At 40.6% G+C, this 144,179-nt stretch overlaps 1 protein-coding gene across 2 annotated transcripts; it reads left to right on the forward strand.

Annotated features, from left to right (window-relative positions):
* Positions 1-22,200: 22,200 nt before the first annotated feature.
* ANKRD50 (ankyrin repeat domain containing 50) lies at positions 22,201-65,885 on the forward strand. 2 transcript variants are annotated; one of them, XM_075036845.1, is made up of 5 exons: positions 22,201-22,339; positions 23,380-24,661; positions 48,037-48,266; positions 56,982-60,529; positions 62,876-65,885. In XM_075036845.1, exons 2-4 carry the CDS (start codon positions 24,183-24,185, stop codon positions 60,524-60,526), a joined length of 4,254 nt encoding a protein of 1,417 aa, XP_074892946.1. In that variant the 5' UTR covers positions 22,201-22,339; positions 23,380-24,182; the 3' UTR covers positions 60,527-60,529; positions 62,876-65,885. The 2 variants fall into 2 exon arrangements, with proteins under 2 accessions (XP_074892946.1, XP_074892949.1); XM_075036848.1 differs by lacking the exon at positions 22,201-22,339 and having other exon boundaries at positions 22,906-24,661.
* The last annotated feature ends 78,294 nt before the right edge of the window (positions 65,886-144,179 follow it).

Here is a 144,179-nt window from a genome sequence, read left to right on the forward strand (position 1 = left end):
AGACATGATAAAAGAATTTGAGAGATAAAATATCTAGATTGTGAATGCAGATGGTTGATTAGTACAAAGACAAAAACATGCGGAAAGTGTATTGCAAATATTGTTTTCTTTCAAGATGTTCCTAACACAAAACACTATCAATGGGACATCATTAGGAATACTTTCTGAAAAGGAGCCATGGAGATTTAGAAATTAAAATATTTTGTGGTTTTTAAAACATGAGTATTAAACATGGAACTCATAAAATTTTGGGATGTTGTTTCCATAAGTAGTGGATGAACTCTTTAATGAAATGGAGCTGATTCAGTGTTGTATATGAGTAAGGGGAGGGTGTTATCAAAAAGAGCTTTGGACTCTTGATAGCTATGCTGCATATTTATTGCTGCAGCAGTCTTGTTTCTGTATGTTCTGCATTTTTTTGAGATGTCACACTTACACATGTGAATGTCCCCATTTAACTATCTTTGCAACGTTTTTCCTGTTGAAAATAAATACATGAAAAGTAGTTGTCAGACATCATGGACCTGTTGGAGTGAGTCCAGAGAAGGGCCACAAAGATGATCAGGCAGCTGGAGCACCTTCTGTATGAAGACAGGCTGAGAGAGTTGGGGTTGTTCAGCCTGGAGAAGAGAAGGCTCCTGGGAGACCTTACAGCAGCCTTCCAGTACCTAAAGGAGGCTTACAGAAAAGATGGGGAGGAACTCTTTATCAGGGAGTGTAGTGATAGGATGAGGGGCAACAGTCTTAAACTGAAAGAGGGTAGATTTAGATTAGATATGTGGAAGAAATTCTTGACTGTGAGGGTGGTGAGGCACTGGGACAGGTTGCCCAGAGAGGTTGTGGATGCCCCCTCCCTGGCAGTGTTCAAGGCCAGGTTGGATGGGGCTTTGAGCAACCTGGTCTAGTGGAAGATGTCCCTGCCCATGGCAGGGGGGTTGGAACTAGATCGTCTTTAAGGTCCCTTCCAACCCAAACCATCCTATGATTCTATGATTGCATCAGGTGGACTAAAAGGTATATGGGGATGCTTGATACTTACAATAGGATTTTGAAAGCTACTGTATTCATTGCTGTAAATGTAAAGCATGGTGCGAAATGATGGCTTGTCATTGACCTGAATTTTCTAGTAAATGGAAGTGCGTTCCTGCCATAGCACTTCAGTCGTGGCTTGGCCCTTTCCTCATTCATTCGGAGGCTAACCAGTGGACATCAATTTTATTCACTTTCTTGTACACCCATACCTGTGGTAAATTATTGTGTTTAACAGACAGTAAAACTACATGATAACATCTGTAATGAGCGTCTCCCTCGGCATTCCTCAGGGGAAAATATCTGAGCTTATGTCAGTTGTGTGGCTCTAGAAAGCAGAGGCTGCCAAAAGAACTAAAAAGTGCTTGGACTGGAGAGTGCTGAGGTTTGAAACAGGCCTTAATTCTTCTGTAAATGAATTCCCTGCTCTTTAGACTATCTTCCAAGCAGACTGCAGCCTGAGATCAATGCCTTCAGCTGGCTGCAGTTCTGATGAAAGCCTGTGAGGAGTGGGAGGAATAGCCCATATTACTTCATTCCTCACATGTTTTGAGGAGTACGATTGCACTTTGCCATCAGTCCTTCCCCTGGAAGATCTCATTCCCTGCATGGGATGTCAGCATACAGAAAGCTGCTTGAAATTTGGATTTGAGGTAACCGCATCAAAGGCAGCTGGAAGCCAATGAGTAGTGGCTGGTGATTCCTGTGATGTAGGTGCAGATGCGGAGCCAGCTGTGCCTCCCACCAGCACCCAGCCACCCAAATGCTGCCATCACCAAAAAAATGCTGCAAGGCAGCCAGCATGGGGGGAGACCATGGGCTGGGGGAGGCTACGGCCAGAGAGTGGGGAATGAGCGCCGAGATGCTTATCTCTGCTCTCTGAACCTGGAGGACCTACCAAACGAGCCTGTCTTCAGCTAATGGCATCTCTCCCTGCCTAGAAGATTTCCATTCAGAAAGAGATAACCTGATGCTTTCGGTGACTGCCAGGGAAGGGCTGACTCTCCTTTATGTGTACGGAGCTAAAGCAACCCAAGGGCTCACCCTTCCCAAGATCCGACAGTGGATGCAAGAGGTATAAAGGAATGTTTTGCCTCCTCGTTGTGCTCTCCCCTCTCTTCTGCTACAGCCCTGCGAGTAGGGTCAGAGAAGGAGCACATCACGCTTCCTGCTGTCCTCTGAGATGTAATTAAAGTAATTCCTGGTAATTTTGTGATTTCACAGGATAGATTCAGGCAGCCAAAGAATCAGAAGCAATGCCATATGACATATAATCACTACTCATCAACCTGTCAGACAGGAGTTTTGAAAAAGTAATGTGATTATTCTTCATGTGGTGGGGTTTTTTGAGATACATCAGCAAGTTTTTTGAATCAAAAGGTAGTTAATTTGACAGGGAGGAATACCTCTTGTCTTCTGAACACAGTGATTCTTTTAAAGAGCAAATGTTCACTTAAAAGAGCCTAATCATTGATATTTCAGCCAGGCATTTCTGAAAATGAAAGACCACATTTGCAAGAGCACTTGGGAACCTAGTAGTTTAAGCAAGTGTTTAATGGGATTCACAGAAACTCCAGAGCAAGCAGGTAACTAATAAGCAAAAGAAATTTTACTAGTCCCACTTCAGATTCACTCATATCTTTTAAATTCTATATAATTTTTAGAAAACTTTAGGTAATATAAAAACCCAATTCTTCTTTTGAAGTCAGTCAGTAACACACCTGCATCTGGTTTACATCATGTCCAGGAGATGACTTTCATGAGTTAACCCTTCTAGTGATTATTTGAAAATAGATTGAGAATGTGATTGGTCGTGCAGTTTCTCAATAGGATGCAGAAATGCAAACCATTTAGATCTTTGTAGAATTATTTTTATTTACGTTTTGTAACTCCCCTTTTTACTGTCATTTAAAAAGAAGCATTCAAGTGTCTTCATTGTTTTTAATGTGCTCCTTCAAATTACCACAACACTACTTGAGACAGTTTGTGGCTCTTAATTCACTATCCATGGCAAAATTCCAACTTGTAATATAAGTGCTTTTTTAAGATTCCAGGTTTAGAAACCTGAACAATATTTTGTTTCACATATTGACTGACCAAAGATGAGAAGTATATTGTAATGATGTTTAATTTGCTCCTTTCACATGAGCCATTCAGCATAATCTCTGAAGTTGGAAGCCATTCAGAAGGGTACATCTGAAAATCTGTTACACTAATTACTTATTTATGCTGTTAGTGAAAAAGCCAAACTGATTAACTTGCATTCTGTTGTGATTCTTCAAATTCTCATATTTAATATCCTCTTTAAGTTACTCTAAATTTGAGGTTGGGATAAGGCCTAACAGCCTGTTCTTACAACCTAGTATATAATATTTTACTCCAATGGAACCACCTGTAGAATATAATGCAATTTATTGCTAGAAAGGTTATTAAAATCAAAGCTTAAGTGCCCTAGTCATGTTCAAGACTTGCTTCTGTAGATAGAGAAGAAAATCTGTTCTCTGAGGTTTTTTTAGAATCTCAAAACACTTTCTGGATTACTTTTCCAGTGGGCTTTCCAGTATGCCCCTGGAAGATATAAAAGAGCTCAAGTACTGGAAATACATAATTCCTAAAGCATATATGAGCATGTAATCTTAATTCACTTCTTATGGGATCATAGGTATTCTGAGACCTACTCTTGAAAAGTGAAACTTTATATTACTACAGGAACAAGACAGGACAAATGGAAAGGAGGAAGGGAATTTTACATTATTCCCTGGGGATTCTTTTCATCCTGGAAGAGGGATTTGCACCATATAATAGTATTAAATCACCTGTCCCTGCAAGTAAACTCATAAACCCAGACTATTAGCAATGGAGATTGTAGACATTAACATAAATGGAAAGAAAAGATTTCTTTTTAAATTATTCAGTAAAAAGTAACAAAATTGCTGTAATATTCTGTCTGAAATACTTTGTCCCATGTTATGCAAAGGATCAAGGCAGAAAAATGCATTATTCCTATGAATTCCTACTCATTCAGCTGTACATGGCTTTTCCTTAGGGAAAAAAGGTCTTTTCCTTGGCAGAAAGTAGCCTTTCCTATCCTTTATCCTTTAAAAACTGCTGGGTATAACTCTACTAGTAAAGCCTGACTTATGACAGCTAAGATTTAAAATGATTTAGCAAGCTCATTTCACTATTGCATTTCGCATGATGTCATTATGATACACTTATTAAAGTCTGGTTACTATTTCAAAAAAAGTTGGCATGTCTAATGATGGTGTTAGAAATCTAAGAGGCTTAATTTACATGCTACGTAATAACAATTGGATTCAGTTCTTCAGGGGAAAAGTAATCAAAAGATTTAAGTATGATCTTCAAATCCTGGAAATGTAAAGATCTAAGGATATTTATCTTAGGAACCCTTGACAAGCCAGTAAGTCACATGAAAAAATTATTTCAGAGCAAATGAGTTACCTTACATTTTAATTTTCAAATGGAGAAAATGAAGCAAATCTTAAACTAATGTTCTTTTAAATGCTTCTATCAGTCTTCTATCCATGGCTGCAGATTAGGTATCTTGTTGTTTGATATTATGTAATTACATGTTTCTTCAGCCTTATCTTCAGATATTTTATTTACATTGGAACTGGGTAGTATGTTTTGCTGCTTGTCTTGAAAAGAGGACTGTATTTCTGAAAGTATGTACCTTCTTCCTAACGAGGCCTCCTAAAATAAACATGTCTCATGCAATCAGGCAATCTTAATGCCTGTCTCCAATTCATTATTTGTGAACCCATTTGCCACTTTATATCAGAACTGATGGAAGAGTAATAGCCCTAGAAATGCAAAGTTCTTGCAGGTTCTGTGGAATTAGCCAAACAAAGTATTAGTGACTGTGCTGAAGGAAGGGCTACAGTGTGAACTGAACCCCAGACAGTTAACATGGGAGAAACATGAGTGTCTGGCTGATGGGGAAACCTTTAATTGATTATTGCATTTTATTAGAAAGCAAAGCCATAGGAAACCATGTTTTCTCCTTCTGTTGCTATAATATATGTGCAGTTAGCCACTTGATTAAAGTATTAAACTCCACATTTGCTAAAGCACATAGGTATCTGCCACTTCAGAGTGATCCAGAGCAATACTAACTATTGCTCTGACCGGCGGTGATAGCTTTGCATTCCAACTCTGTCCCCCACAGTGAAAAAAGGTTTGAAAGAAAGTACTTTTTCAAAGAGAATGGAAAATGTGGAAAATAGCAGGTACAAGAACATCTGCCATTGGATGAGCAGAAATAAAGATCTGAAAGATATATCATTGTAACTGAGATGTGACATAATATCCACGGTTATCTGTAGGGGTCAGTTGTGGGGGATTCTTCGGTGTGGTTTATTCTTGCTATTTGTGCAGACCAGCACAACTGGGACAAATTAAATGTATGAGTTTTTGATGACTGGAAGAAGGTAACTCATTCATTTTTCTCTCCTGCCTTCCACTCTAAGCATTTTGCTTCAAAGGCTGCAGGAATGTTGTGACTTATTCGCTTCCAGATGTTTGATTCAAAGCATTTTCCCCCAGTAACTAGTAATACCTAACAAGGCTTAAAAGAAGACTTTAGCATGTCCTAGAAGTACTTGACTGGTTTCCTGATATGATTTTTTTAACAGTTAAATGGGTTATAAAATGCTTTATTGGAAAACATGGAGTCTTCTAACCCTAACTCTATGTCCAGTCAAGTAACTCCTTCTTTCCAAGAATTAAACATACACATCAACACTGAGCAGCCAATCAGACATATAAGTCAACAAAGAAATTGTGAGCAAATATTGCCATACCACTATCTGATGTTAGATCCTACATATAAAACCTTAAATATAAAGGTTACCTTCTTATCTGCAGGTATGTAAATGGGGATTTTTTTTTTCCTGGACACACTACTTGCATGGGACAGGACTCATCTCAGTGAGAAACAGAAGGTTCATTTTACTGAAGATAGTTGAATTTTAAGACCGTGACCAAGCACTTTACCTGCTTAAAATACTTCATATTCATGAATGACCATAAATTTGTGCAGAGATAGCAAGGTCTTAAATGTACGCGTTTTTATAACCTTTCCAGACTGAAATGTGTGTGGGAGTATAATAGTTTTATTTCTCTGACCCCTACAATCTATTCAGAAAGTGCCAAACAACTTTGATTGCATCCTAGGGATGCGAACAACTGTCTCAGAAAACTGATGCTGGATGTGTGTTCAGAGGTGGAACTGTTCTTTCACCAGTATTTTTGTCACAACCAGCTGTACCACCAACACCTTGCATGGGTGGTTTTGTTCCAGAGCAGATGTTGAAAGGGGTATAAAGATTATTGTGTTCCAGTCACAGTGGACTTGAAATCTTGTGCATATTTTTGTTCTAGTTCTGTTGCATTCAATGGTCAGTGTCTTTCTCATTACTACAGCCTTAACCATGTAACTCAGAGATTTAGGATGTGTGGATCATGGGATCTGTCCAGTCTCCTGCTGTCATCCCCAGAATTATTTTGTTGTGTCTTGGTCTCACCTGCTTCTCCATCCAAAGTTTGTTCCTGTCACGGTTGGTGTCCTTGAGTAATGGACCACTGGCTACTTCTGACTGTGGTGGGTCACATTATCTTAGGACAAGGTTCATGAAAAATACTGAATAGAAATATTACTCCAAGAAACAGTGAGATGCAAAGTGCTGACCAGCACATAACAAACCTTCGCTATGCTCCCTTTCCTGCCATTTAAATGATGGGCATTTTCAAGTGTCATCACCAGGAACCTGTTGTTTCATAGTTGAAAAATAAGTGCTTTTGTCAACGCACCTGAAAAGACTCAGTGACGGTTTATCACCGAGAACTCTGTTCAGATATGCTTTTTGCATAAAGATAGTGAACATACTTTCTGATGTTCTGGCAGACTGCCATTTTAGACCACTTACCACTAAAGGCAGTGGACTAAGAAACCTGGCTAAAGTTAAGTAAGCACGTTTCTGCTCATGTTTATGGATGTAGACACATTTAAACTGTATGAAGAGTTGGATCAATGCTTTAATTGCGGTTAAGTATGTAACAAGAGCAAGAGAATTAGTCTTTGCATGGGAAGAAAACTGTCCTGAATTGCCAAAAGTAGTGTCTGAGTTTTATCTGAATCAGACCATTAGTCTCTGTTTTCTTTCCAATGCCTCACTCCAGACCTGGGGAAAAAAATAAACTTCAAGCCTTACACATCAAGATTTCTTTTAGATTTTTCTTGGATACCGTGAAGTAATTTTAATTTTTTTGTTGCCTTTGGGTTCAACATGAGGACAAGTAGTCCCACTCAGCATCTGTCAAAGTATTTTCCTCAGAAATCTGCAGAGCTGTTACCCAAAATTCTGCTCGCACATTTACACAGCTCTGCACTTGTCCTTGCCTCCTAGAAATAAAGATTGATTTAGAGGGCCAGTTCTGTGTTTAATTAAAGCCTACACTGTCCTCCTTTTCATATACTGTCTTCCATGTCCCAGAACTCTTTACAGAGTGTATAATTGCTGTTGTAATTAAATTCACCAATTCCAGGATCTTGTTTCTTACTATTAACCATGTTTTTTCACCTTTAGAACAAAGCTTTGCAAATCCATTCATGTCCTTTAGTATAGACTTCACATTTCCCTATCAAGGCTTCCTAATTTTTTCTCCCCTCTCAATTTTCTGACTCCAAAGAGTTTGGTATATCAACAGCCTTGGCACACTGCTCTTGCCCAGGCACCCTTGTAGCACACCTGCTTGTCACTTTAGGACCGTAAAAACCACTTTTGCAGATACTCCTGTGTTTGGCTTCTCTATAACTTGTCAAAATGCTTGCCTACATCCCTAACAGTAGTCACAGCCTTTCTAGTCTCATGTTTTTAAAGATGCCCTTGCTCTTGAGGCTGCACTGCTGTATCGTGCCTTACTGCAGAACATACCCTCAGCATTTTCTGACGGGATGTACTTGTGCTTACCAGCATCTATTTAACAAAGGAGTGTTGGTGTTCACTGAGTGCTGGTTCATAAACATTCTTCAATTTCACAATGCTGATGTGGGTATATTAAGGGGAGCTCATTCTTAAGCAAAGACTTGCTGGTTAATCTTTTTTTTTACCAAGAAGTTTGTAAAGTCTTCCTGTTTTTATTGTTAATAGATCATGACAGAACAAATTTGATATTAAGTGAAGTCTTAAAGGTCTCCAAATTTCAATGAAAATTCATAGTATTTTATGTATGAATACATTTAATATGTATAAATCTGAACAGAGGCATATACTAAATACCAAAAGAAAACCAGTTCAGCCTTAAGGATCTAATTTTTAATAGGTGTCCAAGTCATCCATGGTATCTTCAGTACAGGTATCCTTTCACAAATAACCTGGGTTCCCATAGGCAGACAGATGTTTTTGTGTGGTAGATAAGCATGCATTAAATTTCTGTCTGCATGTAGTTTCCTCTGGTACAGACATATATACTCACAAATGTTAGATATTACTCCACAGGCAAATATGCACATGTTGTTTAAGGTACGTAGCCAGATCCAAAACTTTGTGTGAACCTCACCTTCAGCTTTAAAGACACTGGTAGTCCAACAGGACTCAGACTACTCATTCATCCAGATAGACATGTGAGTAAGGATTAAAGCAGAGAGGCTACTGAAACACAGCTTTTACCTAAAATACATGAGTGGAAGTTTGAAAGTCAGCTGAAGGTTACTTCAGGCTAAGGCTGTCATTCTTCAAAATTAACTCCACAAAGAGGTCTTAATGCCAATTTTAATGTGAAACCTTTATAAAAAATGGCATTTATGGTATTTCTTTTTTCAGATCACCACACTGAGCACAATCAGTGTAGCTTAATCCATTTTTCATCCCCTTTTATCTTTGTCTTCTGTAATCTGGTTCAGTACTTCAGTAAGGGAAAAATACTTGGAGTTACACCATTCCCTCTGCTTCAACTTCTACTCTAAATATATAATCTGCTTAATGTAGCAAAAACCAAAACCAATAATGGATGTAAATATTGACAAACTTGAAATGCATCAGAAACCCTTCTTCCTCTCAAAGTATCCTAGAATTTTGAAAAACTAACTATAAAAAACTATACTGTGTGGCTGACAACTTGAATTTTTCTCCCTCAACTTGCTAAAAGGGGGCTTTTCTAATTGCACAGCTCAAATAATCTGAAACTGATTGAAAAAAAAAAAGCTTGATTTTACTAACTGAAATTATTTGAAGTATCAAAAGCTTAAATAAGAGAAAGCAGATTTGAAGTAGCATAGACACTATTAGTAAAAGAATATAATTTTATAACTCACTGACAATGAGAATCATGCTTCCTTATTAACTCTGCTGGATTTAGTCCAATGCTCAACAATATTTGATGTGTATGTTCAATATATTGACAACTTCGAGGTGTGATTTGAATAAACTGAATTGTCATAACATAACATTTTTTAGAAGAAATGCTATTTATACTTCTTTTTTTAAGCCTGACAGAAGAATCTTCAGTGACTGTGGCAGAATTTCTATATTCATGATAACTGTTTCTCAAAAATAATGGCTAAATGTTTTTTTTTTTCTGGGTAAAGTAATCCAAAAGTACCTGGCAACTGTGAAGAATATGACTGGGATTCCAGCTTCCCTGGGATTTTGCTTCTGTAGCTACTGTAATTAATAATTATGCAGTCATTAGGATCAAATGAAAATGTTACATTGATGTTATTCTTAATGAAGTGGATTTTCATAAAGGTGACAATGTGCCTTGCTTACAAACCAGGGTTATGACAGCCATTATATTTTTTTTGTGGCGACTGGTGTGGTCCAAATTTTCTATGCTCCTAGGAACAGCAGCAACATGTGTTTGAGTCATCTGGCTATATAATCAGAACATGAATATAATTATATACACACACACACTCCTCTGACTTCATACCCGTGAGGGCTGCTGCTGCTGCTGCAGTCTTCCTGTGGCATCTCAGGCCATCTCCCCACCCTGGCTGCGTGGCGCTTCCAGGGCAGGGACTGCTTTTATACTGGGGTCTTGCCCCATTGGGGAGCTGGAAACAGTTCCAGTTCAGACCTAAGATATGAAAAATCTGGGTCTAGGTTCTTAAAATACTTGTGTTGCATTGTCCTAACTGCACTTGTGCTCCTTAGCCCTTTTTCCTCCCAGATGCTCTGTATAAAAACAGGCATTGGCTTTGGTGTGTTTAGGAATCTGACCTCCCGAGTTGACTGCAATTCTAACATAGTTAATGATGTTACCCAAAGCTGAATTGCCTAGCTAATTATTACACATTTATAGTGAGACAATATTGAAGCTGTCAGCCAGCATCCAGTGATGCTGTATTTATTAAAAACTTACTCTTCTGCTTGGCTTAAAATGGTGATTGTTTTAGTTTTGTTTTAACTGCACAGCTTCTACTAATCTAATTCTCATTAAAAGTACTGATGCAAATCCTTCCTTTCTGATTTGGCTGGCAGTTTCAGAATTGTCTGTACATACAGTGCAAATTTTGCCTTTTCAATATCAACTGCCTACCTCCTGAGCATCTGAATAACCCATCTAATCTATGGCATTTGAAAAATACCTATTGCCATGGCATAATTAAATTTCCCGATTAAATATAATTTGTTTTCATTTGGAGGCAATTACTCTTCATAGTGTGGGTGGATCTCAAGGAGTGTTTAGAAAAACCAAGTTGGCTACTTAACAAGCTAGTAGAGGATTTACTGGTTGTAACCCTCTGTTGAGAATGCAGTCAAAACACTAAAGAACATAACCAGCCCATGCACATGGTTAAGCTGCATGGCTTAAAGAAGAAAATGCAAGTATGAAATGATTGAAAAAAATATTTCTACTAAATGAAAGTATAGTCTTGCTGGATGATAAAGCTGGGACAATGGCTGTGGTCACCACTGCACTTGTATACTACTCACATCTGACTTTGGTGTATGTCAATAGGATTATAAAGCAGTTGATACACATGAATGCCATTGCCTCCAGTAATAAGACTCTAAAATTGTAGTAAAACACTTAATCCTCTTCCACTGAATTTAATGCTGTGAATATAGTGCAAGAGAAAACACAGATGAATCTAAAACTCCTTGAGAACAGCCACTTAACTATTCACTTTCCTTAAAAGCTGTTGCAAAGTAGAAAGTGTCTACTTGACTTTCAGTGATTCCTGAAATCTGGAACAATCGTCAAAGGAGGGAAACAATTACTGGTTTTCTATTATGGTAATGATATTAATTAGTGTCTTAACATGAGGAGTTAATATAGTGGCTTAATATAGGGACATAATTTATTATTCTTAATTAGAAAGCCATTGAATTTATTTCCTATTTTTCTGAGAAAACCTGACAGAACTTCTGTAAACCTGGCTTTAATCTGCTTATTTTGATTTACTGTAAGGGTAATAGTGACTACCCTCTTGGTTAGTGGTCAAAGGGGAAGATAAATACATGCTAAAACCTGTAGATAAACATGGGAGATACGATAAGGGAGTCACAGCCACCAGACAGATTCTTACCACTTGAGAAATACAGATTGATCTGAAAATAGTTGCAAAAGTATTTTAAAACAAGTCTCTTGGCGATGAGATTGAAAACTTGTGATGTCATGAATATGTAATTGCTTTCTTGCAGCATGTCTCTCTGCTGTACAGGCAGCTTCCTCAGTCGTCTTCAGACTACGTTCAATTCTCTCTGTTATAGTAAGATTGTCTTTGCCATGGTGACTAATGACTTTTTCCTATGTCTGTCAAGGTTGATATTTCTGCTGCCCTTTCTTTCACTTCATTGAGTCGCCAGTGAGACACTAAAGGTTCCTTCTCCTCTCGCACTGAGAATTACTCCCCAGTCCTTAGATTATATGTTTACGGGTAGACACAGCTCCAAGCATTTCTATCATTGTGACCGTGTCACATGAAGGGGAACTTATCTTACACCAGCAAATACAAAAATCCCTTTAGTCCCTGCACTTCCCCAGTAATTCACACCTGCCTCCCACCCAGATAAATTAATCTGTGGAGGCTTCAGGACTCCATTTATCATCTCTCCCTCTTCTCATTTACTAGATAGCTAAAGTTATCTCCACCTCCTCCTGCCTGAGTCCCATCACCCACTTAATCCATTTAAATCCTTCTATTACTTTTTCTTCTGCTAAATCCTCAGTTTCAAGGTCCTATGTGCCACCCCTTAATGCTTCTAAGTATATCGAACACTAAGGTGCTGGAGTGTTCTTGCTAAGACTCAGTAGAGCCAGAAAAGACAATTTATCTTTTGCCCTTTGTCTGCTGCTTATGACTATGGAACAAATGGACTTTGTGCTTTTCTCCAGTCTTCCTGCAGGTTCAGGATCACAGGAATTCACCTATAAGGAGATGAACAGGTCAGAAGGGTAATCTGTTTAGTTTAATATGCAATTTTCAACACAAACTAGTATTAGTTTTTTCAGAGGAACTGCATCATCAAATGAATGCTTTTTTCTCTTTCAACTTCAACTCCATTTGTATTTTTTAGACTTTTTTTGCGACTTGCTTTCAAGAGAAAGCTATAATAACAATGAGTCTTGCTCTACATCTAAATATCCTTTTAGTTGTTCTGGGCATTGTATTCCATAGTCACAAACCATCGTCATAAATCATCTGCTGCGTAAGCCAGATCTTCATCTCTTCTCACAGGTTTCAATTTCATTGCCTGCTTCATAAGAGTGTTAATAAGATTTTATGAAGATGAGGCACTTGTGGAAACAAGCTGTACCCAAATGCTTTGAGCTTTAAAGATATGGCCTGGATTTTTACTTCAGTTTGGATTTCTACAGTACGCTAATGCAATGCAGAAAAGGCAGAGTATTTGGTAATGCAAGTTGAACAGTAGGAGATAGTTAATAGTGAACAGTAAGATACTCAGTAATGTATCATCACACTCAATGCTGCTGAAGAGCTGTTTCAAAGCCATCATCACCTTTGTTTTCCAGGTTCCCGGTGCACTGACTGGTCCAAAGCAAATGCCACTGAAATGCAAACTACTTTGGAAAAATCTGTGTCTGTCATTTTAGGAGAACTTTTTGCCAGTTACTGTAAAAGAGGGCATTTGTGGAAGCTGTTGCTGTTACTGGTATTACTACTACTGTTTAGGTTGCAGTGGCTTACTGCATGCTTCAGAGGCACAGAAAAGAATATTCTCCTGCTCCGACTGCTGCTTCTGTGGAGGAAAGCTACCCACGTTTTCTATTTCATACTGCAGTGTTTAATGCAGCTCTGTATGCATCTTCACTGCTGCTATCTACGTATCTGCAGGCATTTCCCTTTGGAGAACAGTGGGGTTTGTGAATTTCTACATATACCATTTAATATCCAAAGCTAGTATCTGCCCTGAATCAACTTTATGCACTTTCTGAATCTCTCCTGAATTACCTTCAGCTTGTAAAGTGTAAGTAAACCATTTGAATTCTGTGTTTGACAGGTACAGAAAAACTGAATTTTACTATTGTGATGCACCAAACTAAATTTTAGCCTATGAACCACCAATTTTCTCATGCTGGAAAATAGCAAGTGGAAAAGTTAGTTGCTTTGATACGAGTCTTCCGGTACGTGTCTAAAGTTTTGAGTTATTTTACCGTGTTGCACGAGGAAACATGATTTTGATTCTTTATTCCCTTTATAAAAGGAATTATTTTTGATTTTTAAAATTCATTAGCACTGGTAGTCTGGAAGATGGAAAACAGAGCGAGTTCCTTATTTAGGGGAGGTGAATGAAATTCTGCTTATCAAAGGACATTAATGATCAAACTAAACTCCCCCTTCTAGATCCAGAAGATCTGCAATTAATCTAAGGAAGCTTCTCTAAAAGATGCTCTAAAAATTCATTATCTTACTATGTATTCTCTCTGTGTTTAGAAATGTGTTAGAAAAGGACTAATCAAATGATTTCACAGATGCAGCAAAACAGATTTAAAAAAATCTTTTGCATCTTTATCCCTGTTGATTACAATTTGTCATGAATAATTTCATTTCCTGAGTGTCAATAACATTTCAGTTGCCCCAGCCTGTAAAAAAAAATAGTTTCTATTACAATTTTTTTAGTATTATGCTGATTATTTGTATTTGCTAACTTTGCAAGCATAAAAATAATTCTACAAGCAATGAGTTTGACTTTTCAGATAGACCCCAGTGTAGCGATGGAAGATGCTGAAGCAGTGTTTTACCCTCTTCTTCCCTGCCTTAGCCTGGGCAGGGCAAAGGCCAGAGCTGCCCTCTGACCCTAGGAGCAAGGTTGCCAGCAAGGGGCCACCAAGACAGCTCTGAGCTTGCTCTCTTCTGCTCCGGGCTCCTCCAGTGCTCTCACTGAGCTGTTGTACCTGCGTTGCGTTACCTGAGTCTCCTCGTAAGAAAGGAGGATCTGTATTTGCTATTTTAAGCATGCCTTATGTTGAAGAATAAAGATGGGCATGATTGCATTCCACATTATTTTCCAAAATGCTGATAACTCTGGAAGCTTAGCTTATAGATAAAACCAAATTTGCATTTGATAGATGTAGTAGTCTTGCAGCTAATGCAATGAACGGTAGAATGCCTACCCGGCTTCAGATGGAGCAGGCTGTTCCCTGTTCGGGTGAAGTGTGTTTAAAGGACAGGCAGAATTAAATCCTGTCATTGACTCACTTCTAAAACGATGACTTACGGAGTACCCACAAATTCAGAAGAACAGTAAGTGCTTACTGACCTGGGGGATTCTGTTAAATGGGCAGCCTGCCTGCATAAGGACTGCAGTGTAACATTTAAAATGCATGAATTCACAAATAATAAGAAACTGTCTCGAGACAGGGTAAACTACATGGAGAGAAAATGAGTTAAATTGACTCTTTACAGTATATCAGCATGACTTCTCACATAAAAGCTTATGAGCTACTATAGGCTTAGGGCAGAAGTTTGTAAGAGCATATACAGCAAAAAGTATTTTGGTTATTTATTACTTATGGTTTAGCCTGGATCGTTGATGCCGATTCAATGACGCATCAGTCAAACTTAGCCAGTTAGAGCAAGTTTATGGCTACCTTGTGTTACTGAAGTGGTACAAAATATTTTGGCAAATCTTGCTTCAGCTTGCTGTTTGACCAGCCATAAGAAAGGAGATAGGAAAGATTTATTATTTTTATTGTACTGATGGGGAAATAGAAGCAGGTAAGGTGATGTGAGTTGCTCAAGATCACAGAGCAGGTCAGGGCAAGCGTTCAGACGCTACCTGTAACACAAACTGATGAAAACAGTGAGATTACATGAGGAATATATAGGATGTACTTAAACTATTTGTACACAAAATTTCCCAGAGTTTACAGCTTATTAATTTCTCACATAAATCAAGTATTTTGTTAGGTTTCACTAAGCTTATACAGTACCTGGAGCCAGCATAAAGTCGTCTGTTATTGTAGTAATTCTGATTATTCATATGAGTATTATATTCTTAGGCAACTAATTATCTTTTTCATACCCGGTCTGAGAATGATACTGAATAGATTTCTGGTCCAACTCACATAAAAAGTCACTTCCTTGATTTAGTTTTCTCTTATGGCTTACTGCTGCAGATTTTTTTCCTTCCACTCCATAGATGTTTTCATGCCATCATTTAATGACACTTAAATTCTTCCCAGTTCCTCACACATTTTTATTCAACAGAACTAGTTATCAACTGCAGCACCTGCTTCCCAGAATATTACACTTTACTATTAATTTTGACTGGCCCTGTGCATTGTCAACTGTTATTAAATGGAATGGTAGTGTTACACCGTAATTCATATTGCACAAATATTGGGTAACATGTTAGTTCAAGGTAGGAGGAAGCTGAAGTATATTCATATTCCATATATGCAGCAACATTCAAGGTTAGAATGACACAGGCTGGACAGACCATAGCACTCCAGACCACTACATCAGCATGCATTTCTTAGATGCTAAAAGCAGTAGTTTGGGATTTTTCGTTGTTGTTGTTCAGCTGCCTAAAGATTGCAATGCATTTTCCAGACACCCAGCTAAAACCATGCCCAATAAGTATCAGAGGTTGAGTATCAATTATTAAATAGAAGATTCATCTCTTCCTAGTTCTGTGCAGATGCATGTTTGTGTGTATATATATTTTTAAAAAAGATGCTGCAGCAAATCTTGAAATCCAATGCCTACGGTTTTGCCCAAGAGGCATAAATGTGTCTCCTAGCCTATTGGCTAAATTTAGTGTGCAATCCCGGTGCCTACATTGGGAGGATGGTGTTCTCCTGTCAAGAGAGGAGGAGAAAGGCTACTCCAGAAGCAATTCAGAGCACTTAAACCAGGCTCCTGTTTTGAATAGCCATCTGGGGAAGCGTTTTTCTTGACAGCATAATAGTGATGAGCAATTGTGCTACTAGGATGATAGTATCACATAGTAGTAGATATAATCACAGTTATAACTACACGTGATACAAAAGATAACCAAGCTACCAGGCATTTATATAATTATGGTATCTGCAATACTGCTGCTGTGTTTTGCTCTGGTTTTGGCAGCTCAGCTGGGCTGTACTTTGATGTATTGCTTCTTGCTGATACTCCAGGTTGGGTAGGCCTACCTGCCCTGCCTCTTTGCTCCTGTGCTGCAGAGAAGGGTGAGCTGCCAGCTGGTAAGTGCCTTAAGCCAGGCAGTATGGGCGCCTCTCCCTGCCTGCCTTCTCCTCCCACCCACAATCTTTTCCAGGCATGGGCAGCAGGTCTTTTGAGTTTGTCTCGATTCCATTTTTAAGCTGCAAAATGACCATCCACCATTGCTGGTGTATTCGATGCACATACGTATTTGCACATGGGATGAGGATATGTGGATGCAAACCTCCTCCCTTCCCTCTTCTGTGGCTACAGGACGGAGGCTGTTATTTGAAAGAGGGTGCAGATCCTGGCCCTTGTTTATCAAGGAGCAGATAATTGCCTTTTCTAACCCAAAGCACAGTAGCCATTTTTCTACCAAAGTGAAACTAGAATATGTTGTGGTGGCAGTTCTGTAATGACCTAGAAATTAATGCTCTCAGCCTGGAAATGGGAACAATTTCCTTTTCAGGGGGAATAAGAATACAGCTCCCTCCTCTCCTGACCAAGTGTTCCAGCAGCCACATTAGCCCATCCAGGATCTTTTGTTTAATTTTGCTTCAGCTCAATCATTCTTGTGTCCTTTGTTCACAGAGATCCAGTTTCAATAGATGGGATAGATAGTACTCCTACCCAAATTACTGGGTAATGAGGAAGGCTTGAGGAAGGAGCTGAAAGGAACTATTATACTTCCTAGCTATGTTCTTATGTAAAAGAACACTATTGCCTTCATCTATTGAAAATCACAAAGATGAGGGGAAGTCCCTGATAACTAGAAAAAAACCAACCCCAACATTATGTTCCTTTTTGAAAAAGGCAAGAAGGAGGATGCAGGGAACTAGATGGTCAGCCTCATCATCAATTTCTGAGGAGCTCATGAAGTACATCCTCTTGGAGTCCATTCCCAAATATGTGACAAAGTAGTCACGACTATGACTGTGGGTGATCAGCAAACAGTGAATGTGATCTAACCAGACCCTAGCAAGGCTTTTGATGTCCGCTGTAGCATTCTCATTTAGGAGCTGAGGAGTTATGGCCTGGAGGAACGGATGATCAGGTGGGTTGGAAACTGGCTGCACGGCTTGGTTCAGAGAATGGCAACGAGTGACTAGTGGGGGGGCTCCAGGACTGATACCGGGGGCTGATGTTTCCCAGCACATTCATTGCCAGTCTGGATGATGACACGGAGTGCAACTTGTGGAGGGCATTATGCTACACAGGAGAAGTCACTGGCATAGCAAACAGCAAGCTTCAGTCTAGAGGGAGCTTGCTGAATTTCAAAACCGGACCAGCAGCAACCTCGTGAAGTTCAATCAGGACAGGTGCAGAGCTCTGTGTGTGGGACAAAGCACCCCAGGCATCTCCCCAGGCTGAGAAGCAACCACTGGAGCAGCAGCCCTGCTGAAAGGGACCCACGAACATCGCAGTGGATGTCAGGCTGAACACCGCTTGCCCACGTACAGGACTTCCAGATGCTTTTGTGGAGGCATCTTACATGGTACTGAGAGGCCCAAGATGAAGGTGCGTCTCGCACTACACAGATTTTGGGACTGAGACCTGAAACATCAGCACCAGAGAAATGCCTTTGCCTAAATATTTCATGTGATAAGACTTCCACTATTTCCTTGGGATATTATAAAAATTTTAATGTTCTTGTTACACTAAGTCTACACTATCTTTATTTACCATCAACTTCACTAATTTTACCTGTCAGAGAATGAAAGTATCTGAATTAATACATAATTATGCATGAAAATCAGTAACTTAAAGTTAGAAAAGTAGTTAAGACGACTGCTACGTGTTTAAGTAGATAATACTGCCTCAGGCCCACCCTTGCAAAACATTTATTTTTGGATGTGAATCACTGCCTACCGAAAGCTTTACCAAAGACGTTACAAGCTTGCAAGGATTTGCAGCTCTGTTCCCTTTGCATGCAGAGCTGGCCCCAGACTGGCTGGAACGTGTGTGTGCCCAGACCATGGGACTGACTCATGCACAAAACAGAAAAGAGACAAACTAGTAATAGCGCTCCAAACTACATAAAAAGCAAACAAAAGTCAACATATGCACATGATGGCTCAGATTTTGATGACTCTATCAGCCTTGCGCTGCCTTTCTCATTGTAATCAATTATGTTGTCTTGCCTATCAGGGTTGACTACTGTCATATCCAAATAACATCATATTGAAAGCGTTAAAATAATTGGAAAACACATAATAGTCTTTTTGAATGCTCTGAAAAAGATGTGGCAAACCATTTAGAAAGCATAATAGATTTTTGTTTAACCCACCCCCTCAGGTTTTTCAGTGTTGGTGCAGACTTCATAATGTTACAACATTTTGTGCAATCTTTTTACTAAAAATTTCTTCTTTTTCTTAGCCTTAACTAGTATTTAAGTAAGTATAAAACTGCACGTAAAATCATGCATGACACACGTCTCATACTTTAAAACCAGGTGCTGCAACATGGCTCCAGTTAAGCAGGAAAGTTACTACAGCTTCAGACCACTGAAGCTGGAAGAAGAGTGGAGGTTTTTTCAGACAGGAAATTTTGATCTGTTTCATCTTCTATGTGTCTCTCTTAGGTCTTATCTGCCAGCCTTGTAGCCTGCAAGGTGGTTCTTTGTGTCTCTCTTGGGTCTTATCTCTCAGTCTTGTAGCCTGCAAGGTTGCATCCACTTATATCATGGTTGGTTTGCTATCTATGTCAAACTAAGTTATACAAAACCACAAAATAAGGTTTGGTTCTTATCCCAATACTGTCTCATTAACTACACCATTGCACAATTGTATCAGTAATATCTGACTCTTAGCTATAATAATTCACCAGGATGATGTCATCTAAGCTGTCACGTTATATATAGGAGGTACTATGCAAATAAACTTGATAACAAAATGCCTTCCTTGCTTTTGAAGGTTGGCTTCAGGGTCTTAGTTTTCTGTGTACAGATGAAAGATCCCAGCCTAAGCAGCTATGCCTCTTACTTCATGACAATCTCATTTCTTTTAACCCTTTGAACTTTTTTAGTTTGGGTTTTTTTTTTTAGAAAGGATTTATCATCGAAAGTGTCTATATGCTTTTGCTTCCTAATAGTAATTCAATGGGGTCAATGCAAGGCCGCTACCAACCTTCATCTTTAGGTTGTACCTACATCCTTTTGGAAAGAAGTGTCCGGGTCGCACTTCGGATCTTGCAATATTTTGCCTTTGGAACTAAAGACTAAAAATCCTACTAGTGATAAGGGTATAATTATGTTGTAGGCCTGCTGCTTTTTTTTTTTTTCCCCTACTTCTATTCCCCCCTCCCTTCTGCTCTCCTTCTTCCCCCTGTCATTCCCACAAATACTTAATACTCCTCACATCAGCTGTGGAAGTGATATCCTGAAGGGAAGCTTTGCTCAGATGCAGCACCCACAAGTTAGTTTCGCGGGGGTAGTTATTTTGTGTCCTCTGTCCCACGCTAAAATCAAAGTACCGTCACCTGTTTGGTTGCAGGATTTATGTATCAGCATGGAAAGGTATTTTTACAATTATTATCTAGTACTCCATTGTGATTATATTTAAATATCTCTGATTTTAGCAAACCATGCTATAATTCCTCCTGCTGCAGTATATCCGTATCCAATGTAATGAAATCTGACAGCACCTTTTTATGTAAATTGGGTTTTCACTTGTGTCTTGGCCATCAGAAAAGCAGAAGCTGCACTTTCCCCTGGGTCTCATCATTGTCCAATTTCTTTTTTTTTTCTCCCCCCCCTCCTGCATCATCTACCAGTCCAATGTTTGTGCCTAAGATCTGTCTCTTGAGGTGTTGAATCTGCAATTATTTCTTGCGGGTTTTTTTTACAATTTCTTTCTCTCTGTCAACCTCTATTTTGTTTCTAGCCACCTCAGCTGACCAGACCTGCAATTCCGTTACTTCAAATGTTATCTATCCCTATTCCTTCACTGTTAAAAGAAGAAAAAAAGAAAATATTTTTACTGTTCAAAGTCTCTTGGAAATTGTATTAGTGTCACTTTTGGAAGTCTTGAGTTTCCACAACGTTTCAAAATGGAAGGGCAGTGCAGCTGGGTGGTGGGGAAGCCTAGAGAAGACTAGTAAGAACTAGAAGACTAGACCAAGTAAGAAAGCTTAAAAAAAAAACCAACCCAAAACAAAACCACCACACAACTTTTTCTTACTACTAATCTTATTTCTGTTTCTCCTCCACTCCCAATTGCTTTGCAAATTTGTAATTCACTGCTTCCAAAGGTTCTTCAAACTTGTTCTACTGGTTTTCAGAAGCGGGCAGACTTGTTTTTCTAAGCTCTTCAGTATACCAACTGAATTTATGTAATTTTTTCATGTTGCTCCTACAAAGAATCTTGGGATGCTCCTTGAAGGGCCCTAATTCACTCTGTTGTATCATATGGATATATTCAGTGTGTGCTCCACAATACTTTAATTACCTGGTCTATGAAGCCATACAGAGCCATGCTAAAACGAAGGCACTATTTAGCAATCATTAAAGACTTTGATCCAACAGTTAATGGAAAAGTGCCTTATCATAAATAATGCAGTCAGCTCCAAGGGGAGCAAATTTTAATGAAAATCCTTTCCTTGCTTGCTATTGCACAGCCAAAATAAAGGCGAGCTCTCCCTTTGTCATGGGTGGAGGGGGCTTCTGAGGGGCCTCCTAAAGGTGTCCAGCAGCAAGTTCTACCCTATTTTTTTTCCAGATTTCCAGTAAGTTTGTAGGGATCCACAAAGTGTAGAGCTCGAAGGTCAGTATATTAATGTGGTTTAAGACAAGGGTGTAGGCTGCTCCCCATCCCTCTGTCTGGGACCAGGCCCTGGCTGTAGCAAAGCCCCGGTGCTCTCTCTCGGTGGCCTTGGAAAAAATAAATTTTTGCTTCTGTGCAAGGGGGGGGGGGGGGGGAGCTGCCTGGCCCTCGCTTGGTTAAAAAAAGCAGAAAATCAGGTCTTGCGTTAGAGGGCCCGCGCCCGCCGTTTCCGCACCAGAGTCGGGAGCAGAAGCGGGGCGTCCCGGGGCTGGGTTTTTTTTCCCCCAACGCAGAACCTTTTTTCTTTCAGGTTTTGCTGCTCTGGGGCCGGGGCCGGCCCGCTGGCACGGCTGTCGGCTCCCCCCCCTCCCCGCTTCGCCTCCCCGGGGCCGGCCGGCGCTGCCCGTCCCCGCGGCCCTCGCCTGAGGGAAGCCGCACTGCCGCCCCCTGCAGGGCCGCGCCGGCAGGATCCCTCCGCCGCCGGCTCTGAGGAGAAACGGGCCGCCCGCCGAAGCCGGGACAAAGCGGTGAAGGGGTCCGGCGCGCGGTTGGCGGCCGCCCGTCTCCCTCCGCCTCGGACTACTTCGCCCCAGATGCACGGGCGGCAACTCGCCGCCGCCGCCGCCGCACGCGCTGGAGAGGAAGGGGGCGGGGCGTGTGCCGGAGGAGGGCGGGGCCGGGGCGGGGCCGGGCGGAGGCAGCGGGTGGGGGGGGGTGGGGGGGGGGGTCAAGGAGGCGCTGAGGAGAGCGAGTATCAAACGGGCTGAGGCGGCGGAGCGGAGCGGGGCGGCCGCGGCCCTGGCACGGCGGCACCCGGGGGCGGGTAAAGCCTTCAAGGGGGTCCCGGAGGAAGAGGAGGGGCGCGGCGGGGGAGAGAGCGTGGAGGAATCAGTCAGCCGCCGGGGCGACGGCGGAGGTGAGCGAGGCAGCGCTGGGGAGGCCCCTCGGCCGGCCGCGGGGGGGAGGCGGCCGGGCGGGCTGTACCGTACCGCACCGCACCGTACCGCACCGTACCGTACCTGCCGCCTGAGGGGAGCGAGAGGACTGACACCCGGTTGAGGGGGACCGGGAGGGCGGCGGGGGGTGTCGGTTTGCCCGCCGGCGGCGGGGTGCGGTGGCCGGGATCTTTGTGAGGAGCCGGGGGTCTGTGTGTGTGCTGGGGGAGGGGGACGGGCGGGGGTGCGAGAAGCTGAGGGAGGGCTGTGTGGGGGGGGCTGCCATGCTGCTCGGTTGATTTGGGTTTTTTTTATTTTTTCAAAGAGAGACGATCGGGCTGGCAGGGCGCTGCCGAAGTGACTTTTGGAGCCGTCTGTGGCTCGGCTGAAAGGAACGGGAGAGGGGGGTTAAAGCCCGGCCCGGGATAAAAGGGGGTTTTGGGATGTGGGGTTTTTTTTTGGGGGGGGTGTCACGGTGAGGAGGCGTGAGGGGTGCCGGCGGGGGTGGGTGGGGGGGTGTTAAACCGTGACCCCGCAGTCTGCCGGGCGCCCTGCTGCCGGCGAGTGGTGAACAAAGAAGTGTGCAAAGAGCCGTCGGCAGCTCTCCCCTGTAAAATAAACTTCAAAAAAAAAAAAGAAACACCCCGCGACCCGTAGCCGGCAGTAGAAAAATTCGGAGAGAATTCGGTCATGAAGCCTTGTTAGGAAGAATGTTTCTAAGATGAAGGGGTATATTCGGTTCTTCTCGGGAGAGAATGCAAGACTTGCTGCTCCTGTGGTTTTGAGGCCACTGTCATATCCATTTATTGTTTTTTGTTATGGTTTTTTTTTTAAATATGTGGCTAATCGTACCTTGTAACGCCATATTTCTTTAAAAACAGCTTTTTAGATGATACTATTTAATAGTATGAGCAAAAATAGAGAATAAGAGCCCTCGACTTTACTCTTTGTTGTCTGCATTTGCGATTGACTGAATTATGACTTGCGTGTAGGGTTAAAAGTGCTGTCTTCTTTATTTCAGAGCTCTAGGGGAAGATGTTGTCTCTTCTGACATCTTGCGATTAAGATACCTGAGAACAGGTTCAGTAAGAATCCAAGTTCCTGAAGAAGACACTTACGAATGTATTGAAATAAGAAGCTGTAAACGTGGGGTTTTTTTCTGTCGTCTGTACTGCATAAGAAACCATAATGCGAAGCACTTCTCAGACGCTTACCCAGATGTATGAAGTCCGCAAAGCTCGCTGTCCAAACTGACTGTTTCTTAGTAAGTGGTGCTTAGCCACGTTTGTGGTATGTATGTAGTACTCTGAAGAAAAATCACTTTCTCTAGAAAATTCCCAGAAGGAACACTTTATTATGGACAGCTTTTTCTGGATGTATATCCAGAGAGATTAATGCCTAGAGTTGAAAGGCATTTAGTATACACTGAAAAGTTGGCTTTCCCTCAGTTTTTCCAGATGTATTGTCTCCCCTGTATACTGGGAACACACACAACTGCATAAACTACAGATGCAGCCATGGAGCTGTATGAACTTTTGAGCCATAGGAGAAGTATTGTTGAGCGTTGGTATCAGACACCGCTTCACGATGTCAGCTGAACTGTGATTATGTTATGCTAATCATAATAAAGCATACAAATGGAGCGACGCCCTTCCTGAGAAGAGGCTGTTAAGTTTCACAAGAAAGGTTAACTGATTACCATAACCTCTGTCAAGTTCTGTGCAGAAGATTTTTTCTGTGCAAGATGAATGTGTATCTCCCTACCCTGAGATGTTGAAGGTGTACTGCTGCTTATGACAAATCCAACAGAAGAAGCTTTATAAAATGGCTCAAACCAGCTTGCTGCAGGGAAAGCAGTTTTACTGTAGGGAGTGGGTTTTCCACAAGCTTCAGCACTGCCTCCAGGAGAAAGCTAACTGCAGCAGTAGTGCTGCCAACAAACCATCCCTTGTAGCGAATTCTGGGAATAATACCGGTGTTGTCTCTGGGAAAGGAGCTGCCTGGGGTGTATTGTTGGTAGGAGGGCCCGGTAGCGGGAAGACAGCCCTCTGTACTGAGTTACTGTGGCCAAGCTCACCTGCAAACCTGCAAAGAGGCTTACATCGTCAGGCTCTAGCCTTCCATTTCTGCCGGGCCCAAGACTCTGACACGCTGTGTGTTGGAGGGTTTATTAGAGGTTTAGTTACACAAATCTGCCACAGTGGACTGATCCAGGGATATGAGGACAAACTAAGAGATCCTGCTATTCAAAGTCTCTTGCAACCCGGGGAGTGTGAGAGGAACCCTGCTGAAGCATTTAAAAGGTAAAACCAAAAAAACCCTACCAAAAATAAAACCCAAATAAATTAAAAAAAAATGCTAGCTTCTGTTTAGGTCTTCCTTCCAAAGAGTCTATGATGCAGATGGCTTAAACATGTTTGTTTCATGCCTTGTTCTCTCTGTCAGAGCTTGCAGACCTACCATGGAAAAATCTAAGTTTGTCCTTACAGTTGACATAAATAAATATTTACTTTTTTAAAAAAGTTTATTATTTATAGTGAATTTATTTACATTTGTATATTAATACCCTCAGTTGTAACCAGTGTTTTGGAAAGACTTTAAAGTAATTGACTTCAGAGTGGAAGATACCTAGCCAGTGGCCTTCGTGTGCCATAAAGGTAGGGCAGTTGTCCTTCATAGACCTGAAACAGACCTTAAAGGACCCTCGCAAAAGCTTCCATTATCATGCTCTGTCTAACAGGAAACTGGACTAATGGATCTCTGGGTCTGATCCAACACATCGGTTTTATGTTTGTCTAAAAATATGTGGTAGGAAAATGTCAATTAACTCCTTATGTTACCTCTCACAATATGCAAAGATTATGTCAAATCTTTATTGCTACTTAAAAAAATACGTACTCCAAAGCACTGAGTGGATCAGAAATTTGTCAGGCGGGCTCACCCTGCCCCTTTAGAAGGTTTGTCAGCTATCTAAGCTGAATGAAAATATTTATTTTTTTACTTAGTGTTCCATAACAAACCAGTCTCTTCAGCATGTCACTCAGAATTTTGTTTCTGTAAGGATACTGATGTGTGTGTAAGAGTGTATATCTGTAGATCACTTAGAACAATGTGCTCTCTTAAGCACAGCCTTCACAAGCACGTGTCTATTGGTCTTTATTCCTTTGAGTCACAAATGAAGGAAAAATCAGAAAGGATAAGGCTTGTCTCTGACAAGAGAGCTTCAGTTGATTGTGTTGCCAGTATAAAACTTCCCTGGAATATTAGTTCAACTGAAGTTTTTAAGCTTTGTGTAGTGACATAACTTTTTGTGGTACTGAAGGGTATATTGGATGATGTTTCCAGTATAAAAAAAAAAAAAAATCCTGTTTGTTTTTGGTTGGTTTTTGTGTCGTCGTCGTCCCCCCCGACTACTAAGACTGGGTAAACAAGTACTGAGGTTGAACTGTAGTGCCTGTAGTGCTTGCTTATACTGTTACGGTTGTGTAAAAGAGCCTTCCAGTTCTGATGGCTGTTATGTCCTTGCCCGCTGAATAAACAGGATGCATGTCTACATTGTTCTCAGTGTAGTGTCTTAAAACAAATAGTCTAAACCAAGACTAACTGTGGATTTTTTTGTTTGTTGTGAAGTGAAGGCGCAACTTCTAGCGGCTGTTAAGGTCCTAATTTCAGAAGTATTAAGCCCTCTCAATTTCTAATGACTAAAAACTGGGTGAAATTAAGTGTCTATAAATGGAATAGCAGACTGGCTATCTAGCTTTAGGCGGACTTTTAAAATCATGCAAGTGGATTAATCTGTTGAGTAAGAGCCTGTTTATGCTTGAAAGTATTACAAGGAAATCTTACTCATTTAGCTCTCTCTACGAGCTGGAATCCTTCCTGCTAAGCATGATTGCCTTACTCCAAAGAACAGGGGTTAGGTGAATGTCTTTAGACAAAAACGCGATATAGAAATATAAAAGATACTTGTGAGTCAGACTCAGCTTCTTTGATAAGACTGCTTTTTATGAACACTGGGTTCAATGATGGGCTGTTTGAGCATTTAGGTCAATATACAGGGTTCTTGGTTTTGTACTGGAAAAATAAAATGTGACACAACATCTGGTGCTAGTCTTTCCCTTCTCAAATTTTGCAGCAGTGATTGTGAACGCTTATTATTACGCTAAAAATACTTATGTGGTAGTACAACAGCTTCAGTCAAGGAGTTGGGTTTGGTGGGTTTTTTTGTCCTTCATGTATTCCCTTGCCGGCCACCTACCCTGATCTCCTGCTCTCAAAAGCAGCTGTGGTAGATAGTCTTCATTCTCATATTGTAGATTTGAGGGAGATGAGGCGTTAGAGACAAGGTGCTGTGCTGGGAATATAAGTTTTCAGCACTGTGGCGGGGGACCAGGAGATGCTTGTTGACAGCAGTACTGTGAGCTTGTTCGGCTGCCTGTATGATACAATCACTGTCCGCGAACAAGAGGGACTTGGCGCCCCCCTTCCCACCATCAGATATCTCAATCATTTGTTAATTGAACTTTTGTTAATATATACAGCGTGCAAGAAATGTTTAACAAAAATCTAAATTAGTATTTTTCATGGTTTCTAAGATTTATCACTGAGCACTTCAGTATTCTGGTCCAGTGTGTTAAGTGAAAGTTGTTGTAATGTGAAATGAGGTCTAGGAAGACTTAACAGCTGATTGCCTTTCACATTGTGTAAAGGCACTGAAACAGCATAAAGCTCTCGTCTCAATGCTCCATTGATTGTTTTTTTTACCTTTTTTTAATTTATTCAGTAGGAGAGGTGAAAGATCTTTCTTTAAAGGCACTGTCAAATTTTTGCTCTGCTTTGCACAGCTGCTGCAGACCCAACTATGTATTCATGGCCTAAAATGGAAAGACTTCTCTTCATAAGTGCTAAACAAGATTACACCATTCTATTTTTGTGCTAATTGTCCTAGAAATAGTAAGAAAGAAAAACTTTCTAATGCTTTGTAATGTGCCAGTCTATAAACAGTATAAAGTTCATCAGTTAAAATAGTGAATCTTTTTCTGAAGAATGTTTTTTAAATAGCTTTTCAGCAACCCTGATGGTCATAGTGATAAACGTGCAAGTGATGACCCAGAGAGTTAAGACTTTTCTCCTCCTCTTTGAATGTCTTCTTTTAAAAATTTCTTAGGTATTTATAATCTTAACGTGCCCTAAAAATTCTTCCAGGGGCAGATCTTGCAGATTTGAAGAGCTGGAAGGGCTGAACTACACAAATGTATTTAACAAGCATTTGTTGCTGCACTGACAGCTGAGAGAAGGAACTGCTACTTACAGCACAGCTTCTGAGGCACTTTTCTTCTCGGCATGCAGTACGGGAGCAGAAAGCAGGCTTAAACATAAGGGAGAATGCTGAAGCCTTACATGTGAATTTTAGGTGAAAGTGAAGCAGAAAGTATAAAGGAAATGGCAAATAGTGTTACAGACTCCAAAAGTAAGAAGAAACGATGTGTTAAACGGAAAGAATTTAATTGAAAAGGTCTGTTCTTCCCTGTGTAAATAGAAAAGTCAAAATCAGAATAACCCAGATTTTGCAATACTATCTCTAGGGTTGTGAATGGGAGTTGATTTTGGGTTTGCTGCAGCAAGTTTATACTTCCAGTGATTGATAGGAATACAGGCAGCTATCAGTTATCCAAGGCCATGAGGACATAGAGGAACTCTAATATAAACCATGGATAATGCTGAAATTTGTGCAGACGAGGCTGTAAAAAGACATACACCCTTATGATCCTGGTTTACATTTTTCAGACAAAGGAGATGACATTAAACACCTTCAGACAGTAGGGGAAGGCACATAATTCCTATGTGTTGTGCTGCAGTTAAGTGGTGGAAGGCAGAGCTTGGTTAATTCACATTCCAAAAAGTGGACATTACTGGAAGTGTAGACCTAGTTTACCCTGCAGAGTTGATTTCTTTTGCAGCCATTGTGCTGAGTCTGAAAGACATCCATGACCAGGGCTCCTGAGTCAGTTTCAAAGAATTTAGAGATAGAATGTGTCTGTTAAGTAACATAATGTTTTTAAGCTTGTACTAAACTCACCTTTAGTATACATTGGTCTAGTGAAACTTAAAGCAAAATTTGAATTTTGCTTGGGTGGATTGCTGAAATTAATAAATTGCTGAAATTAATCCGAAAAAATGGTGAATTGCCACATCTCCCAGCAGGTTGGTGAAGATACTGCTGCTTTGCTGTCACTCACAGATGAAGTTTCTTGCTGTCTTCTGTATGTCTTTTCAAGAAACTTCAAATCTTGTGAGACTTTTCACATACTTACTTCTCACATATTGAATTTGGGTCAACAATGTTCAAGTGTGTTTTTTTTCACTTGCGAAGTGTCCTAAAACTTCATTACTAAAGTATTTCTAATACAATTACTTTAATGTAAGATGGTCCAGTCAAAGAGATTTGTACTGGGGGAAGAATGAAGCTATGAATTCAGATTTCCACTTATTTGCATTGCTGAAATTGCATTCCCATGCAAGTAGCTGTCCCTCATCGGTAGGGACCCAAGAAAAGAACAATTTAAAAGAAAGAAAGAAAAAAAAAAAGCTGCTGAACAAATCTGTCATTGTATGAGAATTTCACAGAAGTTTTCTCAGGCTGATGTTACATCTTCTTTACCAAAAATTAATGTAGTGGAAACTATGCCCCGGAACTTAAAAATATCCTTTTTTCAGAAAGGACACCAGATTTATTTATTATTCTATGCATGCTGGTGCTAAATTCAGTGTCATGGTTCCTTTCGCAGGTTCCCAGACAATCACAGCTTTTCTTCTATTTCGAACTCCTGTTCTCTGCTACTCGTATTTGAAAAGGGAAACCCCAGAGAGTTAACTAAGCTGGACAGGTGGCAAGAGGCATCCACACCAAAACTTTAAAATAAGAGCAATAAAGAATTGTTGGATGTTGCAGTTTCTCCATACCCTAGTGCTCTGTGAAGCTGCGCTAAGTATCGGTGGTACAGTTTCTATGCGTCTGCATGCACAACAGAATTGCATTGTAATGGAACATGACCAATAATGCTAAGTGATACAAAAAGTAAAGCAGTTTTCTAGAATATGCAAATATCTGCAGACATCATTGTAAAAAATGTGAGGGGTCATGTAAGGTTTTATGCTGACTACAAGTTTGAAGCAGGGGTTTATGTTGATTAAAATTGAAAGCCTTCTTGTATGAGTCATCCCCTTGGACAGCATTAAAGTACAACAAATCTTGTGCCAATAGCTGTTATCTAGGTGAAGTTACTTTTACCTCTTTGGAGGAGAACTCCAAAGGATCAAGCCTCTGGTGTTTTGTGTTTGGCAAATGGAAATGTCATAAACAGCAGAATTCAGACTAAAAAAACTGGGATTGTCAACCAATGCTAACAAGCATTTCCTCCCCCCCTGGCCCTTCACCTGTATTGGCTTTCCATGCTACTAATTTATTTTTTCTTTTTTCTTCCCTCTTTCCCTCAAGAGTGGTGTATCATCAGAAAGTTGCAAATTGCAGGTGATTGAGAGTGCTTCTCCCCTTATCTAAATGATAAGGGGAAACATGTTTTATTTCAAGTTCTAGATTATTTGTCTGACAAAGTAGAAAAAAGCAGGTTGTTCAGCAAATCTTCTGAGACTGTTGTCCAGGGACTTTAAATCTGCAGTACTGAAATGCCATTTTTCCTGCCATTTATTTAGCATAGATGAAGGAACAGGTTTAGAAATTGAGTTGTATGCAGTAACAGATGAAGTGTGAAGAAGCTGTTCTTTTTAGAGGTCCTTGTACGAACTTTGAGGCCAGTAATATAATTAAAATTATCATGGATTGTGTAGGCTTTCTTGAACAATTCATTGGTGAGCTTTTGACTGTTTTGGAGAAGCTTATTCTTAATTAAAAAAAAGTAAGTGGGTTTGGGGGTAAATCTGAGAAGTTGAAGGCCAGCTCCTCTTTAGTTCTTTCCTTTTCTTTCTCCACCCCCCCCTTAACTGTTTACTTTTGCATTGTCTTTAGCTAACAGAAAGTTTCAGATCCACTTTAATGGCTGAGATCAGAGATTAGAGTATCCTTTCTTTCATGGGGTTAGTCTTTGATACTTTACCTTACAAACTTTGAGCTTTCCTTGCTAGTGAATTAATGACAGTACATGCTTCTGCTGCTGTTGGCAGCACCCAAAGTTCTGTGACTGCTGTGAAAATAAGCAGTATTAATTTTGCTCAGGAGGGGGTGAGGTGGTAGCACGTGATATTTGAGCTACTTTTCTCTTGCTTTTTTATTTATTTTTTTTAAATGACATGCATTTAGTAAAAGTCTGGTTTTACCGTGAGCTTAGGAGGTATTGAAATAAAAGATACATTGAGAGGCAGCGCATTGGAGACGGTTATAGATGCCTGAGCCTGGGCTACTGGAAACTGAAAAGCTGCTGGGATTTCTATCAATTTATTCTGTAAGACATTAGTAATTCAGTATTAATCTTTTCATAGAAAAGAAATGCCTTGACTTTTCTCAGCCAAGTCTCAAAGACTGTCTGGAAGTGATCTACATCTTTTTCTCTGTTCTTCTCCTTTCTTCTGGAAAGGGCTGCTACACAGCCTTTCCCTCTGCTTCTGCAGCTTCAGTACAATCTTGGTAGCTGTAGTTTTGCAACGGTTACAAGGAGGGTGTGAACACAGATCTTGTCAGACTCTCTAATTTCGTAGAGCTATAAATGGTAGAAACAAAGCCAAGGACTAACTGTATCCTGTTTCATGTGAAGAAAGATCTGAATGTGTAATGAATTCATTTACGAGACCCTTTAAAGAAGAAAGTTGTTAAACTTCCAGTGTGTTTATTCATTTACCACATGTAAAGCTCAAATGTGCAAGTGACTGATTTTGACCTCGAGAGAGAAGGTTGGAAGGGGACCTCAGAAAATCAAGTCCACCAACCATCTCCTTCCCCAGGCAGAAGAAACCAAGTCTTGTTTCTGAGAGATGCTTGCTTCATCTGCTCTTATGCTTCACAATTCTTATCAGAAAAAAATTTCCATATGTCTAACCTGAGGGGTTTTTTTCTTGCTATAATCTAAGCTTGTTACTACTTCTGGTGTTCTCCAGAGACATGGAGAATAGATTCTTTCTTTCCTTTTTGGGACAGCCTTTTACATATTTGCATACTGCTTTATTCTCTTTCATCTCATCTTTAAATTAAATAATTCCAACTTGTTAGTCTTTCCTCAGAGATCACACCTAAGAATGTGACATTAAAAAAATCCCTTAGCTGAATAAAGGTTTCTGTATCCAAAGGGAATTTTTCTGAGCAACATCTTAGATGTGTAAATACGCAACATTCTACTTCTGTCCTTTCCCATAATTTTGTCCATTCCTACGTCTTTCACTTATGCTTGATTAGAATCCTGAAGGGAGTTGGATCCTAGCCCAGAGGAGCTTGATCTGGTACAAGATTGAATTCTGCTTATAGTAGGAGCCGTGACTATTTTCAGTTAAAAGCAAGCTGATTTCAGTTAAAAGCAGGTTGTTTTGTGGGAGGTACCTTTTTGTAGACTTCTGTGGTGCATCAATGGGTGGTTCAACATCTCGGCACCTACAGCATGCCAAAGGACAAGTGCAAGCGGTGCTCTAGCAAGCGAGGTTCTCGGTGGTCTCTCCCGTGTAGTCTTCTGCCTGTTTCTAGTCTCAATCTGCGATTCCAGAGAAGTTCAGTGTTGGAATGACAAGCTGTCAATTCTGTGTGATTTAGGGCTAGATTCATGAAAGGATTTAAGTGTCTCTGCTTTTTGAAAAACTTAAGACTGTCAAACATAGTCATGCCAAAACATAGGGAGCACATGCCTCCCTTTATCACTGACAGTACTATGTACTCAATCATAATGGCGTAATTAAAATTTGATTTGAGTATCTCATTTCTGGTGAAGAAAATCTGTGTCAAAAATACGTACCTTCAACATCAAGTGGCTGAGGTGCTTTTTAATTTTAAAAAGTTGACTCCTGTGGATTTCATCAGAAAGACTGGACAGTTTTACAGTCTTTAGCTCCCTGGTAGATGGATCTTCATACTGTGGAGGCCTACGCTTAGTGATTGTGTAGCGAGAGACATAAAATATTAAAAATAGCAGACAGATTTCACGGCACAAAGCCTTTTACAACTCTTTATAGGAAGCAGCTACATGTAAGCTGATATCTGCAAGATCAAAAGATCTTTTGAGATCTAATGAAGAAAAATGGTGAACAAGACAGTCTGTATGAAAGAAGTAAGGAACAGTACAAAAAAAATGTATTGCACTGAACCTCAATACCGTCTCCTGGGTGGTGGTGTACTGTGAAGATGTGAATAACTACAGTGTATTAATGCTAAATGTGTGGTAAAATGCTACTTGTCTTCAATGTAGCTTACTAGTTAGAACAGTTCAAGTAATTATGAGTACAGTTTCTGTGCTGACTTTTGTGTGGTATGAGTCTGTTAATTTATAAGTATTTACATACTTCTGTATATTATAGGGACTTCTTGTAAACACAACATTTGTCTATTTTAATTGTTCAGTAACATGATTTATTTTATAGTCAAAAATGATAGAGGCAGGACACCAGCTGAAAATCATACCTATTCATGGGTGAGATGAGAAACTCTTTTTGTAAGAGCATGCACAAGAGGTTAAACAGAATCCGCCAACTCAGCTTGTATTTCCAGCTCAGTGAAAGTGAAGTTGCAGAAGGTAAATTGGTTTTTTATAAACTCACTCTTGTGAGAGCATCTTCGCTCTGATGGAGCTTCTGATTCTTAGTATGTACATGTAATGTGTAACTGCTGCTTTAGACTTTTAACTGACCCTAGGTTTCATAGAAAATGCTGTGTTCCGACGCTCTCTAGACTATTAGAAAGTTGAGCATTGCCTGAAGCTTAAGTACTTTGTGGCATGTTTCTCTTTAGGCTTTTCCCTTAAATCTCTGGAGTTAACGGGTCACATAGCAACAGTTAGTGTTGCTGCAAGAGCAAGTTGTATGTTCTTCTTTCATTGTATGGAAGCACTGCATACAGACTGAACATAATACCATTTAAGGTTTTAACCTTTTCAGTTTAAATTACCATAAGAAAGTTTCCCCAAGGCATTTTAATAATGACAACTTACATAGACCTTTTTGTCTTCTACTTGTATAGGCATTAACATTTTGCCTTTAATCTGTGTGGCTCAGTCTTAAACCTTACAGGTTTTCCTATAAGCTGTTTAGTTAGATGGACCTTCATAGCAATTCTCACTTGTTAATTATTTCCCTTCCCTCCAGTTTTCTATGCACATGTTCATAGCTTGTGCAAGGGTTTAAGTTTCTTTTCTTTTCTTCCTTTTTAATGAAAAAATGAAAAGGATTTGGCGGATTGTGAAGTAGAAAGGACTTAGTGTGTCTAATATACTGGGAAAAGATAGTATTGAAATATCGCCTTCTGAAAGTGTTAGTGAAGCAATGTATTGAAGAGGTTTCAGTTTCTTCTGCGTGATGATGTGTACAATACACTGGGAATGGTGAGAAATCTAACTTTGTCTAGGACTAGGAATGTTTTGAATAGTTAATGCAGAAACACTTCACGATTGAAGAACTACTGCTTAAAGAGAAATAATTAGGAAAAAAGGCAAGTGTGATGAAAAAAACCTTAAAAATAATTATGTTGAAATAAGGGTTGAATTGTATATAGATGTTCAAAGGTATTGCAGAGGAGGTGCTGCAAAGACTGTAGGTGGGTATGTTCCGGGTACACTTGATGACATCAAAATGTGATGGGATATCATGAAAGAAGAACTGAAAATGAGATCACGAAAAGAAGGCAAATGGAGAAATTTACATAGCTGATGAAGTGAAAGGAGCAAAACAGTTGCAACTGAAGTCCTCTCTGTGTTGCATGTTTGCAGATAGCTTCACATAAAGCAAGGACCAAAAAGCCTTTGCTGTTGATAGAAGGTGCTCAAACTTCTTGGCTTGGTTTTGGATGCTGTTGTTTAAATTCACAGGAGTGGGAGGAAGAATGGGAATAAAGGATCATATGTGAGTGGACTTTCGGTCTGCGGCCCATCAATGATGTCGTCGTCTTCATCTTTTTTCCTTTGTCACGTACTAGTAAGAGTTGGTATATTGGTTTGTGTGTTAAGAAGGGGAGATGAGTATCTGGCTGCACTGATGCAAGCTTGTGTGCTAAAGATCCGTGATATCTTAGTAGATGAAAGAGATTAAGAGGAAGGGGGGATGGCAGCATCTTATTTAAGGTTATTTGAAGAATCGTGGAGTTCTCCTGGAAGAGGCAGAAAACTGTTCAGAAGCTCTAGGCTGGTTAAAGAAAATACCAGCAGTATAGAGATGACGGTAATGGGCAGATATGAATGAACCTCATGAGGAAAAACTGTTAAGAGTGGGATTACAGCATGATTTCCATCTTAAAGCACTTAATTAACCAATCTTGGTTTAACTACATTAGCTCTCCTGCAGTGATGGTGAGCATGATACAATCATGAAGCTGTCTATCCTTTTTCTACACTTTCGTGAAGTAGAGTTCAACAGGACATTGGTAAAAAGCTCTATTTGTAGGTAAAGTGCAGCTGATCCACGATAAGAGAAATTGTGTCCTGTCTGATTTTAGATTACCCTAATTAGCAGAATATCAACTCTGCCTTCTCTAACAGATGGAAACTTAAGTAGTCAACAACACAAAGAGTTTTAAGTAAGAAGAAAGTTATGCACTCTTCCGTTAGGTTGCCACGCTGTTGCACTGGTGTACGTGATGGCAGTGGTACCAACACACATTAGTTTGACCACTCTAGAAACTTTGGTAAACTTTCCAAACTTTTACTGCGTTCCATTGACAATTGTACACATCAGTTTGCTTTCAGTTGCCTTATTTTGTATTGGAGAGTGTTGCGACTTCCTTTGCTTCAGCTTTGTTCTGCTTACTTTCTCTTAAAAAGTGAAGAAAAAACAATATTTTTTTCCCCCAGATGATTTGTAGCAGGTACTGCACATTCACATTAAGTTCAATTTTTATGACTTCAGGTATACTTTTTTCCTTAGTATCCCTATCTATTTTAAATGATGATAAAGTTGCTATCCATGGTAAACATGTTGTGTATAAATTGTTGTGGGGCGGTGGGGGGAGGAGGAGAATATAGTTTCTGTCACTTGTTCTATTGTAGTTAAGGCTAAAAATAGATCTTACTAAATATAAAGATATAGAATCAATTCCAAAGCTAAATGCATCACTGCTGTAAGATAATAGAATCAGGTTCACATGGTGCTAACCTAACAATGTTTTTTAAAGTAAATTACAGAGAAGGTACAGAAAGGATCAATACAAGATCTACAGTCGTATTAAGAGAAACTATATCTGCTTGGGGCTGGGGGAGGAAAAAAAACCCTAAACCAAACCACAAGGTAACTAATATGGACCCAGAGTGATGCACGAGAAACATAGGCTGTGGATTCTACTTTGGGGAGTATGGGAGAGTCATTTTGAATGGGACACATGAAAGCTGCTCCATCTGTTGCCTCTTCAACTAAGACAGTGCAATTAAAGGTTGAGATAGTCCCTTTCACTTGAGAAAATAAGATGGAAAAAGATATGTGGTAATGCAAACATAGAAGGAAAGCTGTCTTAAGTGCTTGACTAGTAAGGTAAAATCTTAACAGCTTTTCATCTGGTATTTGTGCAGAGGATTTTCTGAAAATGGGGTTGAACAGTATAATCCTGCAATCAGTTCAACAGTTGACGTGTGGGATGCTTTATGATGATGTGCAAAAAATGAGAATGGCAGGTATAGAGCAACTTGATTAGGGAATGATCAAGATTTCAAAATGTATATTGTTGTTTATCCTGGTTGTTCCAGGCAGGCAATTCAAGAACTCCCTGTTCTGAAGAAACAGCTCATTGCTGAAATACCCACTGCAGCACCTCTTCTTTGTGCTTCCCAATCAGTAATGGTTTGTTGTTTTTTTTTTTTTCTTCTGGAATCAAATGCATAGGAAAAATCTAATTAATTTGGGGATTGTCAGACTGAACTGCAGTAATAACGGTGACTGTGTTGTATCATGTGCATTATGCTATTGTCTTTTGTTACACAGTCATGGAATAATAGAACGTAGGGCTGGCTGAACAGTAAACTAGAATGTAGCCTGACAAAACCCACACAATTGAATGTATTCCGTGCAGTTTTCTACCTGTCTCATCTGGGGTTTTTTTTGTTTCTTTTCTGTGGCTAGCATTTCTCTCATGTCAACAAATACAATCGTATACGTGGAAGGCAATATCTGTTTCTTCAGTTGTGTTCATGCTCTGCATAAATTGAGACAGAAGAAGGAAATGGATTTTGTCTATCTCCAAAACATAGTATAATACCAGCAAATTCAAATGCCTGTAAAGCTATAAGAATTTCAATTCAGTTGTATACTAATGTGTTCAAATAACACTGCTCATAGAAGAAGATACATTTTTGTTTAACAAAAAATTATTAATTCTTATATGGCCAAGAAACCAGGTAATTAATAAGGAAAGCTGAAAAGACTATACATTTCACTTTGGTTTCATAAATGATTTAAAACTAACTTTGTAATTTTAATACCTTCTGTTGCATATATAAACTTGTTAGTTTTCTTATTGCGGTACCCCACTCCTACATGTTGCATTTCAACCACAGACTTCTGAATATTTACAAAGTAAGTTATTATCCTAACTTTACAGGTACAGAAAATAAGGTGCAGTATAGGTAATTCTCTCATTTCAACTAATAATAGTTTTCATTGAGTCTGATTTGATGCTTTCATCTCACGCATTTGATGTAAACTCTATGTTCTTTGACGCCCCCAACCTTTTTTTTCTTTTTTTTTTTTTAAGAAAGAGTTTGAATTGTGGAAACAAACAACGAGAATTTAATTGATGCTTAATACAAAGAAAAGCAGTGATTTTTGACACTAATAAAAGAGAGCTTTTAAACAACAGCTGGTGGATAACAAATCCCAGTAGTAAATATAAATAATAGCAACTTAGACAACAGCTCAAAAACTGGGGCTGGAGGAGCAGAGGAAATAGGTTTATTCATTTAGGGTCATGGGATGGACAAAAAGGAAGATAAGTGGCTTAGTAATCAAATGCCTTAGGTGTCTTTATACTAATGGAAAAAAGGTATGGGGTGAACAAGCAGAACTGGAAATATTAGTACACAGTCAAGACTGATTTAAATGTTCTGAGATCTGTCAGGAGAACTTGTATAACTGGTATGTTTAAAAAGAAGTAGCTTGTTCAGGGGTTGTTTTGTATGTCGTATACTTGTTTGTAGTTGTAGAATAAAGTTGTAAGAATAGGAGATAGACACTACATGTGGTGATAGTTTTACATGCGTGATATCTACTTCAAGGTTTGTTGGTAAAAGTGTTATCTTCTATGGACTGTAAATAAAACTGCCTACCAACCTATTAGACCATCTTGTGTATCTAAAAGTTTACCTGCCTTGGCAAGGTATAGTAGTTGTCAGTAACTTAGAGAGATTCACACCATTCTAAACCATGTCTTTCCTAAGATTCAAATGTTTTACCCTACCAAACCAGCAAGATCAAGTAATCTAAGCTTCTTTAAGATATCAAATGGAATTATCCAAGGCAAAGAATTTGGACGATAATGTCTACATAGTTGAAAAATTTGAATAACAAAACAAGTAGGAGATGAACATCAGCTGGGAAAGCATGATATAAGCAGGAGTCTGTCAGTGACCATATTTCTAATGTCAAAGAGGAGAAAATAGCTAGTGGGAGGACATAAATTTGCTTCAGTCAGATTGGAAAGAACTAGCTGAGCAAATGAAAGGCAACTTTTGGAGATAGTGCCTATGAAATGATCTTAAATGCATGATGTTTAGAAGAGGAGGGGAAAGAAGGACAAACTAAGAGCAGTGGACTTAGAGATGTTGGTGACCTCAGATAATTTGTGGGTGAGATCTCACGAAGAGAAGTATAATGAAAGAAAGGAATTAACTGGAAAGAACACTGAAGTCTCAAAGCAGTATGTTAGATGTCCAATTTAGGGAAACTGAGCTCCTCATCATTCATGTGTTAAACATTAGAAGGAACGCTGCAGAAGGGAGATTGACTACTGAATATGAAAGTAAAAGAGTAATGTGAAAATGAGGGCAAAACTGAAAGTTCAAGGTGCATTGTTCATGTTTCCTGCAAGGTGCGTTTTGTTTGGTAATAAGAAATAATTCCATACATACGTTAGCAGAAGGAAGACAATATCCACCCAGTATTGGTCTGCTGTTCACTGGGGAGGAAAAACTGATAGCACTGGGAAAGCCAAAATGCTCAATGATTGTGTATATTGCCCTTTCTTAAAAACAGTGCTTTTGCAGTCAGCTAACATAATTAAAACTAGCAACAAAGAAGTAAGAATACAGAAAAAATAGCCTGGACCAAAAGAAAAAAAACAAACCACAAAACAACAGAAAAATAACGACCAGAAAACAGCATAGGATAGGTGAGATATTTTCAAACTGTTCAGCCTATTAACTGTTACTGATTATCTTCAAAGGACAGGTTATCTTTATCAGGATGGCTGCAAATTCAGACTTGAAAGAAACAGATGTATATTTAGTGCCTTGCTTTAAAAAGGGACAAAAAGGCATTGGGGAATTAGAAGCGTGTCAATTGAAATAAAAAAATGCCAGAACGAATAATCAGACAAACTATTTGCAAGCAGCTGGAAGATAACAAAGAGTTGAAAAACAGCTAACACAGTATGACATGGTTTGGTTTTGACAGATCTAATCTAACCTCTTTTTGTAAGAGACAGAGCAATAGTACTTGTGGATAAGGGATATGTCATTTTGACTCCAGCAAGGCTTTGATGCTTACATGAGACTCATGCAAACAGGCTCTGTGCAAGTTAGTACTATATTTGGCTACGTGCAAAAAGTAACTGTACTTGGAGAGTAATTATCAGCAGTTCATTTTCAAACTGACACAGCACATCATGCTGGATTTCATAGAGGTCTGTCCTGCGTCTGTCTCTTTTCAGTGGGTTCCTTAAGGGTCTGGCTGACTGAGTAGAGGGAAATGGTTACAAATTTTGGATACTGCTGGCTTCCTTGTAATGACCCTTCTGTTATCCATGGGACACAAGCAATAGGGCAAGAAGTACAAGGTTTAAATTGCAGGAAAACAGGTTAAGGTTAGACAAAGGGGAAAACTTCCCAATTACAAGAATATTGAAGCACTGGAATAGATTGCTTGGGGAGACAGAGTATTGATCAGTGGAAGTCTTTAGGAATGCCTAGACTAGTATCTCTCAGGGATGACAGATGTAGAGCTGATGCAGCTGTAGGCAGGGAAATGGACTAGATGACCTCTCAATCACTAAAAAACAAAACTGTGAGAGTTTGTGTGGAATAAATTACGATTTTATATTACGTGTTCAGGAAAATGTTTGCATTGTTTCCTGTACTCTCATCCTCTTTGCCTTTGGTAGGGACTCAGATTTTTGTACGTCAGACTCTGAATAGTTTAGAACATATTGTATATGTTAGCACATATGGCAAATATATTCCATTTAAAAATATAGAGGGTGTCAACCTGCTCATGGTAGCAGGTGTGAATGGTTTTCAGCTACAGTTGTCTGTCCTTTTTAATAGCAGAGTTGTTTGCAAACTTTTCTAGGCAGTCCAACTATTACACCAAATATTTGCTGTTAAGGTTTCTATTTCAAGTAAATCTACTGGTAGATCCACTGGCAATGCTTTAGAGACAAAAATCACCCATATATTTGTATGAGGCAGTAGGAGGTCTCTAATCAATACACAGAGGTCCAGCATGCACTGTTTATGTGTGACCGATGGCGCTGGTTCTAAGATAAAACTCTATTTTTGTCTGGGCTGATGCCCTAGAGCTAGCTTTTGTGCTCTCCTTGTTGGGACTGCAAGTCTGCTTTACAATTAGAGATAAAATTCAGGTTGCTACAAGACATTGCAAAATCAGGTACTCAATTGCACAAGACTTGCCTGCTGTTTCTAATTCACTGCTTCTGAAAAGACCAGAGCCTGGATTTGCATCCATGTACTGTACCCAGAGCTTTCAAAATAGGTGATTCTCAGGGGTTTTTTTTCTTTTCTGCTTTCTGCCTCTTCCTTCATAAGACTAACCATAGCTGGGTAGAACTGCTAGAGCCAGTTTGTCTTTCTGTGCAGCCTGTAAATAAATAATTTACTAGAAACAATAATCTGTATTATACTGTAGTCCATGAGCGTGTATAATTCCAGTATTGCACTTTGTCAGAAAGTCATAATCAGTTGCAGTACACTTTATCATGCTGAAAAATTACAGAACAGATACCTCAATAACCTGATGAAATCCATCAGTATGTACACAGGTGTGCGCACATCAAACTGGGTCAGTTCACTTTCACCATACTTAGCCATATGTTTTATTTTGCAACTTTTTAAGTGTAGAAGTGTTATATGCTTCACAGCCCTTGTATTTCTCAAATATTTCCATTGTTAATGGTCCTGTGTGTACATTTTTCAGGATGTTATTACCAGTATGAGCAGCTGGGCAATTAGTAAGAAGAAAAGGCCTGTATTACGCATGTAGATACTGCCAAGAATTGGGGTGATTATACAGAAAGCAGCTATTGGACTTGACCAGTAGAATTTCCCTTTTAATCATTAGCCAGCATGCATTACGAGGCAGGTAAATAAACTGTTTACTGTCAGTCATCTGTAAGGCATAAATGTCTTGTCATAGGACAAAGTAAAACTCACTAACCTAACAACAGTACTGCAAGTAATTTGTAAAGATGCTCTGGTTTTTGTTTCTGTGTGAATACAGCTGCTGAAAGTCATCTCGGAAAGAGGGTAATATTTCATCAGCTGAGCAGCAGGAATTGTCAATTTTATTAGAAGTGAAGCTTACCTTTTCTTCTTTTATTGTGACCTATGCCCCATATGCAGTTTGGAAAACAGAAAAATTCAGCTACTGGCATATGTCTGTCTTCACTGCAGCTTCTGACAGTCTTTAACAGCTTTGTCTTCACTGGCTTCATTCTTCTAAATGCAAATTGGAAACTGGGGGGGCACATCCTTAACGGATTATATTCTGCTAACCAGCCCCTGGATTATTATAATATACAAATAAACATGTGTCTGTAAGCTCATGAGGCAGTGGAGAGCAAGGTGGGATATTTGCTGTCACTTGTGAGAATTTTTTAAGTACACATGATTAAAAAATGTGGAGTTTTGCATTTTGTTTTCTATTCTTAGACATTTTAAATCTTTTACATTTTTTCCATTAGCAGTGAAAGTAGTGAAAACTCCATCGTAGATAGATTAGTGCCCTTAAGGTACCTTGCAATGGCCTGGGCTCCCCTCTGTAATGTCCGTATACTGTAATTCCTTCCCTTTTTGCTGTCATGCAGCACCTTCAGCTCTTAGCTGCCCTGGAGAGCCTTCGCCTTCCCTGCGTGTCCCCAGCAGTGGGCTGGGGAAGATGGAGCTTCTGCTACACCTGATTCAGAGCTGGCAGAGGCAGCATCAGGTTTCCACTTACTGGTTAGGATTCTCTGGTTAGGTCTCTGTGTGTGATTTTTAGGCAAAAATCCCACTACTTCGTATGTTGCTGCCAAAAATTACTACAACATTATGTAAATATAGTTGGCTTATTTACAGTTTCACTATGTACTTCATTTTCTGTATTTTCTGATACAAACATAAATGGAAATGAGTGTCTTAAAAATTACGTGGTAAACTGCTGTGATATATCATGTTGTAGACCACCCATAAGAAGGAAGATGCTTGTTTGGTTTTCTGAAGATTGAGACTAGTGTTTGAAGAATTGTCTATTTTGTTATACACTAGGTATCGTTAAACTCTTTATGTATAAATATATATATATATATACACAAAGATATCCATCCAATATATATAGTCATGTTCCTCCATTACTTTAATCTTCAATAATTCTTTAGATCAAATGTGCAAATGAGCAATTTCCTTGTAAACTCTACGAGGCATTCAGATCTCATCCAGAGGATGGCACTGCATTGTCTCTCGCACGTAAGGTGAATGTTTTATAAAGTTCTATGGCAAGTATTTGCCAATAGAATAATAAATTCAGGTAAAACTCGATGAAAACTTCATTGCTGGTGTCAGTTGGTCAGTTCCACCATGTTGCTAGTAATTGCCAAACCTATTCGTCCAAGGTATTACGAATACATTTTTTTTCAGCATATGTTTACAATCCTCAAGGAATTACTTCAATTCCAAGGAATTACAATCCTCACAGAGTTTGCGGCTATTTTCTGTTATTCCGTGTGATCACCTACTACAGTTTCTTGTGACTCAGAATAGTGGCATTGATATAAACTTAACTGTAAATACCACATATGAACTTTCTCACTGGCAATGACTATTGCTTTCCTATTTGAAATGCAGGTAGTCTTTAGGAAAGAAGACGTTCTGCAGGGATCTCAGCAGGGGGGTGCTGGTGAACTCAAGCAGGAGAATGCCAACTTCCTAACATTTCAGATCTCCCAAAGACAGAGAGAGGCAGATGAGCTGAAGTAGAACATAAGGGCAACCTTACCTGACAGCAGTAAACATCACTCAGAACACTTAGCACCGTTTTTAAAAATCCATTTGGGATGTTTGCCTTACTTTCTTGTGCTCATGTCCTGTAGTGGTGTTTTTTAACTTGCGGCACTGCTGTTCTTTCCAACCTGACAAAATGCAACCGTAAAAAATACAACCTGAACAGCGGATCCAGCCACATTCCAAGTGATAACATTGCATGTGGTCCAAACCAGAACAAGCACAGAGCACAGTGCCGTTCTGTTGGTACGTAAGAAAAACTCAAGCAGACAGAGTGGGAGAAGAGAACAACATATGAAAAGTCTGAGCATAAACTAGCTGCTAGTTGAAAAGTAGTTGCTGCTTGCGTGCTTGGGGGTAACACGGGTCCTTTCCTGCCAGCCAGCCTGATGTAATTTGTGTGTGGGCAGAAGTGTATCCCGGACCTGTTCGATAGCATTGGCCTGGTGTAGAAAAGAGTGTGTTCCGCTGGGCAAAATCAGTTTCGCACTCCACCTTTGCAAGAGCTATGGGTGCATGCCCACTTTCAGAATTAATCCTGAAGCTGGCTCCCTAGCTGTAGCTTACAGAGATTATTTCCTCTGAATAAAAATGTTTGGAGGCATCAAATACTTTAAAGTGGGGAGGAAGAGTTAACCCCTCAATAATTAAGGAAGGAAGTGGAGGGGGGAAAGGCTAATTTAATATGCAGGGATTGGGAATATAACAAATAGCTGGTGAATTTGCACAAGGAATCTGGTGTGGAAGCATTTACAAAAAAGCAGGAGGAGAGAGCAAAGAAAGCTATGTGTTGGATAATTATGTTGTCTGCTTTTTTACAAACTTTCTTTGAAAAGAGCAGAGTTTGTAAATTCCTAGTGTAGACCAATGGGATGATTCTTCTTGGCATCAGCATCTGTAACTGAAGTACACATGTTAAATTATAACCTATTGGTGAAAAGGTGGCTCAAAGGGCAGTTTGTTGAAGAATTGTCATACTGACGTTGATAAAGAAACTTAAGAGCTGTAGCAGTAGTTAAGCAGATTTCCAAATCAGTCATTTCTATCATGATATTTGAAGTATTTCAGGTTTTGCTAAAAGTAGCAGCACTTGGACTTTAACAAATGGGGGGCGGGTGGGCATGTTGGGATTGTTTTTTTCTTTTTTTCATTGCTGCTTCTGGCTTAAGTTTTATACACTTGTTCCGTGTGTTTGTCAGTAGCAAATGCAAGCAGCTGGATAGAGAAAAGGGAACCCTTTTAGGTATAAGCTATGTTCACGCTGTAACAGGCATCAAACGATTTAAGTGCGGACATAACTGAATTTCCTATTCACCAGAGACAATCCAATATGAGAAACACATTCATAAGAAACTAGGATTTATAACTTCTTTTGCTAGAACCACTCATTAATTGTTATTTGGCATATGTGTCTTTGCCTTTTTCTTTTTTTTGTTGTTTTTTAGCAAGTATGTGCATTCCATTGTGACTCTTTTCAGCCTTTGTGGACAACGCCACTATCTTTCTGCTTTGTTCTGTTGTGTCTTGGTATTTTTGTGGATCCAATCTAGAAATCTCGAGGATAATCATAAGCAGAACTTCAGCACAGTCTGTATATATTCCTTCCATATGTGGAAAATCATGTTTGCATGGGTTCAGTCAACTCAGTAGCAATCCTGAAGAATTCTGTGGGATGGCTCATTGTTCTGAGGACTCCTTATTTGCTAGAGAGCATGTGAAACACCTTTGCTCTACATAAACAAGTCATTACATTACATTGCCATTAAAATGAATTCCATCGTTTAAAATACCTAATTGTGCTGTTTTCTCTAGAGATTTTGTATTTTTACTGACTAATTAATTTTGTTGTTTTCAATCATGATTTCTATTTCAGAAATTTTCTGTAATGATAACCACTTTTATATCTGTATTGAATATAAAAGTTATAAAGATAAAGCTGTTATCCTTTTAGAAGGTAAAGAAAATCAACTAATCTTTTGAGAGGCACTCTGCAAATTAAGCAATCTGTTACAACAATCTGTAGGTGAATCACCATTTATGGAAGTACTTTATGACATTGTTAATTCCGTGTTGCTTTATGTAATTTTCCTATGCAAGCAAGAAATTGGAGGGGAGTGGAATTACTAAGTCACACTACGGAGGTAAACATGACGTGACTTCTGGCAAGTTAGCACAGCACTTAGCATCTCTGAAAAGTTTCACTATTATGTTACTTGGCATCTACTCTGAACTAAAGAGGTATAAAACATCTAGGAAGAACAGAAGCTTATCAAATAGTTTCTAAGCGCACTTTAAGAGAAAGCCTTACCAATGTCTTGTCAATGCCATACTTTAATAATATTGCTGTAAGCTGGGAGAAGTCATTGTGCCTCATTTCTTATGCGCATGTATATATATGTATGCGTGCGTATATTTTTCCTAGTGGAATTTAAGTTATGTTAAGGTTCAGAAATACAAGCATCATGAAGTGGAAAAAAGCAGAGCGTAGGGGGACAAAGGTCAGTGGAATAGCTTTTTATGAAGCACCATCACTATGCTAGGACTCTTCTGCCTGGAAAGAAACGGCTCACAGAGACTGTGGTACAAGTCAGAAGATGACACATGGCATGGAGAAGGTGAATATGACGTAATTGCTCACCCTCCCTTCCAGTGCAGATGCTGAAGGGTATCAAATGAAACAAGGACATTTTGGATTTTAAACTATGAAAGGAAGGGCTTTTTTCATGCAGCGTGTAACTAACCTGCAGAAGGCCTTGCTGCAGGATGTCGTGGATGCCGGAGGCTTAAATCGGTTCACAGAAGACTTGGACAAATCTGTGGAAGCACGGTCAGTTAAGGGATGTTAAATGCAAAGACTCAATCTCTGGTTCAGAAAGTCCCTGGAAGCCCTGGTTGCTGCAGTCCCTGAGAGTTCTGGAAAAATGTGGTATAGTGCTTTCCCAGTGCTTACTTTATTTCTTAGACATCTGCTTTCAACCCTGTTTGGAGGCAGGGTGAACCCTTTGATTTGACCTACGACAGCCAACTGCTACATGCTGCAGGAATTTAGCAGCATGATTTGTGACTCTTTCCCGGACTTGACGGTTAGCTTTTCTTGGTGGTATTCCCAACAGGTAAATACTGACACAAGAACACTGTCGGATGCTCGTAAGATAGTTTGTAGGCATTTTGTTAGGGTCATGCAGATTTTAAGTGAGATTTTAATTTAAGATACCATTACCATTTCTTCATATCTCATAGTAACATTCATACTCAAAAAGTAATTTCATATAGAGAACTGTGTGAAAAGAAAATTGGTTTTGATAGAAAGAGAAATGTTGCAGGGAAAAAGCCTTGACATAAATAGGTGAGGGGGCAAGGCAGCATTCTGGTGGGGGAAGGGGTGGAAAATGTGGTCATTTCCATCTGCCTCCTTTCATTGTGGGATTGGCATCACTTAGGAAAGTAATTTTAACCTTATGGCTACTTTAATTTCCTGTTCTGTAAATTGGTAGCTGCTTAACTTCCCAGCTTAGTGAACAGTGATTTTAGTTGTACCTCAGGCATCTTCTGAAAGAGTAACTGGCTGTGGAAGTACCAAAGAATTCTCAGTAGTCTTGTGCATCTGGAAAAAAAAAAAGGGAGGGGGGCAGTGATAGGGATTTAAAATCTATCTAATACTGAATAGTTTCAGAGCACAAGTATTTTGTACTTCCTTTTTATACCTTTGGGGAAGTCTCTCCAAGTGTAATAGATGACCTAGTCTGCTCTGCTAGAGTCTGCTGTTACTGTCGGACGTGAAAGGTGCACAACTCTGTTTCCATTTTGCATTTTTCTCAGTCAGAAAACCAGAAAATAACAAACCTTGCACTAACAGGGTTTACAAATAATTTCTGAAGTGGGCTGCGTTCTTCCGTTAACAGGCAAGATTTGCCTATATTCCAGTTTGAATGCTTGGTAGGTAATAATATGTTGACCAAAGTCTTCTGAAGATAAACTCGTTCAGTAAAACAAATGAGAAAAGATTATTATGGTCTTGGGTAAACCAGAAAATAATTCTGATGTGCATGCCTTCTGGACACGTGCATATAACAAATCTACAAAAGAGAGTAAACTGTTAGATATGTATTTTTCTCACCTTGTTTCATTTTCTGAATCTTTTTTACTATAAAGTCAAAGTTGACTTGCCAAACGTATTTAAAGGATTTAGTCAGTGAAACTTACGGGCCTAAATCATTATGAAGTTTCCCAAAAAACAGCATATCGTGGAAATACTGGAGAGACACGACAGTTTTGTAGTAGCTATTTAAAGATACATGTAAGTGCAGAGTTAGATATATTTTTAAGGAGTATCCTTAAGGGTGGCAGCAATACATGCAAATTTGAGATTTTTAGCTGCACAGTCAGATGCATTGGTACAGATGATAGCATCCTGACGATACAGATAATCCTTTTCCAGTACTAGGAACTTGGCAACTTCAATATAAATAAAACTAATACATCAAAGTCACTACCAAATGCCTCAGTCTGCTGCTAAATTAATTTGCATTTCATTTGTGAAGGTATGGCAGAAATTCTGTCCTTTGTAAAACTGTTATCCATTCAGACTTGAACTCTTTGAGCTTTGAAATGTCATGTGTCTTTTATTTAGATTTTTGTTTCATGACCAACTAGTGTTGGCTATTCATTTCTGATAAGCAAAAATAACAGCTTTGACAGAGTCAGCAGTAATGAAGTCCTTAAACTTTAGGCCAAGTTGCTTCCTTCTTAGTGAAGCAACATTCTTCCAAGTCTTCTAATCAGCCTTGAACAACATTACAGTGTCTTAAAGTATTGTTATAAATTCATTAAAAAGTAATATTGCCTAAGCAAGATTTACATCACTGACTGTTCAAACTGTCTCTGTTTCTGTTAGTTCAGTCTACCTCAGTATTTTCTGTGCTAACTACTTTAAAAAATTCCTTAGACTGTTTAAAAAACAACTTTGCGTTTGAAGTTGATCATAGCTTCAACTTGAATGACTATACGATAGTCCATGTATTGTTAAATGCATTTAAAATCCTGATTTTGTTTCGTGTTCCTTACAGGTGCATTCTGCTCCCTCTCTTGGGAATGAAGCCCCCTCAGCAGAGCCTCTTCCTGCTCGTAGATTCGGTTGATGAGGGCTGTAACGTTTCCGAGGGTGAACAGACTTCTACAAGTTTATCTGGAACGATAGCGGAGCTTTTAGCTGGCCACTTTGAATTCTTCCCTCCCTGGCTGCTGCTCCTGTGTTCTGCCCGCAAGCAGAGTAAAGCTGTTACAAAAATGTTTACAGGTGAGTACAGAGCACGGGACGTGTTTGTTACCTGCGTCTGTAACTAGGACGTAGTATTTACAAGACCCTTGGTGATGGCTGAAAGCACTGATGCATGCTTAGTTCTAAAAAATGACAATCATAAAAATGGTAATTCTAAAAAACACACATTCCAGTTTACTGAGGACTATAGAAAGCTTAAGTCAGCCAAGTATTTTAGACATAAATTATGTCTTTGCAGTACATCTGCAAAGAATGTGGCTGCTTTGAGTTTTTCTCTTGCTTTGCTAGTTTTATAGAGCTTTGAAACAGTGTAGGTGATGTGTAGGTACATTAAGTATGTCAGCTGCGTACACCCATTCCTTACAACCTCAAAAGATATTTTTTTTCATCTCCCATTAAAATCTCTCCCCTTATTTTCAGAAAGCGGGGAATAATCTTTGAAGGGGGAACTTGAGAGGGGAACAATGTAGATGTGGATTCTTGGAGTATACTTTTGGCAAAGGTTGCACAGTAAAAAAATTCTTTACAGTTTCTTCATCCAGGTTTTACTATGTCATGAGAACATTTCTTCAGTACAGTGACATTGTTACTGGAAGTTCTCTGAAATTTAATAAAGGGCAATATCTAGACTGGATTCCAAGCCTATATATAAAGCCTGTGTGTATTAAGGACACAATTAGGACAAAAATGTGATTATAGAACATAGAGCCATAGGCTTGCTCGTTTCCCCAGTAGCAAAAGGTCAATGGGATAATTGCATTTTGGAATGGAGTACTGTATTAATCAGTGGCAGACATGAAGATTGGTATTTGGGAGTATGTGAGAACTAAAGGAAACTTCAGGGTAGCTTCACAGGGCTCCTTTGGACGTTCATATGGGAATAGTTTTGTTAAAGCTTGGCTGATTAGATACGTTGTCATTGCCAAAAAAACAGACAAAACTTTCTTCAGAGCTGTTTTATTTCCTTTCCATTGAATCATATAATGTTTCAGACTAGTCCTAAAAAATGGCTGTTGTCTTCTAAGTATGTTTCCAGATGGAATTCCTGACAGGAAAAATCAGCAGAACTAATGGATATGCCTTTAAAATAAATTTAATTTGAATGAGTTAATTTCTCATTTCCACAGAGAATGACTTGATTAATAGCATAAAGGAAGTTGGCTTGTGATATTATAAACCCATCTTCACTGTGTAAAAGGTACAGCAAAGAAGGAATGAATCCCAAAATAATTGGATACAAATTGGGAAGAAATTTTAGAGTCTATTTGGAGGAAGTGGTGTTGTATCCACTATGAAAGAAAATTGTGACATTACAGCCAATGTGACAGCTGCCCCCTTAACACACTGTAAGATGACTTTTCTGTTTACAACCAATATTCAAGTTTGTGCAAGGTGTAGTGAGGATGTGAGGAGCATGACTGAAGCTTCTGTTAACTTCAGATACATTGCAACTTTGTGTTGTAAAACTTGAGATAATGTTGATTTCTTTTCTGGTTCTAGCCTGAAGAGAGGATGGACTATCATTAACATGTCTACTGGGGCAAACTCTTCTCCTCCTTTGTGATATTTGAATGTTTACTTTTAGGCCAGCCAATTTATAAAGCTATTTAATTGGTCAGCAAGCAGAATTCAAGATCAACAATAAGTATTTTTTGCACTTGTGACTGAAGAAATAAATGGTGTATAATGTGTGCTGCACTCTGGGACACTATTGTACTGAACTTCTAACACTTCAAATTTCCCAGCAAATAGATGTTTGCAACCATAACAATAATATATTAACTGAACATTTTCTTCAAATATGTTTCTTTAATTTGGAACAAAAAAAAAAAATCAGTTTCACTGTAACTTAGTAAAATAGATTGGAATCCTTTTAGGATTATTTTAGGAAAATGTGTCCCATCTGTAGTTTTTTCCCACTAATTTAGAGTATGATATTAAATATATATTAACCAATATTAATTTGTTTACAATCAGTTTAGCTCAGTTTTCACTTAAAATTTTAATGCAGTGAAAACTTCTTTCAGATATCTGCTGAAATGAGAGCTAAACATATTTGTCAGAAAGTCTTATCAGTGACTGGGACTAGAATTGCTGCAGTGGCCTGGCCCTGATGATGCTCTTTTTTGGGTGTCCAGTACAGATGAGACTTCTGCAGGCACCTTCCTAGCCAAAAATAGTGATGACGTGGAAGAAAGAGTCCAGTCTTTCTCATCTGCTGTCATCTTGCCATTGCCAGTGGTGAATACATCATCCCTCCCACTCTCAGAATGAGAAAAGGAGGAGAGGTGTTTATTCTGGTCCTCTTTTGTTCCTTCACTTTTGTTGGTGACTTACTTAGGAAAGTTGAATAGTTGTGCCTGCATCTGCTGCAGCTTGTGTTCTGGGCCCTTCTGTATTCCCAGATTCTGTAGTAGCACAATGTGCTACAGATTTTTCCCCTTGCTCAGATTCTCAGCTTTCATTAATTTAAAAAAAAAAAAAAAAAAAAAAAAAGGGTTTTGCCTCTTGTGGCTGCAGAGACAACCTCAAAAATATGAACCAAATGTGAAATGATGCCTGCATGAGTCTGCGGTCACCCTCCACAGTGAGCAAAAGCCTGCCAATTGAGGAAAAAAAGGAGGGGAATAGATAATGCATGTTCTCCTGCCTTCTCCTGCATGTGCACTGTCACCAACTGCCACATCATTCCTGTTTGTTTCTCTTACGGACTTTTTCCCTAAACTTAACAATTCTCTGTCTGGCACCCATAAATATCCATACTATCTCCCACATCATCATTTGCTGTCATTTGGCTACAAGTATAGACAGTCAAGCAGCTACATTAAACACAGTCTTTCCGGTCTTTGCATTATAATGTTAGAAAAAGTTTCCTTGTATTTCTAAATAAATGAAAAAGCCCTCTAACCTGAAAGTGCCACAGAACATAGAATTTTAATTTTTGTTGTGCTTCAGCTAATTAGCGAATAAAAATGCTGCTTCTACAATGAGGCTAAACCTTGAAAGCATAGCGGTTGTTCTTACAAAACTAAATTCCTTTCTTAAAGATCCATCATATTAGTTTAAAAACTTTAGGCATTTTAAAAAGAGGCAATTTTATTTAGGTGAGTTTGAGTGAAAAGCAGATAATTTCTCACTAACAGCATAAAGGTAAATAGACAAAAGTGCATATGTACAAATGCTCTATTTATTGGTTTAAAGAGGCTTTTTTAAATAGACATTTACTTAATTGCTTCTTTTTTGCTACACACTTAAATCAAATACCTGTGGCATCTAGCTTGATTATACCCCTCAATTAAACACTGACATTCTTCATCCAAAGAATTCCTTCCCATGTGTGAGGCATGAGTGCACCAGTGTGGTACAACCCATGCAGATGTCACATCTCGGGGAGCCATAGTTTCCATAAAGCTATTGTTAAATACTGGAAAGATACTGGAAACTACAATAAAAAGAATCAAAAGTGGACATGAAAGGGTTCAGTTTAGTCTCAGAGGCAGCTTAAGCTCCATTCACCCACTTAACCATAGGCAAAAGCAGACAATCTGTCATTCATTTTTCACTCTTCCTTTTATCTACCATTAAGTTCCAGACAGCCAAATATTATTAAGAGCTGATATTTATCCAAACTTTTTCTGGATTAGAAATCTTGGGAGCATAAGCCTTTCTTGTATTTCTGCTATTTGCTGGTTCTGGTCTGAATAGATGTGGAGGGTTGTTTTTCTTGTAGCCTTGCCTAAAATTAAAAAATAAGCAAAAATGTGAAAGCTTTAGAGAAAGATGGTAAAAATCACAGGCCAGCTTCTCTGCGCCCAGAAAACTCATACTGTTTGGTAATTGAAGCTACTCGGGTAGTCGTATTGCTTAATCCCCAAATCAAATCAGTTGCCTGATTTGGAACTGAACCTTTTCTCATTAGCTGCCATTCCAGAAAATAAATGGCATGAGACCACTTCAGGAGAGATTGCTTCAAAAAAGAAAATCTAAGTTGTCCTCTAATTTTTCATTGTAGGTTGGAATTTATTTCGGTAGTTTCATGTTACTTTAAAGTCTTTATGGGAGTTGGATTTTTACTATAAAAGATAATTTTTATATATTTATGTAGTTGTAAAATTTACTTCTAAAATATTAAGGCTTTGAAAAAGTTTATTTGTTGTTTTGGTTTGGTTTTGGGAAAAGAAAATATTTAGAAGGCTTGGGAAATAAACTGGGAGCTTTTAATCAGTGTTTCCTTTGTTCTCATTACCACTTTCTTCTGATAACCACTTTGAAAACATGAATTTCAGGGAATTTCATATTTCCTAGTTAAAAGTGTGAATTTTGAACTTCTTTGCTTTGTAATTGAAGAGAGAAGACTAAATTGTTTTAAATGGTCTGTTACCTGTAAATCTAACTAAACAAACTTCTGTGCAATGACACGGACCAGTGAGAGCAGCAGATTTCAGCCTCAGTGTCTCAGCTTCTGGGGTAGATGCAGTGAAATTTTTTATGCATAGTGTACTGCAAATGCACTAAAAGCTAAGTGTCCAGCTTGAGTTTTCAGGTGCATCTTGCTCTGCTGGATACATTACTCTTTTTGAGCAGGTGTGCATACACGGCCATAGAAATACCTAATTTAATATATGCTTAGATCAGCAGTGTAAATTATTAATGCCAAAACATTGCCATGTTTTTAATCATTTAGATTACTTTAAACTTAACAATTCAGTTAAATGAAATATATTAAAAAGTATTTACAACTTTTGTAATTTACTTATGTAAATGTATTTAAAGATATGAAAGTAGAAGGATATTTTTAAATATTTATTGGAACATTCTAGTTAATAGCTTATTTTTTCTTATTAAAATTGGAAAAGTTTTGTACTGTAAAAGTATTCATATAGCCAAGATACTTTTTTTCTTTTTTTTTTTTCCCTTTGAATGACCCTAGATCTTGCCAAGAAGTACATTTGGAACTGATTTGTTTACAGAACTGCCAGGAATTTAATAAATCAGGAAAATCCATATTGGAGCTCCCATTGGGTTGAAAGTGATGCGTTGTAAGAAAAATTTTAACAATGCAAAAAGCAGGGTCGTGGGACTGCAAGTTCTGTCTACTGCACTCCTGTTTTGCTGACCTTAAGTAGTTCATGGGAATGCATCTGAAACAAAATGAGCTTTCTCTTAATGTTTTGGTAGTTCTCGTCCATGAAAGTGACTTATTGTATCTGCTAGGGTTGAAAAGCAAGTTTGCAGGTTCTTTGTTTGGAAATGTAAAATGACCTCATTTAGATAGATGTTTGGGCAAAAAACCATGGCTTTGTTTTCCTCCTTCAAGCTAGCAACAAGAATTTGAGATTTAAAAAAAAAAAAAAAATTCTATCTAGAAGGCCTTTCTTGAGTTATTTGCTTATTATAGTATGGCATGGTGCAGTGGTTAAAATTAACAACCTATTTCTGTTCAAAAGTCTGTTACAATGGCAGTGTGTTAATCCCAGCCCTTAAAGAGCGTATCATCCCTGGCATGTGTGAAGATCTGTATGAGTGTAGTGTACTTCTTGCTATACAAATTTGTCTTCAGATACGATAGATAGGAACTCATTAACAAGGGATATTTGGAAATATTGCAAAAGAAAAGAAACAATTTTTAACATCTGTGAACGTACAGCCAATCAAATTGTTTAAATTACTGACTTCTGGAACATTCACTGCTCTGAAGTCTTCTGAAATTTATTTGCTTGGCTGAAGTGCTTAGACATTTGGTGTGTCTCAGTTAAGTACAGAGCAGGGCAATATTTTTAACCTTGATATGGAACAAAGTAATGATACAGCCTCATTTAATGGGAAAAAAAAACCAAACCCAAACACACAAACCCTTCCTTTTTTTACTTTTTTTGGAGGGCTTGGGCTTTTTTTATCACATCCAAAATGGCTTTGTTCACTTTCCCACCCATTTTGGGAAGCAAAATGAAAATTGGTATTCAAAGAACGTTGCAAGATAAGCAAGAGTCTTCTGCTTTTGAAGCTTACATGCAGGGAGGGGACTGAGACGCTTAAACAGTTATCACACTGCAAGTTTTCGTGTGAAGGCTAGGAGTCAAGGGAGGTGAAGTGTAGTCATTAGTCAGGCAACACTGAACATTAGCTGAAATCTCAGGATTGCTGTCATGTGAGTCAATCAGGGGTTTTCTTATTGGGGGGAAATGAAATCAACTACTGTAAAAACTGAAAAAACACTTGAATAATTTAAAAATAACTTACACATGCAGATAGATATTGGAAGGAAGGATGTGGGCATGGGATTAATGTGAGAGATTGGGGATGTTGTAAGCAGAGTCATTTATGACTAAACACGTTGAGAAGGAGTTTGCAGAGCTCTGTACCTCTTCTCATTCAGCCAGCTGCCCCATACAAATCTGTAGTGGGAGAAGCAGAGAGGTTCAAAGAACCAGAAGGTAAGTGACTGCTGTGGTTGCATTTGCTCTGAATTGAGCAAGACAGAGCTGTTCCCTGCACACACGAGACAACCGAAGGGATGCTTGTGTCTAATTACAGCTCTGTGTATGCATACAACTGTGAATGTGTGGACCAAGCAATGCCCTGTTTTTAATGCCTCTGTTTTCACTTCTGTATCTTCTGAAGGATCGTAACCTAGAAACAGCCTTTCACTTGAAGTGGAAGCTTGAGATCTGCAGAATTGCAGGGCACTGTCTCTTCCTACTCAGCAAAGTTTCTTATTTGGCTTACGTGCAAGAATTAAGGGCTTTACAAAGCTACATACAGAATATTTTAAATCAAATGCATAGTAAATGGATGAATTATGCCATTCTGCAGGTCAGGTTAGGAGATTACTTGAGGTTGTGACAAATTATGGTGGGTAAAGATGTTTCTGTGTGTCTTTTGAGAGCAAAAAATAAAAGCCTCTGTGGAATGGAGCAAGGTCCCCTCAAAACAATTATTTTCTGCCTCCTGGCCTTCTCATTCAAAAATTTTCCAGTAGACAACCTTATTAGTGTAGTCTTAGCCTGAGAAGCGACTGTGCAGAAGTGTCCTATCCAGTGATTTTATTTTGGGGGGAAATATGACTTTGTTTTAGGTATTCTGTTGATTTAGTTCCATTAGATTCGTAATGCTACCGTAATTAATTAAGGGAAGCAGAAATACTGTAGTAACACTGCCATAGTTTGCCTCTCAGTTCTAATCTGTTGTGTTTGTACAATGTTCATGGAGACTAAACAATTAACAGAGTGAGCTTAATGTGACATTCAGAACCTCTGCTGAAGAGGGGAACAAAAAACAGCTCTGTTATCAGGCTGATTTCTCAGTCAGAACAAGCTCACAGGCTGAGCAGTTTGATCCACAGAATGTTTAAATACAATAAAAAACATAGATCTGAAAATAACATTCTTCAGAGCCTCACTTAAAATTATTTGTTCCCTGGAGATGGGGCCAAAATGACACTGAAGGCGTTGCTCTATGGTTGCCTTTCCTTCGATGTAATTTGGAGGTTAGTAACTGCTTTGGTTTGAAAAGCAAAGTTGGGGTTTTTTTATGACTAGCTGAACTGACTGTAAGGCAACGTGTGCAATCTGCTGCACTGGAGGAAGAGATTACAGCCTGTCCCTGGAGAAGCGAGGTACAGTTCTGGCCTAAAAGACAGTAGTTTAAGCTGCTGTGTCTGTGACCTCTGCGGTTTTCCCATAGCTTCTGGAAAAGTAGTGTTCAAACAATGTAATGTGTCATTAATCAAAGAGGGTTGGTCTCAAATGCTTAACTTTGTACTACCTAAGCAAATGTTTTAAATGACAGAGATAGCCGTGTAGTCCGTACAACTATATCTTCATTCCGCCTCATTTTTGAGAGCCTTCTGGCCACTGAGGTTGCCCTAGGGACTTCTTCGCACGTGCTGCGTGCCAAGAATAGCGTTCTTTGCTTGGGGGTGATGTTGGTGTATGTGTATGTGTGTAGGGAGGAGATGTACACAGATGCACGTATGAAATAATTTCCCTTTTTCCTCTAAAGAGTAAACAGGTTGGAAAAACAATGAGATCATATGCCTATGAGAAAACCTGTTTCCTTATATAATGAGTCACCTACCAAAGAACCAGAGTATTTATCTAAAACTCAGTCCTTACTTGAAAAAAGTAGGTAATTTTCAGTGCACAGAGGTGTAAAGATATTTAAAACTGTTTTTGAGTCTCCCTCTCTCCTAGATCTTAAAAGCTTTTAAAAGAAATTAAGGTGATCATGTTACAGTGATTTATGTACATTTCATCATGCATATGCACCAGGTGTGAATAACCTCTTCTACAATTATATTAATATAATAGTTGTCTTAATCTAAATAGCTGAAAATTATTTGGAATTCCATTGTTAACCACATTGGAGAAGGGGTTATTCCTTTAATAATATAATAATACTTAATAATCTTATTTTGGTTGCAGTTCTGGTGGTTTTTGCTTAGGTGTTTAGTATTGTCCAAGGTAGACACACAATGCCTGATTCAAAGAGATTTTTAAAATTTTCTTCATTAGTAGCATGTATTTCTTCTTACAGTAGATGATGATAAAAATGCATCTATTATCAAAGTTGTCTCTGCTATTATTATTATACATTCACTGTGTGTACACACAAAATGTATTATTGTGGGTGTTCCCTACACAGAAATGTCTGTCTTAGATATTATTTTTTTTTTAACATTGAGTTAAGCGAAACTAGATCAGAAAGAATAATAAGTTTCTTTCCTTTTAATAGGTTTTCGAAAAATAAGTCTGGATGATCTGCGAAAGGCTTATATTGTGAAAGATGTGCAACAATATATTCTGCATCGTTTAGATCAGGAAGAAGCACTGAGACAACATCTCACAAAAGAAACTGCAGAAATGCTGAATCAGCTTCACATCAAAAGCAGCGGTTGCTTTTTGTATCTGGAACGTGTCCTAGATGGAGTTGTGGAGAATTTTATTATGTTACGAGAGATCCGTGATATTCCAGGAACGTTAAATGGCCTGTACCTTTGGCTCTGTCAGAGACTTTTTGTGAGAAAACAATTTGCAAAAGTCCAGCCTATTCTTAATGTAATTCTTGCAGCCTGTAGGCCGTTAACCACAACGGAGTTGTATCACGCAGTGTGGACCAAAAATATGACATTGACGATGGAAGACTTTCAACGCAAATTGGATGTCCTGTCAAAAGTCCTTATTGATGGACTTGGAAATACGAAAATCTTGTTTCACTACAGTTTTGCAGAGTGGTTGCTAGATGTAAAGCACTGTACGCAGAAATACTTGTGCAATGCAGCAGAGGGACACAGAATGCTGGCAATGAGTTACACTTGCCGAGCAAAGGATTTAACACCATTAGAAGCTCAAGAGTTTGCATTGCATCTAATTAATTCAAATTTACAGTTAGAAACGTCAGAGCTGGCTTTATGGATGATATGGAATGGCACACCTGTCAAAGACTCCCTCTCGACCTTAATTCCTAAGGAACAAGAAGTATTACAGCTGCTGGTAAAAGCTGGTGCTCACGTCAACAGTGAAGATGACCGCACGTCTTGCATTGTTCGCCAGGCTCTGGAGAGAGAAGATTCCATTCGCACCTTGTTAGACAACGGAGCATCAGTAAACCAGTGCGATTCCAACGGGAGAACGCTCTTGGCCAACGCAGCGTACAGCGGCAATCTCGATGTCGTTAACTTACTGGTTTCAAGGGGAGCAGATTTAGAGATAGAAGATACTCACGGGCAAACAGCACTTACCTTAGCTGCTCGGCAGGGCCATACCAAGGTTGTCAATTGCTTGATTGGATGTGGGGCTAACGTTAATCACACCGATCACGATGGCTGGACGGCATTGCGATCTGCAGCGTGGGGTGGGCACACAGAGGTGGTTTCTGCCCTCCTTTACGCTGGAGTCAAAGTGGACTGTGCCGATGCCGATAGTCGAACGGCGCTGAGGGCAGCAGCTTGGGGAGGACATGAAGATATTGTGCTGAATCTGCTTCAACACGGTGCTGAAGTTAATAAAGCCGATAATGAAGGCAGAACAGCTTTGATTGCAGCCGCGTACATGGGGCATAAAGAGATCGTGGAGCACCTGCTGGATCACGGTGCAGAGGTAAACCATGAGGATGTGGATGGAAGGACTGCGCTGTCTGTCGCTGCGCTTTGCGTACCAGCCAGTAAGGGACATGCCTCAGTGGTTAGTCTTCTGATTGACCGTGGGGCTGAAGTTGACCATTGTGATAAAGACGGCATGACTCCACTGCTGGTAGCTGCTTATGAAGGACACGTAGATGTTGTCGATCTACTTCTAGAAGGAGGAGCTGATGTCGATCACACAGACAACAATGGTCGCACGCCACTTCTGGCAGCCGCCTCCATGGGCCACGCTTCAGTTGTAAATACTCTCTTATTTTGGGGTGCAGCTGTTGATAGCATCGATAGTGAAGGGAGAACAGTTCTGAGCATAGCCTCTGCACAAGGCAATGTTGAAGTAGTACGGACTCTGCTGGACAGGGGGCTAGATGAAAATCATAGAGATGACGCGGGCTGGACACCTTTGCATATGGCAGCTTTTGAAGGTCACAGATTGATATGTGAAGCTCTTATAGAACAAGGTGCTAGAACAAATGAAATTGATAACGATGGACGTATACCTTTCATATTAGCCGCACAAGAAGGTCACTATGATTGTGTGCAGATATTACTGGAAAATAAATCCAACATTGATCAGAGAGGCTATGATGGGAGAAATGCCCTCCGGGTTGCTGCTTTAGAAGGTCACAGAGATATAGTTGAACTACTGCTCAGCCACGGAGCAGATGTAAACTACAAAGATGCTGATGGCCGGCCAACACTTTATATCTTAGCATTAGAAAACCAGCTTACGATGGCTGAGTACTTTTTAGAAAATGGTGCAAACGTAGAAGCAAGTGATGCTGAAGGAAGAACAGCGCTCCATGTTTCCTGCTGGCAGGGCCATTTGGAGATGGTTCAGGTGCTGATAACATACCATGCTGATGTGAATGCTGCAGATAATGAGAAGAGATCTGCTTTGCAGTCTGCTGCGTGGCAAGGTCACGTGAAGGTAGTGCAGCTTCTCATTGAGCATGGAGCTCTGGTCGACCATACATGTAATCAAGGTGCTACTGGACTCTGCATTGCAGCCCAAGAAGGGCACATTGATGTTGTCCAGATATTACTGGAGCATGGTGCTGATCCAAATCATGCCGACCAGTTCGGGCGCACTGCTATGCGTGTTGCAGCTAAAAATGGACACTCTCAGATTATTAAATTACTGGAAAAATATGGTGCGTCTACTCTGAACGGTTGCACTCCATCTCCAGTCCACACAATGGAGCAAAAACCCTTACAGTCAGTCTCCTCTAAAATGCAGTCACTAACAATGAAGTCAAATAGTTCAGGCAGTACTGGTGGAGATATGCAGCCTAGTATGCGTGGCTTATCTAATGGGCCTGCTCATGCCTTCAGTTCTCCTTCAGAGTCGCCTGATTCTACAGTTGACCGTCAGAAGTCATCTTTATCAAATAATTCCCTGAAAAGTTCCAAAAATTCTTCTCTGCGCACCACGTCGTCGACTGCGACTGCTCAGACGGTGCCCATTGATAGTTTCCACAGCCTGTCATTCACAGAGCAAATACAGCAGCATTCCCTGCCACGCAGCAGAAGTAGGCAGTCTATCGTTTCTCCTTCTTCCACAACTCATTCCCTAAGTCAAAATCATAATTCACCAAGTAGTGAATTTGAATGGAGCCAAGTAAAACCTAGTTTGAAATCCACTAAAGCTAACAAAGGGGGGAAAACGGACAACTCCAGCAAATCTGGGTCAGCTGGAAAAAAAATAAAGCAAAGTAGTTCCTCCCAATCCAAAGTGTTAGAGTATGAAATGACTCAGTTTGACAAACGAGTACCTATTGCCAAATCTGGGACCAGTGTGCCACTTAAATCAATGCCGGCAGAGCCGCAGTGCAAAATTTTGGTCCCGCCAGCTCAGCAAGAAGTTGGTCGATCGCAGCAACAGTTCCTAATTCACCAACAGAGTGGAGAACAGAAGAAGAGAAATGGAATTATGACGAATCCGAATTACCACCTTCAGAGCAATCAGGTTTTTCTCGGTCGCGTTTCTGTCCCACGAACAGTGCAGGATAGAGGCCATCAGGAAGTACTGGAAGGCTATCCTCCCGCAGAGACAGAACTCAGCCTTAAGCAAGCCTTAAAACTTCAGATTGAAGGTAGCGACCCAAGTTTCAACTACAAGAAGGAAACACCACTGTAAAAGGTAACCTGTCCAGTCACAAAGGAGGCGAATGCGTGTATTTCATCACGTGCATTTTAAATATGCTAAAATTGCATTTCACTGGTGTTTATCATCATAATTACTTCCTTAATGAAAACCATGGATGTTAAAATCTTAACCTGCCAAGTATTTGCTTTGCTGTGGTTTAAAGGCATCAACCGTAGAGGAATTGGGTCACCGTAGTATTTTCTGTTGAATTCTGATTGCTCAAATCGTACCCCACTGTCCTTGATATGTGACTGAATAAAACAGTAAGTTTCGTGTAGCTTTGAATTTGGATTTTCTTTTCAAACATAAGGACAGCTGGGAATTTTAATATGTGATACTTTCAGATACAGTAATTATTTCATTATTTACAAAAGTGCTTTTCAGGAAGCTTCTGAAGATTCTTATAAGTTACAGGCAACCACTTTTGTGAATTTGGATTTTAAGTGTGAAATCTCTAGCATAATTATCTACAAATTAAAAAGTTAAAATGCTACACTAAAGCTTTGATTTTATTTCTGTTACTGTGAAGGTTACAGTACTGTAAAAGAGATGGCATTCCTCAGAGCAAGATTAGAATCTATGTTATGGCACCAATTTTCTGACCATTCTGTAGTTCTTAATCAGTGGAGTTCATTTAGATTTCTCACTTTCTCTCCCATACTGAATTTTAACCTGAAAAAGGAATTTTACATAGCTTTTTCAGACCTGAATTGTCAGTGAGTCAGCTAAAACAGAAGCCTTTTTCTCCCTCTTCCTGAGGAGGTTTATCTTTTTTAGGGTATTGAGAATGTGTTAATAATTAATATACTTTCCTATTTGAATTTCAAAGCAGCAGCATCTTTATGAAGTGTAGGCACATCTCTTATTGCTTATTTGCTTATTTTTGAAAACACATTTTTTGTTTGTGTAAATGCTGGTTTTTTGACAGATCAGACTGCTGCTCCTTAGAACACGAATGTTCTTGCTAGCTGACTCAGTTCTGCTGCAAGTCATCAAAACCTGCAGATTTCTAGGACAATTGCAGGCAGTGCAGAATCCGCAAATGGGATGTTTTCGGCTGTCAAAAACACACAGACAGGGTTTTTCCCTGAAAATGGATTTCACTTTAATGGAGTGCATCTCTCTAGATATCGCTGAGGTCTCTTGTGAATTGCAGAGTATTCGAATATTGTGCAGGACTCTTTAAGATGTTTCCTTGGGGTTGGCATTTTGGTTAAATTAAAATATTTGAAACAATACCGTGTTTCAAAAAGCTATATGCTAGAGCCTGAACATTTGTAAAATGCAAATATTAGCAAAGGGTCAGATGAGGTGTGGGGCAGGCGAAAGTGGAGAGGCAGGACAGCAGGAGCAGGCATAGAGAGGAATAAGCAGGTGAGAGAGAACGGGCCCGAAATGTTCGTAAAAGTCAAAAGGACTTTAGATTCCCACAGTTCTACATCGTGTCCAAACACTATTTAAATTTGTTTTTAATTTTTTTCCTGCCTCCATAAAACATATTAAAATGTGTAATTAAGAATTGTATTTCCTAACTCTTACGTACCTGCGCCTGATGTTCATTGCTTGCTTTCGTGTTACACTTTATTGTAAATAAATTGTATAGTTCTGACCTAGGATGTCTTGATTTGACCTAACCTGTCATCAAAAGACTAGTTTTGATGAATTTTCCATCTTTGTTGATTTTAAAGTATAAACAAAGCATGTAAAAAAAATTTGAACATTCCACAGGTAATACTAAAACTTGAATTGGGCTTTGCTTTATCTGGAACAAATAGTGCTTTTTTTGAATATTCAGGAGTTTTCTATGTGAAGTACTTGGTTATGCAAGTGGCTAAGCCTGTGAGGTGATGGATAACTAAATGGTTCCTTTTGCTTTTTCTCCAACAGTTTTTCATAGCTTTATTTTAAATATGGAAGTTTAAAGCAATTTTGTGTGGATTATGAATTGCTTGGCGCAGGCTATAATTTACCTCCTCTTTTGCCAAGTCTCGAGCACAAAAACAGTAATTTCCCTGACCAGTGAATAAATTAGTCACCTGTGGAGAATCACATCAGAAATACTCTACCGGAGCACCTGAGGAATTGCTTTCTTTCCCTGGCTGCCGCTTCTGAGCTCCATTTGGGAAGCTCTCCCGCTGTGGGGACCTTGTAGCTGTTTTGGATGGTAGAGAGCACAGGGAATCAATCGCGGGATTTGAGTTAGGCAGAAAATACTTTTCATCGCCAGTATGTTGTTGTGTGCTTTTAACTTTAATTAGAAATGATACAGCTCTCTTTCTGATAATGCTGTTGGTATTATGGAGTATTTCAAAACTTAATGTTTTTATTTTGTACTTTTAGGCCAATTCCATGATGCTATGAACAGAAGCGCTTCTGCTCCGAATGATTTATCAGCTGGCTGGGATGAAAGCATACAATGCTTGTTTAGTCCACCTAGAAATTCAAGAATGTGATTACTACAGTACAGTTACCTTAATTACTGTAATGTGCCTACATTTTCAGGCTGCCTTCTCAGTATAACCCTCTGTGCTTCAAAAATTTATTTTGTGTACTTTGTATTTAATACACAGAATGAGCACTTTTTTTAATTGCAGAAAGATATATGCTGTATTTCCCTGATAACAGCTGAAAATGGAAAGAACAAGGAATTCTGATTTCCTATTCCAGAACGCTTGGTAGAGGTGCATGTGCCACAGTGAACTGTGTATGGAAAGGCAGTGCTTTTTGTATTTATTTTCCTGTGGCTAAAGAAAATAAGCAAACAAGTTTGTCACATTTGCATTGTTGTAATGTATGGTCAGTTCCCTGTGTACTTCAAAAAGTTCTCTCCAGAAATACAAGTCTTGTAACAGTATTTTATAAATACTGTACTTGTGTGTTCTGTCTGTGTAATAGCTGTTCAGTGGTAGCAAAGGCGTCGGGCTGCAACCATCTGCAGTATCTTTGGGATTTTTTAAGAGGCAAAATCCACTGTCTGGTACTTCAGCACCAAATCTGGATGGCAGACTGTGACCACTGAAAGCAATAGGCAAATTTGCTCTTGGACACTTGATCTTAAATAGCCTCTGTTATTGTTATGGTAATGAGGTAACTGAATATGGGTATGTTTTAGGTGCTAAAGTGAAAGGTCTGATCCTGCTTTCATGTATAACTTTATACGTTAGAAACAGCTCTTTCTTTTTTCCAAGGTAAAGGACCGTATTGAGAATGTCTAATGGAAAATACAGACACTATGTTAATGAGGCTGAGAGAATATGCAGTGAGAGTACAGTGGAAGAGCAAACGGTTAGTAATACCGTTGTCTGCGGAGTACAGAGATGACTGAGTTAGCCCTGTCCTGAGACAATAACTCTTTAAAGCACAAAATTGTATGAATGTGGTTACTGCTTCTGATGGATTAGGTAGAGCCAGCGTGAGTATCTCTGTACCTGGAGTGTGGTTAATCGGCAGTCTGGATAGTCCATTTACGGATAATGGAAAGCTGGTTCCCCATTCTTACAGCAGAAGAATTTTGCTTAGATGAACGAGAGCAAAATCAAGGCCATTGTTGTGAAAGTGAACAGTATGAATTTTTCCTTTGAATGTGCACATCTTACTTGCACAGCTCTGTGAGTGATAAAATGAAACAAGTGGGTTATTTTCTCCTACAAATGCAAGCTATATTCTGCTATTCACCGTTACACAGCCTTGCTCTTTAGAAAATAAGCCTATTTTTGTATGTGAGTATTTCTTCTAGAGGCTTGGGTTTCATCTTTTTCATACTCAAATTCTGATCATTCCACAAATAAGGTGATAGAAAGCTGAGGTTATTTTTCATAGAGGATTAATTAGATGTATGGCTATCCTTAAACTTTGATAAATGGCCCCTGGATGTATATGTAGTGCATATTCTGAGGCACTAAAGGGCTCCGTGTCTTGTTGTTATGATTAACAATCATCAGAACTTTTTTTTTTTAATATCTTGCACCTCCATTCTTATTTGCTTGTTACTAAATGTAAAAAGAATGTTTTATAGTCAGGCATTCAGCATATAGTAAAATTAGATGTTAAAAGTTGACACACGGCAATATTGATTATTCTGAATGTTTCATGTATTGAATTTCTTGTCCCCGTGGGACAATTATAAAATAAACATAACAGGAGTCTGGCAGAATGGCCTTAAGAGGGTTAGTGGCTCAGTAAAGAGAAAGTACCAAAATGTTCTCAGCAAACTTGTTCCGAACCTCAAGTATAGTACATTTGCAATACTGTGCAAGAATACAACTTTTCTTAGTTATTAGATGTATGTTTTGTTCTGTAGAAAGGGATCCCTGAATGCCCACGTTTTTTCTACTGACCTTGACTATCATTGGGGTTATATTTATTTAATTTTATTGTGTTGTTATTAATTGCACCTTGTGGACAGAGGACGTAAAAGTATGGCCAGTTTCACAAGGGGCCACAACTTATAGATAGCCTGATGGTTTTTGTGTGAAGAATATTTACATTTGAAACAGTTGCTGGGGAAACCTTATGTCCAAATCAGCAGAAAGTAGACCTGTTGAAAATGTTTTCAGAATGACAATTCTTACAGATTTTGAATATCACTTTGGGACAGAGCATGAATTGCTTTAAAACATCTACTTTCTCAGAAGGTCTGTGTAATTCCACATTGCTGTTGCGTGTGATTTTTTAATGTCATCGTTTGTGAGGGTTTTGCATACAAAGAAAAGTTGCTGTTCCCCCTGTTGTTGGCTCTGTTCTGCTCTGCTTTTTCACATCTGTACAATCAAGTGGAGGTGAATGGAGTTGCATAGCTGTGACTCAGCACGGTTCTTCTGGCAGTGTAACAGTTCTCATAACCTAAAAAACCTGAATAAAACATGAATCCTCTTTCTCTTCATCCCATTTCACTGGTCCTTCCAAGGTTATCTCCACAAGATGTCTAAAATTCTTGATGGGAGAGCTAGGGAAAAAGACTGTTTCGCGGACACGGATATCAATACTGTATGCATGTGGAAAAACCCTTCAGAAGAGAAATGCATTAAGAGATACAGAGGCACAATTGATGCATTTTTGTCTTCTCTGTGATCAGTGTTGAAAACATTGCCATTTATTTAAAAATAAAAAGGTATTTTCCCTCATCAGTTACTCTGCTATGCAAATGTCTGTTATGCTTAATACTCCCCATCTGAACTCCTCGGTTAACTTGGTTTGCAGATAGACTGTTTTTCCTGGAGTGGGTTGTAAATAGCCTTTAATGTACATTGAATGAATTTCACATTGTAAAATTTTTATTTTATTCCTTGTATTATATTAAGCGAAAATCCCTGTGTATATGAAAGTGCATAATAAATATATTTGCTTTTCAGCAGACATCTAACTGTTTTAATTTTACTACCTCATTTCCTGGGACATCTCAGGAAAAGGTTATTAAACTTGATTAACTTTTGTGTAGTACTTAATGAAACACCATGTATGTGTCCAGTAAGGAGTCTAGGCTAGCAAAACTCAGACCCCAATGTTAATGCCTGTCACCCTGCTTAGCACTCAGATGGCCTTTTTCAGATTAATCTGAGTCAACCTTAGCATTTGCAGGAGAAAATTCGCTGCATGTTGTTTTGTTTAAAATGACCATTATATACCATATATATCAGGAGGGCCAATGAATTCAGTATTTCAGTTGCTGTAAGTTCTTTATCACTTCAAATGGTATTTGTCAGTTATCTCTTTGATCAGTGTTTCTCTGTAGTATTTTCAGTTTAAGCAAAAGCTCGCTTACTGATGGTGGCTACTCATTTTTCTTGAACTTGTTATTAAAAAAAAGTAGGAGAGACACATTTTCCAGTCATTGCAATAGTCCCATTTGCCCCTGTGATCTTGTCTCACTTCTGCTTTAGATTATATACCCATCGTGATTTCTCTGCAGAGAGTTGTTGAGCGTGAAGGAAGAGTGTGGCTGTGCTTTCTGCAAATGGTGGTTCAGGTTTACCTCCAGGTATTCTGGTTCACATTGCTTCCACCTGTTGGTACTCATGGGTCGACTGATTTCTAAGGTTAGGAGAATGACAGGCAAAATTGTCGGTAACTGTTGACTCGTTCTCTGTGTATTTCTGTGGTTTCTCACAATAATTATTGACCCTCTTTTGTTAAGTTCTTTATGTCTGAAATAACAAAGTATGAGATGCATTAGTTCAGTGGCTATTTTTCATTGAAGCAAAGAATCATTCTCACTGAATTAATCTTTGAGTAAGTTATATTACGTTCCAGAGACACCCGTTTTCTTCAGATAATCACTGTAACAATATTTAAATAAAATTATTCAACACCTGTTTTTAATCTCTTATTCTATGGAATATAAACAATCACTTTGAATAATGCTTCACATCTTCCGTGAGATCTTTACAACAATTTGGCATGTGTATTACATGTATTTTCCGAAAGAAAACTGGGACTAGTTGGCACAGTGAACTAAAGCTTTTCAGTTGGAGGCCCTTTGAGAGACTGCAGTGAGAATTTGGCATTGATCTAAATCCTAATCATTTTATGCTACAAAGAGTCACAGAAATAGGGAATGGGACTGAGAAATCTACTTGGCAAATCATTTTATTAAAGAAGTCTCCAAATTTATATGTAGGTAATATAAACAAATTGACCTTTAGAATGAAAATCTAATTTGCTGGTGTCCCAGAAAGACCTACTGTTCTCACTTCTATTCTTTTAAGTTTGTATTAGACCAGCCAAGTCCCAGAACTACAATTACAGGTAGATTTTAAGCTAGAGAAAAATAATTTCTAATGGACTCCTGTGATAAAATCTTGTGTCTTCAGCAATTTAGTTTGCCTCCTGTAACCATTTCTGATGGATTAGGAACACGGTAAAGGATTTTGTGGTTTGGGACCTTTTTTCATCTCTGTGCCTCATTAGTTCATCTTGGACTCCCCAGTCTGTTCCGTAGTTGCCTTTTGGGGCTCGCTCCAGTGTTTGCGTAGGGGACTGCCAGAGCTACAGGAGTTTTCAGCCATTGCTCTTGAGTCTCCTTGAAAAACCGGGAGATGGGGAGGATGATGCAGGGAACAGCCACGCCAGATGGAGCTAATCAGAAAAATAATGGCCACTTCTTCAAATCTGGAAGGTTTCAAGGAGTTATCTCTGGTTTAAGGGTTTCTTTCAGTTGAAGCACTAATTCAGGTTTTCTGTCTGAATCACTAACAGCCCACTGGCAGAAGGGCGTTGGATCTTTAGCCAGAGGGCAGACCACCCAGTGCCACTGGTTGTATCGGGTGGATGTGCATTTCAAGTAAGAGTCAATCTTTGCTGAAGGACTGTATTTATTCAGAACACAGTCTGCTGTTTCGGGGGAGGAGTAAATTCTTCGTGAGAAACTTTTTGAAGAAAATGGTTTTACAAAGAACCAGTATGCAACTGGGCTGACTAGCCTGTTTGGGGGGACTAAAATCTTTAGCTTCCAAGTCTACAACTGTGTTCAGAATTGTTCTTACTGCACGTTAGTCTACTACAGAGGTTCTTCTGTTTTTCTTGTTGGCCTGTGTTAAATAGGTCAGGTTACAGAAACCCTCATCCCAGTCTGTTTACTATTCCTAAATTTTATTATTATTTTGGTTTTTAAATGATGGTAAGTCACAGAGTTAAGATGAGAAGTCTGACTCACGTAATGTGGCAAGCTGCTGCCCCTTAAAGAGTGGTTTTCTAACTGTGGTCTGCAAAACCCCCAAGATTAATGAATGAATTTTAAGGGCTTCATAAAAAGGTAACCAAAAAAAAAAAAAAAAAAAAAGGCAAACCTATTATCAGACGACTTGAATTCATAAGGGGGCTTTAGGCATTTGCAAATCAAAAAGCCTGAAAGCCACAACTCTAAAGTTTCAGCTAAAGAAGTTAGTGAGTTTAAGGCTAGAAATTTGTGATTCACAGGTTGGTTTGAGAGCAAATACAAATGCAGAGTTTGAAAGCTGTCCCAGGCACCTATTCCAGTTTCTCCAGTCCAAGCCTGGCAGTTGGCTTATGATTTGATTTAAAGATACGGTTATATTGCTAATTAAGTTTTGTTCATTACAGACCTAGGACAAATCATAAATGCTTCCTGCTGGGGAACAGCACCTGTACATAGGCTGATACCTATTTTTTTTTTCTGTATGCAAAGCTGGTATTCCCAAAAGAGAAGAAAGTGTACAGAAACGCATTGGTCAAACTGGCAGTTATGGGGCTATTCATAATATTTCTTTTGCCCATGTTAAAGTCTTTCCATTTTTTTCCACTGATAGAATGGTGATGATAACGTACATTGCCAGATCTGTATTGAGAAAGTCTATTTTATTTGGAACTGCCGGAGAGGGCAGGAAGTTTTTAAAAAATTCTTTGCAAGGTACTTGGTGCCTTTATGAAAGGAGCTTGCCAGCAAAGGAACCTCCCGGTTCCTGTTGACATTACAGATTTCTTGGTGAAGTTGATACTCTGAAAATACCAAGATTCCAGAAAGGAGAGTTTGGGGAACAAACCAGAATAAGCTGTTGGGGTTTGGGTTTGGGGTTTTTTCCCCTTTAACTTCTTCGATGTAACTTGGTTTTGGTCTGCATCTGCGAGGGGAAAGAGATTTTTTTTTTCCTTTTTTTTTTTTTTTTTAATTCAGGTAAATAATAAAATTCTCTTCTTTCCATTATGACTTATGGCTGTGAGGACAGCTGTTGTGTACTTGCTATGTCTTGGCGAACATTAAGCAGCCACATAGGGAGACTCTATTTAAAATTCAAAGCTTTATTCATAGATGACAAAGATAGAATGGACCTTTATTATGGTTTATTCTGTCTTCTTCCATTATACTGGCTATTCATTTTAGCGTTGTATTTTCCCCAAGTACAAAAGAGTCTTATTTAGCAGTATATCTGGACAAAATGCAATGCTACAGTGCTCGAGATTGCTTTAATAGTAACGTAACAATTACATTGCTGTTTTTCCATATCGCTCTTCTAGAAGGTGTTACTTTTCACCAGTAAATCCCCAAACACTTTATAGGAAAGACAAGAGGAATATTGAGATAAATGTTTGCCCTGTCAGTCACTTAACAGGCCAAAACCAAAGTCAGGAAAAGCCCCAGGGTCTCTTCCAGCACTCGGCAGTTCTGCCGCCTTGAATAACCTGTTGTCTGGTATTAACTCCTCTCCTGCTTTTTTTTAGTTGCTTTTGCTGCATTTGCAGCATAACTCGCTGGCCGCTGGCCACGCAGCTGGGTGCCGCCAGCTCGGGCTCTTTGGCCAGCAGGTTGAGCTGTGTCGGAGACGAGTCGGCTCCGATTCGGAAGCCTCTCGGCTAGCAGGTTTGTGTTAGGTTGGGCAGGGGACTACAGCACGTGGGAGAGCTCGCAAAGCTCTGTCTGTGGTCACGCTCATTTTTGGTACTGCAATCAGATCTTTCGAAAGCCCCTCTTGAAGAAAAATTGGCCTTATCCAGGAACCTGACTGACAGGTGTGGAAAGACCCCAGAGTTTTTCAAACTTTGTGAGGAGCAATATTGAGCGTGCATCCCAGCCTTCGTGTTCTGGTACCAGTTTTCTCCTAATGCAATACTCTGAATTGGGTGGAAGATAAAGGAAACGTGAATGTTTCTCTCTCTGGTAACGTTTAATGTCTCCCTTGTGCCTCAGTTAGCTGTCAGTCTTTTGACAAATTAATGGGGCTGTCTGTTTCTGAAGGCTGTCATTTGATTGTATTCATGGTGTTTGAGAGACAGTGTCTTTTTTACAGGCACAATGTTCAAAGCATAGAAATTTTTCGGAAGCTGGATAGGACCAAGCTGTCTACATATCTTTCCACATTTACTTCTCTGAAAGGCAGGAGCAAAAAGCACAGGAAGCGTTGATGTACAAGATTTGGTTGTGTGAGAGAAAACACGGCAGGGGGTACAGGTTCATATCATCTCAGAAGTCTTCAAAACGCAGTTCACTCATTGCCACATCCAGAAAACTTACTACTAGAACAAGCCTTGAGATTATTAGTGGGTGCATAATTAAGAGCAAGAGTCCTCATTTGTCTGCAGGAGGTGTTCATGGCAGACCTGGGACAGGGCAGAAGTGCTTTTGCTCTGGCTCTGTTGCAATGTTTGCCCTGGTAACACCGTAGTTAATTCAGTCTACTTGTCTTCTGGCAAGATTTCCCACAAGAGGACTGGATGAAGTTGTTTTTTGGAATGATTTTGCTAATTACTTTTTAAACGTGTGAAATCAATGAACAGAATTATTCAGGGCCATTCTTATTTACCTGGGGTAGAGAGCCCCTCCTTGAGCAGTTACACCGATTTCCATAGCACCACTTCAAGAGTGTCGTTCCCTTCACTTGAAGGCAAGGTAGCAGAATCTGTGCCTAAATTGATACTACAGTGCGTTTTGGCTCACACTGCCGGCTCATTTACATGAAGCCTGCTTTTGTAAAGGGTAAGACTTTCCCCTTTGCCAAGATGGGATGATGTATTTAAGGACAGCCATTTCAGGGTGCATCCGAAATTCACCCAGCCCAGCAATCTGTTACTAGCAACAACCAATATCAGATGTGAATGGAACAGTATAAGAACAGGATAAACTTTTAATGATTTTTCCTCTGAATGCTCTCCAGCAGTTTGTGGTTCAGGGAGTTCCAAACCGAGAGACAGTGTCTTCGTCTTTCATAGTTTACATGTCAGTCAATATTAACCAAATCAGCCAGGAACAAGTGGCTGAGATGGAAAAAACACATTGTAATTTTAAAAAAGTATTTAATATTTGTTCTTTCAGGGTAGGACCACTGAGCAATCAGCTACTGAACACAAGTTTTAATCCCTAAGTAGATTTATACCAGAGCTCTATATGTCAAAAAAATCTTGCTTGGTATGGAATAAATGTGGAGCACTTGATATTGACATTATACAATGCCAAAAGTAAACATATTACTTGAGACAAAAGAAGTTCCTCACATCTGCTAAAAACCTGTTTTGCAACAAGCAAGAAAAAACATTGCACAGCTCCAGATCCTTGTAGGGAAGCTAGTAGGTCTTTTTGCATAGAGACAAGACAATCCCAAGAGTGAAAACATCAGAGTTATTGTTTCCTTATTACCAGTTAACAACATGAACAAACTTGAATATTGATTCACTGTTTCTTCAACTGTTAGTCAAAGCCATCAGATGTCAGTAATAAGGAATGCATACTCTCAGAAATGAGTGTTTTCAAAATTAAAAGTGTGCACAAAGGGGAGCACAGGTGCAAGAGACTATTACCTTCATACTTCTCGTCAGTACTGCCATGCAGCACGATAGTAACTGGGTGAAAAGGAAAATTAATCTAGCAGATTTACTCCCTCCTAACCTCCCAGTCTGCCAAGCTGTATTCCCAGGATCAAGCTCTTACCCTGCAGAAATAATGACTGTTTGTCTTTTCAGTCTGTTTTCATTTTAGTCTATGATTTTCATAGATCACGTGGGGAATGACTAGAAGTTGCCAAGTAGCGTCAAGCTGGTTTAGACTTGATGTTCCTCAAGCTCCTAATCTACTCCTTTAGAAACAAAACAAGTTTCCACAACTTAGATAACACCGTGGTCAAAGTCCAAATACAAGCGGCTCATTTTTAATATGGCAGAGGAGGGGATGCCAGTTCAGAGAAAGCTGGCATAGCGAGAGCCATACTAGAAAAAAAATGTCCTTGAATGTCGACTGAGGATGGATATAGCACAAGATGTGAGATATGGGAGTTTTACCTTGTGAGGAGAGCGAAGCGTTCATATAGTCCAAGAGGCTGCTGAGACTGACAGAAGAGGTCCTGAAAAGAAAGGTCTGAGTTGAAGACGAAATTAGTGACAGGATGAGCGTACACCTTGCTACTAACGTAGTCTGGGCTGTCCCCTGTTTGGGAACGGGCGGTCTGAGGATGTTGTTTGGATATCAGGGTGCTGTTGTAGCATTAAGGTAGAAAGTAGGCTAGCACATTGTGAGTGCTCCCTTAGGATGTGGACTTTAATCCACGCGTTCATTAGTTTGAAATTACGTAAGGCTATTTAAGTGGGTTTCTTCTATTTTGGGGATGTTTGCCTAAGTCTGTTGTGCAATTAAGCCCAGCAATAGCTTGTTGCGTGCGGCACGGCTGGGACTGCGGCGTGGTGGCTGCATCCAGCTCCGGCAGCCGCCGGAGCAAAGCAACTTTCCAGATAGGCAGTCTGTCCGCAAGGAACTCCCAACCCACCTCCCGTACCGCCGGCTGCGGGGGGGGGGTGGCTCTCTGGGAAGAAGTTCTCTCCTTCGGGGTTATTCAAAGAGCTCGGGCCTCTTTCTGAACGTGAAATGCGGCCAGCTTATGACACAGTTGATTCTCTGTTAGTTAAGATTAATAAAAGGCCGGGGCTCTCCAGGTACGCTTCCTCAAAAGTTGATACCGCGGGACGCGCGTGGGAACGCAGTTGCGCAAATGTCCACGTATAGGCCGGCAAGTTTATTAGCCCCCAGGCAGCACTGGCTTTTCCTGCCCTGTGCTGGCTCCTACGGGGTGAGTTAATGCAGGCAGCGAGCAGGCAGGAGGAGGTAGCCGGGGCCAGGGCTGCTCCTGGACTCACACGATGTCCTCGGAGAGAGGAGCGAGCGGAGGGACCCCCGCGTATCTCAGCCCGTCCCCCGGGACCCCCCTGCTCCAGCTCAGCATCACTGCCGTGCAAAGGTGTTTGGGTGCCTTCGCGCTGCCTTGCCCGGATGGATTTTTTGGGTTCCCGCGCCGGAGCTGAGAAGTTCCCACTGGGGCCAGCACCGGGCCAGGGCTAGGCAGCCCGTGGGACCTCAGGTGTTTCTCTACCTGCCACTGCCTTGCGTTCCTTCTCCTGAAAACGGAGAAACAGCCCGCCTGCCGTCGGAGGGAGGCACCGCCGGGCGATGCTCCCAAGCTGATCTTTGAAGCGGTGGAGACCTGTTGGTGCAGCTCCTTGCCTTACTGTAAAGTGAGAACTGGTTTTCTTTAAAGCAATCCAAATGGAGTATGATCGAATACTGCTTAGCTGTGACTACGTCAGCCGGTCATCGGCTGGCAGGGGGTGAAGGATCTTTACGAACGGGCCGACTAAAAAGGAAAGCTACTTCACACAGCAAGAATCTCCATACTGGTTTAAAAAAAAAAGCAGCAAAACCCAAGCCCCTTCCCTCCCACCATGGGAGGATGCATATCGGAAAGAAAAATGCAATATCATTTGTAAAAAAGCAGGCGTCACTCCTGAATGTTTTCCCTAGCTTTGTTTTTATTGCTGCAATAGCAGCTTATGAAACATTAGTGTAAAAAGACTCAAAACATGAGTCTGAAAGGACACAAAACCCAATAAACTCAAGCCCACATGAACGGCTCTGTCACTGTGCTTCAGTATTCTGTTGTTCAATGTATAGGTGCAGAAATAATGACAATTATTTATCACTTACTGATGAAATTGCTTTATTACTAGACATCAGTATAGGAGTTCTGTAACTGAAATTCCACTGAAAGAACAGTATTTTGCTGCTGAGTTCAAAACCCATGAAAAAATACTCCGAGAAACATTTTAGTCTGTGACAAATTACAATGGAATACTGTTTGGACAGTCCTTGGTATTAACCAGATGCAGTGGGATTCAGGCTTCTCCATTGTACAAGAAAATGACTCACATATTCCTCTTTCATCCTAAGGGACAGATGAAAAACTGATTGCAGGCTCTCTCACTGTTATCCTTTCATGCTGCTTGGCCCATCCTGTACTCAAGCTGGGTTTAAGGAGAAGAAAAGATGCTTGTGTCTAAGAGATTAAATATGTTCAGACTGTAATCATTAGTTAGTCCCAGCTGTGGCGCTGTGCTAAATTTGCGGTGTATCCCAATCCCGAGGCATGATTACAGAGCGAACCCCCGAGTCTCCGCTCCATCCCGCTTTTACCGTGGTTTTGCTCCGCTGGCTTTGCAGGCTTTCTTAACCGCACGGCATCGGAGACTGCTCTGGCAAATCACTGCTGCTTTAACGTAGATTCTATTTCAAAGATAAATACGCTCTCTTTTCATGGACCTTAAATCTAATGGAAGTTTGGCCCAACGAAATAATGTTTATGTTACAGTATTTTGAGAACTATAAATGCTGATGAGACTCAAAGCCAAATATAACTGCAGTCAATACAGACCCAGAGAAATTGTTTTCAGACTCATGCCAACAAGTTGTGATTAATTTCTTTGTTGTGGTGCAAGCTCGTTTCTGAACATGTTCCCCATTAGCTCTGTGAGCATCCAGTGCAGTCACTGGCACGCTCTGCGGTACAAATCCGTCCTCGCCTCTGCAGTGCTGACTGCAAAATGCAGTACCAATCTCACTGCAAAGCCCTGCAAACCTTTCTTTGCTCTCTTCACCTCCAAACTAGGAAACCCTTCTTTTTTAGCTGCTCTGAGGAGACATTTGGGACCAGCAAAGATGAGTGTCATTTGTCATCCCGGTCTATTTTCTAGTAGTATGACTGGCAACAGACTATGTTAAGGTAACAGAGTGGTATGCTGACAATTAAAAAGATGCCTCTGGATAAAACTGATTAGTTCCTCAAATTCTATCTTGACTCAAGTACACTCAGAAAGTCTTGGAAAGCTGCATATCTCAGCCAGGTTTTGTTGCTGAAAACACTGGGCTTGCGGGAAAACCCTGGGAAGGTATGGTTTGTTTACATGATTCTCTTGGATGTGGCAGTTCATCTAAATTGAAACTGTTCAGCAGAAAGCACAGATTCAGAGAGACCTCCTATTTCAATTTTCTGCAAAGTTTGAAATCATCGAAGCATTTTCTTTTGCAATTTTGTTACTTCAGTTTTTTAAAGTAAAACTTACAATGAAAACAGAAGTAAAAGACAGGCATAAAAATCTAGAGCTTAAAAAGAGCCGTCTGAATTTTTCAGCTGATCTGTTGCAGTTTCCTCCTCTTTAGATTTCTGGGTCAGGGTAGTTTTCAAATGTTGATCCCAAAGTCTTCAAAGACCAAAAGTTTAATCTGCACCCAACTTTAAATCTCATGTCTTTTCGCCATATGGACTTGCTAAATCTGTGCCAGGTTTTCCGCAGGGTAGGTTTTTGCCTCCTTTTAGCTTGCTGTTTTGTCCAAATCTCTTGGAAGTATGAACAAGCATGTTCCAGTCTCTCATTGCTCTGCTCTCTGACTTTCCTCTGGCTGCATCCATTATGGAGAGGTAAAGAGGCACAGATACAATTTGGCTGCATGGGAAGCGGTGGTGAGGTTTTAGAAGCGAGACAGGACCAAAGAGCACAGGGGAAGAAACTCATTTCCTTCTCTTGCATATTTTTCTCTTGATTTAATCATTCCAGGGAACCTATAGATATAAAATGTGATCATGGGCGTCTTACCTGCTGCTGTATAAAGTTTCAGAGCTTCTGCTCAGCATAAGCAAACTGAAGCATGTGCACTTTCCCAGAATATATTAGTTCATATTTTCTTGAGCATTTTCTATCCTCTGTCAAACCGAGGGGAGTCAGATTCATGGCCATAAAAATATGTAAGCCTGGAACCTGGTATGTCCAACAGGCAGCGAGTATAATGGCTGATGTTTTCCTTGTCCAGGGACAAAGGTACATGGGAAGATCATCTCAGATTGCCACGAAAACTCCTCAGTATTATAATCCTCAAGTATAACCAAATTTCCTTTATACTACTGTACATCTAGACTAGGTTCATTGGAGTTAACTTTAGACTGATGCATGATTAGAACCAGCATTTAAAATCAGTGGTAAGGAAAAGAAAGGTAATCTCTATTTCTAGGAAAATGTTATGGTGAACTCTGCTGACGATTTATAACAATGGGAAATAACGTCTTTGTTCCTCTAAAATAAACATAATTATCCATGCTTATAATCACAGTAATCTGTCTGGAGCTAACTGCAGAAGGACATCAAGTAATTGGTGTATGATCTCAGTATGCATGATTCAGTAGTTACATTCTTTTGTCCTAAAGACTCCATCAATACCAGCTTCCCAACGGTTAATGTAACTGGTAGAAGATCACACAAATTTGGAATCTCAGGTAGCTTTAATCTGACTGAAAGTTGTATTGTACAGAGCTGCTAGTGCTGTTCCTTACTGCACTACAGTAATTTTTCTCCCTTACTTAGAGCCGTGACTCTGCCTTAAGTCATATCACCTTATGCTGTGATCAGATTTCACAAGTTAAACAGAGTCACACCAGATCTGTGCGTGGATGGGAGTCCTTGAAAATACATCTAGTGCTGCAGGCGAAGGCATCCGAGTCTCAGCTAGACGGTTATGCTTCTTCTTGGGGTCTCTCTAGATGGATGAAAAATTATCTTCTGCACACAAGCACAGCTGCAATAGGAAGGGTACAGGGAATGCTCCCTCTCTTTTCAATCCCTCTTAAACCTTTGTAGCTGGGTTCTTTGTAGCTGAGGAAGTTCCTCATCCTCAGGAACTGTTGGTTTGAGTCTCTTCAGACTTACGGCCCAAAATAAAAAACAACCGGAGGAATGGGCTGAAAACAAAGGGATCGCTACAGGCGCAGCTGGCACCTCTCAGCACAGGCACACCAAGGGGAGCAGCAGCTCCACGTTGTCTGTCTGGCAGGGGAGGTTGTCCTTCTGTCCACCCCATGGTCAGTGAGGGAAACCTGCCTGCAATGTCCTGTAACCCCAGCTGATTTGCTCTGCTCCCTCTCCAGAAACGATAAGGCAAGCGTCTTCCTCCCTGACGGTGTTTCTGGATTGCTCACCGCCAGTTTTTTGGCAGAGAGAGGCAAATTTGCAGACCTAGTTGCTAGTGACATTGTTATTCTTTATTGCGGTCATTTTAGTTAAGGACGCACATGTGTTCTTCTTTCTAGCGTGAGGTATTTAGAGGCTCACTGCATGCCTAAAACCTGCAGAAGATGATAGTTCACATCCTTCTGATTCCTTGTTTTATTAAAGAAAGTGTTATAGCTTATTATATAGACTCCTGGGCAATTACTGGCTCCATTCAGAAAGTGGCAGGCACAATGAGTGTTAATGAGAATGATCCTTTTTTTCTTCACCATAAAACTAGGCCTGTTGCCTCCAGGTCTCAACTGCATAAACTCCGGCGTGTATTTTTATATCTTTCAGTTTGCTTTAGCATTGTCTTGCAGAGGGTGTTTGACAATAACCTTTAATTTGGGGAGAATCTACTCCAGACTGTAATTAAGGCAGCCATTTGGCTTTAAAAAAAAAAAAAAAAAAAAAAAAGTAATCAACCAACAGCAGTACCTTTTTAAAGAACAGGAGACCTCCTCCTCGTTAAGTTGTTTTGAGAGGATATTTTTAATTAGGACATCTCCCAGACCTTTTTTCCTCGAGAAAATAACCTTCCTTTTAAATATATACAAGGTATTCTACAGATAATCTTACTGAAAGTGACTTCTTAACAAGTCTTTACTAATATAACAAAAACAAGGTTGGGAAGTGTTTTGATGATAGCAAGGCTGAAATTTCATTTTGAAGGGAAACAGTCTTTCTTAAATAATTGCTTGTGATAATACAAACTCCTTTGTAATGTTTAGTTAGAAATAGTTTATATATAAATAGAGTCATTTAATCTAAGAGTAACCTGATCTTGTATTTTGAACAGTGAGATACTTCATGCCCTACTATAGGATCAAAAGGTTCTCATTTCAGTAGATAGCTGTTTAAAAAACAATTTTAATGGTAATTGAAGGCCTAATTAGTTACTTTGTAATACTTAACCAATATCTTTACCACTTCAAGAATTGCTAAGAAAGAAAGGCAGTATCTCTGATGATTTAAGCTAAAGGAATTCATATAATATGAATTTAAATGGGCTGTTTAAAAAAAAAAAAAAAAAGAAAGATTCTCTTATTTAAAAAAAATGCTTTAAAAATGAACTAGATTAGGAAATAATTTCAGCCTTCAAGAGGTTCTGAGAGCAGCAGTAACTGCATCAATGGATTTCAAGACAAACCGCAGAGGAGGTCAATACTGCGATTCTTGTTTTACAGAGAGGAAGATTAAAGCGTGGAGGAGGGGGGCGAGATACCCAAGATTGCCCCAGTGACCATCGGGAGACCCAGGAGCAGACACCAGACCTCCCAATCCGGACTCCCTCCCCTCCTCACCCGTGCTGGTACAAAGCTGTAAAGCCCAGAAACGATGAAGCTGAGGGTGCGTTGCTGCCCTACGCCAATGAGGCTGCTAGCCAAGCCGTGCCGTCCAGGTGCTAAGGTAAGAACAAATGACCGCGTTCTCACCGGGTCAATACGAAGGAGACAATATCAGTGTGATCTCCGCCTCTTTTGCACCCACGGACTTGTTGCGTCAGTGAGGGTTACCAGGGATTCTGACACGTAGCAAGAGATTTCGTAGCAATCTAATAAGATGGACCACATTTAGCGTTGCTAGGAAGGTTTCTGGGTGTAGAACAAGGAAAGATGTGAGATTTATGGTGCGGAAACCAATACGAAGGCAAAATTTTCAGATTTATTTTATCTATGCTGCTCAACAACATTACAATCCCTATTTCTGCTACTGTGCATACAGTGTTCCTTGGAAGCAAAAAGAAGAGAGTTAATATCACATGCTTTCTCCAAAACAGGCTTATTCTGGTAATGGACATATGTGCTTGTGCTAAAACACATGCTTTTTTTGAAAACATTTCTATTTGTAGTGTTCCAAAATGTAATCTACATTGTTATGAGTACCAGATGAAAAAAAAAAAAAAAAAAAAATTTGTAAATACCCTTCAAGGGGGATTTTTGGTCTGCTAGGAAACAGGTTTAAAGCCTTCAAGCTTCAGCTATCTTCAGGATTATACAAGTTGAATATCTCTGAAGAGACTTCTGGTCAGTAGCTTAATGCTTACAGTGCGCTGTGTTAGGGATTATGAACTCCCAGTTGTATTGTGCTAAATTGCTTGTGACTTGGTTTAGCAGAGGAAAAAAGCTTTGACATTGCACCAGCTACTTTTGACGTAGACATAATGGATCATGGCAGCCAGCTGAGAGCCATTGTGTAGGAAAAATAGCAAATGAGATGGTTTAGATGTGAAAGCAAAGCATTGAAGAAAATTAGATAGAGCAATTATGATATATGTATTTTTAATTAAATTTCATAGATTTTAAATGTCATTCAAAGAGAGGAGAATTCCCAAGGGTAGCAATTATTTTACACAACTTATGATATCTGTAACGTACTGCTACCTTTCATCAAGCCACAGCAAAAAAAAAATCTTTGAGCATATTCTGGGAAGATTTATAGCACTGGAAAAGTTGCAAGAATGACAGTGTTGATATCCAAACTTCAATTTCAGCAATGTTTGATATTCATTTAATCTTTTTGCTTTAATCTCTGCAAATGATATCAACTTAAAACCTCTGATTTTTGTTACTATCCAAGCTAGTTCTGGGTCCAAAAAATCTGTGATAATTATGCCTGAAGGATCATAGAAATTACTCTGTTTGGCATTTGCATTAGTGCAGGGTGTGCTTTGTACTATGTATGCAAAAGTGCTACTGGTTATCATCAGATGCAATCTTTTTCTATAATTTTTTCCTAGTGTTCTTGTTTATATTTAATTTCTCCTTGGTATGACTGGAGCACAATTTTCCAATAGCAATATTCAGTCAGCCTGTCAAAGAAAAGCCCAAGGATATATTTCTACTAAGGAAAATCTCTGAAAAGAAAGGGACAACATGTAAAGTACCCCCACAGAAACAATCTCTCTAGAAGATTCTGCTATTGAAAATATATAATTATCTAATCACTTCCATCCTGGTATGAAGCATACAATTAGCTGACATCTTCCCTTCTCTTAAAAGAAAACAAATGCTGCATGGATTCAATTAGAAAATTATTTAATAAAAATATTGCTGGAGTTCAGTGCAAGGAGAAACCTGAAGGATTCAGGTATTTCTTTTCAGTGTTGTAGCATATAAAACAATCATGTCAATGGTACCTTTTAACTTGCTCAAAACAAGAACTCTAGCAATACAGGTAGGCGAAACATGAATCAGGAAAACTGTTGTGTAAATAAGCTGGAAGACAATGCCAACCAGAATACATTTAAAATAATTAAGTTAGGAATGACTCTTGTTCACCTCTGAACTTGAGTTTTTCGTTAACATGGCCAAGAAAAACTATCTGAGCGAGTTCCATGACCTCTTTATCTAGAGTCATTAGGCAGTATCATTTATATCACTATGAACTGGATTAGAACAGCAGCATACTGAAAGGTGGGAAGGCTGCAATAATTTTTAAAAGCTAGTAGTATATTTGGTATATAATGATTTGTTGAATTTGTATAATGAATCATTATATCCTTCAGATACATAGTGACTGTGACTCTGGCAAGTACCAGTTTATAACTTAGCTGTAGTGAGATTGAAATTAATGGAAAAACTATTAAGAGAAGAATGTGAAATCTTCCAGAAAATAATGCTACCATGTGCAATAAAACGTACTGAGCCTTTAGCTGCTCGTCTTTTCCTTGGCTTCCTCATACCTGAAGCAGATCTTTGGCTAAGTGAATTAACAAAATTAAAATGGTAAGCAAAAGAGAACGGCAAGAGAAAATATTCTTTTAAAGTTATTTGTATATATGTGGTATATAAAAAGATGAAAAAAATAAACCAATTATAATTCAATAGACTTTGCAAAACAGATGCAGCTCTAGTAAGCTTATATTTGCATATGGAGGTACAAGTAGTTAAAATGCCACAGGCAGTTCACTTCCATAACCGAGCAATCACAGCACTGGAGTTTTGTGCCCAGCAAATCCGTATCTGTAATCCAGAGTCAACGATGTAGCCTGTAAAAGTATTTTTTCCATAATCCCAGTTATTCTTCCAGCACATGAGCTCTGAGCCTGGTTCCAATTTTCCTGGCTGTGTGCATCAAGTATTATTCCCGACAAACATTCTCTCTCTAAATGGCTGACTGGGTCTGGCATTGCCATGTGTCAGCAAGACCCACGTGGTCTTTGATAAAGACCGCAGGCTTCAATTCCTCAGCCAAGTGGAACACAAGAGTTTGCGCTCCAAGGCCTCTTTGGAAAACGCCAGGTGTATCTATACAAACAAGACAGATACGGAGACTTACACGTAGATATGTAGATGTACCTATGGGTTTAGGTCTGTGCGGTACACGGATGTAAGAAAAGAAATTGAGATTATTCCCTGAGGACGCCTGCGCCGGCGTGGGCAGCCTGGAAGACGTGGGGCAGCGGCACTTTCCTACAAACCCAGGGGTGCCCCAGCCTGGCAGTGCCGAGCGAGTCCTATTTACGGTGATAACTGTGGGATTTCTGCTGGCGTTGCGTTGATTTACTATGAAAAGCCTGCCTCTAGCTTTTAAGATGGGCCTGTATTAACCTTAAACTTCTAACGACTTGTTTCTAAGTTGGTAAACACAGTTTACTGGGTTAGGTTGGGGGATTTCTGTAAATACCGTACCACGCCGGTACAACGCTAACTGTTGCACTGTAGGTTTAAAACAGATTTTGTCCTGTTGTAATTTCTGGTTTTTCTTCGCTCGTACCTAGAATTTTTACTTACTGTAATGCACAGAGCATCTTAAGAAAGGTACAGGAATATTAAAAAGAATGTAATTTTATGACAGCTGTAAAAATAGTTGATTCCATATACCTTTATGCCTTGCAAAGCATTAGTAACTGGATCCTGGCTACAGCATGTAATTATATTGCTTGTTGCGTTGTTGGGCATTAGTAGGATTCCTTCCATCTGTCTAATATTTCCCATCCAAGAATACTATCACATTTTATTACAGCCATTTAAAAATTCCTGGTCCTTTTCCAGGCTCACTCTGGGTGTGACAATACGGAATTTCACCCAAAATATTTTAAAGGAAAACTAAGCATTATGAGGCAGACAAAGATAGTATTTTTCTTACCATTGTTTATGCTTTTGGTGGCATGAAATAGTTTGAGGTTCATGAAATATGACCAATATTTTTATTATTCTTTTTATTTTCTCAGAATGAGTAGTCAAATATGAAAATGCTTTTCAGAGACTAAGGGCTTCACAAAATAAAAAAATTAATTAATCCATGTTCTCCCGCAGTAATTATCTATTAAATTAGCTCACTGTATAGGTAAGCAACTTAAAATCAGATCTGAAGAGGTGTCAGTGAGGCACAACGTGCACCTGAGTTGAAAAGAAAAGACCCAGCCTTTGCTCTCGGTGTTTGAGGCATCATGATACTTTCCAGGGGAAATGCAGCATTTTGTGCTCAGGTCCTGGCACCAGCAGGGAGGTGAGGTCTTGGTAGAGCGACAGTATTCCTCTAGGCTGTACTTCTCAAAATCCCTCCGATGCCCTCCTATGCCGTCAGTAACTCTGCACGCAAGTCTGTCCTCTCGAGGGACCACCAGCCGTACGGAGGCATGGCTGCAAGGAAGGGCAAGGACAAATCAGCCTGCGCGAGGAGCACTGGAAAGCAAATTTGTTATTATTCCTCATTAGGATTGGGCTGGCCTTTGGGGCCAAAAGGCTTTACGCTCTTCTCCCTTTAGCATCGCTTCCCACGGAGGTGGCCGCAACTCCTCCTCTGCGGGTGGCTCCGGACCTTCTCCGTGCCACCCGGTCTGGCCCAAACACGCACAGCACTTGGGCTTTTGCTTGCTGCCAGCCTCGGGAATGCACGGGAGCTCCTGGTCGGGGGATGCTAGGTAGGTTCCAGGGCTGGCTGTGTGTCCTCAGGGAGCTGCCCGCGTCCCCTTCCCTCCCAGGTCTTCTCTGCCACCAAGGGCAGGTGGGAAAGCAACACCGATGCCGTGGAGGATGTTGGCGTTGCCCTGACAGCAGCCGGCGAGCTCAGCAGCCAGCAGTGATTTGGTCAGAACTACAGGTGGTTTCAAATGCTTTTGTGAAAAAGTCAAAGGCGTGTTTCTTGCAGACGTTTGTGTTTTAAATTTAGTTATCCAATGTAAAAGAGAAACTCCAAAACCTATCGGTGTCGGTTGCTCTGCAGGAGATATGACTCCTTAAAAAAACCCACATAGACTCTTTCCCTTTTCTTCTTTGGGATAAACTGTTTCAAAATTTATTCTTGATGTACCATTACAAATTCATTTCAGGCTCAAATTCCTTTTATTTCACTATATACTCCCTTACTTTTAAAGTTATAGCCCAGTTGAGAAAATGAAGCAAAATACACTCACTCTGCATTTCTGCCCTACCTGGACAAAAAATAGCAAATATCCACAAACTTAATGAGTAGACAGCATATCAAATCCTCACATTACAGTAGGCTGACAAAACCTCAAGAAACTGCAAAACAGCATCTGCTTGTTATCTGCAGTTAGTATACATATAATGGGATGAAGTTTTCGTTAACATATTAAAGTGGCGTCTTTCTGCCCCAGATAAGGGAAGGCTGGAGCAAGAATTGTCTGATGTTATCTTTATGCACAGAGTAGTCAGGAAAAAATCTCTCATTGTCTCAACTGGCAAAAGAGAATATTGCATGTATATTTTGGGTCATGGAGATGGAGGTGCTAGATTTCCTGCACACCAACTTTTTATGGAGACACCCATCTTGAATGTGGAAGTATCATCATGTTGCTCCATTGAAATCTGGGTGGGAATACCCTTTCCTGCCCTTCTTCTCAGTATTTCTCCTATTGTTTCAGCTGTCTGCAGTGTCTTGCTTTGAATCGTTGATTATAAATGACCTAAATTCTCGGATTACCATTTATGTGTTTTCTTCAGGAAGCTTCCGTCAGATTCCAGGACAGAATATTTTAGGAAGAAGAGCTTAAAATAGACACATATGATTTTGAGAAATAAAAGATAAACACTGCAGTCCATAAAGCCATGTGAATATAAAAATGGTTTGTCTTTTGCCCACTCTAATTAGGCAATCAAAAATAGAAGTATTGAGCAGGGCATATCCAATTAAGTTTGCCATTCTTCAAGCTTGAGGCTTTCTTACAGAGACTTCTACCATAATAATAAGGAGATGGAAAAGGAAAGCAGTCATTAGCAATGCTCAGGGAATTTGGTTTTCTTGATGTGAACCACTAGTGTGGTAGATCTGAGAGGCAGCAGTACTTAGTGGCTTTTTCTTAGACAGTTCTCCTTGTAGTGAAGAGTGTAATGATGGTCTTCTTCTAGTGGCATCAAAGTATGTTGATGCTACTACTGAAATGGTTTTGCAGCCTTGAGAAATCAGCATCCTTGCGTTTGCTAAGCTGTGTATGATTATCGGGTTAGAAGGAACCACTTAATTTTGATGGTTCCCATAAAGGAAGGGTCTGGGGTCTTGGAAGAGGTCAGAAGCCTCCCAGGATTTGGTGGCCTTACTGGCAGAGAAGACACAGGATGCCTTGGTTTATTGACAGCAGATGGATAAGATAACAAGTTTATTTGTGTCATCAAGTCTTGCTTTTCTCTTCTGAAGCTGGAGTATTCTCAAGCTGCTCCTCCTGAGGTATTTTGTACAGGACACCTGAGAAGCCCATTTCGGGAGTGAGTGTTTCAAAGGACAGCACCTCTGGCCACCCTCCTGGGCTTGTGTTTTGTGGTTGCATGGATATGAGAGAAGAAGGGTTGACCAAATGCCTTCCAGAGGTCCCTTCCAGCCTAAATTATTCTATGGTATTTCTGTAAGACCCATCCCTTCCAGCCTAAATTATTCTATGGTATTTCTGTAAGACCTCGATCTGATGAAGGATTGCTTGGAGATGCGGCTTCATAATCATCCTCTCATTCCTGTAAGATCTCTTTGCCCAGTCCATGTTGTGGACTTCACTCAGCGCCAATTGAAGTGAGCAAGTGTTGTTTTCTGAATAGTACTAGCTCATGCCAGAAAGCTGTCATTCACTGGTGAAACGATGGCTTACTGAGCAGTATAATTATATCGTGATCTTTAAAGAAAGAAAACCAGCGCAACCTGTGTGCGAGTGAATGAAATGTTGTAGCCTGTAAGACAGGTTGAGAATCGTTTTCTAGTAAGTGTCAGGAAATTTTGGAAGACAACATGTCGCTGAGAGATTAAGTATCAGAGAGCGGAACAAAAGAAATTCTGAGACACGTACTGGTAAAAACTTACCTGAAGTAACCTTTATAAACCCTAAGACTAAACAATTTATCAGTGCTCATTTGCCGAAGGAAATCAGTGAATTGGTAAACTATTAGGGTAATTTGTAGCTAGAAAAATAGTTCACCAGTTCACAAAGAAGAATATATCATACTAAAAACTGGCTTACATTTCAAACTGTGGATTAATAACAACTGAATGCATGCTGGCACATAATTTAGATTCCAGCCATGAAGTCTCTGAATTGTGAGCTGGAAACTACAATAATGTATTTCATAAATACAGCTATTGTTTTTGCTGGCGTCATGTTGCATGTAGCAGTTATAAGAGCACTGTGCAACATTTAGCGATCTTAAAGGCCAGGGAACCATCTGAAAACCTTCTTTGCGTTATTTGGGAGATTGAAAAGTTGTTCCGAATCAAACTAAAATGCACAGATCAAATTGCTAAAATGGAAAGTGTACCTCGATGGTTTTGAAGTTTTCCCTAATCTGAAACTCTTATTTATAAGAGAATATTTTATTAAAACAAATTGTTCTTAAGATTGAACATTTATATAAATACTAGGCTGCAGCTTACCCCTCCAAAGAAACATTTGCAGATGTTGGATATTTGGTGTCAAGGGCAAACTGAAAAGGAATCCAAAGATATCACTGGAGTGAAAAATTGTTGAACGCAGGCAACTTCTTTTCTCTCCTCCAGTGACATTATCATGGACCTCCTTACCAAATCACAGCTCTTAGAAATTAAATAAATTTATGTTTGTTTGGGTTTTTTAGACCTGGGATCAAAAACATTGTTCTTGAGCTTTACAGCAAATTTCAATCTAAACACCATAAACTCTCTTTTAAATGTAGGCTTTGTAGGTGTAATTCTCTGTTAAGACTAATGCAATTTCATTTTAGGTATGAGGCATATGTGGAGAATTGAATAAATAAGTACCCCTCTTTTGTTAGAAATAGTTTTTTTGGCGTATTTTTCTTAGATTTTAAATCAGACAAAATAACAAGGAAGACTGAAATTCACTTTTTCACAGAAATATTTTCTATGGATAAGCTTTTGCATATTTACGTGAACCTAAAATGGGGTTTGAAAAAACCTTATGTTTAGATTTTACTCATCCATATTCCAAGGCTTGTGAAGGAGCTTAGTGGTGAATCTGATTTGCTTAATTTGGGGAAAACAGAGACAAGGAGGAGCAGTAGTTCTGTTCCCTGAGTAGAGATTAAAACAAGATTAGCTGAGTAGGTGTTGTCCATCCTACTTGAAAAGCCTCTATTGATTTCTGAGGGAGCTCATGCTGACTTTTTTCAAAGAAAAACAACACATGTTACAGGAATAGTGCCTTGATTCCCATGAAGAATATTAGGAGCTTAGTGACTCAAAAGACAGAAGCTTTGAGCAGTCACACTGTGAGCCCAGATTCGCGCAGCATTTAGGTTCCTGGAGCCAGTTGTTTTACCAAGAAACTTTGACCTAAATGGGTTCAACCCACACAAAGAAAAGTCATTAAATTCACATGGTTTATAAGTCAGGCTGTAGGCTCAGGGTTGCAACACACCTCGCATTAGCAGCAGGAGCACGTAGAGCTCCCAGCTCCTGGACTAGGTAGGTTCCTATGTATGGCCTATGATGCATGGGAAGAGTTAGATATCTGAGAAGTAAATTCAGAGAAGACTGTGCCAGGAGTCTCTTAAGTAGCAGCAGGAAAAGCCAAGAGGAAAATTTTTGCTTGCAGTCCATCTTTCAAGGAGAGTTGGAAACCTAATTCCAGGCTAGAGAGATGCATTTAATCCCAAAATGAAATTACAGCTGTGAAACCTTCTCTGGAGTTAATCACTGCAACTGAGATGGTCTTTCTCAACATCCACATTAAAATACTAGGAGGCAGGTGCTCCCTGTTCAGCAGGGTGCTCACTAGGGTTGTGACAGATCCAGGCTAAATTTCTCCTTGGTTATTGGATGTGAGCCCATTTCCCAAGAAATATGATGCCCCATTCTTGTACTCCACTCTCCTGATTTATCCTGGTGAAGCTGTTCTCCTTTATAATAGGTGTAAAAGAAAGAGATTAGTCGGTTTAGCCCTTTTTTTAGGATACTGGCTCGATGCCATGTCCTAGCCCTTCCTCCTACTGACTGAGCAAAGCAGAACATCTTCCCTGGTGCGTCCTGAGCACAAAACACCCGGTCGGTTACTGGCCTAAGGATTAGGGATAACTTGGGATTGATGGCAGTAACCACAGATGTTTGACTTGATGTTTGATTCTGGAGAGAGCCTGATGTATTCCAAATGGTTACAGCAAAAAAGTCATCAAGAACTTCTCATTAACTAAGATTTCTTCCAGACGGAAATGTAAATTGCAGGTCTTGCTCTGAACTATGCTTCCTACTTGCCCACATGACACCTATTTGGCACCTTAAAATATCCCCCTAGATGACATCTTAAAACAGCCAAACATCTACCCAAGGAAAACTCATTCATACCATAATAGTTGCACTTACGATTATTTCTAAGTGTAGGGATCCAGCAGCTTTTTCTTTGTTACATTCACTAGACTCTCAAAATTCAATGTAAATCCTGGTTTAATGTCTTTTTCCTCTGCTTAATTATGACTTGTTTAAATTCTTTGAGATCAGGATAACAATGATAAGAACAATGTTTTTGAATCTATCTGAAGCACACCGATTTGCAGAGTTGGATTTTCCTCCACCGAATGTTGCGTGTCAAAAGTAGTCACATAACTGGGTGTCTGTGTGACTGTAACCAATTGCAAAATGGGGATCTTTGTCTAAAAAAACATCAGGAATTCAGCCTTTCCATTGGGATTTATGCTGTTTCTAGCTGAACCGAAAAAGCCTTGAGAATAGAGCTTTCCATTTTGTTGGGCAGAGGAGGAGGAAAAGGAGAAGGAAGATGTTGTTTTGAGAGTTTCATTTTTATTTGTTTGTGAAGACTCTAGTTAATATTTTTAATAATCAGCCTGAGCTTTGGAGACAAGCTCAGCAAATGTGAATATCTCATAAAAGTAATTTTAATCCATACAAACGTAATAAACCAGAAATTTTAACACTTTGTGTTTTGAAATCCTGGTGACAATACAGTTACCAGTCTTTTAGTTATAGGGAATGAAGAGTTTGTTACCAAAGAGGGGTGAATGGGTTGGAATTAATTGTATTGAATCGCATGTACAAATGCATTGACCACCTTGCGGTTCCCAGTGTCAACTAATTATATTGCAAATGCCACAGTGCCTTTATCCAGACGCATACCTGGTTTTCTGTATGCTGTTATAGATGGTCAGTAGGGTTCTCTCTTTTTTTTTTTTTTTTTTTTTAGACATTGATTGGTAAGAACACAAAAGCAAAGTAAGCACAATTTTGTTTACCCATTTGGATATTCAACATGAGCAAATGCAATCTCCTGTGACCATTCCAAAACTGTTAAACTTCCTTAGCTTGCCAGTGTGATTCCTGGCAAAAGTCAGAAATGTAACTTAAAGCAAATTAGTTATTTACGCTTGAACACTCAAATGAATGACTAGTAAACACATCTGGATATATTTACCTTTCAGTAACCCCTGATTTGTTTCTCTCAAGTATAAAACAATATTTGTTGCATTCTTGTTTATTGGGGTTTCTAACTGAATCAAAACCACTGAGGTATAAGGGTAAGGTACCCAGCTATAAACTTCATTGCCCATGAAAAGCCACACTTAATTTACTGATCTTCCAAATTGCTGTGTCCAGGCAAGGATTAATGGAGCAGTCTATCCGCTGCTTAGGAACTTCTTAAGAACACTTTGAGATTGTTATACCGTTGTTTTAGTTAATAATAGGAGTATTAACTTACTCAGGGGGAGTATCGATTTCCAGATAATTTACAGGTGGAACTTGCATCATTATGAATGTATTCGTATGAAACATGAGAAACATTCAGAGAAGCCATCTGGAATTAACAGCCAATACACCGTTGGGAATCCAATTGCTTCAGTTCAAATCTATGAAGTTTGAAGTATTTTGTAAGCAGTATAATATTTCTGACGAGGCGCTCTCCTCCAGTAGTTTATTGTGGCAGGGGGGCTCCCGAGCTGCTGCCTCTACTCTCTTATTATCAGAGAGAAAGCTACTTCTCTATGTGCTCTTCCCATTTGTCCTCCAGACCATGTACACACACTTCATCCACGAGAAATGATTCATGAAGCTGAGTGCTTGCAGCTCTTGAAATAAGGGGACTGAGTTTTCTGGTGTGTTCTCGTTTAGTCTTGTTTACTAAATACATCATCGCACCAGGCTATGGCTTAAACATTGATTCTTCACGGCTCAGAAAGCACTCTGAGCTCTTCTGTGACATTTGGACAAAGCCGGCGTGGCTGAAATTTATGGAGTCCGGCTGCAAAACTGTGATTGATCAAATAGTATCAATCTGACAGAGTGGAGGGAGAGAACGAAGGACACATAATAAATAATAGACACGGTGCATATATTGTAAAGCATGCTGGGAATTGAGTTGTAAATGTAAATCCCTTTCTCCCTCCGTATGAAACTGCAAAAGCAACCAGTAATTGGAATTATCTGATAAATGTTATTAAAGTGAAGAAATGTTACAGCTTGTAGTGCCAAAGTCTCTCAGAGCATGTTCTCTATGGACCTACTCAGCCCTAAACAGGTCAATAACCTTTAATGCAATCCATTGGGGAAATAGAAATGTCAGAACTATAAAGTAGCCTGTATCAATTTCAGTCCCTTCCAAATAACCAGTTTGACCTATGAATCTAAATACTGAAAATAAATAGGTGTCTTTAAACACTGAGATGCCAACCATCTCCCCGCTGCTTGGACTTGAACGAAAATGACCATTTTGGTAAGGATCCCAGTTATCATTCAATACCAATGAGTGACCGTTTTTCATTATTATTACTTTTTAATACATTGCAGGACTGCTGTGCTGTCCTCAGAGTTAGTGACACATAAGTCATTTGGCTGACATTTTAATAAACATCTGCTTTTTTCAGAGCAAGCCACAACAGTAATCTTTGTTAGGGTTTCCTGGCGTTCTAATGTCATCTCCATGGATATTGCAGTCTGTTCCTGCAGAAACAAAACAAATATAAAACCAGCTAGCCCCTCCAGATTACTCGGAGTGCGATGGAAAGACCTTGAGAGCTTTCATCCCTCTCCGTTCATGCTTCTCACCCGCAGCTCAGCTCTGGTACGAGTTCACAAGAGGCTAGCATTTGCTTCCTCAGGTGGTGATGTCTTCCTGATGCAGAGCAAGGTTTCTGGACTTTCTAGGATGGGAAAACTGTGGGTGATCAGATCAGGTTAGAAGGGTGATGTCCTTCCTCATGACAATTGCTGAATTTCCAGTAGCCCGAGGGGCTGAAAGTGGGTACCTCAGGAAAAGGGCTTTGATTTATTATTGTTACATTATGATACAGATATTAACTTGTGTTTAAGCTAATGCTAGTCTCTTGCCCTAAAAAATGCACGTATTTTTAACAGTGTGGGATGGTGGGAGTAACACCGTTCGAGGTGGTGCGAGAGAGAGACTGCTTTCTCATAAATTGCCAGCTTAAGTAAATAGTGAGTGTGCCAGACAACCAAACCTGTAAAAATAGTTTTGTTTCACTGCTTCTTAATCCATACTAGCCAGGAAATATTGAGAGAGTACGGTAGTAAGAGCTGTGTTATACTGTGGAAATACACTGTTACGACTTAGAGTTCCTGTCAGAGAAACTGAATTTTTTTCTGAGGTCACAAGGTGAGAAACTTTAGAAAGTGAGAAACTCTCTTTATTTATGAAGGGATATGGGCCCACATTAAATGTTTTCATCTGATAAGAAGTATCATTAAATAACTGGATTTGGAAACCTCAGCATTTTTTTTTTTTTAGACTAAAGTGCAAACATACGTGCTGGAAAACCTAAACAGACTATTTAATCACTGAGCATGTGCTCTTGGAAGTGTGAATTTATGTCATCTTTACTCTTATCAGAAGTTATAGAGGGCAGGGGTAACAGTCACATAGTGTCCCCGGACTAAGCAATCTCAAAATGTAATGCAGTCAGATAGCATGCCTTGAAAGTTATAAATAACCTCCTACATGCATATACAGAGCAGAAACTAAATGCGATTTATTGTATGAAAATTCCTAGTTGTACTCCAGCCCTGACCCTGATCGCTTCGTCACAGAAGGTCCCGCAGCTGTCTGCCTAAAGCAGACAATCAGACGAGATACTGAACCCATTTTCCAAGGTTTGATGAGATCCTAAAGGAGGTCTAAAGTGTTGGTTTGGGGGTTGGGTTTTGGTTTTGGGGTTTTTTTTAATTTATGTTAATTTCTAGGGTATACCACTTGGCAGCTGCCTCATACAGCTGGGTGTACCAAGTGAGTCCTCAGCTGTAGAAGAGTACCTTGGAGCTGTGCGGGCTTTTATGGTAGATTCAGTAAGGAACAGAAATGGACCAAATATAGCTTAAGGCAGCTGGAAGGTTACATAATTCAGGGAAAGGGGAATCTCTTCAAAAAATCAGAAAGAAGGCAGGGCCCCAGATTATCCTGAGAGTAATTACAAAATAATAGTGTCTAGGACTTACAGGCAACTTTTTGGCAATGGATGGAAACGTGCCTGCGAAAGGGGTCAAAGACTTTATCCGCATTTTTTCAGATGGAGAAGCCGGGAGGGTGAATGGTAGGTGATTTGCACAGTCCACGGGAGGTCACAGTGCCTGTGCAGTCTCACGGGTCCTCGTTCACTGCGATTACAGAAGCTGCACTTAACTCCTAGGGCAGCATCTCGCTCAAGAGACAGGTGAGGGTGGCTCAGGGCCAATAAAATACAAACAACTCAACAAATGATACCGCCGAGCTTAGAGGAAAATTAATGACGGTATATTAATTGCTGCTTTGGCAAAAGTTTCATCTTGAACTCTCCTCCAACTCCCACCACTGCTCTGAGCGTGCTTTCTCTGCCTCATCACGTCGTGTCCGTGCTGAACTCTTGAGCTCCGCCTTGCACGCTGCAGCAGTCGATTTTAAGACTCCCTCCCACCTCCTAGGAACGCCATCGCTCATCCCTATCTCCTCTCGCACGGCAAACGATGAGGTTACTGTGAAGGCTGCCATATTTTCGGTGCCCCTCGAGCTCTGTATCCGCTTGGCAGCTTTCCGCGGCATCCAGCGAGATCTAACGAGAGGCGTATCGGTAGGGATGCCGTGTAATGGTAGTGGTGTGTCGCTCCAAGCGAAACCCCTCAGCCAGTCTGATGCACGCAGCTCTGCCTCCCAAGGGTTCCCTCTCCCCCCGGTTCCTCTTCCAGGGAGGAGAAGTTAAAGGTTTGTCTGCTTCTTGCTTGAGCCAGGCAGCCTAATGTTTCTCTAATGTCCGCCATCCCAGAAGACGGTTTGCTTCTTAGAGAAGTGGTTGCGTTCTGTGGAAGGGGGGAAATAAAACAGATAACGCTTGCATTTGTTTTCTTGAAAGCGTGTTTGGCTCCAGAATCCTCCTGGGAAGGACAAATGCTAAATGTCAGGAAAACGTTTGTAATCAATGATTTACAATGGCTGCATGTTCAAACCAGTTGTAAATCCGGTTTCGGTGATAAAGGAAGAGAGGGGGGAAGCGAGTATATGGTATATGTATGGGCTTTCCCAAGAGCAAGGACTGATCTCAGGCTGGCAGGTACACACCCTGGCTGGCTCTGATCATCCGGAGTAGGGTTAAGGGTAGATCTCTTTGTAGGTTCTTCTGCCTGGCATGTCTAGACCTTTCCATGTGGGCACTAAAACAACGCGGGGCAGGGGGATGAAAGGGGAGCCACCAAATGATGAAATGGTGAAGCCACCTGGACCTGAGCAGTCTAGCACTACGCTGCTGGAAGGAGCTGTAATGACAGAAATTCAGCTTGGCACAGAGGTGATAAAGCTCTGCTTTCACCTCTCCGAGCAGTTTTAAGCCACCTTTCTGAGGGCAAAGCTTCATTTTGTGCATTGTACGGGAAAGACTGTCTTTAAAAGGCAGCGTCAGCAGGCACGGGCTGTGTCTGTGCTCCTGGAGGAGAGGTAAGCAGAAGAGACAGAGCAGCTCTTTCCGTGTCTGCTGATCAAACAGAAATACTGTCAGTTTAACCTCCAGTTCTCTGAAGAAATCAGAAACTCCTGCTATAAAGAGGTGGCTTCAAAACAGTTTGGGACAGAGGGAAGGTACTAATAGGGAAACAAAAATAGCTGGATGAGCTAGCGCTACCTGCCACCCTTTCCTCAGCTCTAATTTCTGCCTTTAGAGTGTAAATACAGTTAACAGCTTAGAACTGCTCAACTGTTGCAAAAACAGTACTCCTGAACCCTCATCTCAGCCTGGAGAGTGGTTCAGCTCCATCCCATGCCTGCCCTTTAGTGAGGAAGGCGTACACCATTAGCTTTTTGGAAGAAAAATAATTGGCAGTAGTTATCACCGTTCACCCTTTGTTGAGGTATTAGTATGTGTTCAGCCAGGAAGCACAAAAATACTGCATAACTGAAGTGTCCACGTGGCATGGAGGGAGAATAATTGGAGCAAACAGCTTGGGAACTGACTATGCGCTGAAAAAATGTTTTCCTATGCTATTCAGCAAGGGTTTATGAATAACAAACAGATTTTCTCTCATCTGAGCAGCCTGAAATTACTTTCTGATGCAGAAATAGCATACACATTTCAGATAATTTATACGTAATAAATTAACCAACAGTTCTGCTTCTCTACGTATAAGGGCTAGCAGACCCCTCGCAGATCCAGAGTGACACCAGGGAGTGATAATCTAATCAATGCATATAACCTACTTATATTGTGCTTCTTACAACCAGGATGTGGTGTTTAAAGTTGATCGACAGAAGTTTGGGAAGATAAAGGTCTCAAGTAGTTTGTCAGCCTGGAGAAACCCGTCCTTCTGCCCATCAACTATCTAAAAACATTGCATTTTTCTAATCTGTCAGAATTAAAGCTGCTTTCTCCTTTTTGGAAGCGCTCCTCTAGCTATACATGCACTTTGTAAAACTGAGCAGCGCTGAGCCAAGAGGACCATTCGTTGTCTAACTTCTCGGTCCGTCGGTGATTCCACCCACATCTGCTCAGATGGGCCTGAACATGATCCGGGCTTCACTGAAGAACCTGAGCCGGCAGGAGATTTTTAGGTCAGACTTCACGTATAGCTGGTTTCCGAGACAAAAAGAGCATTTTTTGACCTGTGCTCCTAAAGGTGTTAATGTGAGGTAATTCCAGCTGTCCTGAGACAGAGTTTAAAAAGGTGAAAAACCATTTTTTTCAGTGGCTCAGTTCCAAACTGAACTGCAGTAAAGTAGGGCTATATTAAGATATGAACACTTCACAGCGTATCTGCTCTGCCATTGGAAATTGAAACCAGCTGCAGGATCTTGTGAAAATTGCTGGTTAATAAAATTGATAAAGATCTGCGTTTTTTTCATCGCATTGTTTAAAAATTATTGACATTATTTAAGAGATCCTCATTTCTACAACACTTAGTTATCCCCATTAATGTGTTTTAATGCAGCATGTCTTAGCTATGTACTGATAGATCAGTGATGAACTTCACATTTAGTAATGAATCTGGCAAAATAACTACATTCCTGGAAGTCAAATGGCTTTTGGTTTTTTTCCAAAACTTCATAATAAATAACTGCATTATTATCTATAGTCTCAATATAGTTAAAATGGACATCTGAGGATTCATAGCAGAAGTGAATTTGGACCAGTCTGCAGCTGAGCTTTTAATTTTGCAGATTATTCTCTTAAGCAGAATTCAAAGTTTACAGAATAATCTGGAAATTATCAAAGCAATAACAAGCAAATGTGCTGTATTTTGGGGACTGGACAAAACACATTTATGTTTCATTTTTGGAAAAGAAAACACCACATTTTCATCAAAAATAAATTTCAACACGGAGAGTTAATTAACTTTTTTTTTTTAAATGGCACTGTTAGAATTCTATGTTTCTTAATCATTCCCCAGCGTTAGCAGTGTTACTTCTTTGAGACTGGCAGGAAGCATACTGTATTCAACATTTTCCCTTTGCGGCGCATGGACTCTTGCAGGTTTCACGATGTGGCTTTCACCCTTTGCTGCAGTTTTTGAGGTGTGCCTTCCATGAGACAAGGTAGAAATGCAGAACAAATCTTCTGAATAGAAAACTGGGCTGACAAGTCTGACATTTCTGTGGTTTATATTACCTGTTAGTGAAAACAAACAAGCAAACCCCAACCACATTAGGCAGCGAGAGAGAATAATATATGCATAAGTTTTCAGTCTTCCAGCATTTTTAATTACCCAGGGTTGGTTCTTCACTTCTCATTTTCCTAGATTGAAAAAGCACATGTTAATGATCTCTGCTAAATACAACTATAAATCCTTCTAATCATTTTCCATTTGTTGCAATTACATCAATTGTGTATGGATTGTTATTCCTTAGTAGAAATAAGGAAAGCTTTCATTATGCTTTTGTATCAATCCCCTTATGATACATGTTTCAGTATATCGGTGCAGAATTGTACATAGAAGGATGCCAAAGCCAAACACAGGTTGTAAAACCTTGACGGCCGGGAGCGTGGGTCCACCGCTGTGTTACACACACGTAGTCAAAACACACTGGCCGGCATATTAGAAGTAACAATTTAACACTCATTTCTTACATCTTGTTTGCAATGATCTGAAGGCTGCACTCCTGGAAGTGAGTGGATCCCTTGTTTTTGGAAGAGGGAAGGTTGCCAAATGATTAATAAGGGGATGACTGTAATACCGCAGCAATGTTAATTTCTTTCAGATGCTAAAAATCAACATTTGCAAGACAAACACTGCAAGTACACAACCTGCAGCTCAGAAAACATATTCATAGTAAATATCCTGCTAACCCATAGCAAATGATATCCAGTAAATTCTCAAAATTTGTAATGTTAACATATAGTTTAAGACCTCAGAAATCACTCTCGTTTACTGTGGGACGTGCCCGGTGTTTTCACATATGAAAGCCGAATTAGACACAGTGCCATTTAATACCTGGGGTCATTCAGATATGGGAGATGTTTTTTCCTTTTTGAGAGCAGCGAAGTACAAATACCTTCTGTGTTTGTTTATATATATTCCATATCTATTTCCAGTGCCTTCTATTTTTCATTTATAGTTTGTTTCTGGCTGTCTGACTCTATAATGCACTTCAAATACACCCAGCTAGGTGTTCTCTGAAAAATGAATGAGGGCAGGACTTTAAAACTTTATGCAAGAAAAATGAGTAGAAAATGAAAGGGTTTTCCATATTATAGAAAGTATGGCTTTTCTTATAAAAGCCTAATCTTGTAAAATTATAAAATAGCAGAAATTAATTAAAGATGATACCTGTGGAACAGACTATCGGTGTGGACATAAAGTAGGCTCCTGCCACCACCACCTATTGTGCTCAAATCAGGATCAGATGCAATGGAAATGGGGTATGAGAAGGAAACATAGTGGAATTGCATACAAAAAAAAAAGAAGGGAAAAAAAAAAAAAATCCCCTGATCAGCTGATGAGGAAGTCTAAGGGTGAATGAGGAGGCTTGGTGATGAGATGGCCGGGCTCCAACATCACCAAGTGGGAATAACTCCTCTCTGTCAGATGTCCCCAGCAGTCGATCCTTGCCTTGGGTGAAGAAGTCTGTTGCTCCCACCAGCGGTGACAGCGTTGGGTGGTGAGGTCCGTGTGGATGTCCGAGGCCACTGTCACTGGTGTAGTTAGAGAGAACCACCCAGGTCCTCTTACATCCCAATATTAGGCACATGCTCGCTCAGAAACCGCCATCGACAGCTGCGTTGGGGTGGTCTTTCTCTCTTTTCCCCTCTTTTTTTCCCCAAACCTTCCCCTAGACACCCACGTTGCTGTTTCTGATGGTTGTCGGTGTCATCTTTAGGTGCCGGTTGTCCCCCCCGGCGCGTGAGGGTCCTCTCCCACCCTTCTTGCTGTGCACCCTGGGGACGTGGGGTGCTGCCCCCGGGGGTCCCCCTTCACTCCCCCCATTTGGTGGCAGCTGGCTGGCAGCGTCCCCTTCTGTCGCTCCTGGGGACGACCGTGAATCGGAATCGCTCACGGTTTTAGTGTGTCGGTAACAGAACTGCATCACCATGGCAAATAACATAAACGCTTCTTCAGACGCGTCAGGTTAAATGACTCACCCCGACCGAGTTTTAGAGCCTTTGGCAGCTGAGGAAACGCCACGTAAAGCAAACGCCACGCAAAGCAGCTGCCCGCCGAGAAGGTGCCTACAGGCTCCGTCCAGGGCCCCCGACCTCCCAGATGGGATGGCAGCTCCGGGCCAGCTTTTTCTGGGAGCAGAGGGGAGTTCTTCCCAGTCACCCGGACCAGAAGTTGTCCCTTTTGGGGACAGCAGGCCATGGGGCTTCCACCCATTCTGGGAGGATGGCCACAGTCAGGACAGGTACCTCAGCAGGGGAGAAAGAAATATTAGCTTTACTCCTAATTCCCAAGCTTATTTCCTGGTTATTCCCCAATTTCCCCAGTAAAATTGCCTTTTAGTTGTACAAAAGAATTGCTGTCTGTGCAGGGAAAGCGGTTCCACCTTGGAGAGGGGGTAATTAATTTTCCCAGACTCTGGGAGCTCCATTTGTTGTTTGTTCTGGCTTCAGAAGGAACCTGACCCGTCTGCTGCTTTGCTGAGCAGAAAAGATAATTTCTTCTGAAAACTATCCTTATCATGAAACCCGCCTTGAATGTTGATCCAATCTATATCAGGCAATTCTTTTAATGCAGAAGTAAAACTGGAAAGTTATCTAAATAGCACCATCATTTGGAGAAACTGCTGTGACCTTCTTTTTGCAGAAATATTTGTTCTACTGGACAAGTATTTTATGCTATTGCTCACCAAGTCCTCCAATTCTTGTATAAATCGCAGGGATAATGTATTTTCACTTTGCCAGAATATTATAACTACCTCTGGCAGCTTTAATTTCTGTGGTAACTTTTTTTTTCAACCCAAAGTACTTTTAATTAGATTTAGATTAATTTAGATAGTATAAACATGTTCTAAAAATGTAAGACAGCTGCTCTGTCTCGTATGATAAGTGAATTAAACAGGTCGTGTTTTCATTCATCATGGCCGAGGATCAGGTGGCAGGGATAGATTGCAAAGGTAAGATGGTTTCTTTTCTAGCAGATGTTGGCAGTGTGTTTGAACATGAAAGGATGCCATTAAACTGCTGAACCTTAAGTGACAGCGTGGCGTTCCTTTGCACAGAGGAGTTGTCTTCCAGCTATGCTGACAACAGAAACCGTGTATGCCGTCAAGAACGATCTGTTTCTGAGCCTTTCTTATGAGTATGGAGGTGGTAGCTGAGCATAACGTATCTGAGGCAACTTCTTGATGGCTTCCCTTGCAGAGAGTAGAGACTTTGGGGGGGAAAAGGCATGGAGAAGGCAACAAATTACAGATGATGTATTTGAAAATTACCCTATAGATGAAAGCTATGGCATTCATATGGGCCTAGGAAATAGGATGTAGGTCCTCATCCACATTTTCATTCATCCCAAACCTTGGAGAAGTTTCCATCTGGGGCTTTGGTTTGGCGCCATATGCAGATCTGCTTCCAAATGTCGTTCTTAATCTGGATCCACGGTGTGAGCAGCCCACTTTTCCAGGTTACGCTAGTAGCTTCAATTTGGACAGTTACTAGTATTTGTGTCTTCATTCTGATTTTAAAAACGTGACTGAGAATTTTTTTCAGGTTCTGTTTTCATTGACAGAATAGACTGCAAAAATAAAAAAACCCTTTGTTTTCATCGTTTTGAACAAGATGGTTGAAGATGCTGATGCTGCCTCTACCATTAAAGCTGGAGTGTAGCTCTACCTTTTTTTCCTATTGCTCCTGACAAAGAGTCTGTAGATCTCATTAACCTGGCTGTGAGCTTGAGATTTCTAAAAAGCAGGTAAGACTGACTCCTTAGGTGCCAGGGAAAGCTATTTTGTAATTGAGTTTTCACTTTGTTGGTGCATATCTGTGTAAGGAATCTGTGGCTATCATGGATGGACATGTGCTGTCTTGCATTTCTTGCATGGCTTTAGGTATCTGTAGTCTCCATTTTGTGGTTTCTTTAAAAAAAAAACAAAAACAAAAAAAAAAACCACTCAAAAAGCCTTGCTTCCTTCCTTGCCACACATTATGAACAATAGCTCTGACTAATTTAAAAGGGTTTTATTTCTTAGATGATCCAGAGAAGATACTATAATGAGAAAAATCACTAAAAGAAACAAATTTTACATTTAATTCTGCATGCGGTAAAGACGTAGCTGTCTCCTGGGAATTTAATTTTCTCTTCTGGTGAGAACAACTCCCAAGAAACTTTTGTGTATAGATGTCTTTTAATGTACCACCCTTATTATTCTATAAAACTCTTCTGAAAATGAGGACAGTAGCTATGACTGTTCAGCATCTTTTTTCTATATTATTTCAGTATTTCCTTCTTTAGAATTTGGAAACAAATTGCATCCTATAATAATGCAATCTCCTGGCAGCATTGGCAGTGGCAAACTTTAGAGATGTACGAAAACTGTGCCTTCATATTGTGGACAGTGTAGAAGTTGATAAGAAGCTTAGAGGAGAAAATAGCTCGGGGGAAAGGAGGATTAACCTCTCTTACTGAGAGGGGAACAGATACCAAGAAATTATATTTTGCCTGAATTGCATTCCTAGTTTGAATGCATTCAAATTCGGGGGAGGATATTCTGGGGGAGCGTGTGAGGGAAGGAGCTGTAGTTCTTGTATTTTGCACCCTGGCTGCATTTGCGGAGAAGACTCGGTAGCTGATATGGAGCTGTTTTGCTTAAGTAATGTCTTTTTCTTATTGGGAAGAGTAATTAATTTATTAGAAAAAAAAAAAAAAAGCCCAAAAAAGCCTCCTCCCTGCACCTCCATTTCTGGCAGCTTTTTCTTCCTGATCTGCCCTGTCTTTCTTTGGGCCGTTCCTCAGGAACGGCTCCCGGCAGAGTGGCTGGTCCGGGCGAATCCACCAGGAAAACGGCACAAGCCACCGCGGCTGACTCCCGGCTGTTGATCTTGGATGGGACAAAGAAACGCAATCCTCTTTTGTGGGGGATCGGGAGCCTGATCGTTTTGGTGCCGTGCCAATCCAAACCTAAACCCAAACTTTGCTGAATTCTCCGCAAAAGGGAGCGGCGCTTCAGGGGAAGGGGAGTCTTCGGCTTTGAAGGAGGCGTCACGGTGGGTTCTCCTCAACCGGCAACAGCCTGTGACCACCGGCCCCTGGGAAGCGGGGTTGCCCGTCAATTGGGTTTTCCTTCCCCTCCAGGCGAGCCGGTTGGGATCTGCAAGCACAGAACGGTGCCGGGAGAGGAGCTCGCCAAGAGGGTTTGAAGTAGGCAGGCAGGGAGCCGGGCTCGTTTCCAACAGACCTCTAATTTCCAGGTAAGCGGCAGCAGGAGTTGCGTGGCGCTGAGACCGTCTCTGCCAGGGTCGGTCTGATAAGCTATCAAAAAAAGTTCAGCGGCTCTGAACTGGACTCGGGATTGCAACGCAGAGGGAAGGATTTCAGGCGACTTAGCTGCAGTTCCCCAAACACGCCACCCAGGACACTGTGGGCTCAGCAAGGCACTTAATTAATCCAGTAAAGTGGTGCAAGACTGAACCGGGAGCAGCAAGGTTTCTTCGGAGCAGGAGCGAAGGTGTAACTTACCCCTGAGAAAATACCTCCAGTACAAGTACGAAGCATAAACTGCGAGTGCCCAGCGGACTGGAAGTCTCCTGCCCGTAGCAGCGTCCCAAAATTTAAACTTCAGTGCTTTGGCTAGCGCAGTAGTTGTACTGATGGTGCCTGGGAGACGGGTCTCGGCATTCAACCACAAACCTCGCTAGAGCGAACGCGTCTCGTCCTTGCTTCAGGGAGGGTCAGCGTTCTCCCTTCCCCTCTGCTCAGGACTTGCTTATCCCATCCGTGGCATAACTCCGGTTGCCCTATTAAATGTTTTAGAAAACATCACTTCAAATAAAATCTCCAAGGCTTAATTTAGACAAGAATATTTAAACTTTTCCATAGACATGAAGTCACCAGTTGGCACTAATCTGTGTTTATAGAAATAAAATCCGCTGGTTATTATTTGCTTTTCTGTTGGTTAAGCTCCTTTAACCCATGCTGCCTTCCACGCTGGCCTCCGTTCAGGGGTAGCCTGACAGGTGGTGAACTTCTAGGTCGGTTGGTATTTCAGTGGTTGAACAACTTCCACAACTAAATGGCTTAAAAAGTATCAAAGTCAGACCTGAGCCATACTGCTTGTGCTTGGCTTTTAGATTAATCACCTCTGGTTATGCCTGAATCCCTCTCCGGTGGGAATCCCTTTCCTCAGCCCCTCAATTTATGGAGAAAAATGGCCGGAACTTAAAGCAAGTATTACAGAATAATTGTGGGAAACAAAGTTTGCGTTCATAATAATTGCTCATATCAAGAAAATTATTTGGAAGTCATATTTAATCAGTCAGCAAAGAGAATTACACCTTGGGCCCCTCTCACCCACCTGTACCAGTTACATTTCAGAGACTTAAGCAGATGCAATGATCTATTCACAAAGGAACTCTAAATCAATAATTAAGTATGGAAAATATCTGGAAGATATTTATAAGAATTGGCAATCAGACTCTCTTGGTTTGTGATGCATAAACAGAAAAGGTGGAGAGAAATTAAGATTATGATGCAAATGATTTTGCATTTTTCACCTGTTTGTAATAGATTTCCAGATATTTGTGACAAGGAAACTGGGAGGAGTAATTAAAAAAAATATATATTATTGAAAGGTGATCAAAATCTAATATGCCAAACTGCTGTTCCAAAAGAAGATGGTAATCATGAAAACTGACCCCTCAAAAAAATTTTTTAATACAAAGAACCTGTCTTGAATGGGCATCTTAAATTGCATATTATTTCTGTCACTTTCAGGAATATCAAAATCAGCATGCTTTTTAAAGTAATGTCCAAAGGAGAGTGAAAGGACTTCATTGTTAATATTTGTGGTGTAAATGTTTCTAAGCATTAAATGGCAGCCTATGTTGTTTATATTGGATTTAGATCCAAAGTAGCTCTTGAAGCTGTTTTGTCAGGTGTTAAACTGCACGTAAAGACACCACATTACTGACTATTGCAATTGTACCATAAATTATCAGATTATAAGAGGAGGACAATACACCTTTATTGTAAAGAAGAGCTATAATGCATATGAATCTTCCACAGTTACCAATAACATGACAGTCACAAAATTAAAGTCTGAGTATTTTTATGTTGACTGGCTCAGGAATGTGAGTTTACCTTAAATGTATTTTCTGCCTTGTGAGTTGTTGAGGTGTGCAAATATCTATGGTCGAATGGATCTGAGGCTGAGCACTTGACCTGATCCAAGCCCTCGGAGGTCAGAGGAAAAGCCATCATTTTTATTCTGTCTACCACGAGGTTTTGGGGACACAGATATTTACATATGTAAGGGGGCATAAGATTTTTGCACTATAAACTTGTCATTTTCTAGAGGTATCCAGAGTGGTTGTTTACTTTCAAATGTAAATCAGAAGGCATAAACAGACATTAGGACTGCAATTTCTAACCGACAGATTCAGTAGGAGACCATGCACCCAGGACAGATATTTCAAAGCAGATGAAAACTTTTGATCCCTATTTAGCTACGGTTTATTTGCAGGCTGCAGTCGAATCAGTTAACAGCTGATGCAAATTGTTATGAGTGAGCAAATGGCCCACCCTTCTCATACCTCTACTGAAACACAGAAAAACTCATAGAAAATACTGCTTGGTATTTTGAAGAAACCATCCTGTAGCGTTCAGTTACTTTTTGTTTTAATCCTGTTCATATGCCTAATGCTTAAAGGCAAATAAAGTTAAGCAAATGGGAATGTTTCTAATTTTCTTCTGCAATCAATACATGGTATTTTTGGTTGTGTTGTCCTGGAAACCTAAGTCATGGTTTACATTCCCAATATCATATAAGAGACTCTTTAGATGATTGCATTTTTACTGGCTCAAAGTGCATGGATATTTTGAAGTGGCAGCATCCAGCTGCAATCTCTATAATCAGCCAGCAGTACATATCCCAACGGAATGATGTCCAGAATGAAAATATGTTGGTTTAAATCATAATAATATTACTGAACCTTCCACATGTCCTTCTAATCTCCTGGGAAACATTTAAATTTAGTTTAACGTTCAACCTAGTCAGTGTAATTGGCCTTGCGTACCCTAGGCTTTGGCTACAGAATTTTGGATCTCTGTAAAATATATTCCTTGTAGCTCTGGTCTTTCCCTTTTCTGACACCAGGTATGGTATAAGTTTGGACTACACGAGCCTACAGTGCGATTAGGAAATTTTCCTTCTTGTTTTATCTTGGCAGAGGTTGTGTTATTGTTCTTAGCTTCATTGTACTGAATTGCTGAAAATGGGAGGAACTTGTGCTTTTCTGTTCAGGCAAAGAAAATTTCTCTAAATCTGACTAACAAAAGCACATAGTCCTAATAGTTGTTCCTTCACCACTACTGGGCTGTATTCGTCCTTGTTTGCAAGATGAGTTTTTTTCCAGGATTTCACAAGGTTTTGATTGCCTCACATGAAACAATTTTGAACTTTTTTTTTTTGTTAGTATTGTTTAAATTGTCATATGCATTATAATCAACCCAGCTATTTGGGTCTGAGCATGAAAGTGAAATATCTAGATAGCATCTTAGTTTCTACTAACTTCAGTGGAGGTATGTGTCATTGTTCTTAAAAAGATCAATCTTCTAAAAAATTCAGGAGCCAGCAAAGTTTAAAAGAAGATTTTTTTTTTTTTGTGGGTTTGTTGGTTTGTTTGTTTGTTTTCTAATTCTCGCTTAGGCTGTCCAAAGAGTGGTTTTTAATAGTAAATGCTAGGATGCTTCTTGTACCAGAGCTGTGTAGCAGCAGTGAATTGAGAAACCCTTAGCTATGCGTTCGCCAGGGAAGAGGCGTACCTAGGAAGGATTTCATTCTCTGTCAGGACTGTTGGAGTGACATTGAGTGAGGAGGAATTGGGAAATGGTGGAATAAAAAAAAAGGGTTTCTTCTTGCTCTCTTCCTTTTGGACAACTTTTTATTGCTCCTCAAAGCCATAAAGATGGACCAAAGATGATTTAGGAAGTGAAATTCTTTCCTGTCTTTCTTTCCCCTTCCTGGATGATATCTTATGGAAGGATCCTTGTGAATTAAAGCCCTTTTTTTCTATTTCCATGCTGCTTGATGCTGAGCCTGGGCTCCCAATGAGGAATTCAGGGAAAAGACTACTTTTCACTACTTCCTCTTGCTTGTAGTGTCTTCTCTAGGGATTAAAGATCTACTTTCCATAATCTCTGTCCTTAAGGTATGTTAAAGCTTTATTCATTCTTCCAACTGACACTCCCCTAGTCTTAATAGAATGATTGGAGATTGTCCTTACTAAGCTTGTTATATGTTTGAAGAATCTTACAAGGTTTGTTGTGGTTCAGGAGAGCAGAGGGAGTCTTGAAAGAAACATCTCTTCCAGATCATGTCTATGCAGTCCCTTGCAAAGGGACTACTTTCATGTTGCTTGCAGGCTTGACTATCAGTTTATTAGCCGGGACAGTAAGCTCAGTTTCAGCACTACCGTACTCATGCTTTTAATGATTTAAATGTCCAAAAATATTCTGAAAGTGAGGAAACAATTATATTATAGGATGGACAATTCTGAGGACATCTAATATGGAAAGATTAACTCTCTTTGACCTTATATGTCTATCTCTTCTACATGCCAGAACTAGGCTTATAAAAGCAAATTGTAGCCTGAGCTATGAAATCATTACTGTGAGGGTGAAATTTGGCATCATTAGCTGGCGATCACTAACTGAGACAACTAGCGATCAGTAGTGGCCTGTGACTATCAGACCACAGTTTGGTTGACCACATGAAATGATAGCAACAGCGCACATTACTGCCACAATATCAGCCAAGGCTGATATTCATCAGCCCCATCCGTTCCTAATGAGGCAATAACAGGGCTGACACTGAGGTGACTTCTTTGCATTTGATCAGAGAGGCTCAATGGTTCCAATTTGCCCTCCTTTCTGTCGGTAACTGAGGAAAACATGCCTTCCTGCTCCAAGTGTTGTTGGTGCAAGAGGGAAGGAAAAGGTTAGTCACCCAAATCTCCTTGACTTCCAGCAGAAAGGCATCTAATTCCCTTCTCTCCCAGCCTGCATTCGTAGAAAGGCTCACCAGTTGACTGGGGATTATGGAAAACTGGGTTAGGTTCATGCATTTTGCTTCTCAGAAGTGTCATTTATCCTCTTTGGTAACAGGCTGGTAATAGTGCTTCATTTCCTTTTAAGCACTACCCTCTGTTCGTTTAAATGGTAAATTTTGCTACGTACATTTAAGGTATTTAGGATCAGTAGGCCATCTGGCATTACTGCAAGTAGTAAGGTTCTGGTTAAAACGTAAATAAGGTTAAAAGGGACCTGGTAAAACTAAATAGCAACAATTTGGTTTCCTTTTGCAAAACAAAAGAAATATTCACTGCTGATATTTCCCACAGTCCTTATAGCTTCACTGAAAGACTATACTACAATATAATTAGTATACATTGCATTTTGTTTGTATAAAATGCTACTAATATCTATTTGGTTAATGGAATTGCCAGCTACAGGCTTAGAATCAGCACACAGATGCTGCATAGGCAACCTGATTTTGCTCCCCTGAACCCTGTGGATGCTCATTTCTGCAATGTCCCTGCAGTAAATGAAGTTATTGGAGTATGGGGGGGAGGCTAAATCCCTCCTATGTAAATCTGCAAATCTCCGTTTGGGTAGGTTTCTATCTCACAGCAACCAGCCTGCAGAATTACCCATTTTGTATTAAAAATATACTATTATGAACTTAAAAGATTAATATGCTGAGGTGTAAAACATGCTTTGTTATCTAAATTGTTTGCATAGCTACTCATTATTTATTTTTATTGTACTTTCATTTTCTTGTCCAATTTTATAAAAAGCTTTATAAAACCTGCAGTGTTTTAGCACAAATATCTTGCCTAACAACTATCAGGAAGCACTTACTCACTCGAAAAAACATTGTGAGGTGATCAATGTAATAATTCTTCCTGACAAGTAGAGGGTTAAACTCATAGAAAGTTCCCGGCACTAAAAAGGCAGAGGATTTATTTTTGTCTGCTGTGAACAAAGTAGTCTTGAAAGAGAGAATACCAAGAAGCTTTTCGGTCATCCAGAACATCAGTCTATTTGCCAGGACCTGCACAGACTGCTCTAGTATGAAATTGCAATAGCTGAGCAGCTGGTTTAAAATGTCTGGAAGGAATATAACTGTTGGATTATCTCAGCAAGCAATTACTAAGCATCAGTAATTCATAAGAGGGATTGATTCTGCATTTCTCTGTGGTGTAAATCCAGAGTACGTGAGTACTTTAAGAAGAAATTACCACTAGAACTGTTTTTTCCTTGAAAGAAATAACTTGGTGCTATGTAAGTATGAAAACTAAGTTCTTCTTGAAGCTATTCAGAACAAAAGTGATTTTTGGTCAAAGCATGAATTTCCGTTGAAATACTGATCAAAATGCCACCTGGGTTCAAAAGGCAAGTGCCCGGGGTGGACTTCTGTGTTGGCATCGTATCTGGTGGGCTACCCTGCATTGTGGGCTTCCAGGGACAACAAATTCAGGCTAGTTCCAGCAGGAGATGTCCCTGGCACTGCCAGGTTTGTGGTTTTGAGGCAGCCCCACCATATTCACACAGTTACATGCTTTTGTAGTTAATGGGTTTTCTCAGAATTCTTCCTCCGCAACAAATTTCAGGGACTCTACTTCTCATCCTGACTGGGAGCTGAAACTCCCGGATCTTCCTGGTCAAACGGACATTCTGTATTTTGAGCAGACTCACTCCGCTGTAACTAGGCTTTATTTATCAACTCTAAAGCACGTATTGCTGTTTCCAGAGGGTACAAAAATGACTAACCAGCTGGACGTTCTGAGTATGTCGCTTTACGCTGCTACCTATTGCACGTGGGAGTGATAATGGTCCGTTGCTGACCCGCTTAATGAAAACTTGTGTAGGTGATGCTGCTCGGAGTCTGTCTGCAAACAAACAAAGAGCCGGCAGCAGATATGCCTGTGAGGCAGACTATAGGCTGGGATTTGTGTAGATCATTATGCGTGTGTAGGCAGTTAAGATATTTGCGGTGAAATCATGGCCTCATTGAAGTGGGTGGCAGCTTTCCCACTGCCTTCAGTTTGGCCAAATACTAGCCTTTCTGTTGGTATTTACCCAGAACACTTGACTGAGTTCGATGGAGACTAAACGACCTAAAATTCAGGACAATGCTGTGGCCCTACAAAACGAGCTCTGCAATCAGTTGACGTACATAGGGTCTGTATTTATTCCGCTGTCTACATTTTGCAGCAGTTTTTGCTCGCATTTGTTTCATCTCAGATATGTGGAGATTATCTGTAAATTCTCTGTAGGCATTCACAATTGTCTTGCTAAAAGGTTCCCTGAGTAATAAGTATAAATGATTAAATTCTCTTATCAGGCTGGATAAAGTCCAGTAATATGGCAAAACACGTAGGCTTCCAGAGCAAGATGAGCTACAGATGCATGATGGACTAAAACACATTTGAAAAGCCTTTCTCTTTCATGTGTGTTTCCCACAGAACATGATTGATAGAAAGAGGAAAGCCTGATTTTCGGTATTAAGCGGTAATGTCCATGTATTATGTGAAGGCAGAACTTGGCTCCATGTTTTTGTGTTGATCTGAATGTGCTGAGACTCCTCAGGGTTCAATTCCAGGCAAGGAAACACTCTCACATAAAGTCTATGAATTATTATGACTTTATAACTGTGGTTTATAAAAATCCCAGGAATTTCTGTGCTTTTAAAAAATTGCAGGTTTTCCAGCAGTGTATAGCAAGAATTGGTGAATCTGTGTGGAGAGGGCATATAATCTCTGCAAAGAGGGCTATATAATTATCGCCCTTAATACCGTTCAGTAATGCTGTCCCTACCATGACATATCCATCTTAGACTGTAAGATATATAACTGTGCCTTATCATCAAAATCTATTTCAACTGGTATGGCTTAGATCATCCTGTTTTCTCATTTGTCTCTGGTATTTCCCGGTCTTTAAATCTCCAGACCACCTGGGGCTCTTAACCCCCTTTAATAAATAGGTCCATCACATTTTCCCCATGTTCAAAAATGTCACAGCTGCTTCCAATATGCTATGCAGGGACCATAAAAATAAGTACAGTGTAAAACATTATTATAGCCCTATTTCCAGTTTCTCCAGCATAGCTCGTTTCAAGACATTAGCCATTCTGCAAGCTCGCTGCTGTGATTATTCCTTCCGATCACCCTGTTTTAAAATATCCTGCTCAGATGCTGCTACCTTAAGCCTTAGAGTAGCTGTTTCATAGCCTCGAACCAAGCTGCGTCTTTAAAGAAGGCGGGCAGCATCCCATCCTCAGAATTTTCCATCCCGTAAAGCAAGCTGCTGCCTCTTCTGCCTGGGCTGATGTCGGCTCACCGGCCGCTAGCCCGCTTTCGGTGCCCGCAGGCGCCGTCTCTTGCGGCTGCTAGCCTCTTCCACTAATGGGTCTGGACAGAAAGGAGCCGTGGCTTTCCAACAATATTTCTTTGAAATACTGCCTGAACCCGTGCTGCGCGGGTGACCTGGGCTAACAGAGTAGCTGTCAAAAACTGGCGCGTGTTGCTTGGGTTTTTCTATTACTGATCCAGTCATTCTTCTCACATCGACGGAGATGATATAAATGGCTCTGCGGAGCCCAGGGTTTTACTCAAACACATCGCAGGCTGTTTTCAGGAATTGGCAGAATGTGGGCGATGCTGGTCCTGTCGGGGCTCAGCGGCAGCGCTTAGGCTGACTTCGGCAGGGGTCAGGCGTACCTGCACTGCACGTCATTTACAGACGGCAAGCAGCAGAACAGAAGGAGCAAACAGTTAAGAGGTTCCTAATTTGTATTTAACCTGCCATTATAGGCAGACATCTGCAGATCATCATACAGAAAGAAATGCATCGTGTATCGGATATAGTAAATGTGACTTTCATCCGTCATCTGTTATGTTTTGTTTTCACTGTAGTTTTTTAAAATCACTTCAGAGGTCCTATTACATACACTCAAATCAACGTTATGTGCTAGTCGACAGTAATCTTTTTAGGCTATCGTATTGATACTTCTTCCTCCCTTTCAGGACAACAAGGTTGTGTATGTGATTTAGGAAGGAGAATGTGCAACAATAACATTTTGTTGGCTCCCAGGGCCTGATGACTTACGTCTAAGGCTGTATGTGACATTCACATACTTTAGCTGGTCCTTTTCCAGGAGCAAGGTAACATTTTAGGGCCGGTGCCTACCAGCATGCTTCTTTGGTGCAGACGGCTGCAGTATCGCCGTTCCTCAAGAGACATCCCCCTCCCCAGCACTCTGTGCATCATCCCTCCCGCAGACCCTGCTTGCAAAGGGTCTGACACCCACTCCTAAATAATCCCAACTGGCAAACAGCAGCCCCGTACAGCAGAAATGCGGGCACTGCCTGAAGGAGGGCTTGATTTTTTTTTTTCTGGCTCTGTTTTCCTGGTCCAGGCTCCGGGAAGGGACGAGAGCAGAGGACCTCAAAGGAATTTCCACCCTGACACGTGCTGTTGTCCAGGCAGTGCAAGGATTTGGAAGTTTCAGGAATGAAACATATGTTTCCAAGAAAGAGACGGATTCCTTCTCTCATTCTAAAAGCATGAACTACATGCAAAAACCCCATTAATAACAAATTACTGGGGGCCTTTTCTGTTGAGGTAAATTTGAAGTACCTACCTTCTGCATATAATTCCACCTTCTTTTCACAGGTCATTTTTCTTGCTACGAGAGCTATTTTTTCAGTACCGTCAGTGACTAAATAAGGGCTTTAACCCTCACAACAAAACTTCTCTCAAGTGGTCCCATTCGGAGCTTGGCGTGCCCAGTCTGGGAATGCAGACACGTTGCCACAGCAACAGAGAGTGTCATCATAACGATAGGCTGTGACCTCGCAGGGGCATCACAAAGAGGAACAACTGAGAACTGGATACAAAAGGCCCTGTTTTCACCTAAATATAGCTTAATCACAGACAGCATGGAAAACAAGAGCTGCAAATGATATTTTATCTCCAACAGATTATTTTCTTTCCAGCTTTGCTTCTCTGCATGGCAAACTGCTAAGATCTTTTTAAAAGCTGGAAATGTGTTCTTAATCCAGTCCATTTAGGCTTAAGTATTGCTGCAAAAGCAGTTCATAACAAATGAATAACAAAATGATCCTCCCTTAGACGCACTTCTGAAAGTTTACCTAGAGAATGACAGGGTTTTCGGATGAACTCTGTCATCTTTAACTAAACCTTCATCATTATTTTAATGTTTCTCTTTGCTTCACACAGCCAAAAGGCGCCAATTACAGATCTAATCACTGATCAAGTGGTCCAACAATATCCCCAGTAAGAAAAAAAAATCAGTTCCTTGAGCTAGAATAAAAGTTATAGGGTTGACTATCAGAGTGATGACGGATAAATTGGCAAATAGGCAAAGTATTTTGAGAACTTTTAACAGAGAGCCAGACAGAAATTAATGGAGTTATTTTAGACATAGGGAGCATCCACAATCCCAGTTTGGACCAAGATTTTCAGTAGTTTTTTAATAATAGATTTCCATGTTTTGTCTGAAGCTTGTTTGCAGGATGCAACTTAAATACATATTCAGTAATGAAGGGGGTCATCTTCTGTTCTATCTTCTGCTTTAGTCCTGGTTTCTAGACTTGTGTTAAGACTGTCTAAATCCCACAGTAGATTAGATATTATTATCAACCATCCTAAACATTCCATGGTGTCTCAGAGTAAAAATGGTATCAAATTACTCCCATCCATATCTCCACTTTCCAGAACATGTTTGCACCATTCAGTACGAGGAGTGCATCTCATGAGCTAATTGCAACGACCTAATGCATCCAGCAAATCTGGCTCCTTTCCATGCGCATGAATCATTCCCAACTAGACCTGGATCCCTGTGAATGTGTACAACCACTTATTTTTAGCAAGCTCCTTGTCAAGAAAATGTTGACTTCTTTGCTGGGTCCCTTGGGTTCTCCTGCTCTCAAGTGCCAGCAAACCTCCAGTACCACCAGCCACAATGCTGCTGTGGTGCCTTTCCTATTAGCAAGGGTAATGTGAATGAGCAGCCACTCATGGCTTTCAAAGCCAAGAAACACTAAAACAAATCTGTGAAATCAGAAAGAGAGCTGTTGTTGTTGTTGTTGTTCTTGTTAAGCCTGGGCAGCTCTGGATTGTCAGGAGTCCCTCTCCATCACTAGGAAAAAAATTTTCTCTCACTTCCAAAAATGGTAGTGAAGCTGGAAAAGAGGACTGTTTTGTTCTGATGTGATGATAAAAGTGAGAGATTTGCTATGTTTGCACATCATGCTTCTATTCTTGAAATGACTGTTTTATGAACAACAGTAAGGAAATTAAACAGGATTTGAATTTGCCCTTCAGGTTATAAACAGCTCTAGTATTTACAACGCACTTTGCACTTGACTCTATTGTAGCAGGAATGTTAACAGCAGCTAAATCAAAGTTGCCTAAAGATTTCCATTAGCCCAGGTAAGAGAAATTCATAAGTATGTTTGTATATAATCTTTGATTTACATGAAAAATCAAATAGTTATTTGTTGTAATTCTTTCCATATTCATTTTTAGATATATTAAAAAGAAGCTCAAACCTTTCAGTGCAGGTCAGGTTTTGGCTCCAGGTTTCTACCTTTGTTCCTCTTTTGGCTGGTTTTTTGAGATCAGGATTTTTAAGAAAGCTCTGGTGGGAGGCTTAAGCTTTGAACAGCCACAGCTATACATGGATTTGCAGATGGTTCAGCACAGACCACTGGCTGAGCAAAGAGCACTGGGAGAAGCTCATTATCTCCAACCTCCTCATGCAAGAGTCTCTGGTTGACAAAATGAGTCCTAGTGCCTCTTTCTATGACTTGTTGATTGTCTTGGGTTGTTATTTGGGAGAGAACTTTTTAGCCTTCAGCTTTTGTCTTATCAGGAGAGCGAACATTTGTAGAGGCCATGGCTTTTCCTTTGGCAGTGTGCTTTTTTGCTTTAAAAATAAAATAAAGACTTTTGTTCTCCTGTACTTGTAAGTTTCAGATTGGCCTAGTTAATTATTATAGGAATATTTTTAATGTAGAAATGAGATTCTTTTTCCATGTCTCAAACAGTGCCTAGACAATATAGTTAAGACATTAAGTGGCCTGAGAATAAACTGTCACGCTGTTTAAACCTAGCATTATAACTCAGCCGAAGCTGGGGAACTGCTTTGCCTGAAAGTTAATCTTGATTTATAAGTAGACCTGCCTTGTCAGGCAAGAGGGAGGCAAGGGCAGAAGAGCTATCTATAGCTAATCCTCTTGTGCTTACACGACAGTCGTCTCAAGCTCCCCATGGTGTTGGGTAAACTGTAGGAATCTGGGTTGGTGAGCCTTTGAAACTACAGGCAAGCTTCAGAGAAGCACCCTAAAGAACTTCAGCTTCACCCTCCTTCACCATCAAGAGCAGTGGGGTCCATCCGCACACTCTGAAGAAATCTTTCCTCCAACCCTGAGCTCCAGCCTGGGTCTCTCCCCTCTTGCCCTAGCATTCCATTTTATTTGCTATCCAAATATCTAATATCTAATTTGAGGAACAACATAACTGAGAAGACAATCTAGGCTTTCTTCTGTTCTACGATTGAGTAAGTGTCTTTAAAGGCACTTAACTTTTCTATGCCTCATTTAACAGATGCAAAAATGGGTGTACATTGCTTTTCAGTCTTGAATTGAGGTGCCTTTGCTCCTGAACTCCACATCCCACCACAAGCACTACTGGAGGCCGTCCAAGGATTCTGCTGCTTGCAAATGTAGGGCCATATACTTTCCACAATTGGCCTTATCTGCATCTCTAATAGATCATGGCTTAAATCTTGAAGTGCAAAAGCTTAATTATTAAAAATGTTCTCAGAACTAAATAAAAAAAATCTGGAAACTTTGGTATTGATATAAATATTCAAAATCATTCTGAAGACTGCTAAATTTTTGACAGCAGAAATGCCAATCAGGTCAAGTCTCTGGGCCCATAACCATCCTTTATGTCTTGCAACTCCACACCTAAACTTTCTTTAAAGTGCCTGCTATTTTGTAATATCCCATTTTAAAAAGGACTGCACAATCCTACACACACCATGCTAGGTGAGACCAATCTACCAATTCAATGTTAGAATGTCCTTCGCAATATTTTACAGTCCATTAATTACAGAAATGCTGTGTGGCCCAATGCATCTGAATGAGACACTGCTCATACTTTTTTTTTTTCCCTATAGGTTACACTACCCCACTATTTGCTGTTATAGCAACAGATACTTTGCATATTCAGCTAACAGTATGTGGTTACAAAATGCAATATGCAACTACTTCACCACTGCAGGTTTTGCTTCCATTAAGCCTCACCTATCTGCAGCCAGAAGATTTACTGTAAGATTCCTTTTTCAAAAACTTAACTGAAGAAACAAAGCACTTATGGATTGTGGTTGATATGTCACTGGAATGTGTATTTTTTGACAAAATCAGGTTAATCCAGGAGAGTTTATTAGGCGTATTAGCTGTGGTCCCTGTCCTCGGAGTAGTAACATGGAAGGGGACTAGTATTCCTGAAACACTGATAGAAATTGTACGTGGAGGAAATGCTGCATTTCCTTTGTTCTTTACATGTTCTATAAATATTTCATGTGTTTGTAAAAGCTGTGTTATTTCTGGAAGTCTGCCTACTCTCTTGTTTAATTTTTCCTGAATCCTTCAGGGCTGTAGATAGCTTGGGATACACAGAGATTTAACATTCCATATTTATGCTCTGTTAATAGGCACCACATGAAGATTAGGAATGTAAACGGGTTGTGAGGAACAGAGAGGGAAATTTTTAGCATGTCTAAAAAAGGACTAGACTTAGAATCCTTTCGGTGAAAGTCATTTCTATTACTCGTACTTATGACTTCCCATCCTTCTCACAGAGAAAAGAATGAGAAAGGTCATCAGAGCATCCTAAACTTGATCAGATATTGGAACGGTCCTGCTGAGTCTTGCATCTCGACACCTTGAATTACAACAGAAGAATTTTTAGCAACAAGCCCTTCCTTTTCCATCTCTGTATATTCATTTATCACAGCCAGTGGTTGTCTCCAGTTCCTCTTGATCATAGCTAGCTTCTTCCCCTTGCGAGAAAGTATCGCCTAATATAAAAAGCTTCTCCATTTACCTCTGCAAGTAAATACAACCTTTTTCTTGCCACAATACTCCTAACATGCCCCAAAGATGAACTATTGTAATGTTCTGTCTATGGCAGTGTGTGCAACGAAGGTGCTTAAATATCAGAGAGATATATAAAACTTTGTGTCCGTTAATACACTTAGAACATTGAGTGAAAAAATTGAACTGCTTTCAGAAATGACTCAGTGCTTGTACCACCCATTTAGAAACACAGGTCAACCATTGAAAATTTGTTTGAATCACAAGCATAAAATTGTTGAAGATAGGTTTTAGTGTGCTCATGATGTATAAATCATTCTTTAACCCAAGTTCCTTAGGTGCTTAAGAAAATTTTAATCATTATGTTTCTGTTCTTCATGCTCTTCCACTATTTGTTTGTTTAAATATACATATTGAGAAGTCAGTGAAAAATGAATCGTGGATAATAGTTCTTTGATCTTTCAAAAATAGTAATAATGCTGTTTTGAAAGGAGTCATCCCAAAAAAAGCACTCGTTCTCTCAAGCAGCTCCATTTTACCTCAGGGCCCCATATCTTTGCCTGGAAATTCAGCAGTGATGCTGGTTTGGTAATGTCCATTGGGAGTCACTAGAAAAACACAGAAAACCTGGGCATGAATAGATTTTCCAATGTAAGTGGAAAAAGAATGATTTCACCTTATGCTGCCTAAAGAGGTGAAGTAGTTTAAATGTGTCCTGAAGTCTCGGAATCATACAGTTTCAGAATATGTTTTCCTGGGTTATTGGCATCTTTAAGCTGAACTAATAACGTACAGGCTATTTCATACAACACTAGATATAGGTAGGGTGAGATTTTGATGGCATTACACATACTGAAAAACACCTTTCTGCATGAGGAGTCCCACTAACAGCAATGAAATCCCTCACAGCATAAAATGCTGAGCAGAAGGTTTAGGGCTGCCAGAGTGTGGTTTCTTGTGTTTTGAACTCCTCCTTCTACCAGGTAGTTAGGAAAGGTCAGGTGTATATTGAGAAAACGGGAGGCTGGTCGGTGTAGAAAATCCCAAGGCCCTTTTTTCCATTTCCAAGAAATAGAGCAGGAATCCCATGCACACCCCAGAAAATAAAAGTCCCTGAGAACAGAGACCAGAATCTTCTGATCTCCCCAGGGATTCAACATTTTTATTTGTAGTGATGATATCTCTAAGAAAGTAAGACAGCGGCTGATTCACAAACCATAATGGGAGTTTCAAGGGTATTTGCTCAGCGAGTGAAATCCTGAGATCATGACTACAAGTCTTGGCAATTGCTCAATTACTTTTATTGCAGTTTTAAAACTCATCTGTGCTATTTCCCACGTGAAAAACAAAGCCCACGCAGGTTCTTGTGCTCTATTAGCATTCTCCCGCTTGAAGTTCTAGCTCCATATGAGGTCCCATGTATCAAGATGGAGATCCCAAAGGAAAACTAAAAAAATATAACTAAATAAAATAACTAAAAGAAAAAAAATTAAACATCTTTGCCTAAAAACTCATTGCCTTAGGGTTTTGGTCTCCACATCCAAATGCCTGCCAAAACTTTAACTGACAGTGACTACGTAGAGAGCATCTTCTCCCATAGGCCTAGCGATCGAAAGTGAATTTAAAAAAGCTTTTGAAGCAATCACAGCTCTCCTCCTTTGGCAATGCCACACGAAACTATTCAAAGTAGACACCCTTTAGAGTCAACAGAAGGTTCTTCTGCCAACAGAGGTGGAGGAGGATCAAGCCATAAAAGAGGGAAAACAAATTGCCCTGTGCTAAAACTCGTTGGCAGTCACTGTGCTGGAGTCAGGGCCCGTTTGCCTCCCGTCGTGGGTAAATGAGACTGACATTGAAGGTGTCACCACTACCAACACAGCTGTAACCTTCCTGACGATCACCATTACCGCTGCAGAATGTCCCCCAGGAGTCTAGGCCCTTGAAACATAATACCCTGGGGAATTTCCTTCAATAAAACTTTATCTGGATTCAGTAGGTCTGGGGTTTTATGTCATTTCCATGGGTTGTCTTCATGGGTGTGAATCTTTCCTGTGTTTTAACAATTCTTCATTCATGTTATCATAATGTGTTTTGGTCTTAGGATACCACGTGGGGGTTTTTTTAAATTTATTTTTAAGGGTTTGTATCAAGAACTCCTTGAATTTAATAGTCTTTTTTTTTCATTCACTTTTAGAGAGACTTTCCATCAAGTTCAAAACAGTCTAGTCAATGCTCTCTAAGTGCATTCACTTTTAAAAAAATAGAGTGATTTAAATATAAATATTTTTTTTAAATGACTCACCTTGAAAGGCTGAAAGAATTACATCATTTCAAACTCTGCCCACTCTTTTTAATTTCTACTGGACTTTCAGGCTGACTTCAGAAATCTGAGATAATTTTCTTTTTCCTGCAAATTCTTAGGTCTTTGCAAACATTTGTACCAGTGTTTGATCTGTGAAATCTTGATTTGGACTTCCTGGCAGATTTGTACTGAACAGCATCTCTAATCCCTTTTAGGACATGTTTTGTAGGCTGAAAGAAAGGGATTTTTTAACATAGGCAAAATTTTAAAAAGGGCTTTACCCAAAAGATTTTCCCCTAACCCAATCCCCTTTAAAACACGAAACCCAACACCAAGTAGACACTAATTCCAATTTGTAACAAAACCAGGAAAAAGGGGGAGTGCCAGTGGTTATGCATAAGTCTCCATATGAGCCAGACAACTTAATAACACCACTTATTAGAGAAGCCTTAAAGGTAATCCCATTAAAGCTATTCAGCAGAACACTGATATTTTTCTGAAATCTACTTGGAAGCAGACAGGATTACTCGAATGAAATGTGAGCAGCTTTCCAGTAAATCTCACCCCCCCACCTCTTACTCCCGAAGGCTGCAGACCTTGACGCTCCACCGTTCTCTCACTTGATGGATGAGGTGAAATTACGACTCAGAAATAGGGAGGGACGGAGAGGTGGACGTACAATCTTCTACAGCTCTTCTCGTCAAGGCACGACGTGAGACCTTGCTGACGCTGCCACAGATTTCTTTCCTGGCCCTGTATAGTGGTAATTCAGGTAAACTAGTCACACTGTGTGGCAATTAATTTCTGGCAGATAGTTCTGGCTTTTGAGTGTACGGGCACAGCAACAAATGTTAGGAAGACCACCGCTTATTATCCAGATGGCCTTGCACGGACATTGTTCCCCCTTATTTTCTTTATGCTTAACTCTACCTGCCTTCCCATCCAAGGAAATTCTATGTCTCGAACGTGTGAAGTGTCCCGATGATTCTACCCTGTGTGTGAGATGCCATCCAGGCTGTTAGCTGGTGGTGAACCCTCGCTGCTGAGGACAAGCGGTGGTGGTTTGACAGAGGTACAGAGACATTCGGAATGGCAGGAAACTATGATCGCGTTTGAACCTAAGAAAGGGTGAATTTCTGTTTAAAAGCACCTTATCTAAACAGTACTTAAGGAAGGAAGCCTTGTGAACTCTTGTTAAAAACTTATAGCTATAATTTAGAAACTCCTTTCATCTAGCATGAAGGGTTTTTTTGCCTTGAAGAAACAAGGATGCAGTGTTCTCATTTGCATGCACTGTGTCAGTGAAATGGGGATACTTTCGGCAACGCTGTTTTCACTTCTCAGTTATACTCTTTTAAATGTCTGTATTTCTCCTGGATTTACAGAACCCTTGAAGATCCCCACGTAAATTGTCCTTCAAAAAGAGCAGGTTTTTTCTTCTTTTTATGTGAGCAATGTCTACTTTATTTGGGTTTAACAATAGAAGGAGATAACTGTGCTCTGTGTAAACACTGCAAGTAGTTTAATCCAAACCTACAAGGATATCTGGTTTCTCTAAAGGTGTCCATAATTATATGGCAAAGCTCTGAAGAATGTAATTATTCATTTTAGAAACTGGGCTGGAACATTACACGACTGTCTGGTTTAGTTTTGGAAAAGGGATTATCATGGTTCCAGATGATTCTTTTTTAGGTCAATGCCTACTTTGCTTTGGAGTAGTGTATCAGTATGATAGCTGGGGGGGAAGTTTGTGCACCAGTGAAACCACCAGTTCAGTGACTCCTCCTAGACATTATCAAGCCACCTCTGCCATCTCTGCAAGGCTCTGGGAAGGGAATTTTTATTCGGCATTTGGCTGGGTGCTGGGACTTGTTTTTTTCAGTGTGTTGCTTTTGGAGTGGTTGCAGTATTGCTGGCGGTAGCAGTGTTCCCCCCCCAAGCAGTTGTTGGACAAAGTCACTTTAGGGTCTTAAATGATATTTCCTAGGACAACTGTTTAACAAGTTGACCTCTGGGTAACGACTTCCTTCTTGTCAATGCTTAACTAAAAGCAGCGCTCTGCTTTTAGCGGGATGATGGCTGGATGGCTCTTTCCCTTCATGGCCTTGCTGAAAATTGGCAAGGTACTGGGAAGACTGGAAAGTTTCGTTAAGCCTTCATAGGATGGCTCCTCTGCTGGCTAAAATAGATTAAAAGCTGCTCATTCAGTGGTCCGTAATTAAAAAGTAAGGAAGAAACACTGCTCTGTTTCTGAATGGTACCTTATAGTCAGGGGTTTAATGTGCTTTAAAAATCACTGTTTCAGTGTAATTGTTTTGACTTTCCTGGTTTTCCCCACTTAGACTTGTCCTGACACCGACACCGCTGCATCTGGTGGCTTACTAGGTACTCTGGTAAAACACCCCTGATGTATACCTGAGACACTCAGAGCTTCTTTTAGTGTTGTAGTAGCAGCTCTGTCTTTACAAATTAGAGAGAGGAATGTGTTGATCATTTTCCAGTTCTCGCATGAAAACACAGACTTTCCACGCCCTCGTGTTAATTCTGACCTGCATTTTGGTTCTGCCCTGGGTATTTGGGTAACTTGAGACCACGTTTACCGGTATGTACCTCTTTCTTCTGCTTGCTGTCTCTTCCTTGATTGAACTTTGATTTCATTTTGGCCTGAGGGCATTTAGGTAAAGGCAAGGAACAAAAGTTAGTATTCCAAATATTATGGTGAACAGAAAGGAAGGAGGGTGCTACTTGTCTTGAAAATGTGTCAGCTGTGTCCATCTACATGCTCTGCCTGGCTAATGAGAGTATTAATTTTGTTGGGGTTCCTCTGTTGGGTGAATCCATACTATTCATCTATGCCATACTGGAAATACTCCCATTTTGGTGGCTTTAGTATAATTCCTGCATTTCAGTACATTTTAGACCATTTCTCTGTCTCTCAGCGTAAGGACTTTACTTCCAATTTGCCCAGGAGCTGTTGACGTTAATTTTTATTTGTGGTAACTTTTCCTTTACAGTGAACATTTCAGTTTGCCTCAATTCAGATGTCAGATTTCTTACAGCTGGAAGTAAAATGGTTCTATCTGATTGTTCTCTAAGTATGGAGAAATACATGTATTTCAAGTGAACCTGATTCTTGCTACTGTAGCTATTCTTCAGAGGTGTAACTGCCCCCAGATCCAGAAGTCTTTTATATGCGCTGCAGAATTAAGTCCTTTCAAAGGAGAGCAAAATACAAAAACATATCTGGCTTCCAGAAGGCTACAGCGTTGCTAAAAAAACCTGAAAAGAACTCTTTGAATTTCTAGTGAAACCTGATGTCTTGATGTTTCCTTTCCAGGTGCATCAAGTGAAGAGCATAAAAACTGTCGGTGCCTTGTTTTCCTCTTCTCTTTGCTTACAAATCGGGGTGGGCAGAGTCACGGAGAGGCTAACGAAGTCAGCTAATTGCTCATCATTTGAAAGCTCTGTGAAATACTTCCAGCAAGAGCCTTTGTCATCCCGCAGCCATTTACGAATAGTCGCGCTGCACGGTCTCACTGGGGAGAATGGAGGGGAGGAGGTGCTGCTGCGTTGCAGGTGCACTCGTAGGGGTTACAGAGGTTCCATCCCTTCGCTGAGGCATGAGGGTAAGGCCAGAAGAGGGTCATGAATGCTGTCTGTTGTCAAGAGTTTAAACCCCTTTGCTGCTGCCCTTTTCCCCATCCCATTCACATAGCATAAGGAGTTATCTAAACTCTGGGTGCCAGCTACGGAGTTTAACCTGATAGCCAGATGGTAGAGGGCTTCCATAGGGCAGGGAGGGATGTAAGCTTCATCAGCTAAATTAAACTTCACTTACAGAAGAGGGCAACGAGGTTGTCCCTTCTTTTGTCACATCGCTCCTATTTGCTAACCACCGAGCAGCTGGATGACCTGGAAGCAAATGCTCCTTGTCAAAGAAATTAATATCTAAATCATTGTTCTCCAAAGCGGAACAAGAATGTACGAGGGTTTCCGGGAAAGTTCATTTTGTACACTTGTCACACATGGTTCTTTTCATTAATATAACAGATTAATTGCTGCTTTGAGCTATTTTTCTTTACTCTCTTTCAGGCTATGCACTTTTGATTAGAGGTGATTGAATAATTTATTGCAAATTGCTTATTGGAAAAGGTTTGTTTTGTTTCGTTCCGTCCAGAATAATGTATTTTCAAGTGATTATTCAAATTATTGTTCAAGTGATCCTCTGAATAGTTTCAGTGAAAAATTCTTGGTCTAAAGCTTACTTGGAAACAGGTTTGTCACAAAAGAGGTAAAACCACCGAAGAGCATTTTGATATTCAAGACTGTAGGCTGGTTTGGAATGGATGAACAGGTCTCTTATTTTCTTCCACGCCTTGACTGGCTGTTAACCAGTCTGTTATTGGTTTGCTAATGTAAACACACTTGTGTTTTACAACATTCATTTTGTAAGTATTCTCCACAAGTCATTGAAAATGTGCTATTTCTATAAACATCCCCGCTACTAAATTCATTTGAAGTTATATTCACTGGTAAATAAATGTAGACGGTGCAAGAAGACATGAAAGAAAAATCCCTTGGGGAAGGAGTGGGGGTAAATCACAGAGATAACATATCCTTTGGAAGCTTTTATATAAATAGACCTACAGATTTCCACATATTTAGTCATCGGAGAAGATTAAAACGTTTGATGTGCAGTTACGATTTCACATGAAAGCAAAAGGTAGTTATTCAATTGCATTTGGTCCTTATAATTCAAGTGCTGACAATCGCTGGAAACCTAATTTAATGAACGTTTTATAAGATCTTCAAGTGCTCTGTGGAAATTCCCACCTCCCTTCGCCTGGCTCTGCACTCCCTCTTGCTGCGGTTTCATGTCCGTAGGCCCATTCCTAGCGAGCCCTTCGCATGCCAGCGGCTCTCCTCTCCCCTGTTTGCTCTCTGGAGCTGCTCCCATCGCCCTCGACATGCCTACAGCTGCTCCGCTCTTCTCAGCTCCGTCGGGGTATTTGTTTAATCAACACAATTACTTGTGGCTTGGTCAGCACAACGAGGGGAACAGCGCTGCCAGTCTCAGGGCTTGGCTCGTCGTCATCCTCTCCCTGGGGACGTGCCGCTGGCACAACATAAATGTCTGCGCCCTTCCAAATGTTTGCAAGGTCCCACTTAAAGTCCAGCCACAGGTCTAGGTTCCCCACACCCTCCCGATTGCTTCCAGCTGCCTTTTGGCCCTTTTGCCAGCTGGCCCCGTTTCGCTCCCTTCTGTCTCACGGGACAGGTACCAGCCTTCAGGAGGGCAACTACTCTCTGCAGCCTTCTCTGTAATGCCCCAATTTTTGTTGTTCTTAGCAGGGTTTGCTTTGTCTCGGAAAGGTGAGCCGTGAGGTCTCGGTGACCAGCCGCCAATCAGGATCCCTCCAATCTTCCTCTTGTCTCTCCTGTGCGGAGAAGGCTCGTGATACGAGGTTGGAAAGGCAGGAGGTGGCAGACCGTGAAGGGCACGGATAATTTTCCCTGCTGTTGGTCAGCAAGTTGCCCTCAGGGAAATGCCTGCTTACCCCTCTTCTTCCCTGTACTCTGGGGGACACAAAGAGGTGCGATTGTGGGTGTAGCGAAAAGGTTCCTCGGGAGCAAATTGCTTTGCAAATTCCTGGGAGTGCTGCTACCCCAGCAGGGTCAAGCAAGACGTTTACGGCCCTGAGTGAAGGAGGAGTTTGGCTGTGTTCAGGAAGGATGCTGCATTCAAGGGGCTAGGGGAAGCTCCAGGAAGAACTTTTTATTTCTTAGGGATTCTCTGCAACAGGAGCCTGCGAGCAGCTCATTTCCCCAAGGCAATCCTGTGCCGAAATCGGCCAAGTGCGTTAGGAAGAGCGCAGGAAAGACAGGAAGCTGGGGAGAGGGTCAGGAGGAAAGGGAGGCTGTTGGTTTCCTGGATGACCTTAGAACGATTTGATTGCTTCTGTTAATTTGAGCGTTTGCCAAAGAAACAGTTGCAGCAGCCCACAAACGCTGCACAATATTGCAGAGAGGACGATTTAATGAGAATAACAACTTTTCCTGCGATAGCGGTCAGAAACTGTACCTCACCTCCACCGCGAGACAAAATCCTCTCACAGGTTTTTCCCGTTTTATCAGGACACGTATGACTTGCAAAAGGCAGCAGGCCTTCAGCAGGAAAAAAAAAAATGAAATCGTGCTATAACAGGTTTTAAAATGAAAAAGGAGAACGGATGCTTTGCCCGCTTCCTCGCACCGCCGTCGTCAGCTGTGCTGGACCGGAGCCGAGCGGGAGGCGGGGGGCCAGCCACGCCACCAGGCAGGGTTGGGGCAGATTCACCGGTGCAGAAGTGCTCTGCAACACCAGATGTTTTTCCCCGGGGACCGCAAAGCGCTTTAGCTCTTTTCTGTGGCTTTTGAGAGGCAGGCCCCACCGAGGAGATGGAGGGAGCCGCTCTTCGCCGGTTCCGTTTTAGAGGAGGAAACCGTCTCGTCCAGGTGGTCACGCTTTTGTCAAACCTGTAATTCTGGATGCGCCTCTTCGGGACGCTTGCAGGCAGATGTGTTTTTGCTCTGACCTGGCCCGAAGCCATGTGAATGCCGTGAAAGAGCTACCGAGCCCGAGGCACGGTGCTGAGCTGTCAGGCTGGGTCAGATCCCAGCCGGGGTAGCCCCGTAGCCTGTTTCTGACAGAGGCTGGGAACAGATGCCTCTACGCAAGTCATGCAAGTAATGGAGCACGTAGGGTGTGATCCTTCCCCGGTCTTGGCAGGCAGCCGTGCGGGGCCTCCCTGAGCCACCCAGCGTAGGAAGCACCCATAGGCCTGTCCCCCAAGAGACCCAGGTGGTCTCCGTAATGTCCTCTGGCAGCGCGTTTCACAGATCTAGTTATTCCCCGTGTGGGGAGAAGGGGTCATCTCACATATCCTCTCCTTTCAGATAAATGAATGATGCTGTAAATGCAATTAACCCGGATTTTTCTTTTAAATCTGGAGAGAAAAAAGTAGAAAAAGTCGCCCTACAAATATTTCACAAAAACTTCTTGGCACAAGCGCACGTATTAAAAGACCAGAAGTTTTTAACATCTTGGCACTTTTTAATGAGCACAAGTGCAAGATCCAGGACCCTGAGTGCAGATTTTATGTGGAGGTTTCAGTAATTCATTGGAGTAATTTCAGTATTAATTCCCCAGTGAAAATTCCAGATACAGAAGGAAGGTTTTTAAGGACAATCACTGCTTTCCAGCATATTACAGCATCTCTCTTTTTTAGAGTGGCTTTTCTTTTTTTTTAATGCACTATCCCTGTTCTTGGGACTCAGGTTTCCTTCTTTTGTTCTCTTCCTCCCTCCACCCCTACCTCCAAAAATAATGTGCTTCTGTTAACCAATGTGCCTCTGTTAAAGTGATATTAAATACAGAGAACAGATGACACGGAGTGCACTGCGTGATAGCTAATGGTCGTCTGGGGTGTGGTAGTGAGGTTGTGTACACTGTGTTTCTAAGTTTAGCTCAGTAGCTAAACTGAGTGGCATCTCTTCTCTTCACTCAACTTAAAAGGGAATATGGACTCAAGCCTGAAAAAGTCATTCCAAATTTTCCAGCATCTCTTTTATGAGCATACTTCACTCTCCTTAATGCAGAGAATTGTTTAATATTCCTGTTTGGTTCGGTAATCACTGGGATGCATGCCAGCCTCCTTCACCTTTATTTAATCTGGGTCTTCCCACTTTGTACTCATTTCACTCAAGTTTAGTAGATTTATTTCCTCCACTGCCCCACCAACCCACCTTGTCTCAAGACAAAAAGAGGGTATGAGACATGAAAACTCACAAGTGTGGTGCCAGATTCTCTTTTTGATTGCTATGCAACCCGTCTTTTGCGTGCTTGTGTCCACGTTATGCATTCTAGCATCACTAGCTATGCATTCGTGTGCACTCTGTAAAGATACACCTCATGTGAATGCACAAGTTGCAGGTTTCCCCTGGCAGATCCTTCTTTTATTTCAAGTCCAGCAAAGGCACTAGATCTACATGAAAGCATTGCCCAAGCCGGTTGTCAAACTGAATTCCTTTTTTCCCTTTTGGCATTGCAAAATACATGCAACTATGTATGACTTTTTTTATAAAATCATTTCTAAAGTTATTTCAAACAGCTGAAAGTACTTTGCTTTGGCTTCCAAGAATGTAGCTCCAGTCAAAGATCAAGCACAGACATTTTCAGCTGAAAAGATAAATATTTGGGGAAATAACCCTATGTTTTGCAAAGGGGTCACTGAACCTAACAGTCTCAGTACTTGATGACACTGTGTTATGGTGACTCAGAATAGATTGTTAGAAAAGAAAAGCAAAGACCCCCGTGAACCACTACCCAGTGGGCATCTCTCACCCCCCTCCCCATGTTCTGCAGGCTCCTTGGTTTGCTGAGGAGTGAACTGAGTAGCAAAGCTCGTCTCCCAGTGCTTTAATTCCAGAGATGTCAAGCTGCACTTTCAAATGAGTGAACATCACTTGGTTCTTAGTAAGAACTGCAGGCACTCGGCAAGTCTGGCTGTTGGCTTGCTTTAAAGGCTTAAATATGCTTCTATATGCAAAGTTTTGATTGCCATTAAAAAGCAAAGAATAAACAAACAAACAAACAGCCCCAAAGCAGGCAGGCTCCCAGGTCTGTTCACTTTGGCCGAAACAGATGTTCTGTCCAGCTTGGTAATATTTAAACTGTAGACACCACAAATAGCTTTTCATGGTGATGTTACCTCTTGTGCTGGGTCAGAGTGGGAGCCCTGATTTCAGGCTGGGGGATGACTCAATCTGGGCACTCCTCTGATGTCCGTATGACCGCTCCTGGGGTGCTGGTCTCCTTTACGGACGTAAATGTGACCGCTGGCGGTTCCTCAGAGGTTTTCCTCTTCTCCGCTGGTTTCGGGTCAGCCAAACCAAGCTTCCTGCCTTTGCAGTGCTGAGGTATGAAAAGAATAAGGCTGCTGAGCACTAAATTGTTCTTCTAAGAGGAAAAACAGGATGGGGAGGGGAACTGCTACTGAAATGTTTTGGTCTTTCTGACAAGAGCGGCAGCGCTACAAAGCAGCCTGCTGACCCCCTCGCTGGCAGGTAGATTTAATGCTGGCCAAATATCAGCTTCACTTCCATCACCTCTCCATGGTCATGGAGAGCGGCTGAAGGGACCTGGCCGTGGCCCAGCCTGGCAGCAAGGGGTTGAGGCTGGCCATCAAGCATTGCGTCTCTGCTCCACTATGCAAGCCGGTGGAGAAGCTGGGGTCTGCCTGACTTCCACCAGCCGGCATCGCCTGGGGTTAGTTACCCTGTCAACTTAATTTCTGGCCCGCCAGTCAAAGCGCTGCCTTTTCCACTGGCTGGTCTGTACCCTCTGTGAATGTAGTAGGTGATGCTTGGTGGAAATTTGTTCTTTTCTTTGCTCCATTGTTATGTTTTGCCTAATTAAATACCAGCAGCAGAGTAGGACTGGGAGTCTTATTTATAATTTTTCCTGATAGAGGAATAATGACATCTGACAGAGGTGTCATTTTGGAAAGTTCTTTTCTAACAAATGTCTTTCTTACCATGTGCCTTAAAACAGAAGGAATAATTGGAGTTGGACTTGGTGGCAAACATGAGAATGGGGGGGAAACCTGAGCATTTCATCTGTTCCTTAGCACAATGAAGCCTGTATTTGCGACAGTGTCAAAATGTGTAGCGTAAAGTAAGTGGTAATGGGCAACAAGATGAAAAGTTACAGCCAACTGAAGTGGTGTAATGGCAGGAAGGTTTCTTTCTGTGCGCAGATACGAAAATCAAAGAGAAACTCCACAGAGGGAAGCCCAGGAGGGAACAGCCAGCTCCTGACGGCTCTCCATGGCCCATCCCTTCCCCATACCCTTCCACAATTTCGGCGTTGGGGTGACGGATGCTGTGGCCAGGGTGTGTGCCGGCCGTGCCGAGGCTCTTGCCAGCCCCAGCCCCAGGTAGCTGCTCAGTTCCCACTGCAGTCCCTCCATCGGCCACCCGCTTTTGGGAAACCGGCAGCTACTTCACGTCCTGCAGGCTTTCATCCCGCTGTCAGGTTTGGTTGAAACTGGCCAATAGTGCGTTATTATGGAGGCAGCGATAAGCAGACAGACAGACAACACGGTCTCATACGCCTTGTTTCCTTTGGAAACCAGGCTAAAAATAACACAATGATGAATAGAGCTTAACCGAGGGGCATGTTACAGGAGAGAGCTGGTGGAGAGTGGAACGAATGTGACGGTCCCGTTGTTATTTCACATGTCTGAATATCAGCAACGGCCTCTCGGAATATTTCTAGCGCTTTGCTCACTTGAAACAGAGCATACAGATGTATCTCCTTATCCAGAGCTGACTGTTCTCAGTGAAAATTAACATCCTGGTAATTTTAAACCCTAAAAACCACTGAGGATTCCAGCTGGCCTGGGATGGTGTCCAATAGTATCTTAATCCTTTTTTCTCCTTGCAACTACACCAAAGATAATAATTATATATTCTATTTAAATAAACAGAAGTACTGCTCTCAGTGCTTCTAACTACTATCAAAGCATTCATGTGAGTTCGTGATCTCTGGGCTTCCTAGCTGGAGAGGTATTCAAGAGGTCTAACAGCAAGAGAGCAGAGGAGAACCTGAAACACACAATATCACAAAGGAAATTGGCAGCATCAATGATCCTATTAAAAATAAAAAAAATAAATTAAGGGCAGAGATCATGAAAGAATAATTTTTACTTTGATAGCTTAGCTGAAAAATTTGGAAAGAAAGTGAGTGTAGATTGAAGTGAAACAGCAAAGAAAACTCTGCCCCAACCATTCTGTCATTGCAAGTCAGCTTGAAATATTTTAGCTTCCCGTTTGGGCTATTCAGTCCTCCTGTTTAACTTTGAAAGGAAACAAAAGGTTACAATGTATATATATTTTTTAATCTCAAGATTGTCATCCTCCTTGCAAACCTTTCCTCCTTCAGTATTGAGGACCATTTAAGAGTAATCAAAACATTTTCCCAGACTTTAAGCTTGGAAATTTGATGGCACAAAAGGGATTTTATATTGTTAGAGTCCTCTAGGATTTTGCAAACGTACATATACTTTGAGTTGCTTAATGGGCTAACATGAAATTTATTGTGATTTAATTTGATTTTAATTTAGTAGATATATAGTAACAGAAGTATCAGAGATATGATTCACAAACAGAAGAATGTATTTACAGACACATACGTATTCCTAAGAGAAGAAGTAGTGATTACCTTATGTAAGAGAATTAATTACACTGGAATAAGACAAAAGTCATCATTCCAGTTTATGATGAGAAGAGAGTAAATGGGATGATGTCGTATTAGCCAAGACAGGTTTATCCCTGAAGTTTAAGTTCCTGATGAAACTTTCAACAACAGAAAGAAACTGATTTTTTTGACTCAATATATCCATTAGCTTTGGCTAATGGTGATTAAAACCGCTGCAAAACAAACACGAGTAGCTACGAGTTTTGCAGTAAATTTTCCCAGCACACAGTTTTCTCTTTTAGGCAGCTGACATACGAGCCGTGAAGCTGTTAGAGCTCAGCATCACCACGGTGCAGCGGGAAAGGACCACGAGCCGGCTGCTCTGGCAAGGGGGTCAGCCCAAAGCACAAAGGCTCACGCACGCGCCCGGCGTACACAGTCTGTGCAGTAGCTGGAAATGTGGAGACGGTTTTGCACAGATGTAGATCGCTGCAGACCTCAGTGTCCCTGGCCAAAGGTAAAACTTGCAGAAACTCCTCCTGCGTTTGGACTTTTATGGACTTAATTCAGCATTTGGACTTTTATGGTATTTAGTTACTTCTGCTCAGTTGTTCAAATGGGAGTAAATAAAAGATGGAAGCAAATACACCTCCAACTATTTGTAACAGTGTTTTACACTTCCATGGATCTCATCCAGAGGCTGAAAAAGATTTATGGATTCTGGAGAACTAAGCTCCGCAGTCCTTCCCTGATCAAAACAAATTATGTTGACTACATTTAACAAAAAGAGAAAATAAGATCCTATGCAGCAACAAACATTAGCAGAACGGGCTGCTCATCGTCTGTTGATGATACATTCAGAATATACAACTTTGTGGAATGGGCTACAGGTACCAACAGAAAACCTCCTGTCCCAAAAAGCTGCTCTCCTTTCCTCTGCCCCCTCCACCTCCATCAGTCAGCCTAAGTCCATCAGCAGCCCTCCGCCTAGTCTCAGGTACAAAAGGCAATTAACTCCACATCATTAACTCTGTGCTGACAGTCACAGGTCAGTCATTTTGAGAGGCATGGTTTTGAGAGTTTGAAAGTGACCTGGCAGGGTAGTGCTATCTAAACCTATTTAATTCCAAATGGGAAGTAGGTACCTGACTTTAGTTTGCTTCCCAGAAAATTCTCGGTCATGGGCTTTTATTTACATTACCTATTCATGTTTCCAGGTGCAAAACTATCCGTGTAAATTGTGCTTATTGAGATAAAAATCGAGTCTTTCGGCTATGTTGGTGTTTTGACAATGCAGCCAGTAGGTGACATTCCCTAGGCCAAGCAGAACAACCGCGGAATTCTGAAGATGTTGGTTTTGAGCAGCGTGTATGACATACTCATCACTGGCTCTGATACTGACATTTATGTAGAACCATACGTGGCTGGCTCTCATGTACGCATATTTTGAAAATCCCCTCTCCCTGTGTCCCGACTGGGGCTTGCTTATGCAACGAGAACTCCCTCTCTTCCCATGCATGCAGCTATTTCATATAGGAGCGTTTGTGTGTTCTGCCCAGCTGTATGTGTTTGAATACGTTGCCAGACAGAGCCATTCCAATGAAATCATTGGACTGTTATTTGGAGGGCTGAAATTTCACCCACTTCATAATTTATTTTACTCTCTCCAGAGCCAGTCCATCACTTACCCACTGGAATGCACTGCCAGCTGTCACAGCACACTAATACTCATTGGCTAGCAAAACTTCAAAGTCTGGTAAGCTGTCCCAATGCGGGGGGGGGGAAATTGGCTGTTGAATTTGGTGTTTTTTCACAACAGCTTACTTGCTTGCTTACCAGGCATGCACAAATTCCTGTTTCCCATACCCCACAGACGCCAAACAAAAAACCTGCCTGCTGTCCCTCGTCTCTTCCAGGCAGCACCCACAAGTCCCTCACAGGTCTCTGCATCTGTGGAAATGGGATCAACTTTGAGCTTTTGCATCCCTGTGCTGATGCGATGGTTTTTTCTCTCTTAAATATAATATCCCATCTCACCTGGAGAGAGACTTAATCTGACCCAGACCGGAAGCAGTCCCAGAAAAATGGGGAAGCACAAATAGGAAAGACAAAGAAAAAAACTGTCTCTACGTCAGCCAAAAGGAGATTTTTGGTGATGGGCACCTCGGTTTTCCAATCAGTTAAAGCTCTGCTTGGCCCTTCGAGCTCTTTCTCCCATTTTAGCAGTTATGCTCACCATCCTTGTTTTATAAAGGAGGGTTTCTTATCATAGTCGGTTTGATAGTTTGCGGAGATTGTTGTGATGATGGTGGCAGACAGGTGTCTCTATGTGTATTTTCCTCCCAGCACCATGGGAACATAGTTCATGAGCAACAGAAGGGTTTAGACAGTAATACCATTAGTGTGTAGGCACGAGGAGTTTGTAGCAAAGTTGTTACCAAAGCCGAGAGGAACATGGAGAGTTTTGCTTGTAGCCCTTATGCCTGCAGGGATGGGCAGGATTTGATGCTTTTGTGGATCACCCACCCCAGCCCTTGCACTGGACTTGGTGAGAAGAAGGATGGGAGGGAGGGGAGAGCAGGAGGTTTTGGAGAAGGGGCTGTGACCTCTCAGGAGCTGGAGGAAATTCATACTGAGCCCTAGGTGTGCCAGCTATGCCAGGCACACTGCTATACCTGTTCAAATCCAGTCCTGTGTTCAGCCTTCATTCGCCTGCTGCTCCAGCTAGATTTGGTCAAAATCAGGCATTCCTGCTGTAACCACAGAGCTTTGATCTTACCTCAACTGCATTTCCATGAGGAGGCTGATAGAAAACTGTTGGCCTTCATTTGTGATTTTCAGAAGATTAATGGTAACTGGTCACCACCTCATTTATTTGCAAATGTAGCGTAAAGGGAGCACTGGTTTCATCAAAGGAATTGGCAACAGGTTATATGTTACACATAATCTCCACCAGCTGCAAACGCAGCTATCTGATATCTTATACTTCAGTTATGCGATGATATCTGTCTTCTTCCTTTACTGTTTTTCTTAGATATTAATATTTCTAAGTAATTTTCTCAAAAAATAAGAGAGAGAAAACGAACTCACTCCCCCCCCACTCCCTGCCGCCATTTCCCACTCTGTGTATGAGAGTCTGCTCCTTTCCCCTTTGACCATCACTTTCTGGTTCCTTCGTGCAACCCTCCCACTCAGTCCCTTCTGCGATTTTATAAAAGACTCATTTCCAGGCTGCAGCTCTCTAAGTGTCGTTCTTTAGTGGTAAAACATAAATCTCTGAGCTTATTTTGCTGTTTTTCTACGAAATATGAAATATACGGGCCTCCTACTCTTCTCCGAGCCACCAAAGGGCATCATCAAAACATCGAAACGTTATATCAGGTGGCTGAATTTCTTTGTCTTTTATTAATCTCTATATATTTGCTTTCCGTTCTATATATTATCAAAAGCTGTGTTTACATTTTTGTCTCAAGTTGTCCACTTTTGCTTTTATTTTGGGAAGGAAGGAAGGAAGGAAGGAAGGAAGGAAGGAAGGAAGGAAAAAATAGGCAGGCATCCCTTCCTCTCAAAATAGGGGCTGTGTTAGCTTGGGGGGCAGCTGTGTTTCTGAAAGCCTGGTTTCATTTCTGAAAACCAGAGTATTTAATGGATGGGCTAACACAGATGGAGGCTCGTTCCAGTGATAAGATTCTTTTAGGGGCTGTTTTGAAACGTGGTGTCTATTTTTAATATCCCTGCACACCTGTGTCCTTGAGGCTTATTATTCACTAGCAGGAGGGAAGCAAAGAGCGGAGCAGTGGACACAGGTTCATCCTGGGGGGAGAGGGAATGCCTGTCAGTGGCGCCAGGCACTGCTGGCTGAGCAAGCTAAGCAATTTTGTTCCTTTCCTCATTATCCTTGGTGAAAAAATGTTGCTTTTGCTTATTTTGAAGAGAATTTAATTCTTTCTTCACAAGCTACAGATGTCTCTAGTCCATTTAAAAGCACCTTAGTGTGACTCATTTCTTCTGACTCGGTTGTATCGTGGCCACTGAAGGACGCAGGACAGAGATGTCAGATGCAGTGCTTGTTCAGAGGCTCCAGAGAGGTTCCTGCCCATCTTTGTCACGATGTTAACGAGAGGTAGGAGAAACTGAAGGTTATAGGTGCTGATGGATCATTTCTCTTCCTTCTTAGTGCCTATCCTATGCTTTAAAAACTGGCAAATCCCCAGCACAGCAGAAAAAACACCAGAGAGGAAGGTTCTTGCATTTCCCAGGAATTTCAGAGGCAAAATCTGCAGCAAAGTTTTCTTGGTGGGTCCCACCAGCCAGTCCCTGCTCACGTGTAGCAGTCCTGCAAGAGGCACATCCTTCAGCACACCATGGTTGCATTTAAAAAACCCAAACAATGAATCCATAGTCAGCCCAACAATCATACAAGCAGATGCAGCATAAAGCTATGTATAAGTCATGCCCCTCACCCCCCAAAAATGTATCGAGAGAGAAAACATTCAGATCAGCTAGTTATTTAATTTTATTCATTTCATCAACTTTTACTAAAGATTTGGGAGGTGTACCGCTCTGCTCTAAAATTTGTGTTATGGAATTGCACACTGTGCAAATAGGCTGCAGATGAAGACAGACCAACTCTTTGTTTCGGCATGGCAATTCAAACTATTATATCTGCTATGACAGTATGAATTTGCACTGTTGTGTTTACTGAAATATTGCACGCCCATTGGATTGGGTACAAAATAGTATTTTTCAAAATATTTGACAAATGCAATAATTTATTTTTACCATGCCCCAGAAGTCATAATTACATTCCAGTTTTACAGAAGAATACTCTCTATATCCTTTTGACTCTCCCAAACATAATCTGTTCAGTATCAGGCTTTTAATTCTGCATTGGGAGATAGCCATTTGGCTGATACAGTCCTGAGAATGTCTGGATAAATGTCTGCATAATTTCAGCTGGAAATTGCTCTGAGAGCTATTTGCAGCCCGGTCAGAAAGATTGCAGTCTGCGCCCAGATACTCTGGATCATCAGAACACAATCAGAACAAATGGCCCCCACTGTCTGACAGCCATTAACTCACAGGGCAGCGGTCATTTGGATGGTCTTTTTGTGGAAACTGGAGAACTGCAGTGTGTCTAAAGCTATACCAGAGCTATACCATCACTGAGGGACTCAGCTGCACTTTTTCCTGCCTCCACAATGTCTGTCAGAGAGCAGCTTCAGGAGTTTATTGGTTAAGGAAAAACTTAGAGATTTAATATGAAGCTTACCTATCACTTCTGTCTTTCTCACATCCTCCAGAAAGGGCTCACATACAATTTGAGTATATACCTTACATGGGATACCTCCTGGAGGATGAATACCACAGAAATATTGGATGTTTTCTATGCTTTTTTCTTTTTTTTTTTTTAATCTTGGGACTAACCCTTATGCACACATGGTATTTCAGATCTTATTGATTAGCAGCTGGCAAGCAATTAGTTACGTGACGATGAATGGCTAGTCAGTCAGCACCACTGAAGGAAATGCATTGCATCTCAGAGCTCTAAAATGTCATTTCTGTTGGCATTTGCATAACAGCTTTTAAAAATCATGCACAACCAGCATCTTGGGAGGGCTTTGTTGGTGGGGGTTTTTTTCACTGCTGGGTTTGAGTGGGAGAATTTGCTACTCGGGTGCTTTCTCCATACAGTCGTGGTCATTTAGGAAGTTCATCTGCAAAAGATGGAGCAGGCTTGACTCAGTGTGCCGAGCCTTCTTTCAGACAGGGAGAGCTGTGCCCCCCCGATGTCTAGTCTGAGGGTTGGGCTTGGATTCCCACCAGAGCGGAAATTTCCCCAGTTGCCCAGATCAGCTCCCGTCCCAGCCTTGCACGCATCCTCCAGGCATGGGCTCTGGTTCTCCCTGCTCTGCCTAGGAGCTTCAGTTCTCGTTACGCTTCTGGACGAAGAAAGGTAGCTTTGCTTTTCCGAGGTTTCACACAGCCCCGCACAGTCCTATGAGAACTCCTCAGTCCCCCATCCCTCCTTTCAGAAGAGGCGATGGCAATGATCAGTTGAGTGTATATGGTTATTATAATTAATTCTTAGTGCACATAGAGGTATTCCGCTGACTGTCTCTTCTTTGCTTCCTATTGATTGAAACTGGCATACAATTTAGTTCAGACTGTAGTTTTCATTTATTCTCAGCTGGAAACAATTTGAAGGAAACAAAGAAGAAAGTGTGAGAAGCGTGTTAATTAACGAGACAATGGGAAGAATGATACAATAGAGAAAAGGACCTGGAAGTAATCTTCCATATTTTACACACAGTTAACGATTCCCTCGGGAATCAGGAGCCCGCGAATAACATATTTTTAGCCATTTACATATCTCCTGTATGGATTATTTACATAATTTGTTGCTACAGTTTTCCCTGCTCTCATAACATATTTTGCAGTTGCTGGTGTATATCGTGCCTGGTTGTAATTACTTGATTTCCATGTTGCATTAGGCAATGTGAATGTTTCCTCGGTTTTGCCTAATGCTGATGTGCAAGTTGTTAAGTGTTGGTATGTCTAACTGAATTCATAAATCTCAGTAGATTTTTCAAAGGCATCTCTTGGTCCAGTACTGAAAAGAGGGAGGATGTGGGAGTAATAGGCTAATCACAGAATGAAACTATTCATAATTGTTAAAACCTTACTAGTGCCACAGCTTGCTTCTCTTATCTGCACAATGCAAAGTTCACTTAACTGACTTTCCTCAGAAAGAACATAAAGGATAACATCAAGGGAGAGAGAGAACAGTTTGCTTTGAGATGATGAGATCTAACAAAAAATAGAGAGAATGTAACGCAAGAGAAATGTTCAAAAGCATGTTTTTAAAAAACAGTCTATTGAAAATAAATTTCAGCTCGGTAAACTTTATACATGCCCAAGAAAAAGAACAATAAAAGAGGATGAAAAATATGTCCCTGCACACTTCCTTTCCTTTGCCTTCTAAAGGAGGGAAGTGGAGAGAGCAGAGAGTGAGGAGGAAGGAAACCTGAAGCGGAAACTTGACATTTTTTCATTTCCAGACTGAAACAACCTTCTAAGTTGTTTTTTTTTTCTTTTTAATAATAATGACTACTATGTTTTGTTTCACCTCAGAATATTCATTTGAATTAAAATCTTGATACAGAACTCTGACAGGGAAAATTTACAAACACCTTTCATATTTTTCAGTGCAGTTTTCATTTTTTAAATGCATTGTGACTTTAAGATCTCACATTTGATACTGCTCGGTATTGTGCTTGTGTTAAAAAAATTCCCTTAATTATACACAATAGTGGCAGCGAATGGAGCTCAAGCTCCTGCAGAGCCCTTCCTGTGTCACCAATACTCTGACCAAAAGGAGTCCAGAAAACTTTGGTCAAAATGTGTATACTATTATGTTACATTATTTGGGTTCTGGTATGCGAGCTAGTAATTAACACCCCACTCTCGCAAATGCTTAACTATACCCCGTGAGTAATCCCATTAGTACCATGTTATTCTGCCTCACGGAGGGAATCTTCCCAGAAAGGCTGCCTCGGTGTGAGTGCGGTAATGGAAATGTTATTTCAAAGTGAATTATGCCAGCATTAAAAAAAAATCACGGTGAAAGAGTATCAGAGAAAAATTCCTGCAGAACTTGAACCGTTAGAGTGAAATTTCATTCCCGTTGATTAGGCAGACTCCCGTTTACCCGAGAAATGTCACAAATCATGCCTTGCTTGAAACGCTAAGGTTTTGCACTTGACCTTCGTAGGCAGGTAGTCATCTGTAACCAGACAGCTCTGCGGTGCCTTTGGGTTTGAGGACTAGGTCTTGAGCGTGGGTTATTCCCTCAGAACGAACACTGACTTATGCTGGTATATGCTGCATGGATACAACAGGGAAAAATATGACTTAAAACCTTATATCTTCCTGGGTTTTGATTATGGAAGAATAAAAAGTGCTCTGGGGTCACATTCTGCCCTGGTTTACACTCTGTGTAATCTTATCAGCTGCAGCAGGACTGTTGGAGGTGTAAGTCATGACAGGGTGTTGGCTCCTTCGTCCCAGCCGCTGCCGCTTTGATGAAAGCTTTCTCATCCCCAGGGAATAGGTTGCCCCCTCTCAAATACAGAGCCACCTCTGGAGCCTGAACGCCTTCGGGAAGGGAAGGAAAAAGCTTAATTAAACCTCGTGCCTCTCATCTCGGGCAGGATGCTCTCCGTCTAACGCCTAAGGCTCAACACGACGCTGGAGGGAGAAATGAGCCGTTTTATCGGCTGGTAATTGCTATTTGATGTATTTTATTGTCCTCTTCATAGTTGTCCAAATTTTGAGAAACCTTCAGCGCCCAAATGTTGTAAATACAGTATGAACTGAAAGTTTATTCTCACGGGTGGCACCAGAATATTTTCGGCATGGAGAGCTAGATATTAGAGTCGTATTCAGTCCGCGCAGTTGCTGGCAGGCTTGACTGAGGTCTGGTCAGCCACGTACTGAACCTTTAATTTTGATGGGGATGTTATACCACAATGGTGCTAGCTTAGTCACGTTCATTCACTGCCAGCGTGGAGCAAAAGAGCGCGGGTTTGATTTGTAGCATCTCCAAGGCTTTGTGGTAGGCGTGGAGTTCCCTGTCTCAGGACAGTCCCCGAAAGCCAACATGCTGTTCCGATTCTGCGTGCCGATGGGAACGTGGAGCACGCTCTGACTGGGTCTGCAGGGGAGTTACTTTCCAGAGTATTTGGGATATTGCATCAGAGTGTTTTGCAGGAAGACGGTGTTTCAGTAGGCGTGATCCCCTGCTGTGTGCCTTTTGGCAAGTATGAAAGAAGTCAGAATGCTGTGCCACCCCAAAAAAAAGAAAGCAGGATTGGTACAGGCCACCTCCCAGTCTTTTCTCCCTCCACTTCAGCAGTTTGTACATCCAAAACACTAGGAAATACCAAAGTCTTCATATCAAATGAAAGCTAGAAATGTCATCACGTCTCTTCTGTATGTGTTTTAGGGAGGGAATGAGGCAGGGAAAACAGAGCATGTGTTAAGGAAGATGGGAACAACATTTTCACCTTCATTTTATTCTATTTATTTTTATAGTTAATTACTAAAGAACTTCTGTCTCTGAAAGTATAAAGGCATTATCTGGACCTCCATGAAAAAAACAAACAAACAAGCTCTTTAACTTCATTTTGAAGCTGGACAGGAGGCAAGCTCCGCCCTGGTTCCTGCAGCCCTGACTGCTGCTGGATCTGCCACTGCTCCCTCAGTTTCTGGGCAACCTCAGTATCTTTTGTCCAGAATCTGTGACAAAAACAGATACTGAGATCAGGCAGTCTGTTGCCTTAACCACATCCTTGTGGATCCGGGCATTCATACCACTGTGTTAAAAACAGTAAGGGCATCCTGATCTCTTCCCCCGCTATTGTATTCTTCCTGCTCAACGGTGACAGATACTGAGGCAGATGATCTTTTCATAAGGTAATTTCTGTTCTGTGCCTCTTGCCGGTTGCATTGAGCCCTTTCATGTTATTAAAATGCAATTGAACAAGAGCAAGTCTCATGTTGTTAGCAATTTGTCATCTTCTCATCCAAATGAGTAGTCCAGCCTTTCATACCCATTATAGCCTCTCTGCTGCATAGCTGAGCTTTGCTGCACCATTCACTGTTCAGTGTATAACACAACCATATTTTTTCTTTCTCATCTTTCTCCTATCAATATCACTGACATTTTCTTTTCTTTACGATGATGTTGACAGAAAAAATACTATCCCTCCCTCTGCCCTTTCAACAATCCAGCCTTTCCCTTTCCTATGCTTTCCTTTGCCAGGACGGATACTTAAACAAACTCCCTCTCTGGATTCTTTGGTATTTTCTGTCTCTGCATCCTGAATTACCAAGAGCTGATTTACTACGTACTTACTGCAGTCTGACTGGGAAGTTTCTCTTCAGTTTACTCGGTTCCCCTTCTTTACAGCTGATTTACTGTGACCCTACCAATTTGTCTGAATTCAAACAGCTAATTGCTTTCTGATGCTAACGCATAGCCTCGAATTAGCTGTTGAGGAATTTGGTGTGTCCTGTTTCACTGGACCATTTTACATTATATTTTGTCACATTGAAAAAGAGCAGGACAGGTTTGAAATGATTAACACAATTGGCAATGGCTACCTAACAGAAGTCGTAAACAAGGAACTCATTGATTTCATAAGAAATTTGTTATTTATCATACAGGGGAAAGTGCATACATTTTTCTGACTTCCACTGGTGAGGCTAGGTGGGTGAACTGAGAAAATAAAAACAAGTCAACCTTTTGCTAACTGGAAGAATGTTCTCCAGTCATTCAATCTGTACAAAAAAAAGAGTTACGTGAAACTGAAGTATGCCCCTGTGTCATTAAAACAGGAGGAGCAATTTACAAAATTACATGTGCTAGATATATGTGCGGCTTGATCCATAATCTGCTGAGATCCTTGCAAAGATTCCCATTGGTTCCAGCTGGATCACACCATGGCTTTATTTTTGTCAAGGCATTGAGAAATACGCTTCTCTTAGGATGGAGGTAAGAAAGGATATAGCTACTTCAGAATTTTGTTCTGCGCCCTGCACTTTGTGCAAATCTAGATCTCAAAGTAAATCAAGCCCCTCAGAGTTTTAAGGTTCAGCAGTGGTTCTCCACGTTGACTTCATTTGTTGCATCCTTCTGCTTCCCTGTCTCAGCTTTTCTGACACAAAGAACAGAAAAATCCAGGAGGGAATAAGAAGTATTGTAAATACAAACTGCATTTGTGTGTGTGTGCATGCAAGTGTGCAAAACCCACACACATACATAGGTATTTGTATATGTGCGTGCATGTATATGTGCACAGTGACTACCTTGCTTTCTTTAAGGAGACAAGCTCTGTGGAGGGTTTATTTTATGAAGCAAGTTATATATCCACAGTATACTTGGCTCGCTGGATTAGCCTGCATGGATATTTCCTATCTCAGATCTGAACAATGGCTTGTTAAAAGAGGAAACGATATCACTCCTTATCAAAATCAAATGGCACTGAAGGTCACTGTGGGAAAACAATGGCAAGAAAGCAATGCTTGTAACTTGGGAAGGAAACCTAGAACTGTGAATTAACAGTCTCATTTATGTTTACAGTATAATATAAGGATGCAATGCAGATATTTGGTACATTTTATAAAGCTACCAGTTAAAGACAATTAGGGAAGCAGCAGACACAGAAAGAAAGGAATTTGAACAAATTGCTGCAGGCAGGGTTGGCCTCAGCTTGAGAGTTTATGTAATTGTTTCTTGTTAATGCCTGCAGTTTAGCAATTTGACTAACTCTCTGTGACATTTCAAATGTCCTCCTTCTGAGAAATTCACTCGCATTGAGTTTATGGATAGGGATATGAATGCAGCTGCAGGAAAATATACTACGAGGCTGAATCTTTAGACTTCTAAGTGAATTGATACTGAAAACAAGCAAATTAAAAGGAGTGAGACTGTGCTCTGGCTTCTGGCAAGTTGATGTTTCTACTGTTTCAAGCAAAGTGACAAGTCAGTCAAATACCAACAAAGAAGTAGTAAAGCTAACCAGAGGAAGTAAGGGTTCTCCTTAAGCAGATTAATCACTGACAACAGTTAAGAGTAACTGCCTATTTACATTACTGATCTATTTGAGAGGTGAAGCCAAGGACATTTTACCGTCTAAGTCCCTGATCCTTACAAAAATAAATAATTCTATAGCATTTAACAGCATACTCTGCAGTCTCACTGACTCCAGTGGGACAACCTGTAGAGCATAAAACAGAGGACACACGCAACTCTTTGGATCCAGTTTAAATGCATTGCAGTCTTGTTTCCAAATGGTCAGTAACGTCCCAGCTAGCAAATGCGCCCGTGCCCTCCTGTACAGCGCACATTTTTTCCATGCTGTTTACATTATCACTTGCTAAATTTATCACACTGCTTCCCTAACATTGCATGGCTTTCCTGCCTGGGAATTTCAGATGTAACAGAGCGCATACTCTGGCCGGTCACATTTCCAAAGAAAGCCCACCACCCTCTACAGCCACAATTTGCCAGCGAGTGTCCTACAAGGCAGCTTTTGGGAAACGTTTGTCTGCAAAGTTGGAGGGTGTGTTTACTCTGAGACAACTGAATGGACTCGCACAGATCCACAACGACAAACCGCGTTGCGTCCTTCCTGCTGCGCGTTCTGTCGCGGAATTCAGATCGTCGGCATCTCTTTTTGCTTGCTGTCTTTCAGCTGAGAATGAGCAAGGATGATGTTTAACAGGGAAACAACACTTTAGGAGCAAATGATACCCTCATGAGTTGCCATGAACTTTGAAAAATAGGGTAAAAACTCTTAGCTGCAGATGAAGCCAGCACTGCCTGTATAGCACATGCATCAGGACACATTTATTTGAAAACAGTGAATGACAGGAAGTCATTTGACAGCATCTAGGCATGACCACATAGCTTAACTTCAGCAACACTGTGTCTTTATGAAGGTATTTGACTTTTACATTTGTGTACAAAGGATCCTCAGAGTTTGATTCAGGTGAGAATTGAACTCTGGAGCGGAAAATGTGTTTCCTGATCTCAGATTGCCTGCAATCATTAGCACGCTCCGGTCCCAGAACAGTGAGATGAACCATTGCAAAGATAGGAGCCATTTCTTTGGCTGCGCTTGGTACCTGAGACCATAGCTTGAGACTATAAATTGCCTTAGCACCGTTGCCTTCTGCTGAGCTAGAACAGCCATCGGAGAGTTGGCCTGGGCATGTTTTTTGTTCTGGATATTCGTCAGATAGCATACATCTGTGTGTGTCAAACATTCAGCAAAGATTTCTTCTGCAAATGGGCTTGTGAGAAATGAGTCTCTTTCCTTCTAAACACATCTGAAACAGTTCCATCAGTGGTGTGCTAAAAAGGTGTGTAACATTTGCTTGCGTGCTGCTTTACTCTTTAAAAGGCAATCAGAAAAAAGAACTGTTTACGAATGCTTTGAGTTCAGTAAAGTTGTGCCGTAGGTCCTGGCAGTGGCCTGCCACAAGATTAAAGGTAGCTTTATCTCCAGTGTAGATGTTAATGTACATTTTGGGCCAACAAGGTTGAGATACAACAGCTGTTAATTAATATATTAAGTATATTTGCAGGATGGAGGTCAATGTGCATTTTTTCCAGGGCCTCTTAGTATTTCCATTATTTAAAGAGCAAAAAGAAAACCAACACAAACTTAGAGTCCACAATTTAATTAATTTTCAAACTGATTCAATCAATCTTCAAACTGAAGACAGCAGCTGTATTGCTTTCTATCTGATGCATCTTCCTTTCTTTCATCCCCCTCTGTCTGTCTTTACCCATTAAAAACCAAAAATTAAAACCCCACACTTATCAAGACTATATACTTTCAACATAAATGTTTCCATATGTACATCTCACAATAGTCTAACAGGGACAACAGCTAGTGCTAGCCTATTTCTGTATAGCCAGGAAAGGGCAGAATGTAATTACATCTGCTTCTAAATGATGGGTAACCGAAGAGAGGATGTAAGAGAATGACAGGAGAGTTGTCGATAGCCAGGAGAATTGGATCTGTGAAAGAGGCTTCTTGCATGAAAAATAACGAGTAGTTTAGTATCAGTCTTCAAAAGGAATATTCATGTGAGGCAGCAAATTCCTGAGAGAGGGAATACTTCTAGGTTGTTTTAGTAGACGTAGACTGTATATCCCCTAAACTTCATCTCTAAGCCTAGAAAGACATGCTAATGTTCTTTTTGTGCACATGGAAAGCCTCAATTTTATTAAATACACGCTGGCAACTAGTGCTACTTGGGCTAACTTCGGTTCAGCTCTGAACAAAACCCACTCTCATGAGTGATAGCAAATACCCAAAATGCCTCATCAGAGGTACAAGGATTAGGACCTACTTTCACACTGCATACACCAGTAGGATGTGTCAGGTATTATACCAGCTGTTTTGTTACCATAACCTTGCTTGTTACCGCTTTAATTCTAACTGAGAAAATTAGAAAATTACTACTTCTTCCACAGAAACACAGGAGCATAATCCTGTAATCAGTCTGATGTCATATGAACATGTTGACCTTCTACTGGGGCTATGAGGAAACAAATATTAGTAGCAACTTACCTTGAACGTGATGTCATGTTCAACACTCAAGTTTGTGTTGACAGTGGGCAGCCCAGAGAGTCACACTGTCCTTTTGAGCTGGTGATCTCTAAATGGTGATACTGGAGATCATTTCCCAGCTCACGGGACCTGGTGATATCTCCCACCACATCTCTGTGCTGGGGGAGGTCAGGGCATGCATTGCCTTCATGTAATATCCTGCTTCCAGTAAAGTGGGAAATGCTAATAAGGATGTTGAAAAATAAGCTCTGGTGTATTCTGACCACAAAGCATATTTGCCATGCACTTTAGATGTGGCTTCAATAACTACACCAATATAGACAGAAGGCATATGGACACTGGGGAAACTGCTTTAAGCCGGTTGCAATTATTCTTCTCATTTCACAACAGAGAAACAACCTATCTGGCTCTCTTCTTTGCGTCCTGCTTCCTTCTCTATCAGTAAGGATAAAAGCAAGCTCAGAATGACATAGGCAGTTGGAGATCAAGATGTGATACTGTGAAAGCCTCAGTCATCAAACACGCATGTGCATTAGCCAGAAGCATGATGCGGAGGCTGGGGTGAAGTTATTAAAGCTGTTCTCAGCAGCTCGTGTACTGTCTGGGAAATGCCGCATTCAAAATTATTTTTGATGTTGTGACAGTTAAAGTGAGGGGAAAAAAAACCCCAAAATGTGTGCTATATGAAATGGTTTTTATACTCTCCTTGACTGGTAAAGCTCCTCTCAATGCAAAAAAGTTATACTTTATCTAGCGCAAATAATGTATGATGCACTATGTGCAGAGAATTAAAGGTAATTTGAATCCTTAACATTCTCTGTCAGAGGAAAGGGGAATAAAAACCTGAAAGCAATAAGTCTTCTCTACATGCATCTTTTCTCCCTACTACTTTATAATTAATGTTATTGTCACTTGGTCTAAGCTTTCTTTATGCTCTGTCGTCTATACAGTGCCCATCTCTTTCTCCAGTGCCAGTTACTATGCAGTCTCTGGGCAGGGTAAGAGAAAGACAGGCAAGAAAAATGGTGAATGCATTAATAGACAGTCTATTACTAATTTAGTTCAACCTTGAACTATGATTGTTTGAAATGTCAGCATCAGAAGTATATCCACTCACTCATATATGCAAGACTTTTCTTCAGAATGTAGTCTTACTGGTGTTTTCCTGACAAATTCCATATACACGCACATTTAATTACACAATACAAATCCAATAGTGCAATTACCTCTGTGACTTTTACAGAGGCTTCCAGTATACTGAAGAGTGAGAAAAAACGGCAAACTGGCATGAATTACAGAGAGAGAGTTCCGTCAAGGGTTTCTGGTGACGTTATAAACAAAATGAACCTCGAGTCACCAGAAACCTGAGCCAAAATTATAGCCCTGTGCTTCAGATAAAACCTTGTAAAAAATTAATGTGTGAATGTAAAATTAATAACATTCATCTTGAAAATGACGCAAAAGAGCTTATCTTCAAAATGTGCCTGCCTGCTTCTCCTTTCTTTAGCGTTCA

This window comes from Buteo buteo, chromosome 1 (assembly GCF_964188355.1).
Source record: "Buteo buteo chromosome 1, bButBut1.hap1.1, whole genome shotgun sequence".
Classification (NCBI taxonomy): Eukaryota; Metazoa; Chordata; class Aves; order Accipitriformes; family Accipitridae; genus Buteo; species Buteo buteo.

Bases quoted from the DNA above. Each gene is read 5' to 3' on its own strand.
- ANKRD50 (XM_075036845.1), top strand. From the start codon at position 24,183: ATGGCTCAAACCAGCTTGCTGCAGGGAAAGCAGTTTTACTGTAGGGAG. The intron at 24,662-48,036 runs GTAAAACCAAAA...TGTTCCTTACAG, and splicing joins CCTGCTGAAGCATTTAAAAG to GTGCATTCTGCTCCCTCTCT. The intron at 48,267-56,981 runs GTGAGTACAGAG...TCCTTTTAATAG, and splicing joins TGTTACAAAAATGTTTACAG to GTTTTCGAAAAATAAGTCTG.